The following is a 144,179-nucleotide window of genomic DNA, read 5'->3' as shown; positions in this document are numbered from 1 at the left end:
ATTGTTACTAAAAACTAAGTGGATGACCTGAATACGCGCTAGTATAAGGACAAGCAAAGACCAAGACACACACACACACACACACACACACACTCCCCAAACGTTATATGTTGGCTTACAATGTAAACGAAGATGAAATTTCACAAAATCGATGGTAACTTACACTATAAAATATACTATCCATTACATTATTACTACATTACTATCCCCCCAAAAAATGTCATCTCAGAATAAAAATGTCATCTCAGAATATAAAAGAAGAAGATGAAATCTCACCAAAAAACTATCCTTTACACCACAAAAATATTATCCATCACACCACTATGCTGTCCAGCATATCATACGCACTATCCAAAATGTCTTGCGTTTGCTTACCATGTAAGATGAAATCTCACAAAATAGCTATCCCTTACACCACACAAATAGTATCCATTATACCCACTATACCATCCTTGAAATCATACTCACTGTCCAAATGCCATGTGCTAGATTAAAATGTAAGAGAAGGAGATAAATTCTAACAAAATAGATTATCGTACACTACGAAAAATACTACGTGGAAAAACCTTAGTCTCTATTTATATTCGCAACTTGTACGAAATTCATGCGGAAAAACCATTACATATTTATATTCTCAACTTGTGTGATGATCCTATTTAAAAACACTAGTATCTCTTTATAGCTATAAACTGTGGAGAGTCCTGTGGAAAAAAACCGTCTATATTAATGGCCTCAACATTTCTAGCTTCAATGACGTCACTATACTGGACACTAGGCGGAAAATGGCAGCAGTGTTACAAGTCGCTGACCAGAATATGCGCTACTGTAGGTAGGTAGATGAAATGAATTTGATAGGGACAAAGGGAGTTTTATACAGACTAACAAATGACAATACACACACACCCTCCATACATCCTGTGTTAACTTAGAATGCAAACGAATAAGATGAAATTTCACACAATATACCATCTCTTACAAACCAAAAAGACTATCCATTACATCCACAATCTCATCCATTATATCATTCTAACTAGCAAAGCACCCCTCTTTTAGATTAACATGTAACAGAAGGAGATAAAAGCTCACACATTATGCTGTCCAATACATTATAAAAAATAATATTCATCAAACCATCTGTATCATCCATCACGCCACACATGAGTCGAACTGTTCGCTCAAATCTATGTCAGTGATTCTGAAGACGACATGAGTGAGCCTGCATCAATGTCCTCCACTTCTGTCCCAAAACCACCATAAGAGCCCTGATTCAGCTCCAAATAAATTCGTTCGTCCCCGTAAAAGTATTGTCACATTTAAGAGGCGTAAAAATGCAATTATAGAAAACTGAAAACAAATTTTTACACCTACACTGTGAAATGTAAAGTGTTCAAGTAGTGTGTAAAAGTAAGATCAAATATACCTTTAAAATCAAGATGAAACAATTGTCACCTTTTGAAGGAGAAAACAGACACCAAGCGACAATAGCGATCATTATCAGACAATACTCTACACATATGTTAGTAGAAGTCTGTGCTAGCCATCTTGAAGAGGCTATCCTTATCTCATATTCAACACCATCTACATCCAATACAGAGAGAGACTGAGAGATTGAGAGAGACAAAAGGTAGTAAATCTGATAGGATGACAGATCTAACAAGACCAGTGAAGAAATAAATTCGTTTGGTCCCTCTTCAAAATTATGTTTTACAACCTAGTAGCCCAAAGGTGACTTGCAAAATAATTGAGAACGATGATATGCACATACATGGAGAAAATAAACGGTTTAAGTCAATGGTTAATATGTCTTTGTATGTAATGTTCAGATACAATTTTGGTACCAATGGAAGCTAACACATACACACACACACATACATATATACATACATACATACATACATACATACAGACATACAAAATCCAAATTACATACGTGTCTGAGCAAGTGCTCGAATTAAGTTTCAGTTCCTCGATTTGTAACTTAGTAAACATTGAAAGTCCTTTGGTTGTTACAGCAGCGGTTTTTAGTTCACTGAATTATAGTCTAATAAAAGTAATGACGAAAACAAACGGGACGAGGACAGCGATTCGACCAAGCATGCTTTTAGTTCAATGAGTTTTCAGTCTTGGAATGCTGTTTTTATATCAACACTGTTACTTATTTATAACGACCTCGGATATAACCACTGAAAGTTACTACAAAACAATATGTAATTGCACGTCTAGTCAGTCAACTGTTCATCAGCAATTTATATTGTTGCGACGACTATATTTTTTATTATGTTTCTATTTACAAACTCTAAAGATTCATACAGAAATGGCTTCAAATATTGTACCAGATAATAATTTGACAGAGTTCTGGATGAAGTATTTCACCATTAAAATCGCCAGTGAGGCGGATATCATGTCATCGTCAGATCTCTAACTCTAGCTGACAAAGAAAACTAGGGCAAACTATATTTTTTTCTGATCATATATATATATATATATATATATATATATATATATATATATATATATATATATATATATATAACGCGACAGACTCCGCTTGTGATATCTCTGGTTTGATCTGTGGTCATACTGATAGATAAGGAACTTTATGAAGCGGATATTTCATGTAAGCATTTTAGTTTCTTTATTGCAGAATAAAAATTAAATTAGCATCTTTGATTCCTTAAATGATCTTTCTTCACCCTTCGTTGATGTTTCAAAATATCAAAATATGCAGCAGTGACATCGTGTATTTTTAAATATAAAGACGTATTGACGACAAACAGTTCATAAATTTTTAATCAAAGCATATTTTACTCCTAGGTTGGCTTGTGGAAAGATATAACATTAATATATTTAGTATACAAAACGACATACTTTTTGCTTCGTCTAACGCTTTTTTGTGAATTGATCAAATGGATCAATTATTGAAATTAAAATACTTCATGTTAACTTACACTTGTAGGTAAGCAACGTTTAATTTTAGAGCTATTTTAAATAACGATCCATCCGTCTGAATCTATTTCAGTTACAATCTGTCCCTATTCTCCATAAACATTTTGTTATCGTCATATAAATCCCTGCGTTTATTAAGTATGTGACAGACTGTTTCTCCGTCTCAGTAGACAATGTATTTCATCGCTTGACTTTTTTGTCCTAGTTCTAATCAGTCAAGATTCATCAAACACTAAAGATGATAATCACATATAACACAAACATATCTACAAGCAAAGTCTAATTTCTATGACGATAACAATATGTGTTATGGCCAACCTGTTGTGGGTAAACTGACTTTCCAGAGTAATGGGCGGCATCGATAGTGTTTTGAGAATATGTAAACGTTTGTAAAGTTTTCCGTCCTGTCAACAGCTCTGATTTCCTAGATGTTAAGGTTTGTTTTCATCTTTTATCAAAGGTACAGAAATCGTCATTGGTTCCATCATTGAGAGCTGATCGTTATACCATGTATATATGTGTGGCAAGCTATCATTTGTGCATCTTTCAGCCTAAGCATTTATTGATCTATCTGTTCTTTCCAATGTATAATTCTGCATTATATCTAATTATGTCAAAGGATCAATATAAAAATATCGATCCGAACAATACGCAGTGAAAGATGATTGGAAGAACTATCGCACGCATTTTAACGAAAACCCAAAGCTGAGGCACCAAATCTTCCAAAGTTCATAACTTATATTAAAATAATGTTCGAATCACAAAATTGTCAGATTGCATTAGCTTATAAAACAAACTGAGTTCACTCCAATTATCAAAATTGATTTTGAGGATAGTCTACAAAACTGCTCCATAAATAGCAGGCTAGAAATTTTATTTCTAAATTACCTAATCTTGTCGATTAGTGTCAGTAGAGTTTGCAATTTATTCATAATAATAAATATTTTTAATACTACTACTACTGCTGTTACTACTAATTCTCATACTAATAATAATAATGAGTTCGTCATCATCAAATTAGTCACAAAGGAAAGATAGTTTATGCTGACTAAGTACCAACAAAACGTGATGCCATCCTTGATCTGATATATACTCGTTGAATTTTTATCAGTTACAAATATTGTACAAATTGATATCTCGTACATAATATTGCATAATAAAATCAATAATAAATCTTGTGTAAATTGACAGGTCCTATATATTATTATATAAAAAGGCATTAATAAATCATATGCAAATTGACGTGTCGCACATGAAATTGTATAATCGAGGTAATAATAAATCTAGTACGAAATGATATGTCATACATAAAATTGAAAAATCGAGGAAATATTAAATCTTGCAGAAATCTATGTCTTATATAAAATTGTATAATCTAGGTCATAATACATCTTATGCAAGTCATACATAAAATTGTATAGTCGAGGGAAAATGTAATTTTGGATTCGTATGTTTAATGTATCAAATGTACATATTTAGACCATTGCAATATATAATTTTTGTACAACCAATTAGGCTTATACTTATTAACTTGTTGAAGAATCTTACGTCTGTCAACCTAGCACATAATGTGAAAACGCCATAAAACAAGACACAAATACGAATAAATATCGATTACTTTAGACATAGTATTAATATATTTACAAAAAGTCATCATAAAGAAAACTGATGACAAAATCTATTGGACAATATATATTGCAGAAAACGGATAAAACTTAACGACAACTGGTGAGCTAAGGATAAAGAGAATAACAGTAATGATCGATATAACATGCATCGTTCCAAAATACCGACAGAGAGATAGAGATATATGCATATGGACGAGAGGAGCTCGAGGAAACTAACGATATAATGTTATCAGCATGGTTGATAAAACAACCATCAGTTGCAATGATAAAGCAAAATGTTCAGAAACTGTATATGGCTTTTCTTATATATTTATATAGAAACCTTTGAAAAATATTTATATCATATAAGGCACTATCCTAATTAACTCATTGTAACAATTTAGTACGACTAATTCAGTATTCTTTAAAAAAATTAATTTTTATTCATGCTAGTCAGGCATCTGAAACAAATGTCATATGACCATCTGACGCACTGCTAAATTGTATTATATCACTTATCTATACTTTTGCGGGAACTGGGTCGCGGGTGTCCTAACAAAAGCAGTAAAAACTTCTTCAAACTAATAATAACCCATGTAACGATTAAATAAGTTAGAAGTACCAATGATTAATTTTCAAATTTTAGACTTAAACGCACATTGTCATTAAAATGCACGCGCAGTTCGAAATTAACTCTAACGATGTCAACAAAGTGAAGTGCCAAGAATTTTGTTTTCAAACTCAAAACAAAATAGAACAAAAATAAAAATTTAAATAAAAAGAAAGCAACAATACTTGACAAACACAAAGATTATTTGCTTTACCATACAATGTTAGAAAAACACAAGGTTGATTGACCTTGACAATATTTTACAAATACATGGAATATAGACCTAACCAAACAATATTAGACAAATACAAGGATGATTGACCTTATCAGACAATAAAAACAAACGCGAGGTTGATTGCCCTTACCAGACAACATTAGACAAAAACAAGGATGGTTGACCTTGATAATATTGGACAAATACATGAATGACTGATCTTACCAGAAAATATTAGACACAACTTGGATGATTGACCTTACCAAACAATATCAGAAAAACACCTGCATAATTGACCTTACCAGACAACATTACACAAGCACAAGTATGGTTGACCAAGACAATATTGGACTAACACATAAATGATTGCCCTTACCATACTAGACAAACAAAAGACTGATTGACCCTACCAGACAATATTAGAATAATACATGGATGATTGACCTTACCAAGGAATATTAGATAAACGCATGGACGATTAACCGTACCAGACAATATTAGACAAGCGCAAGGATTGTTGACCTTATTAGAGAATATTAGACAAGCACATGACTGATTGGCCTTGCCAGATAATATTATTATAATATATGAGTAGTATATGGGGACGATTTACGGACAATGGTAAAATATATTACAAAACATCGGCGGCACTATACGGACAAGGTTTTTCAGCACACCCTGGGGCGATATACGGTCAAATCAATTGAACATGGGGAATACTGGGCCTGTATACAGACAAGGGAAAGTGAACTTGTTCTATAGGAACAATACGAATGGAACATGTGAGGTGACATCACGTTACTGGAGATTGGTAACAATGTTGCAAAAGCAGAACTCAATCGGACGAAAGAGCGGGAAAAAAACCTAGAACACTTGGCAGGGTTGGACTGGCGGGACATAGACATATAAAGCACATGCAACACATATATGGACAATAGAACTAATATTTTTTCGAGGCATATGAATGTCCCTGAAAATGGCATTTGCTTTTTACATCTAATTTCTTTTTTCCCCCACAAAATTCTTATTTTCTGGGGGCCCCGAGTGGGCGAGTGCTCTAAAGCGCTCACCGTTACGGATCACTGCCATCTCACCTCTGTCCGCGTCGGTTCGAGTCTCGGATTCGGCCAATGTGGTTATGTGAGAAAGCTTGCCAGTAGCTTCTCGTGGGTCGGTGGTTCTTTCCGGGGTTTTTCCGGGTTCTTCCTCCACCATTAATACTGGCCGCCATGTATGGCCTATCTTGTGCTGAAAAGTGGCGTTAAACCCTACAACAACAACAACAACAACTTATTTTCTGTCCTACATTCTTTATATGTTTCTTCTCCTCTTTCTCCTTCTCATCCTCCTCTTTTTTATTCATCTTCTTATTCTCCTCTTTTTTCTTCTTCTTTGTTTTCGTTCCAGGCTCTAATTCTTCTTCAATCAACTTTTTCCTCCTTCTCCTCCTTTTCTTGTTTCATCAGCTTCCTTAGTCTTTCTTTCGTCGTTCTCAAATTGTTGATTTCGATTTTCACTCTATGTGGACTATAATAATAGTGATCATCATTTAGTTTGAGGAGCATCTCCTCCACCATACCAAAATCGTATACTGCTTCGTGCAACATTTTCATTTCTCAATCGTGTTAGAAGCCATCTTCTTAGATTATTCAATGTTGAATGGCGCTAATGACGAACGCTTGACTTTATATTTGTCAAGCACGGACGTGAATGAAAACATCCATTACACTCACTTCACATAGTATACACTATCCACACAAATGTACCTGGGGGCCCCGAGTGGCCGAGTGGTCTAAAGCGCTCTTCGTTACGGATCACTGCCATCTCACCTCTGTCTGCGGCGGTTCGAGTCTAAGATTCAGCCAATGTGGGTATGTGAGAAAGCTTGCCAGTAGCTTCTCGAGGGTCCGTGGTTCTTTCTGGGGTTTTCCCGGGTTCTTCCTCCACCATTATTACTGGCCGCCATGTATAGTCTATCATGTGCTGAAAAATGGCGTTAAACCTACAACAACAACAACAAATGTACCGAAGGCATACAAACTCCAAAATATATTATCCACACAAGGGAAGAAGAAAAAACTATTATTTACGTTAACACCTACTGCCCCCAAAATCTACTATGCACGCACGGGAGGAAGAAAAAGCAACATTATCTAACATCCACACAAATTTACGCGAACGCATATAAACACACACACATTTACAAACACACACAAATACACACATAAACACACACCTTAGTATCCACACAAACGTACATGAACGCTTACAAACCCCAAATATACTATCCACACACTAAACACACACACACACACACACACACACACACACACTTTCATTTAGAAAGTAGTTTGTGTTCACAGTCACACTACTCCACACTTACGCAAATTGGCGACTTGAATAGTCTTTTTTTTTTTAGAGATCTGGGAAGCACTGAGAAGGGCTGTTTTTATAACTCCCAATAACCTGGCTAATGGTTACATCTCCCAGACCTGGCACCACAGAGGTCTCAGCATGAGGTGAAGCAGGATCCCTCGCTTCTTTTCCTGCTCCTCCTCTTTCATTTTCTCCTCCTCTTCCTTTTCTCTCATGACACTTTCGGCTATGGCCTACATAGCCAACTCGTCTAAAATGCACATTGCATACTTCAGGTCCATTTCAAGTCAAGCAATTTTGCAGTCCTGTTATTCTTTCTTCGTATATCACGAATCAACGATGGGTAGCCATACTGATGATGATCAGATTTTATTAGCGTCGCTTGAGTACATAGTGCATGCGCGACGATTTAAATTCCGCAATAGAGGAATAACTAATTGTTCGACAGGGACGGAAAAAGAGCCTCACCCCACCCCCACCCCCAACCTTTTAATGCACACTGAGTGTGCTACTTAGTTGTGTCTGATTTCGGAATGATGTAATCCCACGGTACAAACAACGACCGGTAATAGAGGCACCCATGCTTATCGTTAGTAGTCTGTATCAATTCCTTTTCTTATTGGAGGATTACACCCCACTTACAGTGCTACAAACGTATCGTGATGGCACGTTAATCGGGATAATATGTTTAATACGTGCTAGCATAATGTGATTGAATGTCCTGTTGAGAGTAGGACAATGGATGCATTAATAGGAAGTGAGCCGTTTGTGACATCCAGACTTAATTTAGATCCCAATTTCTAGAATAGATAGCGTCTTGTTGAATTTTGAAAGATTGTATATATGCCATTGGATATAGTAAAAAGAAGATAAAAAATAATAATATATGAAAATTTATTTTTTATTATATATTTTACTTTTGTTATTTTTTCCCATTTTTTTAAATGTTGGTATTAAGTTCTAATTTATTTTCATAGGGTTTTTATTTGCATAATTTGATTGTTTATGGTTCTAAGTGGAGTGATAGGATGATCATTAAGGGCAAACTGTTTCCTTGTTTGCCAATTTCTTTCAGGAAAAGTAGGATATTATTATATGTCGAATTGATGTTAGGGTTACTGGACGACACGAATTCCGGGTTAGTAATTTAGGTTTCTGTGTGTTTTGATTGGTATTATAGATTTTTCATTGTGCATGATATTTGCTGCACTCATTAAATAAATGGTGTAAATCTTCTGGGGTAGGACAAAGCGGCCAATTCACGACTCTAACATTGTTAACATGAATGCATTTTCCGAAACTGCTGCCCAGTAATGTATTTTCAATTTTGATTATGCTCATAACGTTCTGGCTGGGTTTATATGCCAGAGTCGACGATATTGTGTTTCTGGATACTTCCTTTTGTATGAAATAGAGTGTGCGACCTTTTGTATTATTGTCCCAATCCTGCTACCGTCTCCCGAGATTTTATTCCTGACTATACTATAGTATTAATTGCAGCCGTACTGGAGTATGATATCATTGCTTTCTTGAGGCTATTTAAGCTTGGTAAGCGTTTTCCTTTCCTGTGATGTTGATATGGGATGGTACCCACATAAATTCGATTGTCCTATTTTTTTTTTCCATTTGCCTCAGTAACTTGTTGGTCTCTTTTACGCAATTGCCAAGGCAGGTGGAGATGCCGGATTTCAGTGATTTTAAAAATCTTATCGAACCACTAATAATTAGTACTTTGTGAATGTTTGTGGATTTCAAACATTCAATAGCTTCAATTATGGCCGATAATTCTGCTGTGTAAATATAATAGTTATCTGGGACTCTAGATCCAACCTCTAAGTCGTTTTCCAGTACTATCAGTGTGAATTTTAACATAATCATAAAATGAGATTTTTATGTTAGATAATATTGCAGTTCTTATCTCTAGAGGTATGTCATTTTTGGGTCCATGCTCTTAAATTGATATGCACTGTGTTGCATGTCATTGGTATGGGATCAGGGTATGCGGTTTCTTCATATTTGGAATTTCAAGACTTTTGGTTTATTCATGAATCGTCTTTCCTCCTGGTCGCTCCGTGATTAAAATACATCTGAAGAGGATTTTACACTTTGCTACACAGAGATTGGTTCATGTGAGTCTTCATGGATCGATAATCTGAACGCATATCTTAGTAAAACTTATTGTCTTCGTAAACGAAGTGGGGGTTCTCCTGTTAACATTTGTATTTATTCTCTTGTGGTATTTGTATGCACACATGTAGATATGCGAAGGGATTTTGATTGCATATTGTCTAGCTTCTTTAATAGGTACGACTTCGAAGAGGCATACACCTGGCACCCAAAATCCAATTTAGATTTCATTAATGATCTGTATACGACCCAACACACACTCATGGTAAAATACGTTGGATTTCAGTCAGCTGTCGACTGTTCCAGGTGTCGATCCATGCAGTATGTGACGCCCGCTACGATTGGTTGCTACGATGACGTCACATGGGGACACCTGGTTTTGACGGGTGGAAATGGTTCCACATCTCTTTCAAATGTACAGGAGGTAAGGAAGGAAAGGTACCAGGCAGCAGGCGCCAACGCACAGAATCATGTCACTCGAGCCCGTTAAATTTAATCTAGTTGTTTTAATGGACAATACAAATACCAATTATGTGTAAGCCACTTGTGCAATTGTTCAAATCAACTAAGTCAAGAAACGTTAAAAATAATTCATTTATGAAGTTGGAATTTGGTGTACAAAGTGTACATTCGATACATTAATTCAATACCAATCAGTGAAGTCGGAATGTCTCATGAATAATTTGTATCACGCATAATAATAATTGGGGAGTAAAAAAAGGACACTGATGGTGGTAACAAACGGATCAAATTACGATATTGAAAATATAGATATTATCCAAACATTTTCTCAAGCCAAACCTAAAACTGTATACATTCAACCAGGGAATATAATTGTTGCTCTATCTTTTAAAATCGAGATTAAGAACGTCGTCCATGTAGGTCCGGAAATGGTCTACACTGCTACACCGTTTTACGGGCTCCTCATCCGTAGGCAACAACAAAGTGCACTTCTTTCAGATGAAGTCCGCCATTTCCTTTTCGGAGTCATGAGTACATTTCGGTATCAGCGTTGATACTGATCAATTGATAACCGGTCACTGAAAAATCCGAGCTTAAGTCTTCTGACTCGATGGCTAGGTAGTTGGGTCTCCGGGGGACATCCGTGTATATGGCCATGCTCCCTTTTCTTCTATTTTATTGCATGCATGCTTTTTCCGCTCCCTTCTTCCATGTCGATTTAGTGACCAGCGCTCCGAAGTATTTTCCCTGTGACGTTCTTTGTCTTCTAGTGATGTTTTTTCTGCAATACTCATTGCTGTCTAATAACGAGGATACTTGTAGGTCTGGTGGCTCATATTCGCCCTACACGTGGACGCTCGATTGTAGTGCTCAGTGATGTTCACTGGACTACATTCCCTGCGTCAGACTGGGCATGTACGACCAGCTTCTTTCCCGTTTGGGAATGATTGATTTCTTAGAGGTGGAAGGAATGGGCCACCTCCCACAAAAAGTGCTATTTGATTGGTTCGGTTACGAGACATTTATATCCTACGGGACTAGTGGTGAGTGCGAATGGTCCACACGCACTCACCTAGATGGTACATGTCCGGGGCGACATAGGATGATCGTGCTCAGTGGAAGGGATGCACCCTACATCCTGTTTCACTTTTGTCCCCAAATTCCGAATAGTATATGGCGACGTTTGCCGTATTTATAATTTTGGGAAATCATTTGTTCCGTTTGTAGAGAAAACAAAGATATAGATAGCAAGATTAATCTCCTAATCAATTTTAGGTAGAAAATCATTTAATCGAATGATATTTGGTATTTCTATTCTAAAGAATATTTTATCCGCCTTTTGCTGGGTGCCTGATGACTGGGTTTTTAGTCACCTGATAGATCAATATTTAAAGGACATTATTCCTAATTAAATAATTTGGTGCCACCTTGTGTGGCTGGTCCTGATGGCTTTGGGTATTTGACCACTTTATATATCTAATGTTCGCTTGTTACTCTAGTTTCCTAGTTAGTTTATGGTCAATGTGTTGCCGCATTGTGCAGCGGGTCCTGATAGCTGGGATTTAAGCCACCTTATAAATTTTAATTGTGTTTGGCCAGTCATAATTAGTGGTATTTTTATGTCAATTCATCATGCTTTAAGTAATGACAGAATATAGATGTTAGCATGCATGATGTTGCCCTAATTACGTGTTACTTGTTACATTGCCTGGTGGGCTATACATTTGGGCAGATCATGGCGCCGAAGTGGGTGATATGTGCAAGTGTAGCATCAGTCCGCTCACTGGCGGTTCTCGCCCCTATTTGGGCTGTAAACCGTATGCTACTTCCGCCCCACTTTCCCATCCAGCCGCACTAAGAGGGTTATCCGCTAGTGTACAGTCTAATGATATATGGGTGTTTATTATTAGTTTTTCCTGTTTCTAAAAGTATACCGTATAATATATTGCTTATGAAATCGCCCTCGGTGTCAGGTCGGTCTGAGTATGGATTTGGCTGGATTATAGTCTATTGATTTTGTCAATTTCTTTGAGGAAAATCAACATGGCATCAATTGTTTGCATGGGGTTTGGGTTAGTTTGGTAAAGAGGTTCGGTGTAGGTATATGACGAATTAATTGTCCTTAGGGTATTGACCCTTTTTTCATTTGTTCGTCATATTTCGGACATATATTGAAAACATGCCAGATATCTCCATCATCAACGTAAATGGGGCACTTTACTCCAAATCCACGATTAGCCAGGACATATTTCCCCATACTGTTTGCAAGTAAGATTTTTCCTTTATTGATTCGGTTAATGACCCGTTGATGACGCTTGATATTGGTCTTCGGTGCATTGGTATTGCGACTCGTTGTATTTTTTTAATCAAGTACAAACTACGTTCCTTGAGGCATGTATCCCATTGTGTTTGCCATTTAGAGACAATTTTTGTGGTTATCATGCTGTTCAATTTTGGGACGATGTAACTGATATGGGTTGGCTCAAGTTTGCTTATTGCGTTCTTTACTGCTTGATCGGCCTTCTCGTTTTTCCATGATGTTAATTATCCGGTATGTGTCTTTGAGGTGGTTTTCGATCCCCTTTGAGTTGCATATTTCCAGTGTTTTACGTACACCAAGTCAATCGCTTACTATTAATATTTTCTGAATCGTCTGTTGATTAGCTATCTTTTCTGCTTCGAATATAGCCCAAAATTATGCTGTTATATTGAGCATTTGTCCGGTAGTCGGCTTCTTATGTCGTTGTTCAGTTCCGGTATAGTGAGTGCTGAAGCAGTTATGTCTGGGTTATTTGATTTGGACCCATCTGTATATATTTTGACTAAGACTTTGCAGGAGTTGTCTAATATAGTGAGGATCTTTAGTTTTATTTCCAAAGGATGTTCTTCTTTGGATCTGAAGGCTATTGCTAGTGTGTTGATAGTTGTTTTTTTCCTTGACCATGGGGTAGGTCTGGATATCATATTTATTCTGCACGAAGGCAGTCGAGTTGTAGTTCTTTACATAATGTGTGGATCATTTTCCCAGATGGCGGCAAGGGGACGAGTCACCAGCTAAATGGGATGTTGCATTCGTTAATGATGTTCCTTGTTGGGTAGTTTGGATATTGTATTGAGATTTAGGCTGGATATCTCAATATCAATTATTCTCTCCTAATTGTTAAAGATGTTTCGCCTGTTAGGATTTGTATTTCTTCTTTAGAGGTATTTCGGAGTGTGCATGTGCATATACGTAAAGAATTTGCTTGGATTATGGTAAGGCGTTTGAGTATTGATGGCCAAGTAGACGCATATATATGGCACTCATAATCCAATTTGGATCTAATTAGGATCGCGCTCAGGACACTTCCTTGTGGGGTGCCGTTCTCAAGTAAATATTCTTCTGAATAGTACGTTCCTAATCTGGTTCTGATGTGTCTGTCTTTTAAAAAAGTTTTATTCCATTTAAGGATGTTGCCATTGGTTACATAATGGTTCAATTTGTCAATGACACCATCAGTCCAGAATAGATCAAATGCTTTCTCAAGGTCTAAGCAAATGGCTATGAGGTATCTATCGCATTTTCTTTTAGCATTGAAAGCTAGTTTGATACGAGACTCGAGCCTTATTCGTTGAACAAAGTTGGGTCATTTTTTGCAGAAGTCACTTTGGTTTTGTGTGAGAAGATTGTTACTTTCAAGGTGATGTTTGAGCCTGTTGTTTAGCATCGTCCCCATCACCTTGCATATGGTATCAGTGAGAGCGATCGGTCTTTATGAAGATCTTCCTGTTGGGTCTTTGCCAGTTTTAGAGATCGGGATGACTATAGCCTATTTTCACTTATGGGGAATTTGTCCTGTGTGCCATGATTGATTAAACAAATCTAGTATGATTTTTTCTATATTAGGTGGTATTTTCTTATAAATTTCGTATCCTATTGTATCTTGCCCTGGGAAGGTGGTTTTCTTATGTCTAAGTGTTGTTTTTCATTCGTCTAGGCTAAATGGCTCGTTAATGGACAAATCCTTTGATCTAAGTCAGTAAATACGAATGGGTATTTATACTGTATTGTTTTTCTGTGTACTTGGAATTTAGCTGTATAATTGTCATTTTTGCTCATTCCAGCAAAGTGTATTGCTAATTGTTCTGCTTTATTCTTATCAGTAGTTGCATCCTTGATATTTGGAATACTGTTACTATTTGCACCTTGCATAGCTTTTAGTTTATTCCAAACTTGTTTCGAAATGCATTGGTTAATTTCAAGGCTGGATAAATATTTTTGCCAAGATTTACTTTTTGCTCTTTCAATGATATTATTTGCTCGTTTTACTTTTATTTTATAATTTATATGATCAGTTGAGAGAGCTGTATGGCGAAATTTGTTGAGGGCTTTCTCTTTTTTCCTTGATCATATTTTTGCAGTCGTCGTTCCACCACGGGATTGGTTGTTTAGCATTAGCGGTATTTTTGGTTCCAATAGTGGCGATACTTTGAATGGTGGCTGCATTGATCTTTTCGATGAATTTTTTGTTATATTTGTTGATGTCGTCGTCCCGTGGCTATAGTCACTCCGGTGAGCAACGAATTAAACGTGTGCCAGTTGGCTTTGTCCAGTCTCCATTTGGAGACTTTTCAGGAAGTAGCAACAAGATTGGTAAATTTGATGGCATTGATAATGGGGAAATGGTCGCTTCCTAACATTGTATCTCTACCTACTTCCCAGTTAGATATAGATGCTAGCCTGGGTGTGCAAATTGTTAGGTCAATTGCAGATAGTGATCCATCCTCTGGTGATATTCTGGTTTTAGCACCATCATTACGCAAAACAAGGTTATTATTGGTGGTTTATTATTCGATTAGCTTGACTCTCTTTTTTTGATTCTTTCCTCTCCATCTTTTACTATGTGCGTTGAAGACATCGCATATCATATATTCCTTTGTTGTGCTGATGAGTTGGGCATATTTTAGAGAGGAGTAGGCATGAGGCTTGCCACGATCATAAATGTTAAAGATTTAAAAAAAAAAACTGCCCGCTATGGATCAGTATCAATTGATACTTGAGGGATGTTTGGTTAATTGGTTCGTTTACGGCTACAGGGTGTTGTTGAAACGATGTATTTGGGTGTGAATCACTGACAGTGATGGCTCAACCACCCCCTCTTACCAAATTATCTCTCATTGTGAAGTTGCTGGTTGACTAACCCTGGATTTTTTGGTATAATTTTAGTTTTTTAGTTGATAAGTGTTTATTGTATCACTATCAAATCAGGTTTAATTTTATATTGTTGGAGTAAAATCATTAGATAAGGTTTAATATTGCTTACTACCCGGCTATTCCATTGTCAGATTAGTATATTTTATTCCTAGTTGTATCCATTTATGTTGTTATAATTAAGTATAGTAAATTATGGGGTCAAATCAGTATTTGGTTTGGAGATGCTTTTTCCAAAAATGGGATACATGGTTTATGGTAATTTTGAGAGATATTAGTGATCCCCACTATGAGGTCATTTAAGTAATGGATAATGGTGTCATGATAGAATTCATCACGTGGGGACTTGCTTGTGTTACCTGCATTGCTTTCACCCATGCAACCTTCATTGCTTGGTAGTGGTGGATCTACAATTTCAGGTTTTGCATGATTTCGAACTTCCTGTACGAAGGTCGATATGTCTGATTTGCTTGGTTTGGTGATAATATTAATATCCTTAATTATTTGTTTGTTTTAGACTCCACCTGTATTGTATTGGTGCTAGACGGCAAGAGGATGGTTCCTTGTGTCAGGTGGATTTTTGTATTAGGAAGGGATTGGGTAGGGGCGGGTTTTGTGGTTTTGTTAGGGGTTTGGCACGGTTATAGCCGATGTTTGTGATTTTTGTTCCTTTCCTTGATCTGGGCGTTTTGATTGGTGAGGTGATTTGGCAATTCCATAGGGTAACTTTTGCTCTTTCATTGCTTGTATGATTTCCTCTTCTTTTCTAGTGTACTAGCAGTTTATGGAGATAGGATAGTGGGGCCGTTGCAGTTGGCACATTTTTTGTCCTTAGTATGTACATTTGCTGATGTGTTTTCGACCGCAGGTGTCGCATCCTTTTTTTTTTGTTTTTGCAGCTGCTGGCCTGGGGTCCCCATGATTTGTAATGTAGAAACGATATTTATGTTGTATTACAGTAGTGGGTATGAGTGGCCATCTATGTAAACAAGAATTGGTGTGACTGGATGGAAATCTAGTAGAACGATGGTGGTCGGTTGTTCTTGGCCCGTCTTAAACCTGAAAGCTCTTGATATATCAGCTCCCTGGTTTGTAGGCTCCATTGCTATATCGTTGTTACTTAGGTGACTAAATTTTGGATGAGGTTTAATGACCTTTTTGTATGTTGCAGTTGATCTGGATCCAACAATTCGTGTTTGTTGGGTTCTAGTCCTTTGAACAATATGTAATGTTACTACTTTTTCTTATTCATTGTTTGGTCCTGCTGTATTCTGCGCGAGGTGTTATTGGAGAGTGCTTTATGCCTTGTTATATTCACTTTGGCTTGGCCTGTTTATTGGAACTCCATTTGATTTTGCCACTTGTCTTGAGGTACTACATTTGAATAGGATATAATTCGAGCCTGGTCGAATGATTTCAAATGTTCCAGCATGGGTTTTAATTAGTATGGAAGTTAGACTGGCAGTGTTTATGTCGAATTATTTGGCACTGATGCTGGCAATGAATAAGGTAAGATCGATACTATGGTATTGATTTTGTCCTTGTTTGTTTCCCATTGTTTTTTTTTTGTTCATTCTTATTGGTTATTTATTCCTTTCCTTGGTGTTACCTACTGTTGTTTCTGCGTTTGCGGTTGTTTCCTTTGTTGATTTGATCGGGGCCTTGGTTGTTTTGATTATTGTCGTCTTTATAGTTGTCTCGGCTGTATGTTTGGCCTTGGATATTTCGTTCATATGGGTTTAACCCTTTTTAGAATTTAATATTTATTCTGGTGATCTTGCTCTTCTCTTCTCTGGTGATATCATTTAGAAATATTCCTCTTCTGATGGTAACGATTCGTATAAATTTGGGTCAGGTAGGTCTGATATGGTTGATTCCATGGAAGGACCTGGGGTTTGGCTTGAGTGTAAGACCTCTTTTTTCTTTTGGTAGTTCGGGCTTTGAGGGGGGGGGGTTAATTGGTCAATCCCTTTTCGTTTTTGACCTGTGGCAGTAGTGGGGTTTGAACAAATTAACACGGTTTTGTAGTCTTACTCTTGTTTCTGGTGGGGTGGGTTTTAGAGCATCTGTCATCAGGTTGTCCTGTTGACATTTGCGGTTAGGAGAATAGGTGGGTAATTGATTGGAGATTTGATGGTAGGTGATGATAGCTGTGATAATCCTGGCAAATGTCGGTTGGTCTTTGAGTAGGGAGTAATTGTGAAAGGTTCAACTGCGTGGGAGGTGCGGTCTAGAGTCAGGTGTATTATGGGTAGATCCAGCGGAAAACCCGACAAATGCGGCAGCTCCGGCAAATCCGGGAGCGCCGCTTCCTCTCTTGTTTTGTTTGGCGATCCTGTCACGGTTGCCATGGTACTGTAATCAAATCCAATCTTACTTGGATTTTTCTTGTTTGGAGAGATGTTTAGCACTTCTGAGTCAGATTGGAGACTGCTGTGCTTTAAATGGTTCAAGCGTGGACGCGATAGAAAACATCCATATGATTTTTTGTTGGGTCGGACCGCTATGATATTTGATTTTAAGGTGAGGGATGGAGTGAGGTCAAAGAGCGTGCATAATAATACAAATTGAAAACAAACCACGTACACATTTGTTCAAAACACAACATATTTTTTTCAAACAACTAACAACCAACAATTAACAATGAAACAAACTATTTTCAAACAAATTATTTTTGAAAAGGTTGACAACGTTGATAAGTCACGGTAGATTTCCACTGATAACATTTACCAGGCCATTAATGAACACTACGTTTCCTAGCAAAGGACCAAAGATAGCCATAATTATCACAAAACCATCATCGTTTCTAGAAGAGTGACGTTCAAAATAAGTCACTAAATGTTCAGTAGAATATCTAAGACTGAGTTAATGAAGAAAATACAATATTGTCACACAGAATGAAATATGTGCCTTGTAGTTTCACATTTTTGAATCGTGTTGTCTGTGCATTTCTTCTGATAAAGTCGATGATGTCGTCTTCAAAGTTAGCAATCCATACGAATCAAAATACTCAACACTGTCATCACGGGGGAAGTAGACGGCTACACAGCGGGTTCCAGGAAGATGACTGTCGTTCGTGATGATGGCATAAGCTTGTTGGTCTTGAGGTTTGCGATGGGGAAGATCATCTTCAGCATACACCACAGGATTCTAAGAAGCAGTGTACGAACTGTGGTTGAAAAGGTAATAATGTTTCCAGGTATCCATTTTTGTGTTGTTTTGTTTTTCTGGTTGTCTTTCACAGGTACAGATAAGTCATTCATTATATCCTAACATTTGGCTTAAAATCCTCTGACAAGTAACTTCGCTTCTTCTCCGCAAGCTGAGACAAGAGAGCTTCGATGTGATGGATCTCTATAGCAATCAGTGGAGGAGAGGAATGATCACGCAAGTCTTTATACCACTGATACAACACGGCTTCTTCTGAGATGAGACTACAAGCGTCGTCTAAATACTCGTCCAGTTTATCTTCTTGACCCAGCATCAGACATTTGTCGTGTTGAATTTGACTGGGATGATCGTTTTGACATTAATATCAATCTTTCTTGTTCAATTCTGTAATTCTATGCGCCAGGTATTTCGCAAAACAGGAGACTAAATGTTATTCTTCTTCTGGTCATCTGGATCTTGTCAAGACGTACTCTTGGTCTATTTTTTTTATTCTACTTCCACGATATCTTCCAATTTCATTTCCATCGATTCTTAACCAATCAGTGAGGGCTTCCTGTTTTCCATAGCTTCTAATATTCTAGAATGACTTATATCAAAATGTTGATTTATATCGTATTATCAAATTCAGTATACATGAGGACGTTTACCGTCTCATGTAGAGGTTTAGCAAACTGAAGATCCACACGTACCTGGACGGATTTTATAGGGTGAAACTATCATTCGTAGCTGCCTTGGTCTGGAGTGAAATCAAAAGCCCACAAAGTGTTACATCCATCATATACTTCGTACGTAATGCCTTGACTAATGTTGGCCCCTATCTGTCCCGTGGTTTCGTACAGGGACAATTACAATTTCAAGTAATTCTTCTCGGCAAAGTTAGGTTCGAAGGTTCTGGTATACAAGGTATTGCCATCTCGACTGACCTCGATTTTGGACACGTAAAAGTGATAAAAGTTGAAAGGATTTATTGTGGCCTCCGTTGAAATCCAAATTCTCGACAATACCAGTGATATAACGTTTGTGAAACTCTCCTTGGAACAGATGATCTTCGATCATGGATAGCTGTCCTCTAGGAATTCCACGCGTCATATCGGATACTTAGCAGTCGTTTTGCTCAAAGTATGACTGATGTCGTTTCCCACGTTAGGTAACACTTCCACGTGTCGCACATAGTCTGGCTTCTAGGATGATGGTTTTGTAATTAGAACCATCATCCAACAAATGGAATGTGGTACTGCTTCGATTCAGTCTCAAGCGGACATCCACGCCATGCAGCAAATACTTATCTTGCAACCACATCTCCAAATGCATGCGATCCATTAGTTCTAAATATTGCCCATCTTTGATTTTGTTTCGGCGGTCTTCAAATCCATCATTGTCATCAGATGTCATCGTCTGGTTTCCATAGAACGCAGTCATTCAGAGGAGTGTTTTTTGGCATCTGTTCCGTACGTTATGAGGTTTTTGAGGTCGACACGGTAAGGGTAATTATCCATGCTGCTGCTGACAAGTACAAATCCACTCCGCTAAACAAAGACTGCATACAATACTTGACGGGAGCTACTTTCTCATCGTCATCAATAGGACACCTACAGTTATCTAGAACTTTGACTTTCAGGTACAGGGAACTGCTATCGAGATCAATGCAATATTCGGGATGTCCTTTGATTTAAAGTTCGATGGGAACTAAATCCGTCAAAGAGGAGACGGGATGAAATTCTACCCAATGGGAGTTTTGTATAGTCATCATGGTGGGCGGTATGGTAAACAGATCCAGTTCCGACTTGGAACAGACGCAAGACTCTCTGTGCATCATTTGCTTTCTTTTCTTTTTTGCTTTTTTTTAATAATCAAAGACGTCAAAGTTTCGGACGGTTCTTCTTTTCTTTTTCTTTGTAGCTCTAGCGATATGAAGGCGTCAGATGTTTTGTTTTTTTTTGTCGACGTGTCCTTCTGCCTTGTTCTCGCTGTAGCGTCAGGGAAGCAGGAATGCCTGACTCGGCAGTGTCCACTGCATTTATAGGAGTTTCTCGTCGGCCCAAAATGTATCTGCCCGTTCGAGGCAAGACTATCTTGCCTGCTCTCAAGAAAGCTTTTTTAAGGTTTTGTTTGTCGATGATGACATTTTGGAGAAATACCTTGCCATGCGTTAACGCTGCATCTTTATGGCGTGAAGTCCTATTGTATCCATCGGTTTTGAAACCGGACAACCGAACTAATGGCCGATTTCAACATATATCCTAAACCATGTCCTCGCTGTCGGTACACTTGGTATATAACGTAGAGTCGTTAGAGAATTGTTTTCTAAAATGGAGTTTCACCGTGACTTTCGTTCTCGGTGAATGGAATATTTTCTCCCAGATCTCTTTTTGTAGCAATGTTGACAGTGTCAAAATACGACTTACGGACGGGTAGCTAATGAGGATGTACAAATTCGAGGTGAACGTGAACGGTTTTTCCACCTTCCTCATCAGCGTTAGTGGCAGAATCCACTTTAAAAGGAGTGACACACAGTAACGGTACGGAGGTATGTCCCACCACGTTGTAATCCACCACATCGGATTACACAAAGATCAAACTGAGTCCTTGGTTCAGTTCTTCCGAAGTAAGAAACGTTGTTGAAAATGAATGGTAATTGCCATTTTCATTTCAATGTCCCCGCCAAAAATGTCAAACCATTCAGGGCAAAATAAAATTGACAATATTGTATCCTCCGAAAATTTCATCACCACACCAAGGGATGCCTTTGTAGATCTTGCAGAGAAGAACGGGATGAAGGAGTGACAACTGCGGTGGTAGTGGCAGCTGAAACTGTGTTAATTCGCATGATGGTTACTTATGTTTTTAGTCGATGACTTGCGAAGTATCGAACCAAGAATCAAAACTGGGAGGATATCCTTTTCAACATCATTTAACTTCTTTGACAAGGTGTTTTCCCACTTTACAGTTCTTTGTTCGAGAACGGTTTCGATGTCGTACTCCTCGTCTTCTTTTTGATGGACACGCTTTGTAACTCAGGCAAGTAAAACGTTCCCTTTCACACTTCCCTGATCATGTCTTCCAATTTCTAGACGGCAGGATAACAACCATGAATTCGTCCAGTAACACGAAACAATTTCGTGGTCCAGATGGTTACATAACTTTATTCGAAAGTGAGTTTGGTTTTGCCAATGCGCACACAATCTTCTGCAACCAATATTCCACCTTTCTATGGGACAGCCACAGTCGGGAATGTACCAAACAGCCGCTCACAAATAGTCATTTCGTTGTCGAGCGTCACTTCTTCTTGGGCACATCCGATGCTCCGATGGTAAGGTTGGTTTGACGCTTGGACAAGGTGCGGTGAGATGTCAATGTACTTGAGAGTACACTGATGCGTAAACATATTACTACAATGGTTCTTTCAAGGTACCTTCAAAATGTTCTACCATGCTGGCTTTGGTTTCGGGATCTTTGTTGGTGAAAAAATGAATGTCACGTTTCTTTAATTCTCTTTGGAAAGCTTGGTTCATAAATTCGGTGCCTTTGTCGGTTTACCATCGAAGAGGATGACGATCACGTTTATTTTTCAGCACTAGTCTGAGTGCTCGCACTAACTCACTGCTCGGTTTATAAGTCAATGTCCTGTTCCAGGCGAATTTGGAAAAGACGTCGATGACACTAAACAAATGTTTGTTGCCACAATTGTCGGTGGCCAAATAAGAGACAATTATAAATCGCCTTGCCATCGATGACCAATACCCTCCACTCAGGCGCGACTTCTGGAAAATATTCGCCAAACGAGTTTGTGTAAAGTCTAAAGTGTGCATGGCTTGCTCTTGCATCCATCTTTGAACTTGAGGTAAACGGACACCTTTCAGGCGAGTTTTGGCAGCACGGTAGAATAACCTTCAGGATGGGATGGACCTTAGCAAATGCTGTCGAACACCTCCATTTTTTCATGAGTCATCCACTCTTCGCTAATGCTACTTTGGATGGAACGAGATAGTGGTTTGGAAACGGCTATATGTACCCGATGTGCCGATGGAAGTAGAATTCGAGGGTCGCGTTGATGGTGGGAGTAGTAATGGGATGGCTTTGGTCTTCTTTTCATTTTTCACTTCTGGTTTCCCTTCTTTCTTTTTCGCCTATGTCGAATGAGGAGTGGCCATCATCTTTTAACCCAAGCTATACGTTCTTCTCGTTGAGGAGTGGGGGAAGATGTCAACAAGGAATCTGCAATCTAACTAGGAATGAGAGCTGCTGACGGTGTTTGAAAGATTACTCGTCACTCTTGCTCTTCTGACATCCGTGGGGCTGCGTCTGTCTTTAGGACTGGGGGGTGATGGTGGTGGTGGTGATGGACGTTTTATCATCGTCTTAAATCTTTCAGAATTGGCAGAGCTGTTTCGTCTAAAGCTTTCTGGTGAAAGATTTTATGTCGTTGCAACAGCTGACCGTACTTTTGCCATTTTTTCTGTTTCGGACAAATCGTTGAGATCGATCAACGATTGCAATTCGTGATTTAACTGGGAAATCTTGGTCAAAGAAGAATGAGAGGTAAATGCAGGGTCCGTTGTTCTTGCCAACGATTGAATTCCATACATCGATTGTAGGGCACTAAAATCAGTTTTCGTTCTTCCATCGAAATCCAAGGGTAACGTCTGAGATATTTGGACATAAAATGTCCCTTTTATTTGTTTGGTCCATGTTTGCTCCCATGAGTCCTCGCAGCATTGTTCCCAATACTCCTTTCAGCAAGGGTCCTAACAACATTAAATTAATCCGCGTTGTACCAACATCTTTTTCTTTTGACTAATGGGTATTTATTTTTTGACCATTTGACGAAGAACGTGTCGATGTTTGGCTAAGCATTTTTTTCTGATGTGGAGACAACTATCATACCTTTCAACACATTCATGCAACATTCACACACGGTATCGATGACGTCTTTAGCGGATGTTTCAAATTGTTGTCTTTTCATGGGTGGGTGGCTTTGGACAGGACGGACAACACGTACTAATGTTTGCCTAAACGACGAGAAAGTCCATCCTTTTCTTTCATTTGGTGCTGAAAGAGGGGGTACTTCTGGTGGTTGACATTTTAGGGTGTTCAGGAGCACAAACATACTGATTCCCATTCTTTGCCTCAGGTCTTTTTTTGTACTGGAATACGTCGCCACTGATTGTCTTTAAGTCATATCATCTCGATGACAGGCATCACACGTCATTTATTGGTTTGCAAACGACTCAATCGAGACAGCTCTTTTGCTTGGACAAATCCAGTAAACTCTGTAACATGCCCAATCTCTCTTGGGCTTTGATTTTGGAGGCAGGTACTTTGTGAGCAGCTATCACTGCAGGTAAACTGGAAAATGGTATAGCCGCTGAAGGGGAAATTCTTGGAGACGTCAGTTTCCATTGTTCCATCAAATGAGGATGAACGGCTGATATGTTTGGTTTGGCTTGCATCACCAGCAACGGAGAAGTGAGAGAAGTGAAAACGTGAAAGAAAATGTAGACGACATCGCCGTCGCTGCAGGTCGTGGTTTGTTTCCTGATCAAAGTGCTTCTTTTGCAGGTAGAAGCTGTTTTATGGGGGCTTTTATTTTTCAATATTTTTTCGTGTTCGTTTTCTTATGATGTGGACTTTTTCTCTGGGGCTGTAACCTGGTCTTGACTCCACTGCTCTTTTTCTTTTGGGTCAGTTTGGCTTTTTTGGGAGGGGGCTGTTTTCTTGGGGAGGACATTGGGGCCATTGGTATCCCTTGTTAAGAGGGAGTGAATGATGACACACACACCCCGCATCGACATACACACCCTAGGAGCAAAAAATCCGGCTCTGGTTAATTCTTCGGTGGTAGGTCCTCCCAGATATTTAGGTCATTTTCATTTGAAGGTTTGAAAACAACTTTAAAATATGCAGTATTCAAGCAATCCTACAGGTAACGAACATTCTTCTTTCACGTTCTCATTTCAATGCGGGTAGGGTGAAATCCGCGTGAGTTTTCTCTTTTTTGGATGACATCCGTAGAACCGCAGACGTATAGTTTCACTTTAGGATGATATCCACAATGAAAACAAGTAAAGCGATAAGGAGTTTTGTAAGGATTGGCATTGCTTTCGCATCCATCAGGTTCGACATGTACAGCATGACTTTCCATGGTAGGTATGATAGTATTGGTAGAGGAAGTCATATAAAAGTTCCCTCAATGTCCTGCTGAATCAGTCATATCGAAGTTCCCATGATGTGGTAATGAATCACTGAGGTCATAGCGTACAGCGTCGCTCTCATTGCAAGGCACAGCATTGCACCCCACTTGAGAATCACCGAACTTGAATGATATCTGTTTAAAAGTATTCATCTTTGTAGTTACGCTGAACTATCGATCTTGGACGTTGTCCCTTTCTATACGCTGACCAATATCGACGTGTCCGTACGGCAAAGTGAAGTGATTGGGATGCCGCACTTGCTTCTGGTACACGATTTGATAGATCTTATTTCCAAAGATCGACTGACGATTTGATGTGTGGGTAAACGTACAATCTTGTGCGGTTCGTAGGTGATCGCTTTAAAGTTTTCTTCCAGTCTAGTATGCAAAGTTTCTTTCAGCACACCAAAGTTCACCACTCAACTGGTGCGATGATTGAGAGTCAATACTTTCACTTCACACTCCGTGTGCACTTTTCCTTGTGGGTCCCGGTATTCGTAGCCGTAATTGTTACGACGGCCAATGGCAAAACTTAGAATTGTGTCGTTGGAGTGCTCGTCCGTCCAGACTACTAAACGGTCTTTTTCGATTTTAAGGTAACAGTGACAAAGGCGATCGATCAAGATGCAACTGTCCTCCAACTGTACAAGTCTTCCATGGTACGTTATAAAAACTGATTTTTAGTGTCAAGTTGAGGGTAGCAAAAGAGACATCCGTAAAATAAGCATCCGTTAAACTCGAACATGATCTTGGGGTTTTCTAAGTCATCCACCGAATACGTTCCGATGGTCTTTTGGCCTCTTCCGTTGCAGGTGTGTTGGATTAATTGGTCTTCCTTGTCGTACAAGTAATGTAGCCAGCGTAGGGATTTGACCAACCATTGACGTTTGACAAAGTAAGTCGTTTGAGGGCTTATGACCGTCAGCTTGATTTCGGGCATGAATCGTTGGAGGTACGCTAAGAAACACGCTTTGGCAATGGCACAGGCTTCATTTCGTATTCAATGAACAGTTATAGACATTTCCCACAACAACGCGGTACAATGTCCACGTCGGAATGACAATACTTTAACATTTCTTCCTGAGAGACGAATGGGTCCGATTTCTTGAGCCTGGTACCAAGCGTAGAAAACTTTTCGTTGTTCGGTGCGCATGTTGTCGGGGTCGTAGTAGTAAGCCTCAGGCAAATATGGTAGAATTGCGTGTTGATTGACTTCGGTATTTAAAACGTGCCGAAATAGCATTTGGTCATTTTTGTCATTCTAAACGTTTTAGGCTTTCGACTCAAAGGCATGGCCAAGTAACTCATCGAATCTTTAAACTGTACTTGATCCACTTGTATGGAAATGATTTTGGCTACGTTCAAAGTCACTTTAGGTCGTTCCGTGTCTTGTTCCGTATTGAGTCTCAAAATAAACTGTCCATCGTATCCCAAGAAAATTTGAGCCATCACCACGGCAGGGCGATAACAATCTCCGTTACGTTCGTTGTCTTCTTGACTCCATGTTTCGTCGATGGGGTTTAAAATCCATTTGGCGAAATCAGCTAGCGTCTTCGGTCCCCGAAAGATTGTTTCACGTCCTCCAGGATTCTTATATCAGTGAGTTCAATGACTAAAGATAGGCTCCATGATGCACTTTTCGCACGGTCGGTGAGCCACTCAGAAATTAGGAATGTGAATGCTGGTCTATTGCATGCATTCGAAATCAAAAATGATGAAATTGCTTTTCTTCTGGTCATCTTCCTCCTTTTGATGTTTGGAATGTATCTCCTTTTCTCTGGACAAACGCAAATTACACAACATTGTTGAATGTATAAAAATATATCGCAATTTTTTGTTTACTACTTCATCTTGAAGGTGACAATGGAGCTTATACAAAAACTTTCATAAACGTTTTTTTTTAATCCTCGCTTTCCATATATTGCATTCTGTGTCTTCATTCGGAACGATTATAGATAGATCATAACATGTGAAGCACTACGAATTGTTTGGTATGGATATAAAATTATATTTGGGGTCATCTTTTGTTATTATAGCAATGGTTTTGCAGCTTCACAATCAAAGGCAAATTAACCGAATCTACGTTGCTCAGTTGCTTCTCGCACTCTTGGAGCCACAGAAAAGTCAGGTCCTTACAACTCAGATGATCTCAAATTATATCGCTAAATTCGTCTCAAATATCAAATACTGCTTTATGTATAATTTTGCACGAGAATTTCGCTCTCAATATCCCTAGTGCACGGCTTATTCTGAATTGTACCTTACAACATTACGATATTATATTGCATGACACATGTTTCAGGTAACGTACGACACGTGAGCTATGTATTTTAAATATTAATCGGGATAAAATTTGTCGATATGTCAGGATTCTCTTTTTAATATGAATATTATTTTTCACAACACGGATTTTTGTCATGGACATTATCCTGAAAACATGAAACATATAAGTAACTGAAGTAGTTTACATCATTTTATATTATTTTATTGAAATTGTCATAATAATCGACTTGTTATTTTCATATTCTCAAACATTAATATTTTTCTTTTCATTCTAAGAATACTAATTTTTCAGATAAAATTAACTAATAATTAATCAATTATGGGCGCATGCTTATACAAAAGTTTTGATATAATACACCCAATTCATTTGTATGTCATTGACTCAAGCCATTTATTTGGAAAAAAATTTTTTCTTCTTTACTTAAATAAATAATAATATTTGTACAGTCCCTGCCTAGAACGCACATGTTAAAACTTCGGAAAGCAAAGGTTCATATGACTGTTTTAAAAAGTTTCACACTCTTACTGAGTCTTTCTCAAAGGTAAAATTTCAGAATTAACTATGGTTGTGGGTACCCGTTTTAGAGACTTCTTGAGTTAGGCCGGCTAAACCACACGCAAATAAAACAAAAATCATTAGCATGTTAGAGTTCATGTGTCTATGAAATAACTTAGTTTATTATTTATTTACTTACGTATAATTCTCTGTTTTAGTTCTTACTATTAGTATTACTACTAGTAGTAATGATTTTCTTATAATCATTGTTGTTGATGTTACACTCGTTGTTGTTATTTTAATAAAGAGACAATGTATTATCCGTGACATAATCTTCGGCTATCTCATTTTGTATTAAGACATTGTTGTTAGCATTTCTCCAGACCGTTAAATGTCCGTGCAGCTTATGCAATTCTATGTCCCGGAATTTTATTATTGCGGGCGAGAAACTAACGTGAGAAGTGACACCTTAAAAGATGACAAAAATAAGAACATGTGACGCTTTGAGGCTAAAGGGCATTTTTTGACGGAAATAAATATATCCTTGTAATAACTGGATCCAGTACTTTATATTTTACCACGCGTTGCAGGTGCGCTCATTTTATAATTACTTAGCATCATTTTCTAAAGGAATAAGAACGACACGGAGGAAAATAAGCAACTTTAAAATAAAATTGTGCTCATATTTTCGGGGATACGTCTAGCGACACAATTCGCTGAAGTTAAGGTTGTTGTAAATATAGACATTTTGAATATTTGAAAGTCTCACTCGTATATTATTATTTTTAAGATGAAAAAGATACATTATTAGATATGAGGGTAATAGTTCTGAAGAATGAAGCTGGTCATATTTTAGGAAATTTAAATATGTACTGTATGTATGTTATATTCGTGACTTTTCGTGTGATCTTATCTGTTGTACCTGTAAGATCAACTGAGAAATAAAATAAATAAAGTGAAGACGCGTCGAAGTTTTCTTTTGCAAGTCATTAACGCTTTGCTAATTCGTATACTCCTTTCGTTTGTCTTGTATATCTCTCTATCATGATAAAAGAAGAAATATACATAAAAAAGATAAATTTAATGAACCAACTTGTTTTCCTCTCAAAATGAAAATAGTGTGCTTTTAAATTTAATCACCTTCTTTCAATAATTCGATATGTTGGAAGGATAGCTAAGCAACTCATACAAACCGGCCCTCACCGTTACCATATCAACATTGTTCCAATACATACTGAAATTAATTTTTTTCTCATATTTTTATGATCTTCTGTTGAATAGTTTATGCGGTTACATCACCTGTGAAATACGAGAATCATTGTCTTTCTCTTCTTTATATATAAGTATGATCTAAGTAAAATTAAAATAAAATAAATATAATTTGATACGGCACTATATTACCTTAACAAAATCTGAAATTAATTAATCTTAAGATAAATGTATTATAAGTCATTAGAGACTTCTTTAAGGGAAACGATTATCAATCTTTAAAAACTGTCAAATTTGATTAAATATCTAAATTGTTACCTAATATGAACACGCTCGAGTCTATCCTCCACTGATAGGAAAAACGCTTCATACAATAATGCTGCAGACGTCATTGCACATGCATGTACTTCATGACATGATGTCATGAGCCCATCACACACCATCATGTCGTCCATTACGGCAAACTCTCTGCTGAGATGACTTATTACTGGCCGAAATATTCCATGTTTAGTTTCTAAACATGAACCCTTTTGAGAATGTACACTGACTGGACGTGTGCAAATAATTCCATAAATGCATAATAATGCTTTTTAAGGGTTCTATTTTGCCTAGCGTACTTTACAGTTTGACAAAATGCCCTGCAATTTTCCTCCGATTTCCCATCTTACACGGTATCACTCCTTTCAAGAAATTATGTGATGGAATTTTGTAGAAAATCGCCAATAGCGGTCGGATTGAGCCTTCCAACACAAATACTGGCTTGTGTTATGACATCTCTCAAATCCAGGTTTTATGATATACAATGATATGTATGAATGCCTTATCTAAATTTATTCAATAAGAAATGTATTGTGAAATGGTTAAACGCTAAAGTGTGTGCACACAATGAAACGTCAACTTCTCATATTCTTAAACAGTTTTCAGAAATGGGCAGAAGAAATAGAGTCCAAATTTTTAAAACTTGAAAATATATGTGTAGATTACACAAAATGCACGATGACCTAAAGCTCAAATATGACAGGTACCTGATTTATTAAATGTACGAGACCCAACGTTTCGGGCTTATTTTGGACGGAAAACAATTTTGTTTCCAAATGTTAGATAGTGCAGATAAAAATATCAAAAATCACTGGATTTGGTACCTCTCATGGTAAACAGAGATTTTGGAGGAGACCGGAAGTTCTTTATCCCATTGTGCAGGTGTTTACTAATATCTGATCATGGATATTTATCAACTCTTACAGATCAAGTCTTACAGATCAACTCCACTCTTACAGATCAACTATCACAGATCAACTCAACTCTTACACTTCAACTCTTACAGATCAAGTATTTCAGATCAACTCAACACTTACAGATCAACTCTTACAGATCAACTCAACTCTTACAGATCAAGTCTTACAGATCAACTCAACACTTACAGATCAATTCTTACAGATCAACTCAACTCTTACAGATCAAGTCTTACAGAACAACTCAACTCTTACAGATCAATTCTTATAGATCAACTCAACTATTACATATCAAGTCTTACAGATCAACTCAACACTTACAGATCAATTATTACAGATCAACTCAACTCTTACAGATCAAGTCTTACAGAACAACTCAACTCTTACAGATCAATTCTTATAGATCAACTCAACTATTACATATCAAGTCTTACAGATCAACTCAACTCTTACATATCAACTCTTGCAGATCAACTTGTAATCGATCCTGCATATGCAGTATCTGATGCTTAAATAGGGACTTACATTTTGAGAAAAATCACTTTCTCTTAGGCGAAAATTATTGTCCTTTAATCTTTACTTTTAACAAATTTGTATCGTATCTGTTGTCGTGAATGACTTCACGATTTTTTGGATTTGGAAATTGTTTATCCTCATCAGTATTTGTTATGTAGTTCTTGATATTTTCGTTTTTATAACCTTTATAATAAATCGCACAATAGGCCATTATTGGACTAACCTGCCGTTAAACCCCAATAAATATACAAAAATAATTACATGTAACGTCTATATGATACAATTTACATACAAAAAAGCCACATAACAGATTGTTTTATTTTCCCTTCATCATTATATTATTTAAGAACAATGGTAAAATGTAGGAGGTCATGTACTTGATCACAATCGATACACGCTTATGCCACAGCTACTTGCTCATGCGTATTTATGGTTTATGGTGAATATAACGATAACATATACATCGGAGTCAGTTGACTTGATATGGAGACTGCATCCCATAGTTATGCACGGAAGACTAGACATTTTATTATTATTTATGACACCATTAAGGTGCCCTTTTGAACCCTGTCGTGTGAACCAACCCACAACAATCATCATTTCATTCCTAATGCTGGAATAAAATATGTGAACATGCAGTGAATGACATTTAATGCTCATAATGAATTCATAACGGTTGAGAGCTGAATTTGATTTACAATTGCAGATTGCGTTTAGGCAATCCATCACGGTTTTAACATTTTTTAACACCTTTGTCAAGGAGATGGTGAGAGATCCTCGCTATTTCAATGAATTGGATTGATCATCATTTCTCTTATTGATAACTGTTTCTGTTAATATAAAGCAATATTAACCTTAACATTGTCCCTATCTAACTTGCTTCAACTGGTTGGGCTTGGTGGATGTTTTGCTCAAGGATGAGCCGTTTCATTAGGTTACTGTCGGTTGCGTGCTTCTTCATTTGCAGCCTGAACGCACACAAGCATATATCAAAGAGCGCGACCTTTAATGACAAAAAGTAATTAACTTATTTATAACTTTACCCACCCACTGTATCACATCCGACAGACAAAATGTGGATTCCATCAGGACATTACTACAAAACACGGAAACGATTATGGCGGCAAAACTCAGGTTTGAATTTATTGGCAGTCCGATGTGGTTGTGAGACATCTGATAGGAATATAAACCTGATATAACCAAAGAGATCTGTCGAGTTTTATTAACTGACAGACAAGCAAAAGGCAGATGGAATATTTATTTTCAGCATTACTTCTTCAATGATTATTCCATATAAATTGGAATACATTCATTTTGTATGCATCACGAGGACAGATAAACTTCCTGGTTAAATGCTTTTTGCTCAGGTATTTGTGTTATATTTACTTGCACACGTGAATGTTTTTCAAACTATGTTAGTAATTAAATTATTGCACGTGGAAAGTACAACATAATTAGATCAGATGTTGGATTCTCCAAAATAATCGTAGACAATTAACGTAGTTTGATCAACCTTTACGAGTTGCTCGTAACTCATTTTACTAAAATAAAAAAAATAAGTCAAATCAGTCGTTTGCAACGTTCTTCTTTAAGAAACGCTAGAAAGATTCTTCATACAATTCAGTTTAACATCATAAGCAGCAAAACAACATGGAAAATTCTGCAAAACGTTTTAATTAGAAATAAAACCAGGTATATGGATAGATACAGAAACAATATTAAAAGTCAATGAATTAAAGTGTTAACTACCTTGACAAACGTTCAACAAAGCATGCTAACCCATAATGATGCGCAGTGAAAGTCTGAGATAAATATATGCAAAATGATATTTTTCAGAAATTACAGCTTTGCCCTCTGTCATATGAGAAACGTGCATGAAAATGTTGTATTCAATATCCAAGACTCTAGCCAATAAAATGTACTCGCCCGATGTGGGGCTCGAACCCACGACCCCGGGATTAAGAGTCCCGTGCTCTACCGACTGAGCTAATCGGGCTGATATTATCAACTGTTATTGTCTATTTTCATCAAGTTATACCGTATGTATATATCATAATAAGATTGTAATCAACCAATTTAGAAATGAGATCCAACGAGTTATATTAATGCACAGGCAAGCAAAACGCAGATAGTATATTTATTTCTAGCATTTCTTCTTCAACGTTCGCTATGATTATTTCACTTGTAATATGAATATCGAATTTGTATTTGTGTCATAAGGACTGAGAACCCTTTCTTGGTTGTATGTTTTAATTTGGATATTTTTGTTATGTGTATGTATTTACGTGCCTGTTTTTGTCATTTAGTTTCATAATTAACATTTTCTCGTTGAATGTTCAACCCAATTAAGTCAGATGCTGTACTTTCGAATAGTCGTATTTTACTTAACATATTTTAAACAGCTTTCAGCATGGAAAGTCAAGCTTCTAGATAAATAAATTTCTTCGTGAACACGAATACGTTCACACTAAATGTTAAGGAAAGCATTTTATAATTAAGTCAGATTTTAAGGCTCGAAATGATTATCACGTGGACACGGATTTGAGAATATGATCCGACGCGTAAGCATAAGTTAATACGAATGTTGCTTTTAATATAACGTTTATCTAATTTAAATGTTTGCGATTAAGACAATAAAGACAATATAATTAGTTATTATACATATGTCATTATTTCAGGAAGTAGTGCATAAAATCACAAAACAGCCAGACGAGTTAGAGGGAATTTTTCTTTACTGATTTCCTCGAAGCTGCTGTGTCATGAATCTCCTGGTAGTTGTTGATCAAGGATATTAAATGTTTTCAGCCATGCATCGGTTTGAACTGTAACAGGTAAACATCGCTCGACCATTTTCATTAGGTCCTGACGTAACTATTGAAGTGATTGTAGGCATACACAGTTTGATGTGTTTGGTGATTCGCCTCTTGTGGTGTGCACCATATGTGTTCGGACGGGAAAATCGAGATCGTTCAGAGTGTGATATGGTCTCCTAACCGCCCCATATTGTTCCTGTAAACGAGGTTTATTCTCAGAATAACGGTCTCAAGGTTGATTGATTATATCGCAGTGTTTGAGTTATGATCTGTCCTGAATGACCATGCCACATTAAGGTCTTTAGTCAGTATTAATAGCTGTAACTTCCCATTGCATTTAGTCTGATAAATCAACAGCCAATTGTAAATCTTTTCTTCAACATCCGTTGTGCTTGTGTCACATCTATTACAACTATATACCTTATATTTAGTCTTAAAACTTAATTTTGACTATTGTCTTTACGATGTGAGATTGATATTGTATATACAAGAATGCAGTGTTTATATGTTCATGTTACAATATTCGTTGCCAATCCCGTCGTTGCGGAATAGCGCTAAATATAGTTACATGGCGGTGCCATTGCCAATTTGTCAGCAAGGATTAACTGCCGATGCCAGACAAATAGATAAGTTATAATTAACTACAAGACACTTAAATTTAAATTAAGACTTTTTGGGACTAGTCACAGAACAATAAGTCTCTTACGGTTAAGAGTCCCGTGCTGTACCGACTGAGCTAACCGGGCTCATATTATTATCATCTATTTCTTTTCTCGTCACTTTACATCCTGCATTGTATTTATCAATCAGTTCAGAAAAAGGATCTAACAAAATGTATCACTTGACAAGAATTCAACCGGCCATTAATCGCATTTATATCTCATAAAGAGCAACCAGTCTTGCAGTTGAGAAATAAAAGATCAAACGAGTTGTCTGACTTGACATACAATCAAAAGACAGAGGGTATATCCATTTTCAACGTTTCTTCGTTAACGTGTGCGGTGTTTATTTCACGTAAAATAGACTCATGGAGACATAGAACCTCTCCTTTGTTGAATGTATTTGCTTACTTATTTGTGTTGTATGTGTTTGCTTCTGTATTTGCATTAAATGTGTTTGCTTACATACATGTCAATATCATAATGTTCGTCCGTTAAAACATTGAAGTGGAAAGGTCAAAATAATTAGGTCAGGTCATGCATTTTTGACATCGCCGCAGAGTAACATTAAGCATGTAAAGGAAACTCCAGATAAATCGGATTCTGTATCAGAAAAACTGCAATAAAATCAAATAGTAAAGCTAAAATTTTGTCTCGTGGTCTACAGTCTCGAAATGCTTGTCACTTGAACACGGGTTAGAAATTATATTCTGATGCAAAGGCGATCATCAAAGTGAATCATGCTTTTGAGATGTGTTCATCTTACTTGAACCTTTACGATTAAGAGATCAAATACAACATATTTATTACATCTTTGTTAATTGTTTGGGAAATACTTTTAAATATCACAAACAACTGGACGAGTTTTCAGAACTCATTTTACTCTTTTCTTCGAGTGTGTGTGTGTGATTTTGGATTCTTAACGTAGCTTTAACAACTTTTCAGTCATATCACTAGGATGTATGCAGTGTGGCAGTTTATAGTAATGTCTAGCATTGGGGCATCATGCCGCAGACATGTAGCATGATGTCCCACCCAGTCAAATTATCCTGACTCTAGTCTAACCAGTCCTAACACTAACCTCTTAATGATTAGCTCCAAGCGAGGCAGCTGTTAGTACCATTTTTGTAAATCTTTGGTATGACTCAGCCGGGGATCGAACCCACGAACTTCCGCATCCGATGCGGTCGCTTTAACCACTAGGTCACCGGAGCGGTCTCTTTTCTTCGAACCTGATATGTCTATATCTATATACCGATAGCCGTTGATCACTGAAGTTAAATGTTTACATTCTTGAACCAGTCTCACGTGTGATAAATCAGCCCATTGGAACATCGCTCCTTCGTTTCCGTCATGACGTGAAATAACCTCGGAAGTGGTTGTAGAAATGCACATCAGTTTCATGTGTTTAGGTGATTCGTCTTTTCTAGAGTGCAATTTGTTTTGGACGGCAATAACCTAAATTGTTTCAATCGTGAATTTATCTCTTTCGGCCGCCATATTGTGATTAGCCAGAACCCAACAAGTCTCTTCTAAAATTAGTTGTTTTAAAAAATAACAGAAGTTTTATCGAATCAGTTCCATTATATGACTCCTCGTACTATAAAATATAAACTTGGGCCATGACGACACACAAAAAAAAACAACATTTCAATGGCTAAGTGTGTTTAGGTATGCAGATGTGTTATGTGTGTTTGCTTACATGCCTGGTCAGGTCACTTTGCTGCACCTAAATATTTTGACATGGAAATACAGCATATATATTTTTACTCATAAACCTTTACCTTGACCTTTGGGTATAAGATCTGAATTTGTTATTATATTTATGCTTTTATGTCAGAGTCATCGTAACCAAGCACTTCGGTGTGGAACAACGGTAAATCACAGTTATAAATCGGTGTAATCTTCATTTTTACGACAACGATGAATTACCAAAGAGTAGGAAAAAAATATTATATAATTAGCTACAGGGGAGTTAACATTAACTAAAAGTTGTTTGTGAATGTCAACGTCAAATAAATCGCTCGTAATTCTTTTTTTAACAAAAATATAGAGGCTACTAATGTCTCTATTCAATTCAACTTTACCATTCCTCGTGCCAAATAAATATTGAAAAGAGTGCCAAAAAATCCGTATTGCTTTAATTGGAAGCAAAAATAGGTGTATGGTTAGATAGAGGAAAACATTATGATAGACGTATTAAAATGCCAAAGTCAATGAAATCAAATGTTTACCGTCATAAAGATAAATTCAAATGTCATGTTAAACCATCATGATGTACAGTGAAAATTTAAGACAAAGTGCAGAATTGTATTTGTTAATATTTTCCTCTCTAATAAAAACCAATATATTTATGAGAAATGTGCATGCAAATGTTGTATTTATTATGCAAGACTCTTGATATTAAAATATTCTCACCCGATCTGGGCTCGAACCCACGACCAGGGGATTAAGAATCCCTATCTTTGTTTTCTTTCTTTCTTTATATAAGATACTGTTCTATACAATATGTAAGTTATACGTATATGGTCAGTATGTACCTATTATTTTGTGGTACTATATTACAAAAGAGTAAATCTACAAAGTGATAAACAATTTCTCCTCTTCTCATTAACGGATTATCTTGTACAACATATTTAGTAATCAAAACCTAATTATGTCTTTATAATGTTGATACGCATAGAATACGTATTTCCTAGTCGATATTGAAACAATCTTTTGATGTCTATTTTTTCGCTAATAACCACATGCTGTTTCGTCTTTTGTAAATACACAATCGAGCAATGCTCAGAATGTAGTTTTAAAAACAAATATTGACTGATGTTGCTTCTTTGTTATAGCCTATCATGAGCATTTGTTCAAATTAGTTACAGTGGGTTTTGACTTTGTTGTAACAACATATGTCCAGCCAATTGGTATACATTCTATTATCGTATTTCAGCGGCAACCATTAGCAGCATTTCGATCTGTCTCTATGGATTTCGTACGTACAATCCTGATGAAGAGTCCACCAAAGTCACGTGAACTTGATCCAATTCCATCATATAGGACACAGGGTACTAATTATACGGAAGAACTGTGAACCAGTCTAGAAATGGGTGAAGAAATAATAGAGTATTTACAGGTTTGGTGGTCCATAATTGGTTAATAATGAAAATTAAAATTTTAGGAAAAATATCTTTTGAGAGCTTATCCTATATGTAATGTAAAAAAAATATTGACACATTTCTACTGATGCAATTTTAGCATTTTTACAGGCTTGACTCAGGAGTACTCAATACTGAAAGTAGCACCTGATTCATTTGGTGCAGAATCAATAACACGTGTTTCATGCACATGTATGTAAACAAATTGCCGCGGGTCATATGGTGTTCTCCACACATAAGCTTGCACCAAGGTTAGATGTGCACGAAAAATTATAGGTGTCATTATCAGCACCCATAAATTTTAAGTTATTGAATTTTGAATATGATAGTGTTTCCATATGTTTACCATTGGAGTGGAATTAGTACCGTGAGTCCATAACTGCTGCTGGAGTGCTTAGATCCAGTATTGCCTTCACTAACTGATGTTATTCATACCTCTCTCTCAACCGGGGAATTTCCATCATTTTTCAAAACTGCCATTGTAAAGCCTCTGCTGAAGACACCAACACTAGACCATAACGATTTAAAGAACTACCGCCCAGTTTCTAATCTCCCATTCATATAAAAATTCTTAGAAAAGGTTGTTCTGTTCCAGCTTGTATATCGTCTAAATTCAAACAGTGTTTTAGCAATGTACAATCTGCATATCGCCCTTGCCACAGTGATTAAACTACTCGTCTAAAAGTAGTTAATGACATTATCTCTGCTTTGCATAGTAGAAAGATTACAGCCCTCGCCCTCCTTGATTTGTCTGCAGCATTTGACATAATAGATCATGATATATTACTTAACCGTCTCCAGCATGTATTTGGCATTCATGATACAGCCATACTGTGGTTCAAGTCCTACTTGGTCAACAGGACACAAATTGTATCTGCAAATGGAATACACTCCAGCTCAGTTGATATATGTTGTGGTGTTCCACAGGGGTCTGTTAATGGACCTGTTCTCTTCATTCTATACACTCAGTCGCTATCAAGTGACATAGATCATCATCAAGTGTCTCACCAATTGTAGGCTGATGACTCCCAAATATACAAATCTAGCCAGCCAGCTGAAGTTGATGCTACCATCCAATGTGTAGAGAGGTGCATTTCTGATGTGAAATCATGGATGACATGTAACAAGCTGGAGGTGAATGATGATAAAACTGAAGCCATTCTGATCACAGCACAAATACTTTCTCAGTTCACACCCTTTATCTCAAACAATAAATATCAGCAACACCAACAATAAATTCATACAATCAGTAAGAAACCTAGGTGTTACTCTGGACAGTACTCTCACATTGCACCAACATGTCATGAACATGTGCAAAGCTGCGTATCTGCGCTGAAACGCATCAGCTCAATTCGCAAATATCTTTCAGTTGATGCCACTAAAACACTTGTGTGTTCATTAGTACTTTCAGGACTTTAATTTGTAACTCAATTACGTCGGGTTCATCGCAATAGCTGCTCCAGAAACTTCAAAAAGTTAAAACACAGCTGCTCGGATTATACTTAGAGTATCACAATCAGAGCACACCTCCCCGCTGCTCTGTACCCTACACTGGCTATCCATTCCATCCAGAATCAAACACAAATTGTGTTATCTGTGCTACGTTTCACTGTCAGACTCTAGTCAAACATACTTATCCAACCTCACCCATGTGTACAAACCAGCAATATATTTACGCTCCTCTTCTGCCAATCGTATACTCATTATTTCCACTGTGAAAATAAAGTCATATGGACAGCGTTCTTTTGCATACCAGGGCCCAGCAACGTGGAATGAATTGCCCACTAAACTTAGGCACAAAGACACAGTGATCACATTCAAGAGGGCTCCCAAAACTCACTAATTTCGACTGCAAGAACAAACTTAAAGACCTAATAATGTTTCCAACCTTAAATATTCTCAGCATGTTTTTAATGTTTTCTAATTTCATGGCGTTTGTTTTTGAATTCAAAGCATATATGTTTTTTAATCTTAAAGGTGCTGTCTAATGTTGTAAAGCGCTTAGAGCTTCTAAAGATTAAGCGCTATACAAAGTCCTCATTATTATTATTATTATTATGCAATCGTAGTCCTGTTTTATCTTGTCGGTTTTGATCTCAGTATTCGATTCGTATATCATTTTTTTGAATAGCTTTATAAGGTAATAATCCAGGTACAAATTCAATTGTAATGTCCTGAACACCAACAATTAAATTCTGCGTGCTATACCAGTCTGGCTAACAAAGCTTTTTTGTTACGATCTATTGTCTTTTCTGTCAAATTACATTGAATTTTTATCTCGTAAAAAAAAAATCAGTGAACCGATTCCTAAATAACAATTTATAAAATATAAACATTTACAGATCATAATTCTTAGTTATTTCCAAGCAGAAGAATTTGTTTATAAAGAACGATATTAATAACACGAATTCTACTTTGTTATATAAACAATATCTACAGTGTAGACTATATAATTTGTGAACGACCTCAGTTCATGAAATATCAAAAACATGTAAAATATATCTTCTGTTTCCAGCTGGAAAACTGATAAGAATTGTGATCCAGTTTACAGTAGAATTCCTATCTCTCTTTTGCAAATATTTCGTTGTGCATTATTCTGTATTCCGAATCTACAAAAGGTATCTTACATTTCATGCTGAGATAATTGAAATTATATATATGCATCATATTTTAGATATGTGGGAGTTTATCGTCAGGCCACGGCGAATGTTTTTTTTGACATCTATTGTGAATATATACTTTATCTTAAGTCAATAAAACTTTGCTTTGATAACTGTCTTTAAGATGTGAGTCTGATATTGTGTATTTATCACAATATCTATCATTGTATGTCCAAATCTTCTTAACCAGACTAGTCGGGTATAAGACGGTGTCATCGTCACTTATACACCAACGATTAATTGCCAAAAGTAGGACACTATATCATTTAAAATTAGCTACAGGACAGTTAAAATTTAACTAAAAGTTAAAAACGGAACACCTTTAAGAAGCCTGCAGTGCGTAAGTTATTTAAAAGCTTTGAAAATATTTGGCAACTTTGTTCGATTTGATCACTTTCTAGATTTTTTTTTAACGAAGCATTTGAAACTATGTTCTGAACTACAACATTTTGCATAGACTTTAATTAGAATTAAATTAAACAAGCCTATCCCAAACACAATGCTCTTGAATAAAAAGTTTTCAGGAAAAATAGTACACATTGAAGAAAAATATTTCACACAGCATTTTGACGACACAGATAGCCGTGATCTTCCTGAGTACGACTGTGCACAGGTTAATAATGTTGGCACCCTCTAATAATTTGTTATTAATATTTTTAATATTTCCACCGTTCTAGTTATGCTATGATAATCATATTAAACTTATATATATATATATATATATATATATATATATATATATATATATATATATATATATATATGCTTATGATTTAAATGTCATAAAAACGTAATCAGGTCAATTATAGCACAATAACGGCTTCGAGCAGCTACGTCACACGCTTATCATGTAGTTTACATCATTTTAGCGAGATAAATATAAAGTTCAAAATCAGATACTTAAATCGAAATCAGAGATTTAAGTCGAAATCAGTGTATGGTGGTTATTATTATTTCACATTTTTTGGATGGTGTTGAGGATTTTCATTTTTTGTCATTAACAAGAACAACAACAACAATAATAATAATAATAATAATATTAATTCATTGTATATCATCATCATTATCATCATCGTCATCACCATCATCATTATTATTAGTATTATTATTATTATATCAACTAGTATTATTATATCAACTATTACTTGTCAGACAGGCCTGTAATGGATATTGAATCGGAGACATAAAACCGGCTCATACATATTTATGATCAGAATATGTGTCAGATAACAATCGCTACATGTGTCTCTGATCAAGTGACGTGACTCCCCTTGGAATGAGTTCATCAAGCTCACCAGAAAATGTCTTCAATCCATATCTAACCCCCAGGGGAAGCTTATCCAGCCATGATGCTCTCTTTTTGACATGGTTATTTATAAGCACTAATACGATTAATCAATAACTAATACACATTTTATTACACCTGGGACAAATGGCTTAGAGAAAAATAAACATTGAAAGGAAATTTCATACAAAAGTAATTCCTACATTTATTGTAATGGATTGACATTTTATTGGCACTTCGGATCTAAGTGTGCATGCATAGATGGACGGCTTCAGACAGTAAAACATTGGCGGCACACACACACACACACACACACACATAGCTACATACATACATACATACATACATACAGTTCACTAGCTCTCTAATACACAGATCACTCGTTATTATATACATCTCAATCGTACTATTATACACATTTCGTTAGTTCTACAATACACAGTTCTCTAGTTCTATAACACATTTCCCTAGTTCTATAATACACAGTTCTCTAGTTTTATAATACACAGTTCACTAGTTCTATGATACACAGTTCACTATTTCCATTATACACAAAAACTCGTTCTAGCGTGAGATCGGTTTATCAATGCAGTATGGCCAATAATAATGTAATTAATTTATTTTCTGCACGGCTCCACACAACTTTGCAATCCAAATAAAATTAAATGAATTATCTTCATCATTCGTTTCAGTTTCAAAAGAGTGATTAAATATCACAGTATGTCCATTAAATATCACAGTATGTCCATTAAATATCACAGTATGTCCATTTACTATCTACTAAATTCTTGCTTTCTCAAACTTTGATATTGGTATCAATTCCGAACATTTACGATAGCCTCTTCTGTATGTCTGGATGATTTTGGTTCATAAATGTATTTGACAGAGAATGTTGATTTTGATTCATCAGCTTTTTTACATGGAAAATTGAAAAGATAAAATATTGTATCCGCCAATATTATCCAAAGACCTGTACAAATATAGTATTTTGCTTGATATTACAATTGTGTTAGATACTATTATGGTGTTAGATATTTCGGCGGTGTTGGATATTTCAATGGTTTTCATTTGGAAGCTGTTTCTCGATGCAATTTGTTTTGTTTAACGCGGATAGACTCAGCAGTGGACTTTTTATTTACAGCATTATATCAAACTTTATTGCAAACAATACCTACAACAAAACATTCACTTACTAGAAACATATTCTGCTCGGACTGGTTTTAAAATCAACTATTTTGCCTTTAGCTTTGTGTCTAGCTTATGGAGGGTAACCGGTCCTTAGTCACTAAATTGTGAAGCACTGTTGATTATAATTCGTCTCTTTAGTATGTCTCCATTTATTAGCAAACACGTTTAAGTTGACAGTGGTCACTCTATTATCGCCTTCAGCACAGATTGTTAGATTAACGGCAATCAATATTCCACAAATACGTACTAAAAACCATTAGGTGGTTTAAGTACCCAAAACGACACGTACTAATAATATCCGAATGATATGTGGTCTACAATGATTTATTGTATATAAGATTCGCATGAATAGGAAAGCTGATACTGTATGCAACAACGGACTTGTCAGCAGGTGGTTAGCCATTAAATTCAGAGGTTAATTTTACGAAAGAAAAATTTCAAAAAAGGTAATCACTTCAAACTTTGCTGGAAACTGAAGAATGGCTTTTATTTTTAAATAATACTCATATAGATAAAATAGTCTGCACAAGAATATATATATATATATATATATATATATATATATATATATATATATATATATATATATATATATATATATATATATATATTTATTTATTTATTTATTTATTTATTTATTTATATTCTTGTGCAGACTAAATATATATTCTGTTACAACTATATGGTAAAATTTAGGTACCAGAAAATGCAACCCAATGTAACAAACATTTTAATTATTAAAGTTATAAATAAAAATGTGATAGGAACTAGAGTATTATGAAATGAATCTAAACTAATCCTTATAAAGGTCAATAAACTCCTTAAGGAATGATACCCTCCTTATAAATTTCAAAACCTGTAACGTTCTGGTCCTCAAAGAAGCGTGACGTTGTCAAGATGGCGTTGTCCAGAATTCCTTCGAATAATTTATAACAATTCCATGATAATATCATAATAAGAAATAATGAACACTTTATATTTCCACTGAACAGTCCAAACAAAAGTTGTTGTATCCCTCTCGAATACTAAGTACAATTAAAACACCTATGCAGACTTACAACAGGAACACAAGAAATGTGAATTACTCCTAAATTTGAAGGAGACTGATTGCTGAGTCCTCTCTTTATATACACTGTCTATTGCAAGTGTATTTCTCAATAGACCGCACGTGACATAATACACTACTCATTCTGAGTTGAATTGGCATATTCATGTGACCCAGCCCAACCAAAGAGACGTTAAAGAATTATTATATAAACGTCGAAACCCCATCAGCCAATGAAATATTAAGCCATAAGCGCCGTTTAAGTCTTATCATAAGATTATTATTAATAATTGTCAACATATACGTAATCATCTATTTATATATCCCATGTAATGCTAGATTCATAAACTACTTAGGTCTCGTGTGCAAAATTTAACTAAGGATGTTCTGTACGATTTTATTGCCATGAAAAATTGTTATAAAAATTTAGATAAAATCATGTATTAGGAATTACAAAAATATGCATATAAATAATGATCCTCAACTATGCCATATTTCTTTTCAAATTTGACAGAATAAATAACTTTTGTCAAATAAATGATGTATTTCTAAATTGATGATACCTTTTCATTTCTTCAATCTTAAAGTTTTGCTAATTTTTAACTTTTTTAATATGGGACAATAAACATAAAATGTTTTTCTTACAAACATTTTGCACCTTTTCAGGAACAGGTGACTTCATCAGTATCAAAGCAGGTTGGTGGCTTCGTGAGCTGATTTATCAGACAACCTTAAAGTGTTTTTGGATTGCTTATGAATTATATATCTTTGGAGTGGAACACATAGCCTTACCCATGTATATACGTACTGTCTCGTCTCGTTTCGTCACTTCCCGGCTAACATTTTGTTTCCGCCCAATACCTTTCGGAGGACTTCCTGGATGGAAATCATAGCTGGTACAAGGACTTATTTACGAAGACGTGTGCCAAGTTCGACATTTGCTGTTTTCCTGGCTAATATTACAGTTGTATCACTCCTGAATTTTACCCGGTAATTTGCTTTCCGCTAAATACCTTTTAACGGATTTCGTACATTGGAGGTAAAATAAGAACGAAACTTCATATTATGAGCCGTTCGATTCTCAGTGTTTTCCAACCCAGTTCAAAGAATGACAGGCCTTATTTCATTTAGATTACTGCCTTGCAATTCGGTTCCCCTTGATGGCTTCTGAAGAACATGATAGACTGAACTCAAATGTGGTACTAGTCTTTACATTATCAAGACAGAGTGTGTGCGTGTAACGTTCGATTTTGAGTGCTTTCAGCCGATTATTACGGATTTGTTGCCCCTCTTTAACTTAGTTCCTTACGATTCAACTTTGTTTCCACTTCTAAACATTTTCATGGATTTAAGTTACATTTAGTATGAGGTTTTAAATTAAGAAGGCCTAAATTAAGTTCTTAAGAAGGCCTAAACTAAGTCCGTATGAAGGGATAAATTAAGTCCTTAAGAAGGCCTAAACTAAGTCCGTATGAAGGGATAAATTAAGTCCTTAAGAAGGCCTAAACTAAGTGCGTATGAAGGGATAAATTAAGTCCTTAAGAAGGCCTAAACTAAGTCCGTATGAAGGGATAAATTAAGTCCTTAAGAAGGCCTAAACTAAGCCCGTATGAAAGGATAAATTAAGCCCTTAAGAAGGCCTAAACTAAGCCCGTATGAAGGGATAAATTAAGTCCTTAAGAAAGCCTAAACTAAGTCCGATTCTTACCGTTTAGCGACAATAGCTATGGAATTATGTCACGGTGTTTGATATGAACATTGCCCCTCGATTTTCTTTTCGCTTAATAACTTTTGAAGGTCTTAATGGATGTACAGGACATTTGGCTTTAGATCAACATACCTAGGTTATGCTTATTTTTACTGATTTTCATCAATATTTTACGGATAATATTGCCCTTCAATTTCCCATTTATAACCTCAGTAGGACTTCGCGGATTTAAACCCGGCTTGGTTTGAGGCTTTACAATGAAATTACTTTGGAAAAGTTTTATTGTTTACCTGCAATGGTTGTATGGAATTATGACCACTGTTTAAATTATACCTGGACCTTTTAATTTCATTCATGCACACACACACACACACACACACACACACACAAAGATACATACATACATACATACATACACACACACACACACACACACAGACACACACACATGCATACATACATACATACATACAAGGCGTTTTTCATAACTCCCGCAACTTGACAAACCTTGCTTGGATTAGCAACGGTGTGTCATTGGTTAGATTGCTAGCCACATTCCAGTTATAAAAGAGATAAATATATATTGTTTTATATCATCGAATGTTGCATGCAAGCAAACAATGAACTATAGATGAAACATCTTTTAACAGAAGGATTTGTCCTTTCTAAAATAATTATGTTTCTTTCTTTTCAAACTCAACAAGTGCAAATGTATATGCAGTCTATGTTGTGTAAGCGATATAATGCATGTCGTGAAAATAGCATCTTAACCAAGCGAACGCTCATGCTTGTATATAATGTACTCCATTTTACCGCTTATTCCGAAAAATAGAGAATCTAGTGGCTGAGTTATCTATTGACATCTATTGACACCAGTAACTATTATCTTCGACAATCCTTTCAAACTGATATTATCTTCAGTTTCGATAATTTCGCCCCACCACACCCCGTCCCCGCTCAATATTTAATACATGCTTTAAACTGTTCATGTTTAAATGGCTTAAGCATGTGATACGAACCACTTTCAAGATTCTGAAACACTGCAGTATACACACGCAGCACCTAACCGAACTTTGTATGACTTGTTTACTCACAATTTGTTTCTTCTGCAATGATCTTTGTTGCCAGTATTTTGTATCAAGCAAAGGGACCAATTCCATTGTGTCGGAAAGTATTCAGGTGTATTAATTAATCATCGTTTCTGACAAAACACACCTACTGTCAACTACACTTGAATACGTACATACAATACAGCCAAGAGGAGGCCTCTTATGTTTCAATGGAAAATATATAAGGCTGAAAAACATCAAATATGATATATAGATATCACGCTGGGAATGGGGGGAATAAATCAAGGATGCACCGTTTGAACCTTATTATTCTTCCCGAATATCACAACAAAAGCAAATAAATCGTTAGCAAATAAGGCCCAAAAGCTAATAGCAAGTGAATTGTCTGATATCATTCCCATTTTCAATTTTTTATGTCATTGTTGTGCGTAGAAGCCATTGTTTTCAAGTCATATCAAAGTTATTTATGATCCATATTCTTTTAAGGGTAGAAAAAAAAAACCTATATAGGATTATCGTTAACTTTCATTCTTAATTCGCCAACTTAAATACTGAGTTTAACAAATAAACATTTAGATAGACTGGTAGCGGGAGATGTAGTATTGTTTTGTTTTAGAAAGAAGTTAGGGTTTTGGTGGATTTTTCCAGTACCAATAAATGCTCACATAGTGCTAAAAATATTCCTTGAATGAATACTTATATCATTGCAACATGTATCTGCCTTTGTTACAGTCTGTATTTCTCTCTTATTTAATTATGTTTTGTCTGTCGTTTTGTCATATTCATTGGTTTATATGGTACTTTTGTATCGTAGTGTCTATTCGTCTGTAGGATGGGGTTTGCATAGGTTTATTTATATCTTGTACAGGTTATACCGTGGACACTTGACTAACTGAGTAAAAACAAATTGGCACTTATCAATTATACATGAAGCTCCAATCAATCATTGTTAAAAAGATTTGAATTTCAGCTTTCTTCATAACTGTACATACGTTTAAAAAACTTCGTACCTGTCAGAAATAAGTAATTATCTTTGTTGTTGTTATTGTTGTCCTAATGTTTCCGGATAATATGACAATTTTGATTTAGTTTCCAGTTTTATGAACCACTTTTAAGCGACCCCCTTTCATTAAAGAATGTTTATTTTAAGTAGCAACATACAACAGTAGCAATCGTTGCGAGAAGCATACTGGAAACGATTTGCTTATACAGTCTATGCAATCTTACAAGCTCGTATTGAAATAAGTATTTGTCCTGCCATAGGGAGAATTAAAATAATTATATAGTAACTTTTCGACAATGAATTAAGTGAGTACACAACACACTCTCTCCTTTAAAATGACCCTTTCAAGGACGGTCATCATGGTTGAGAAGCCATATTGCCTGACGACCCAAAATAGCATACTTTTGCCATTTTGATCACCCCAAGAGCGACTTCCCATTTTATAATGTCTTTGCTTTCATTTCAGAAGCGCTGACAAAATAATATGGAACCAATGTATGAGCTAATATTTGCGGGTTGATTTTAAACGTGTGTTACGTTTAGCACTACTGCACACAATAATTATTATTTGTTTTAAACAATTCAGAAAAGTATATTCTAATCAGATCTGGTAACGTTTTAAACCTCTGTGTGTTTAATATTGAGTCAACTAAGTGCATGTATGCATTGTCTAATAACTACATGAGACACGGTTTCCTGCTGTAATAAAACCACTGATCGAGGGTACTCGCATTTTCATAGGTATTTAAATATCGCGGTTCGCACACGTCCCCTGGAATGCGTGAGGTCGCCGATTCGAACCTCGGCAGAATCATACCAAAGACATTAAAATGTTACATGCAGCTGCCTCGCTAGGCGCTCAGCATCAAGAGGTTAGTGTTAGGACTGGTCGGCCTGTTGTCAGGATAATATGGCTGGGTGGGACATCGTGCTACATGTCTGCGGCATGATGCCCCAGTGCTAGACATCACTATAAACTGTCACAATACAGACATCGTAGCGAGATGACTGAAAAATTGTTCAAGCTACGTTAAAAATCCAAATCACACACACACACACACACGTGCGCGCGGTTCGCACACAAAATGTTTTAGTTCATTATTTTAAAGAAATTGAATTTCAATATGATTTTCCAATCTGGATTTTATGTACTTTGCATTCTCGTGCACTAATAATAATATGATATGAATGTAATAAACGCATTCGATAATATAACTTTTATCAACATTATGTGTTCAAAGACACTATCTAAACTGAATAATTCAACTGCTGAGAAGAGCACGGGAATCATACATGCCTTTTGTCGGAGCACGAGAGAAGAGTTTGATCCTAATGATTGCAATCTTTATCGAGGGTTCCAGAAAGTTTGTACTAAGTCAACTGATTTATTCTTGTTTCCGAATCACCTTAACTAGGACTTATATAATACAATCGCCTAAATACAACTTTTATTCAATCACCACAAGTGACGTAGCTAAATTTATCACCATTTGGATCACCTCCTTAACTTTATATCAACAAAGAGGCAAAAGCAATATACGTTTTTCTGGCTTTCTACTTGCTTCACCAATGACCACGCATGAATTCCAATGCACAGCTGATACAAACAAAGTGCACGTGACAAACCACCTGGAAGAGGTCCGGTAATGTACGATTGTTGAATCACAATATGTTTCTCACTGTATCTATCATTTGGTTGTGGAACAATAATTATCAATCTCATTTTAGCACATGATAGGCTGTACATGGTGGTCAGTATGTTTGGTGGCGGAAGAAACCAGGAAGAACCACCGACCAATGTGAAACTCTTTGTAATCTTTCTCAGTCACGTTAGTCGAGCTGAGACTTCAATTCGCGCAGAGGGAGGTGAGATGTTTGAATGATATATAAAGGCGAGTGCCTTAGATCACTCGACCACCAATGACCACGCATGAATTCCAATGCACAGCTGATAAAAACAACGTGCACTTGACAAACCACCTGGAAGCGATCCAGTAATGTACGATTGTGGAATCGCAATATGTTTCTGACTGTATCTATCGTATGGTTGTGGAACAAAAATGATCAGTCTAATTTTAGCACATTAGAGCCTTATAGCTCTAATTAATCGAAGCTCTAATTAATCGAAAAAATATCAATCTCCTGTTAACACATTAGAGCCTTATCTCTCTAATTGGTCGAAGACTGACGGTCAAATAAGGTAAGACAATTTTAGTTGCGTATTGTTCTTTCAAATCAGCGTTCAACGTTTAAAGACTATACCGTCATAAATAATACGTCATTGTTGAAGAAGCAATTCTTTCGTTAGGCACTACACCAACCTCTGTAACAGAAACAACTGACTGCGGCTACTCTTCCTTCCCTATCTGAATTTAGCTTTAATATATCTTGGCATTTTTTTTCGCTTTACATAAAAAGAAATTATTGCGTCCAATCTATATATACGAGTAAGCATATATTTGTTTATGTAATACACAACTTTGGTTATTTCACTTGTGTGTGTGTGTGTATGTGTTTCGTTTTTAACATAGCTTTAACAATTGTGCAGTTATATCGCTACGATGTCTGCAGTGTGGCAGTTTATAATAATGTCTAGCACTGGAACATCAAGCTCCAAACATGTAGCATGATGTCCCACCCATTCACATTATCCTGACAATAGGCCGACCAGTCCTAACACTAGCCTCTTAATGCTGAGCGCCTAGCGAGGCAGATTTTAGTACCTTTGTATAAGTCTTTGGTATGAACCCGCTACCTCCGTATCCGAGGCGGACGCTCTAACCACTAACTATAATAGACACTTGTTCAAAACTAGTATATTCTCCCATTATCTTGTATTCGTGACAGAGTATCTTGAGATGTAGTTATCTTCAACAAAAGACACATGTCGAACTTTATTATACGTATTCAAGGATGGTATCTACTGTAGGTTGATATCATTTTAGTTAGCAGAATTTACAGAAGGTGCACATTCTCACTAGAAATTCAAAAACAGTATAACTTTAAAGTCTATGATTCATTAAAGGACATACACAAATACCTGTTCCATCTAGATGCACTAACTATCCATTTTGTAATGATGTCATTTAAACATACACTAAACGTGCCAAGATTTATCTTCTGGAACTAAATTTGCATACTTCACTTTCTTAAGGAATGCAGCATAATTAATAAATAAAAAAGAAACATGCCATAAATCTCCAAATCTTTCAAAGTATTCTTATTTACGAGAATGCCTATAGCTCTAGTTAGATATCGCAACCGTCATCTGTCGCGGGAAATATCTCTATGCCGATCAGGACATACATCTATTGCCTCGTTTCCCTTCATTAAGTCGGACAAAATGTCCCCAATGTAGACGTGGCTTTCATTCCTTAAAAGATTTAAATCCCGTTTCATAGCAACATAGTCCTCCTACCATGGCTTTGCTAAATGGTTATCTGTGTCACTTTCCGAGACCCATCAACTCACTAGTATTTTTATCGGAGACCAAAGCATAATAGACACGCGACGAGTTGAAATAAAACCATTCCGATAATTATTAATATTACGTGGGATTTGTGAAGCATATAGCGTACGACAACATAAACTCTACAAATGTTGGAGATTTGAAATAAGGAAACAACAGTCATCTGCATTTAATTATAAGTGGATGAGACAAATTGCGGAGGCACTGTGGGTAAGGGGGAGGGGGGCATGAAAGAGTACTATTTCTTTTTCCTTAAATGCCACTATTTATTTCTCAAAAGTAATGTTGCATTCATCTAAATGAGTTTTACTTTGTATACGCCTCAGTTTGTATAAAAGACGAGCAAATGTTATATAATACTTAAAGTGATAGTTGGATTTCGCTAAAATCTGAAATTATGCTGATGTTCCTTCGCGTTAAAATGATATGTGGTGATGATTGTACCTGACTAACAATGAGTGTCATGTGGTGGACAAGTGAACACTTGTCATTTCATACTATGTTCCAAACTTGCTATCCGTGTCATCCAGGTGAGAAATACAACTAACCTTGACTTCGAATATCCTGATGCTGTCAGGTATTGTTGTTATCGCCGTAATTTACGACAATCTACTGGAGAAAATACACAAATGTTAAAATGGGAGGCGAGTTTAGATGATATGAAGTTTTATGTTGGTGCCAGGCGAGAGATTATTCAATTATAGTTCACTTTTATTTCATACAAAATATATTAATTTCTTCGTCATAGAGTATGTATGTATGTATGTAAGTATGTATGTATGTATGTATCTATGTATGTATGTAATTGGGGGTGGGGGCTGAGTGGCAGAGTGGTCTAAAGTGCTCTCCGTTATGAATCACTGCTATCTCACCTCCCTCTGTCTGCGTGGGTTCGATTCTCCGATTCAGCCAATGTGGGTATGTGAGAAAGCTTGCCAGTAGCTTCTCGTGGGTCGGTGATTCTTTCCGGGGTTTTCTCGGGTTCTTCCTCCACCATTAATACTGGCCGCCATTTATAGCCTATCGTGTGCTGAAATACCCCATTCAATCATCCCATCATATTCATTAGTATACATGTAGGTAATATACGATTTAAGTGAAATGAACATGACCTATTCAGTTGTTTTCAGATATATATATATATATATATATATATATATATATATATATATATATATATATATAAATTGTGAGATTTTTGAAAGCTGCATTTCCATTTGCTATTTCAAAGGTCACTAGTACATAACCCATAAGCGGTCGTCGTCCGATCTTCTCGTAGGACAGCGGATATCTGAATTTAATCAACATTGGTTATTGGGTAGCGATTTTTATTTAAGATGAGGATAAATACTCACCTTATCGTCGATTACACGATTTAAGATATACTCTAAATGGTCCATGACTTAACGAAACAACAGATCCCGCAGATGTGAGAACTAACAATAACCACGTGCGTGGTCGATAACGGGGAGTCATAAATGTTCAAGACTTAAAATAAATTATCATGTCTCCTATGACATGTGACGTGGATACAATTGCAGAATTATGTTTTATTTGTGTAGATTACCTCATATCACATGCAGTGGAGATAAGGTTGCATAATGTTATATTTATGGTGTAAATTATATCCTTCGGCATGTACTAGGGATACGATTGCAGAACTGTGTGCTAATGGTATAGATTATCTCCTACGGCTTGAAATGGGCGACAATGTAGCACCAGAAGCTTATTGACACAAATAACATCTGAGATTCCAATAATATAAATAATGGCGACACATATGATGAGAAACAAACAAAGGTTAAGCATCGTAGAAGTCAGCAGTGATCACTTCCGGATATTGCCAGACATTTTTTTATATACTGTCTAATACTCTGAACAACCCATGATAACATTACAAAGAAATGTACATCTTGGAAAACATCTCCCCCATGTCTACGGGAATGAATAATTAAACGACTATCAACTACCGTATATACTAGCATATAAGTCGGGTCGAACTTTAATTTGCACAGACCCAGATCTGTCGTAGCGTAATTGAGCAACAAATCTCTGTTGATGCAGCTTTTTAGGCTTCATCAGTACAATAAACTTCATAACTTTTGCCAGCGTATCATGCGAGGATATATCATGGTCTATATTGCTTTCAGTAGAACTCAGCTTAGATGCGGTTTAGATATTTGAGGTACTTTGGCCAATAGTCCGACAAGTCATAAACCTATCTTAAAACCTGATTGCTTGTCTGCTTTTAGAGAGTTTGATATATTTGAATACAGACTTAAAAGAGACTGACTTTTAAGGTGATGATAAAAACTTTGTTTACTATTCCAATACAGAATGAACACAACATTCAAATTTCCAACGTGTAACCCATCGTATCACAGGAAAAAGGTCTGACTGTTTGAGAGACACACAACGTACGCACAATTTATTTAGCTTTGACTATAAAGTTGTTACATTTTTAAGTATGACAATGATTACTCAAAAATCCAGATCAGATTATAACTGGCAAAGTCAAGACGGCTTTTAGATTCAGTACATTAAAATAAAATTAAGTAAAATCAGTGTACTAAAGAGCATAGATAACAGGAAAACTATAAAGGCAAGCTCAAAGAAACATCTAAGCTATCTGAACCAAACGTGTCACACACACACACACACACACACACACACACACACACCTAAAGTGGGAAACATGTTTTGAATTAGTAGACAGGTTACTAATCGTTACTATATATGTAGATAACATAAGACGTCCTAGACCACGGGATGATAAATTAGATGTCAATAGCTGACAGGTTAGCTCAGTCGATAGAGCACGGGACATTTAATCGAGCCCCACATCTGGCGATCTTTTTATGTTTAAATCGCTAGAATCCTGCTAGTCTACGCAACTTTTAGATGCACATTTCTCATGTTTGTTTATATTAGAGAGCACATACACAATACAATCCTTTATATTACAGAGCACATACACAATACAATACTTTATATGAGAGAGCAAATACACAATACAATACTTTATATTAGAGAGCAAATACACAATACAATACTTTATATTAGAGAGCACATACGCAACACAATACGTTATATATATATATATCTTTTCCGAATTGGCGATGGGCGATAAATATACGATGTAACATGGGGAGAAAAAGCACTAAATCATATCGATATCAGCCCGGTTAGCTCAGTCGGTAGAGCACGGGACTCTTAATCCCGGGGTCGTGGGTTCGAGCCCCACATCGGGCGAACATTTATTTTTAAATATCAAGAATCTTCCATAGTAAATGCAAGTTTACATGCACATTTCTCATTTTTTTTATATATTAAAGATCACATACACAGCACAATACTTTATATTAGAGAGCACATACACAATATAATACTTCATATTAGAGAGCACATACACAATACTCTACTTTATATTAGAGAGCACATACACAGCACAATAAAATATATTAGAGAGCACATACACACCACAATACATTATATTCGAGAACACATACACAATGCAACACTTTTTATTAGAGAGCACATACCCAATACAATACATTATATTAGAGAGCACATACACAATACAATACTTTTAATTAGATAGCACATACCCAATACAATACATTATCTTAGAGAGCACATACACAATACAACACTTTATATTAGAGAACATAATGACATAAATAGGTACGTAAGCAAATACATATAACATTAGAGAGCACATACACAATACAATACATTTTATTAGAGAGCACATAACCAATACAATACTTCATATTAGAGAGCACATACACAATGCTCTACATTATATTAGACAGTACATACACAGCACAATAAAATATATTAGAGAGCACATACACACCACAATACATTATATTAGAGAGCACATACCCAATACAATACTTTATGTTAGAGAGCACAAACACAATACAACACTTTATATTAGAGAACATAATGACATAAATAGGTACGTAAGCAAATACATATAACACGGGCACCTAAGTAACAACATATAACAAAGGAAAGCTTCTCAGTCTTAATGATACAACTATAAATTATGTGTTTCAATTATTTGTGAAATAATCATAGGGAACGGTGATAAAAGTGCAGGGAAAAAATAAGTTTGTATTTTGCTTCCCTGTGGAAATAGTAAAACTCATTGGATCTCTTTTCTGAATTGGTTCACTAATGCGCAATAAGTATACGATGTAACTTGAGAAGAAAAAGCAATAACTGTTATCGACGTCAGCCCGGTTAGCTCAGTCGGTAGAGCACGGGACTCTTAATCCCGGGGTCGTGGCTTCGAGCCCCACATCGGGCGAATATATTTTTTAAATAGCTAGTTAACGCAACTTTTAGATGCACATTTCTCATGTTTGTTTATATTAGAGAGCACAGATACAATATATATATATATATATATATATATATATATATATATATATATATATATAATAAGTTAAGTCATCTAGAACTATTCGAAAACCAACATCTGACCTATCTATGTTGTATTTTCCACGACTTTATTTTAATTGACCTTACGCCAGAAGGTAGATCGCTCCGCCTACCGAACACGTGACTTGACAACGTCTTAACCTCCGACAAACATTCTGTGAAAATGGCGTGCGTGGTAACATTAAATGATATACAGACGATATTGGTGAGCAATATTTGCCATATGAAACAACACTGAGACAGAGACAGAAAGCGAGAGCATTTATCCATCCCTTGCACTTCTCTAAGTTACGTCGGTATGCGGAGAACTCGCCCCCACGTATCTGGAGAAGTCGCCCCAGAGTGGTTGGAAAAATCATCCCAAAGCTTGTCACCCAAATAACCTTTTTATGACACAATCAAGTCATCCTTTATGTGATTCATATATATATATATATATATATATATATATATATATATATATATATAGATAGATAGATAGATAGATAGATAGATAGATAGATAGATATACGCGATCACTCAAGAGATATTAACTAAATTAAAACAATATCACAGTAATATTTATAAGGACGAAATTAAGTCTGTATATAATCTAATGAATGACAACAGTATAGTGATTAAAAAGGATGATAAGTCAAACACTATTATTATTGTGAATCAAGATGATTATATTAAAGAAGTTGAACGTCAATTAGAAATTAAATAAAATATTTCAACATGCATTAATGAGATCGCAAAAAATAATAATTCAGTATGTGAGGAATTTGATACTTTCTCTCTTAACATACGTACACCTCAAAAATAATAATTATGTATATGAGGAATTTGATACTATCCCTCTTAACATACGTACACCTCAGTTCTATATATTACCCAAAAGTCGTAAAAATCCTGACCATAATGTACCTTTAAATTTTCAAGGACGACCCATTATATCAGGTTGTAATTCATATACTGAAAACCTATCCAAATTTATTGATAGTGTTTTACAACCTTAAGTGAAATCACTTCCTTCATACATTAAATATACATCTGGCGATAGGTCAATTACGAACATAACATCACAATATCTAATTTATGTTGGTGTATCCACGACTAATATTTAATTACGAACATAATGATAGAAATAGGTGCGTAAGCAAATACATATAGCACAGGCACCTAAGTAACGACATATAACTAAGGAAAGCTTCTCAGTCTAACTGATACAACTAAAAATGATGTATTTCAATTATTTGTGAAATAATCCTGGCGGACGGTGAAGAAAATTGATGGAAATATAGTTCGTCTTTTTGCTTGCCTGTGGAAATAGTACCACTCGGATCTCATTTCTGAATTGGTTCACTGATGCGCGATATATATATACGATGTAACTTGAGAGGAAAAACCAATAAATGATATCGACGTCAGCCCGGTTAGCTCAGTCGGTAGAGCACGGGACTCTTAATCCCGGGGTCGTGGGTTCGAGCCCCACATCGGGCGAATCTTTTTTTAAATATCAAGAATCTTGCATAGTAAATGCAAGTTTACATGCACATTTCTCATTTTTTTATATCTTAAAGATCACATACACAGCACAATACTTTCTATTAGAGAGCACATACACAATACAATACTTCATATTAGAGAGCACATACACAATACCCTACTTTATATTAGAGAGCACATACACAGCACAATAAAATATATTAGAGATCACATACACACCACAATACATTATATTAGAGAGCACATACACAATACAACACTTTTTATTAGAGAGCACATACACAATACAATACATTATATTAGAGAGCACATACACAATACAATACTTTATATTAGAGAGCACATACACAATACAATACTTTATATTAGAGAGCACATGCACAACACAAGGCATTATATTAGAGAGCACATACACAATACAATACATTATATTAGAGAGCACATACCAACACAATACTTTATATTAGAGAACATAATGACCGAAATAGGTACGTAAACAGATACACACAGGCACCTAAGTAACGACATATAACTAAGTAAAGCTTCTCAGTCTTACTGATAAAACTAATAATGATGTATTTCAATTATTTGTGAAATAAACATAGCGGACGGTGATAAAAGTACTGGAAACAAATATAGTTTGTCTTTTGCTTGCCTGTGGAAATGATATAACTCGTTCGATCTCTTTTCCGAATTGGTTCACTGATGCGCGAATAATATACGATGTAACTAGAGGAGAAAAAACACTATCTCATATCGATATCAGCCCGGTTAGCTCAGTCGGTAGAGCACGGGACTCTTAATCCCGGGGTCGTGAGTTGGAGCCACACATCAGGCGAACATTATTTTTTAAATACCTTGAATCTTGCATAGCAAATTTAAGTTTCCATGCACATTTCTCCTTTTTTTTTATTAAAGATCACATACACAGCACAATACTTTATATTAGAGAGCACATACACAATACAATACTTCATTTTAGAGAGCACATACACAATACTCTACTTTATATTAGACAGTACATACACGGCACATTAAAATATATTAGAGAGCACATACACACCACAATACATTATATTAGAGAGCACATACACAATACAATACATTTTATTAGAGAGCACATAACCAATACAATACTTCATATTAGAGAGCACATACACAATACTCTACATTATATTAGACAGTACATACACAGCACAATAAAATATCTTAGAGAGCACATACACACCACAATACATTATATTAGAGAGCACATACCCAATACAATACTTTATGTTAGAGAGCACAAACACAATACAACACTTTATATTAGAGAACATAATGACATAAATAGGTACGTAAGCAAATACATATAACACAGGCACCTAAGTAACAACATATAACAAAGGAAAGCTTCTCAGTCTTAATGATACAACTATAAATTATGTGTTTCAATTATTTGTGAAATAATCATAGGGAACGGTGATAAAAGTGCAGGGAAAAAATAAGTTTGTATTTTGCTTCCCTGTGGAAATAGCAAAACTCATTGGATCTCTTTTCTGAATTGGTTCACTAATGCGCAATAAGTATACGATGTAACTTGAGAAGAAAAAGCAATAACTGTTATCGACGTCAGCTCGGTTAGCTCAGTCGGTAGAGCACGGGACTCTTCATCCCGGGGTCGTGGCTTCGAGCCCCACATCGGGCGAATATATTTTTTAAATAGCTAGTTAACGCAACTTTTAGATGCACATTTCTCATGTTTGTTTATATTAGAGAGCACAGATACAATATATATATATATATATATATATATATATATATATATATATATATATAATAAGTTAAGTCATCTAGAACTATTCGAAAACCAACATCTGACCTATCTATGTTGTACTTTCCACAACTTTATTTTAATTGACCTTACGCCAGAAGGTAGATCGCTCCGCCTACCGAACACGTGACTTGACAACGTCTTAACCTCCGACAAACATTCTGTGAAAATGGCGTGCGTGGTAACATTAAAAGATATACCAGACGATATTGGTGAGCAATATTTGCCTTATGAAACAACACTGAGACAGAGACAGAAAGCGAGAGCATTTATCCATCGCCTGCACTTCTTTAAGTTACGTCGGTATGGGGAGAACTCGCCCCCACATATCTGGAGAAGTCGCCTCAGAGTGGTTGGAGAAGTCGTCCCAAAGCTTGGCACCCAAATAACCTTTTTAGAACACAGTTAAGTCATCTTTTACGTGATTCATATATATATATATATATATATATATATATATATATATATATATATATATATATATATATATTTATATACGCGAACACACATGAGATATTAACTAAATTAAAACAATATCACAGTAATATTTATAAGGACTAAATTAAGTCTGTATATAATCTAATGAATGACAACAGTATAGTGATTAAAAAGGATGATAAGTCAAACACTATTATTATTGTGAATCAAGATGATTATATTAAAGAAGTTGAACGTCAATTAGAAATTAAATAAAATATTTCAACATGTATTAATGAGATCGCAAAAAAATAATAATTCAGTATGTGAGGAATTTGATACTTTCTCTCTTAACATACGTACACCTCAAAAATAATAATTATGTATATGAGGAATTTGATACTATCCCTCTTAACATACGTACACCTCAATTCTATATATTACCCAAAAGTCGTAAAAATCCTGACCATAATGTACCTTTAAATTTTCAAGGACGACCCATTATATCAGGTTGTAATTCATATACTGAAAACCTATCCAAATTTATTGATAGTGTTTTACAACCTTAAGTGAAATCACTTCCTTCATACATTAAATATACATCTGGCGATAGGTCAATTACGAACATAACATCACAATATCTAATTTATGTTGGTGTATCCACGACTAATATTTAATTACGAACATAATGACAGAAATAGGTGCGTAAGCAAATACATATAGCACAGGCACCTAAGTAACGACATATAACTAAGGAAAGCTTCTCAGTCTAACTGATACAACTAAAAATGATGTATTTCAATTATTTGTGAAATAATCCTGGCGGACGGTGAAGAAAATTGATGGAAATATAGTTCGTCTTTTTGCTTGCCTGTGGAAATAGTACCACTCGGATCTCATTTCTGAATTGGTTCACTGATGCGCGATATATATATACGATGTAACTTGAGAGGAAAAACCAATAAATGATATCGACGTCAGCCCGGTTAGCTCAGTCGGTAGAGCACGGGACTCTTAATCCCGGGGTCGTGTGTTCGAGCCCCACATCGGGCGAACCTTTTTTTAAATATCAAGAATCTTGCATAGTAAATGCAAGTTTACATGCACATTTCTCATTTTTTTTAATCTTAAAGATCACATACACAGCACAATACTTTCTATTAGAGAGCACATACACAATACAATACTTCATATTAGAGAGCACATACACAATACCCTACTTTATATTAGAGAGCACATACACAGCACAATAAAATATATTAGAGAGCACATACACACCACAATACATTATATTAGAGAGCACATACACAATACAACACTTTTTATTAGAGAGCACATACACAATACAATACATTATATTAGAGAGCACATACGCAATACAATACATTATATTAGAGAGCACATACACAATACAATACTTTATATTAGAGAGCACAGGCACAACACAAGGCATTATATTAGAGAGCACATACACAATACAATACATTATATTAAAGAGCACATACACAACACAATACTTTATATTAGAGAACATAATGACCGAAATAGGTACGTAAACAGATACACACAGGCACCTAAGTAACGACATATAACTAAGTAAAGCTTCTCAGTCTTACTGATAAAATTAATAATGATGCATTTCAATTATTTGTGAAATAAACATAGCGGACGGTGATAAAAGTACTGGAAACAAATATAGTTTGTCTTTTGCTTGCCTGTGGAAAAGATATAACTCGTTCGATCTCTTTTCCGAATTGGTTCACTGATGCGCGAATAATATACGATGTAACTAGAGGAGAAAAAACACTATCTCATATCGATATCAGCCCGGTTAGCTCAGTCGGTAGAGCACGGGACTCTTAATCCCGGGGTCGTGAGTTGGAGCCACACATCAGGCGAACATTATTTTTTAAATACCTTGAATCTTGCATAGTAAATTCAAGTTTCCATGCACATTTCTCATTTTTTTTATATTAAAGATCACATACACAGCACAATACTTTATATTAGAGAGCACATACACAATACAATACTTCATATTAGAGAGCACATACACAATGCTCTACTTTATATTAGACAGTACATACACGGCACATTAAAATATATTAGAGAGCACATACACACCACAATACATTATATTAGAGAGCACATACACAATACAATACATTTTATTAGGGAGCACATACCCAATACAATACTTCATATTAGAGAGCACATACACAATACTCTACATTATATTAGACAGTACATACACAGCACAATAAAATATCTTAGAGAGCACATACACACCACAATACATTATTTTAGAGAGCACATACACAATACAATATTTTTTTTATTAGAGAGCACATACCCAATGCAATATTTTATGTTAGAGAGCACATACACAATACAACACTTTATATTAGAGAACATAATGACATAAATAGGTACGTAAGCAAATACATATAACACAGGCAGCTAAGTAACGACATATAACTAAGGAAACGTTTCTCAGTCTTACTGATACAACTATAAATTATGTGTTTCAATTATTTGTGAAATAATCATAGGGAACGGTGATAAAAGTGCTGGGAAAAAATAAGTTTGTATTTTGCTTCCCTGTGGAAATAGTATAACTCATTGGATCTCTTTTTCTGAATTGGTTCAATAATGCGCAATAAGTATGCGATGTAACTTGAGAAGAAAAAGCAATAACTGTTATCGACGTCAGCCCGGTTAGCTCAGTCGGTAGAGCACGGGACTTGAGACTTCCGGTTATGACATCAGATGGAAAACACGTTTGATGATCGCTCCGTGAATTTTCAAGTTTTCTTCCTTTAATAGACACTTTTTCTGTTTTAACTTGTTACAGGTACGTTTATTAGATTCGTGTGATCGCATTCATATAGAAGTTAGATATATTTTGTGTGTGTGGATAACTTTATCCACCACACAAAATACTATTTTCTGTGAGAATGAATTCAAAGCCTGGTCGTGCTGCACGTGCAGCACAGGGAGCGGACTCAAATTCTAAAGACACCAGTGGAATAGCTAGCAATAAGAATGGCATGTCGAGTAACATCGATAGACAGACAAGAGCTTCTCGTCGTTTTGGGAAAGAATGTACCGTGGTGATTGATGTAAATGATGTGAAGAAAATAAAGGCGAGTGATATTATTAGAAGTGTAGAGGAATTAACCGTATATATGTCGGTCTATGCAGTTGTGCCCAAAGGTGCAAATTTGTATGAGGTCACACTACCGAGCAAGGAAGTAGCATATAATATCTTGTGTGGAATTGATATTGGAAGTGAACACTTTGATTGTACTCTCTTATATTCAGACACTATTATTGTGTCAATTCTTCATTTACCAGCATACATCACCGATGATGATATAAGTATGAAGCTCGGTGAATACGGAGTAGAACTTCTTTCTCCCATTCAACGCAGATATTATCCTGGGACTAGTGTGGCTGATGGGACTCGTTATGTCAAATGTAAATTTCCACAGCAGGTAAAATCCTTGCCTTACAGTCTGAAATTTCAGACTGCCAATGGTCAGCAATACTTTAGAGTATTACACGATAACCAAGTTAAGGTATGTTCTAGATGTCTAGATCCGGGACATGTTATGAAAGACTGCCCTGATTTTGTATGCTACAAGTGTGGGGAACAAGGCCATGTAGCAAAAAATTGCACAAGGCAAAGATGTGACAGTTGTGGAAGTTTTCCTCTGATGTGTACATGCAGGATATGCGACAAATGCCACAAAGAGGCGCAAGCATGTATGTGTTACAGAGAGGCCATTGCAGGCATTCATTCGCAAGTTGATGATGCTACGAGGGAAGACATATTGGAGTTACCGAGTGACGAAGATGATAAGGAAGAAATTGAGAATGCAAAACAAGATAACGAGAGTGGAGAAAGTGTGGAAGAAAATGAAAGAAGCGGAGTTGATATGATCAATGTAGAAATAGAATCTGAGGAGGAAGTAAACAACAATCATACAATTGGAGATGGATCGGGGACAGATTCAGATGATGACAGGAAGATGGCTGCAGACGTTGTTGAAAGATCAAACGAATCACGTACATGTCAAGAAAACGGTACTAATATCGAAAATTTCAAAGTAGTACAAAGGAGAAGGAGAAGGTTTAATCCAGTCCCTAACCTGAAAATGAATAGCATGCGACGAACACCTATTAAGAAATGATCAAATACCCAACATTATTTAATACTTTCAATACACTCATCATAATCATGGCTTTAAACATTGTATCTCTAAATGTAAATGGCTTGCGTAATTTGAATAAACTAAAGTCTGTTTTAGAAATATTTAAAGAGAAAAGAGGCCATATTTTATTATTGCAAGAAACCTTTTGGGATGATGTGTTTGTTGAAAGTATTAGAGAAAATGATATTTGGAATGGTGACATATTTTATAGTAATGCTGACAATAGGAGGGCAGGTGTTGCTGTTTTAGTAGTGAGAGAATTGAGAAATCAGGTGACACAAGAAATGATTGAAAAGGGTAGGATTTTACATCTTAAAATAGCTATTGATGATAAAGTGATTGATTTAATCAATATTTATGCTCCAAATGTTGTGAAGGAAAGGTATAACTTTTTCATGAAGTTAAAGACATATTTGCATAACAGTACTAGTGATAGCACTATCCTGGCTGGTGATTTTAATACAACTTTAGCAGGTATTGATCGACATGACAAAGCCTTACATATTGATGATGTAGCAGTGCGTGAACTTTATAAAATTATTCATGATAAGAATATTACTGATTTACGGAGATCACGAAATCCTAGTACTCGTAGTTTCTCCAGAAAACAAGTTGTACTAGGCGAAATGAAGCAGAGTAGAATAGATTATTTTTTGATTTCCTCAAAATTGCATTCCAATGTGCAAAATATTTATTATGCAGATACATCCTTTAGTGATCATTCTTTTGTATACCTTAAACTAAATACCTGCAAAGTGGAAACAGGGCCCGGATTATGGATACTAAATAACAATGTTCTTTTTGAGGAAAAATATGTACAAAGAGTGAAATCAATTCTTACCGAGGGGAAAAATGACGAAATGTATTTCAGTGAACCATTCATTTGGTGGGATAATGTAAAATACAAAATTAAAAAATTTTCCCAAGTATACTGTACAAGAAGAAATAAGGAAAGATTACAAGAATACTTTACACTGCAAAATAAATTAAAATCATTTTCAGAAAAAGTCGCAAATAAAGAATCATATGACATTAACAAATATGAAGAACTAAAACATCAGCTAAGTGACTATGAAACTGATTTTTGTCGGGTGCTATATTGAGATCTAAGGCGAAATGGGCAATTGAAAGCGATAGAAATGCTAAATACTTTCTAAATCTTGAGAAATATCGACACAACAAAAATGTAATCAATGAATTGATTGATGATGATGGTGTAATTATATCAAATACAACCGGAATCTTAGATGAAATACATCAGTTTTATAGTCATTTATATTCTTCGGTAACTGTTGATGATAATTGTACTGATTCACTTTTAAATTTTGTAAACTGTTCTGTATCTGATGAGGATAAAGATATGTTTGATGCCATAATAACAGTTGATGAAATACATACAGCTATAAAAGGGATGGTTAAAAATAAAAGCCCCGGCCCGGACGGATTGACAGTAGAGTGGTATTGTAAATTTTATGATTGTATATATGATATTCTGTTGCACATCTTTCAGAGTGTTAAGAATGACAATATTATGTCGAGATCAATGAGATTTGGGGTTATATCACTTATTTATAAAAATAAGGGGGTTAACAGAAGATTGCAAAATTGGCGTCCTATCAGTTTACTTAATGTAGATTATAAAATTTTGGCAAGGATTTTGTCTACACGTTTAAAAATGGTATTACCCAAAATTATTTCTCAAACTCAGACATGTTGTATGGTTGGGAGAGATATTGCTGATACTATAGTCACTGTAAGAGATATAGATATGGTTGAGAGAGACAATCTTGAGGGATATATCTTAAAAATTGATCAAGAAAAAGCGTTTGACAGAGTTTGCCACTCATATTTGATTTCTGTTTTACGAAAGTTCGGGTTTGGTGACAATTTTATTCAGTGGATAAAGATATTTTATAATGAAATTAAAAGTAGTGTTAAATGCAATGGTCATCTAACGAAACCCTTTTTAATTAAAAATTCAGTCAGACAAGGTTGTCCTATATCAGCAATGTTATATGTATTAGCAGCAGAACCCTTAGGACTCGCTATCAAAGCAAATCCCACTATCAAAGGTATTCCACTCCCACTGTCTACTAATACAAGTAAAGTCTTTCAACATGCAGATGATACAACCTTGACATTAGCGGACACACAATCCATTAATCAATCTTTTAATGTACTTGACTTGTATTGTAAAGGATCTGGTACAAAGGTGAACAAGGAAAAGACAGAACTTCTGTGTATTGGATCTGGTAAACTTACTGATGATTATTGCAAACAATTACAAATTCAAATGTGTGATCAAGTCATCTTAATTTTGGGAGCTTATGTTGGAAAATGTGCAAAGTTATGTGAGCAACTGAACTGGAATGATAGATTGTCTAAAATTAAAAACTTATTGCAACTGTGGTCACAGAGATATTTGACAATACAAGGAAAAGTAACAGTTGTTAATAACTTATTAGTTTCTAGAGTATTGTACATAGTGTCAGTTCAGCCTCTTCCTGATATGATTGCTGATGAATTGAAGCAATTATTTCTCAGATTTATCTGGTCAGGAAAGTCCCATTTGGTTCACTATTATACAATAATTGGTGATAAGCGAAATGGCGGACTACAGTTAACTGATATAAAGATGAAAATGTATGCATTCAGACTAAAATTTTTAAAAAGATACTTTGATGTGAATTTCCATGCTGTGTGGAAAACTACCTTTGATCACTTTTATCTACTGTTCTGAACATGAGGTTGACCAAAGAGTTGTTTCTCATGTCTTTAAATAAGCAACAATTGAATACCCTACCTATATTTTACAGATAAATGTTTCAGGCATGGGAAAAACTTAGAAATAATATCGATACAAATATTGATGTGAGGAATGTTTTTGAACAACCTCTCTTTTTAAATCCTAATATTACATGTGCTGGTAAAACGTTGTTTTTCGCAGAATTTATAGAAGCAGGAATTGTTCGTGTTCAGGATATTACATATGAATTTGTACCTGGAATACTACCTTATAGAGCTATTCAAGAAATGATATACAAATCAAATTCTGAGATCAAAACAGATAAGATAAAAAAAAAGACTATAATTGCATAATAGAAAGTATACCATTAGGCTGGAGAAATATTGTTGCAACAGAGTCAAAACCCACTGTAACCAATGGGAGAAATAATATGTTTCTCAGAGTTGATACAAAATTATATGTCCTCTGTTTATGTACAACACAACTATTTTACAAGCTTTTATGTACGTTGATTTTTCAAGAACCAGCTTCTGTTTCCTTTTGGAGTGAGATATTTAGTTTGGAAAAGCATAAGTACTGGAAATTGATACACCTACCTTTCAAGACCCCAGATTGTGTAGATTTGGATTACAGAATAATGCACAATCGAATATTTACAAAAGAGAGACTAAAATACTATGGCAAAATTGATAATGACTTATGTCCAGTGTGCCAGTTGGAAACAGAGGATTTATTTCACATGTTTTTGAAATGTCCTGAATTAAGCTCTTTTAAGAATTATATTGTATATATAGTTGAGATTCTTTTTAAAAATTGTAGAGTTGGTGTTCTCAATAGCACTTCTTTTGAACAAATGCTCATGATAGGATATAACAAAGAAACAAAATCAGTAAATAGTTATTTTTTGAACTACATTCTGAGCATTGCTCGATTGTGCATTTACAAAAGAAGAAACATTATGTCTTTATTAGGGAAACAAATAGACATCGAAAGATTGTTCCAATATTTGACTAGAAAATATATATTATATGCGTATCAACATTACAAAGACAAAAATCAGACTTTGATTACGAAGTATTTTGTAAGAGATAATCCTTTAATGAGAATAGAAGAGGATAAAGTGTTTATTACATTGTAGAATCATTGTTTTGTACTATAGCATTACAAAAAATTTTTTAGAATCATTGTTCTGTAATATAGCTTAACAAAATACTATTGTAGAATCATTGTTTTGTAATATAGCATTACAAACTACTATGTACATACTGACTGTATATTTTTAACTTATATACTGTACAAAGCTTTTTTAAATAAAGAAAGAAGAAAAAAGAAGAGCACGGGACTCTTAATCCCGGGGTCGTGGCTTCGAGCCCCACATCGGGCGAATATATTTTTTAAATTGCTAGAATCTTGCTAGTTAACGCCACTTTTAGATGCACATTTCTCATGTTTGTTTATATTAGAGAGCATATATACAATATATATATATATATATATATATATATATATATATATATATATATATATATATATACAATAAGTTAAGTCATCTACAACTATTCGAAAACCAACATCTGACCTGTCTATGTTGTACTTTCCACGACTATATTTTAATTGACCTTATGCCAGAAGGCAGATCGCTCCGCCTACCGAACACGTGACTTGACAACGTCTTAACCTCCGACAAACATTCTGTGAAAATGGCGTCCTTGATATCATTAAAAGATATACCAGACGATATTGGTGAGCAATATTTGCCATATAAAACAACACTGAGACAGAGACAGAAATCGAGAGCATTTATCCATCCCTTGCACTTCTCTAAGTTACGTCGGTATGCGGAGAACTCGCCCCCACGTATCTGGAGAAGTCGCCCCAGAGTGGTTGGAGAAATCATCCCAAAGCTTGTCACCCAAATAACCTTTTTATGACACAATCAAGTCATCCTTTATGTGATTCATATATATATATATATATATATATATATATATATATATATATATATATATATATATACATATATATATATATATATATATATATAGATAGATAGATAGATAGATAGATAGATAGATAGATAGATATACGCGATCACTCAAGAGACATTAACTAAACTGAAGCAATATCATAGTAATATTTATAAGGATGAAGTTAAGTCCGTATATAATCTAATGAATGACAACAGTACAGTGATTAAAAAAGATGATAAGTCAAACGCTATTATTATTGTGAATCAATATGATTATGTTAAAGAAGTTGAACGTCAATTAGAAATTAAATAAAATATTCAACATGCATTAATGAGATCGCTAAAAAAAAATAATTCTGTATGTGAGGAATTTGATACTTTCCCTCTTAACATACGTACACCTCAAAAATAATAATTATGTATAAGAGGAATTTGATACTATCCCTCTTAACATACGTACACCTCAATTCTACATATTACCTAAAAGTCATAAAAATCCTGACCATAATGTACCTTTAAATTTTCAAGGACGACCCATTATATCAGGTTGTAATTCATATACTGAAAACCTATCCAAATTTATTGATAGTGTTTTACAACCTTAAGTGAAATCACTTCCTTCATGCTTAAAGATACATTTGGCGATAGCAATTACGAACATAACATCATAACATCTAATTCATGTTGGTGTATCCACGACTAATTTTTAATTACGAACATAATGACATTAACAGGTACGTAAGCAAATACATATAGCACAGGCACCTAAGTAACGACATATAACTAAGGAAAGCTTCTCAGTCTTACTGATACAACTAAAAATGATGTATTTCAATTATTTGTGAAATAATCCTGGCGGAAGGTGAAGAAAATTGCTCGAAATAAATACAGTTCGTCTTTTTGCTTGCCTGTAGAAATAGTACAACTCGGATCTCATTTTTGTATTGGTTCGGTGATGCGCGATAAATATATATATATATATATATATATATATATATATATATATACGATGTAACTTGAGAAGAAAAACCAATAAATGATATAGACGTCAGCCCGGTTAGCTCAGTCGGTAGAGCACGGGACTCTTAATCCCGGGGTCGTGGGTTCGAGCCCCACATCGGGCGAATATCTTTTTTTATAGCTTGAATCTTGCATAGTAAACTCAACTTTTAGATGCACATTTCTCATGCACCTACGCAATACAGTACATTTTATTTTAAAGAGCACATACACAACATAATACTTTATATTAGAGAGCACATACACAATATAATACCTTATATAAGAGAGCACATGCACAAAACAATCCTTTATATTAGACAGCACATACAAAATACAATACATTATATTAGAGATCACGTACACAACACAATACTTTATATTAGTGAGCACATACACAATACAATACTTCATATTAGAGAGCACATACACAATACTCTACTTTATATTAGAGAGCATATACACAGCACAATAAAATATATTAGAGACCACATACACACCACAATACATTATATTAGAGAGCACATACACAATACAACAATTTTTATTAGAGCGCACATACCCAATACAATACATTATATTAGAGAGCACATACACAATACAATATTTTTTATCAGTGAGCACACACACAATACAATACTTTATATTAGAGAGCACATACACAATACAATATCTTATATTAGAGAACACATATACAACACAATAGATTGTATTAGAGAGCACATACACAACACAATATTTTATATTAGAGAGCACATACACAATACAATCCTTTATATTAGACAGCACATACAGAACACAATACTTTATATCATAGAGCACATACACAATACAATACTTTGTATTAGACAGCACATATACAACACAATATATTATACTATAGAGCACATACACAACACAATACTTTATATTAGAGAACATAATGACCGAAATAGGTACGTAAACAGATACACACAGGCTCCTAAGTAACGACATATAACTAAGTAAAGCTTCTCAGTCTTACTGATGAAACTAATAATGATGTATTTCAATTATTTGTGAAATAAACGTAGCGGACGGTGTACAAGGTGCTGGAAACAAATATGGTTTGTCTTTTGCTTGCCTTTGGAAATGATATAACTCGTTGGATCTCTTTTCCGAATTGGTTCACTGATGGGCGATAAATATACGATGTAACATGGGGAGAAAAAGCACTAATTCATATCGATATCAGCCCGGTTAGGTCAGTCGGTAGAGCACGGGACTCTTAATCCCGGGGTCGTGGGTTCGAGCCCCACATCGGGCGAAAATTTTTTTAAATATCAAGAATCTTGCATAGTAAATGCAAGTTTACATGCACATTTCTCATTTTTTTATCTTAAAGATCACATACACAGCACAATACTTTCTATTAGAGAGCACACACACAATACAATACTTCATATTAGAGAGCACATACACAATACTCTACTTTATATTAGACAGCACATACACAGCACAATAAAATATATTAGAGAGCACATACACACCACAATACATTATATTAGAGAGCACATACACAATACAACACTTTTTATTAGAGAGCACATACCAGATACAATACATTATATTGGAGAGCACATACACAATACAATACCTTATGTTAGAGAGCACATACACAATACAATACTTTATATTAGAGAGCACATGCACAACACAAGGCATTATGTTAGAGAGCACATACACAATACAATACATTATATTAGAGAGCACATACACAACACAATATTTTATATTAGAGAGCACATACACAATACAATACTTCATATTAGAGAGCACATACAAAATACTCTGCTTTATATCAGAGAGCACATACACAGCACACTAAAATATATTAGAGAGCACATACACAGAACAATACACTATATTAGAGAGCACATACACAATACAACACTTTTTATTAGAGACCACATACCCAATACAATACATTATATTAGATAGCACATACCCAATACAACACATTATATTAGAGAGCACATACACAATAAATATATTTTATTAGAGAGCACATACCCAATACAATACTTTATATTAGAGAGCACATACACAATACAATGCCTTATATTACAGAACGCATATATAACACAATACATTATATTAGAGAGCACATACACAATATTTTATAATAGAGAGCACATACACAACACAATCCTTTATATTAGTGAGCACATACACAACACAATACTTTATATTAGAGAGCACATACACAATACAATACTTCATATTAGAGAGCACATACACAATACTCTACTTTATATCAGAGAGCACATACACAGCACAATAAAATATATTAGAGAGCACATACACTGAACAATACATTAGAGAGCACATGCACAACACAAGGCATTATATTAGAGAGCACATACACAATACAATACATTATATTAGAGAGCACATACACAACACAATATTTTATATTAGAGAGCACATACACGATACAATCCTTTATATTAGAGAGCACATACACAACACAATACTTTATATTAGAGAGCACATACACAATACAATACTTCATAATAGAGAGCACATACACAATACTCTACTTTATATCAGAGAGCACATACACAGCACAATAAAGTATATTAGAGAGCACATACACACCACAATACACTATATTAGAGAGCACATACACAATACAACACTTTTATTAGAGACCATATACCCAGTACAATACATTATATTAGAGAGCACATACCCAATACAATACATTATATTAGATAGCACATACACAATACAATATATTTTATTCGAGAGCACATACCCAATACAATACTTTAGATTAGAGAGCACATACACAATACAATGCCTTATATTACAGAACGCATATATAACACAATACATTATATTAGAGAGCACATACACAATATTTTATATTAGAGAGCACATACACAACACAATCCTTTATATTAGTGAGCACATGCACAACACAATACTTTATATTAGAGAGCACATACACGATACAATACCTTATATTAGAGAGCACATACACAACACAATATTTTTTATTAGAGAGCACATGCACAACACAATCCTTTATATTAATGAGCACATACACAACACAAACCTTTATATTAGTGAGCACATACACAACAAAATACTTTATATTAGAGAGCACATACACGATAAAATACCTTATATTAGAGAGCACATATACAACACAATACATTATATTAAAGAGCACATACACAACACAATACTTTATATTAGAGAACATAATGACCGAAATAGGTACGTAAACAGATACACACACTCACCTAAGTAACGACATATAACTAAGTAAAGCTTCTCAGTCTTACTGATAAAACTAATAATGATGTATTTCAATTATTTGTGAAATAAACATAGCGGACGGTGATAAAAGTACATTTTATTTTAGAGAGCACATACACAACATAATACTTTATATTAGAGAGCACACAGACAATACAATACTTTAAATAAGAGAGCACATGCACAACACAATCCTTTATATTAGAGAGCACATAGAAAATACAATACATTTTATCAGAGATCACGTACAGAACACAACACTTTATATTAGAGAGCACATACACAATACAATACTCCATATTAGAGAGCACATACACAATACTCTACTTTATATACACAGCACAATAAAATATATTAGAGAGCACATACACACCACAATACATTATATTAGAGAGCACATACACAATACAACAATTTTTATCAGAGCGCACATACCCAATACAATACATCATATTACAGAGCACATACACAATACAATACTTTTTATTAGAGAGCACATACCCAATACAATACATTATATTAGAGAGCACATACACAATACAATATTTTTTATCAGTGTGCACACACCCAATACAATACTTTATATTAGAGCGCACATACACAATACAATACCTTATATTAGAGAGCACATACAGAACACAATACTTTATATCACAGAGCACATCCACGATAAAATACCTTATATTAGAAAGCACATATACAACACAATAGATTATATTAGAGAGCACATACACAGCACAATATTTTATATTAGAGAGCACATACACAATACAATCCTTTATATTAGAGAGCACATACAGAACACAATACTTTATATCACAGAGCACATCCACGATAAAATACCTTAAATTAGAGAGCACATATACAACACAATATATTATATTAGAGAGCACATACACAACACAATACTTTATATTAGAGAACATAATGACCGAAATAGGTACGTAAACAGATACACACAGGCACCTAAGTAAAACTAATAATGATGTATTTCAATTATTTGTGAAATAAACATAGCGGACGGTGTAAAAAGTGCTGGAAACAAAAATAGTGTGTCTTTTGGTTGCCTGTGCAAATGATATAACTCGTTGGATCTCTTTTCCGAATTGGTTCACTGATGGGCGATAAATATACGATGTAACATGGGGAGAAAAAGCACTAACTCATATCGATATCAGCCCGGTTAGCTCAGTCGGTAGAGCACATACACAATACCCTACTTTATATTAGAGAGCACATACACAGCACAATAAAATATATTAGAGAGCACATACACACCACAATACATTATATTAGAGAGCACATACACAATACAACACTTTTTATTAGAGAGCACATACCAAATACAATAGATTATATTAGAGAGCACATACACAATACAATACATTATATTAGAGAGCACATGCACAACACAAGGCATTATATTAGAGAGCACATACACAATACAATACTTTATATTAGAGAGCACATGCACAACACAAGGCATTATATTAGAGAGCACATACACAATACAATACATTATATTAGAGAGCAGATACACAACACAATACTTTATATTAGAGAACATAATGACCGAAATAGGTACGTAAACAGATACACACAGGCACCTAAGTAACGACATATAACTAAGTAAAGCTTCTAAGTCTTACTGATAAAACTAATAATGATGTATTTCAATTATTTGTGAAATAAACATAGAGAACGGTGATAAAAGTACTGGAAACAAATATAGTTTTTCTTTTGCTTGCCTGTGGAAATGATATACCTCGTTGGATCTCTTTTCCAAATTGGTTCACTGATGCGCGATCAACATACGATGTAACTAGAGGAGAAAAATCAGTAACTCATATCGATATCAGCCCGGTTAGCTCAGTCGGTAGAGAACGGGACTCTTAACCCCGGGGTCGTGAGTTGGAGCACCACATCGGGCGAATTTTTTTTTTTAAATACCTAGAATCTTGCATAATAAATTCAAGTTTCCATGCACATTTCTCATTTTTTTATATTAAAGATCACATACACAGCACAATACTTTATATTATAGAGCACATACACAATACAATACTTCATATTAGAGAGCACATACACAATACTCTACTTTATATTAGACAGTACATACACGGCACATTAAAATATATGAGAAAGCACATACACACCACAATACATTATATTAGAGAGCACATACACAATACAATGCTTTTTATTAGAGAGCACATACCCAATACAATACTTCATATCAGAGAGCACATACACAATACTCTACTTTATATTAGACAGTACATACACAGCACAATAAAATATATTAGAGAGCACATACACACCACAATACATTATATTAGAGAGCACATACACAATACAATACTTTTTATTAGAGAGCACATACCCAATACAATACATTATATTAGAGAGCACATACACAATACAATATTTTTCTATTAGAGAGCACATACCCTATACAATACTTTATGTTAGAGAGCACATACACAGCACAATACTTTATATTAGAGAACATAATGACCGAAATAGGTTGTTGTTGTTGTTGTTGTGGGGTTTAACGCCATTTTGCAGCACATGATAGGCTATACATGGCGGCCAGTATTAATGGTGGAGGAAGAACCAGAGAAAACCCCGGAAAGAACCACCGACCCACGAGAAGCTACTGGCAAGCTTTCTCACATACCCACATTGGCTGAATCCTAGACTCGAACCGCCGCAGACAGAGGTGAGATGGCAGTGATCCGTAACGAAGAGCGCTTTAGACCACTCGGCCACTACCGAAATAGGTACGTAAACAGATACACACAGGCACCTAAGTAACGACATATAACTAAGTAAAGCTTCTCAGTCTTACTGATAAAACTAATAATGATGTATTTCAATTATTTGTGAAATAAACATAGCGGACGATGTAAAAAGTGCTGGAAACAAATATAGTTGGTCTTTTGCTTGCCTGTGCAAATGATATAACTCGTTGGATCTCTTTTCCGAATTGGTTCACTGATGGGCGATAAATATACGATGTAACATGGGGAGAAAAAGCACTAACTCATATCAATATCAGCCCGGTTAGCTCAGTCGGTAGACCACGGGACTCTTAATCCCGGGGTCGTGGGTTCGAGCCCCACATCGGGCGAACATTTTTTTAAATATCAAGAATCTTGCATAGTAAATGCAAGTTTACATGCACATTTCTCATTTTTTTATCTTAAAGATCACATACACAGCACAATACTTTCTATTAGAGAGCACATACACAATACAATACTTCATATTAGAGAGCACATACACAATACTCTACTTTATATTAGAGAGCACATACACAGCACAATAAAATATATTAGAGAGCACATACACACCACAATACATTATATTAGAGAGCACATACACAATACAACACTTTTTATTAAAGAGCACATACCAAATACAATACATTATATTAGAGAGCACATACATAATACAATCCCTTATGCTAGAGAGCACATACACAATACAATATTTTATATTAGAGAGCACATGCACAACACAAGGCATTATATTAGAGAGCACATACACAATACAATACATTATATTAGAGAGCACATACACAACACAATATTTTATATTAGAGAGCACATACACGATACAATCCTTTATATTAGAGAGCACATACACAACACAATACTTTATATTAGAGAGCACATACACAATACAATACTTCATAATAGAGAGCACATACACAATACTCTACTTTATATCAGAGAGCACAAACACAGCACAATAAAGTATATTAGAGAGCACATACACACCACAATACACTATATTAGAGAGCACATACACAATACAACACTTTTATTAGAGACCATATACCCAGTACAATACATTATATTAGAGGGCACATACCCAATACAATACATTATATTAGATAGCACATACACAATACAATATATTTTATTCGAGAGCACATACCCAATACAATACTTTAGATTAGAGAGCACATACACAATACAATGCCTTATATTACAGAACGCATATATAACACAATACATTATGTTAGAGAGCACATACACAATATTTTATATTAGAGAGCACATACACAACACAATCCTTTATATTAGTGAGCACATACACAACAAAATACTTTATATTAGAGAGCACATACACGATAAAATACCTTATATTAGAGAGCACATATACAACACAATACATTATATTAAAGAGCACATACACAACACAATACTTTATATTAGAGAACATAATGACCGAAATAGGTACGTAAACAGATACACACACTCACCTAAGTAACGACATATAACTAAGTAAAGCTTCTCAGTCTTACTGATAAAACTAATAATGATGTATTTCAATTATTTGTGAAATAAACATAGCGGACGGTGATAAAAGTACTGGAAACAAATATAGCTTTTTTTGGCTTGCCTGTGGAAATGATATAACTCGTTGGATCTCTTTTCCGAATTGGTTCACTGATGCGCGGTAAATATACGACGTAACTAGAGGAGAAAAAGGACTAACATATATCGATATCAGCCCGGTTAGCTCAGTCGGTAGAGCACGGGACTCTTAATGCCGGGGTCGTGAGTTGGAGCCCCACATCGGGCGAACATTATTTTTTAAATACCTAGAATCTTGCATAGTAAATTCAAGTTTCCATGCACATTTCTCATTTTTTTTATATTAAAGATCACATGCACAGCACAATACTTTATATTAGAGAGCACATACACAATACAATGCTTCATATTAGAGAGCACATACACAATACTCTACTTTATATTAGACAGTACATACACGGCACATTAAAATATATTAGAGAGCACATACACACCACAATACATTATATTAGAGAGCACATACACAATACAATACTTTTTTTAGAGAGCACATACCCAATACGATACTTCCTATCAGAGAGCACATACACAATACTCTGCTTTATATTAGACAGTACATACACAGTACACTAAAATATATTAGAGAGCACATACACACCACAATACATTATTTTAGAGAGCACATACACAATACAATATTTTTTTTATTAGAGAGCACATACCCAATGCAATATTTTATGTTAGAGAGCACATACACAATACAACACTTTATATTAGAGAACATAATGACATAAATAGGTACGTAAGCAAATACATATAACACAGGCAGCTAAGTAACGACATATAACTAAGGAAACGTTTCTCAGTCTTACTGATACAACTATAAATTATGTGTTTCAATTATTTGTGAAATAATCATAGGGAACGGTGATAAAAGTGCTGGGAAAAAATAAGTTTGTATTTTGCTTCCCTGTGGAAATAGTATAACTCATTGGATCTCTTTTTCTGAATTGGTTCAATAATGCGCAATAAGTATGCGATGTAACTTGAGAAGAAAAAGCAATAACTGTTATCGACGTCAGCCCGGTTAGCTCAGTCGGTAGAGCACGGGACTTGAGACTTCCGGTTATGACATCAGATGGAAAACACGTTTGATGATCGCTCCGTGAATTTTCAAGTTTTCTTCCTTTAATAGACACTTTTTCTGTTTTAACTTGTTACAGGTACGTTTATTAGATTCGTGTGATCGCATTCATATAGAAGTTAGATATATTTTGTGTGTGTGGATAACTTTATCCACCACACAAAATACTATTTTCTGTGAGAATGAATTCAAAGCCTGGTCGTGCTGCACGTGCAGCACAGGGAGCGGACTCAAATTCTAAAGACACCAGTGGAATAGCTAGCAATAAGAATGGCATGTCGAGTAACATCGATAGACAGACAAGAGCTTCTCGTCGTTTTGGGAAAGAATGTACCGTGGTGATTGATGTAAATGATGTGAAGAAAATAAAGGCGAGTGATATTATTAGAAGTGTAGAGGAATTAACCGTAGATATGTCGGTCTATGCAGTTGTGCCCAAAGGTGCAAATTTGTATGAGGTCACACTACCGAGCAAGGAAGTAGCATATAATATCTTGTGTGGAATTGATATTGGAAGTGAACACTTTGATTGTACTCTCTTATATTCAGACACTATTATTGTGTCAATTCTTCATTTACCAGCATACATCACCGATGATGATATAAGTATGAAGCTCGGTGAATACGGAGTAGAACTTCTTTCTCCCATTCAACGCAGATATTATCCTGGGACTAGTGTGGCTGATGGGACTCGTTATGTCAAATGTAAATTTCCACAGCAGGTAAAATCCTTGCCTTACAGTCTGAAATTTCAGACTGCCAATGGTCAGCAATACTTTAGAGTATTACACGATAACCAAGTTAAGGTATGTTCTAGATGTCTAGATCCGGGACATGTTATGAAAGACTGCCCTGATTTTGTATGCTACAAGTGTGGGGAACAAGGCCATGTAGCAAAAAATTGCACAAGGCAAAGATGTGACAGTTGTGGAAGTTTTCCTCTGATGTGTACATGCAGGATATGCGACAAATGCCACAAAGAGGCGCAAGCATGTATGTGTTACAGAGAGGCCATTGCAGGCATTCATTCGCAAGTTGATGATGCTACGAGGGAAGACATATTGGAGTTACCGAGTGACGAAGATGATAAGGAAGAAATTGAGAATGCAAAACAAGATAACGAGAGTGGAGAAAGTGTGGAAGAAAATGAAAGAAGCGGAGTTGATATGATCAATGTAGAAATAGAATCTGAGGAGGAAGTAAACAACAATCATACAATTGGAGATGGATCGGGGACAGATTCAGATGATGACAGGAAGATGGCTGCAGACGTTGTTGAAAGATCAAACGAATCACGTACATGTCAAGAAAACGGTACTAATATCGAAAATTTCAAAGTAGTACAAAGGAGAAGGAGAAGGTTTAATCCAGTCCCTAACCTGAAAATGAATAGCATGCGACGAACACCTATTAAGAAATGATCAAATACCCAACATTATTTAATACTTTCAATACACTCATCATAATCATGGCTTTAAACATTGTATCTCTAAATGTAAATGGCTTGCGTAATTTGAATAAACTAAAGTCTGTTTTAGAAATATTTAAAGAGAAAAGAGGCCATATTTTATTATTGCAAGAAACCTTTTGGGATGATGTGTTTGTTGAAAGTATTAGAGAAAATGATATTTGGAATGGTGACATATTTTATAGTAATGCTGACAATAGGAGGGCAGGTGTTGCTGTTTTAGTAGTGAGAGAATTGAGAAATCAGGTGACACAAGAAATGATTGAAAAGGGTAGGATTTTACATCTTAAAATAGCTATTGATGATAAAGTGATTGATTTAATCAATATTTATGCTCCAAATGTTGTGAAGGAAAGGTATAACTTTTTCATGAAGTTAAAGACATATTTGCATAACAGTACTAGTGATAGCACTATCCTGGCTGGTGATTTTAATACAACTTTAGCAGGTATTGATCGACATGACAAAGCCTTACATATTGATGATGTAGCAGTGCGTGAACTTTATAAAATTATTCATGATAAGAATATTACTGATTTACGGAGATCACGAAATCCTAGTACTCGTAGTTTCTCCAGAAAACAAGTTGTACTAGGCGAAATGAAGCAGAGTAGAATAGATTATTTTTTGATTTCCTCAAAATTGCATTCCAATGTGCAAAATATTTATTATGCAGATACATCCTTTAGTGATCATTCTTTTGTATACCTTAAACTAAATACCTGCAAAGTGGAAACAGGGCCCGGATTATGGATGCTAAATAACAATGTTCTTTTTGAGGAAAAATATGTACAAAGAGTGAAATCAATTCTTACCGAGGGGAAAAATGACGAAATGTATTTCAGTGAACCATTCATTTGGTGGGATAATGTAAAATACAAAATTAAAAAATTTTCCCAAGTATACTGTACAAGAAGAAATAAAGAAAGATTACAAGAATACTTTACACTGCAAAATAAATTAAAATCATTTTCAGAAAAAGTCGCAAATAAAGAATCATATGACATTAACAAATATGAAGAACTAAAACATCAGCTAAGTGACAATGAAACTGATTTTTGTCGGGTGCTATATTGAGATCTAAGGCGAAATGGGCAATTGAAAGCGATAGAAATGCTAAATACTTTCTAAATCTTGAGAAATATCGACACAACAAAAATGTAATCAATGAATTGATTGATGATGATGGTGTAATTATATCAAATACAACCGGAATCTTAGATGAAATACATCAGTTGTATAGTCATTTATATTCTTCGGTAACTGTTGATGATAATTGTACTGATTCACTTTTAAATTTTGTAAACTGTTCTGTATCTGATGAGGATAAAGATATGTTTGATGCCATAATAACAGTTGATGAAATACATACAGCTATAAAAGGGATGGTTAAAAATAAAAGCCCCGGCCCGGACGGATTGACAGTAGAGTGGTATTGTAAATTTTATGATTGTATATATGATATTCTGTTGCACATCTTTCAGAGTGTTAAGAATGACAATATTATGTCGAGATCAATGAGATTTGGGGTTATATCACTTATTTATAAAAATAAGGGGGATAACAGAAGATTGCAAAATTGGCGTCCTATCAGTTTACTTAATGTAGATTATAAAATTTTGGCAAGGATTTTGTCTACACGTTTAAAAATGGTATTACCCAAAATTATTTCTCAAACTCAGACATGTTGTATGGTTGGGAGAGATATTGCTGATACTATAGTCACTGTAAGAGATATAGATATGGTTGAGAGAGACAATCTTGAGGGATATATCTTAAAAATTGATCAAGAAAAAGCGTTTGACAGAGTTTGCCACTCATATTTGATTTCTGTTTTACGAAAGTTCGGGTTTGGTGACAATTTTATTCAGTGGATAAAGATATTTTATAATGAAATTAAAAGTAGTGTTAAATGCAATGGTCATCTAACGAAACCCTTTTTAATTAAAAATTCAGTCAGACAAGGTTGTCCTATATCAGCAATGTTATATGTATTAGCAGCAGAACCCTTAGGACTCGCTATCAAAGCAAATCCCACTATCAAAGGTATTCCACTTCCACTGTCTACTAATACAAGTAAAGTCTTTCAACATGCAGATGATACAACCTTGACATTAGCGGACACACAATCCATTAATCAATCTTTTAATGTACTTGACTTGTATTGTAAAGGATCTGGTACAAAGGTGAACAAGGAAAAGACAGAACTTCTGTGTATTGGATCTGGTAAACTTACTGATGATTATTGCAAACAATTACAAATTCAAATGTGTGATCAAGTCATCTTAATTTTGGGAGCTTATGTTGGAAAATGTGCAAAGTTATGTGAGCAACTGAACTGGAATGATAGATTGTCTAAAATTAAAAACTTATTGCAACTGTGGTCACAGAGATATTTGACAATACAAGGAAAAGTAACAGTTGTTAATAACTTATTAGTTTCTAGAGTATTGTACATAGTGTCAGTTCAGCCTCTTCCTGATATGATTGCTGATGAATTGAAGCAATTATTTCTCAGATTTATCTGGTCAGGAAAGTCCCATTTGGTTCACTATTATACAATAATTGGTGATAAGCGAAATGGCGGACTACAGTTAACTGATATAAAGATGAAAATGTATGCATTCAGACTAAAATTTTTAAAAAGATACTTTGATGTGAATTTCCATGCTGTGTGGAAAACTACCTTTGATCACTTTTATCTACTGTTCTGAACATGAGGTTGACCAAAGAGTTGTTTCTCATGTCTTTAAATAAGCAACAATTGAATACCCTACCTATATTTTACAGAGAAATGTTTCATGCATGGGAAAAACTTAGAAATAATATCGATACAAATATTGATGTGAGGAATGTTTTTGAACAACCTCTCTTTTTAAATTCCAATATTACATGTGCTGGTAAAACGTTGTTTTTCGCAGAATTTATAGAAGCAGGAATTGTTCGTGTTCAGGATATTACATATGAATTTGTACCTGGAATACTACCTTATAGAGCTATTCAAGAAATGATATACAAATCAAATTCTGAGATCAAAACAGATAAGATAAAAAAAAAGACTATAATTGCATAATAGAAAGTATACCATTAGGCTGGAGAAATATTGTTGCAACAGAGTCAAAACCCACTGTAACCAATGGGAGAAATAATATGTTTCTCAGAGTTGATACAAAATTATATGTCCTCTGTTTATGTACAACACAACTATTTTACAAGCTTTTATGTACGTTGATTTTTCAAGAACCAGCTTCTGTTTCCTTTTGGAGTGAGATATTTAGTTTGGAAAAGCATAAGTACTGGAAATTGATACACCTACCTTTCAAGACCCCAGATTGTGTAGATTTGGATTACAGAATAATGCACAATCGAATATTTACAAAAGAGAGACTAAAATACTATGGCAAAATTGATAATGACTTATGTCCAGTGTGCCAGTTGGAAACAGAGGATTTATTTCACATGTTTTTGAAATGTCCTGAATTAAGCTCTTTTAAGAATTATATTGTATATATAGTTGAGATTCTTTTTAAAAATTGTAGAGTTGGTGTTCTCAATAGCACTTCTTTTGAACAAATGCTCATGATAGGATATAACAAAGAAACAAAATCAGTAAATAGTTATTTTTTGAACTACATTCTGAGCATTGCTCGATTGTGCATTTACAAAAGAAGAAACATTATGTCGTTATTAGGGAAACAAATAGACATCGAAAGATTGTTCCAATATTTGACTAGAAAATATATATTATATGCGTATCAACATTACAAAGACAAAAATCAGACTTTGATTACGAAGTATTTTGTAAAAGATAATCCGTTAATGAGAATGGAAGAGGATAAACTGTTTATTACATTGTTGAATCATTGTTTTGTACTATAGCATTACAAAATATTATTTTAGAATCATTGTTCTGTAATATAGCTTAACAAAATACTATTGTAGAATCATTGTTTTGTAATATAGCATTACAAAATACTATTGTAGAACCATTATTTTGTAATATAGCATTACAAACTACTCTATACATAATGACTGTATACTTTTAACTTATATACTGTAAAAAAAAAACGTTTTTTAAATAAAGAAAGAAAAAAAAAAGCACGGGACTCTTAATCCCGGGGTCGTGGCTTCGAGCCCCACATCGGGCGAATATATTTTTTAAATAGCTAGAATCTTGCTAGTTAACGCAACTTTTAGATGCACATTTCTCATGTTTATATTAGAGAGCACATATACAATATATATATATATATATATATATATATATATATATATATATATATAATAAGTTAAGTCATCTAGAACTATTCGAAAACCAACATCTGACCTGTCTATGCTGTACTTTCCACGACTATATTTTAATTGACCTTATGCCAGAAGGTAGATCGCTCCGCCTACCAAATACGTGACTTGACAACGTCTTAACCTCCGACAAACATTCTGTGAAAATGGCGTGCTTGATATCATTAAAAGATATACCAGACGATATTGGTGAGCAATATTTGCCATATGAAACAACACTGAGACAGAGACAGAAAGCGAGAGCATTTATCCATCCCTTGCACTTCTCTAAGTTACGTCGGTATGGGGAGAACTCGCCCCCACATTTCTGGAGAAGTCGCCTCAGAGTGGCTGGAGAAGTCGTCCCAAAGCTTGTCACCCAAATAACCTTTTTATGACACAATTAAGTCATCCTTTACGTGATTCATATATATATATATATATATATATATATATATATATATATAGATTGATAGATAGATGGATACATAGATAGATAGATAGATAGATAGATAGATAGATATACGCGATCACTCAAGAGACATTAACTAAACTGAAGCAATATCATAGTAATATTTATAAGGACGAAATTAAGTCTGTATATAATCTAATGAATGACAACAGTATAGTGATTAAAAAAGATGATAAGTCAAACACTATTATTATTGTGAATCAATACGATTATGTTAAAGAAGTTGAACGTCAATTAGAAATTAAATAAAAAATTTCAACATGCATTAATGAGATCGCTGAAAAATAATAATTCTGTATGTGAGGAATTTGATACTTTCCCTCTTAACATACGTACACCTCAAAAATAATAATTATGTATATGAGGAATTTGATATTATCCCTCTTAACATACGTACACCTCAATTCTATATATTACCCAAAAGTCATAAAAATCCTGACCATAATGTACCTTTAAATTTTCAAGGACGACCCATTATATCAGGTTGTAATTCATATACTGAAAACCTATCCAAATTTATTGATAGTGTTTTACAACCTTAAGTGAAATCACTTCCTTCATACATTAAAGATACATCTGGCGATAGGTCAATTACGAACATAACATCACAATATCTAATTTATGTTGGTGTATCAACGACTAATATTTAATTACGAACATAATGACAGAAATAGGTGCGTAAGCAAATACATATAGCACAGGCACCTAAGTAACGACATATAACTAAGGAAAGCTTCTCAGTCTAACTGATACAACTAAAAATGATGTATTTCAATTATTTGTGAAATAATCCTGGCGGTCGGTGAAGAAAATTGCTGGAAATAAATATAGTTCGTCTTTTTGCTTGCTTGTGGAAATAGTACAACTCGGATCTCATTTCTGAATTGGTTCACTGATGCGCGATATATATATATATACGATGTAACTTGAGAGGAAAAACCAATAAATGATATCGACGTCAGCCCGGTTAGCTCAGTCGGTAGAGCACGGGACTCTTAACATCGGGCGAATATCTTTTTTAATAGCTTGAATCTTGCATAGTAAACTCAACTTTTAGATGCACATTTCTCATGCACATACGCAATACAGTACATTTTATTTTAGAGAGCACATACACAACACAATATTTTGTATTAGAGAGCACATACCCAATACAATACTTTATGTTAGAGAGCACATACACAATACAACACTTTATATTAGAGAACATAATGACATAAATAGGTTAACGCAACTTTTAGATGCACATTTCTCATGTTTGTTGATATTAGAGAGCACATATACAAAACGGTACTCTATATTATAGAGCACATACACAGTGCAATACTTTATCTTAGAGAACAAATATGCAATACAATACTTTATAGTACAGAGCACAGACACAATACAATACTTTATAGTACAGAGCACAGACACAATACAATACTTTATATTAGAGAGCATATACACAATACAGCACTTAAAAATAATTTTGCACTTTATCTTAAACGTTCACAACTCATCATAATGTATTAACATGTTTTGTTGAATGTATTAGGTAAACATTTGAATTCACTTACTTTTGAGTACTGAGATAGGCATGATAAAAAATGTATGTTGTCTTTATCGCATGCTGAACGCATGTTTATAAGAAGTTAAGTCATCTAGAACTATTCGGAAATCAACATCTGACCTGTATATCCTGTTTTCGTTAACAATTAACGTGAATGCAGTTGTTTTCACGATGAAATTGGGATATCTTGACGTTTCATGTTGCATGCTGAACGCATGTTTTCAGTAAGTGAAGTCTTCTAGGACTATTCAGAAATCAACATCTGACCTGTCTATGTCGTACTTTCCACGACTGAATTTTAATTAAGAACATAACATCATAACATCCAATTTATGTTGGAGTATCCACGACTAATTTATGTTGTTGTTGTTGTTGTAGGGCTTAACGCCATTTTTCAGCACGCGATTGGCTATACATGGCGGCCAGTATTAATGGTGGAGGAAGAACCCGGGAAAACCCCGGATAGAACCACCGAACCACGAGAAGCTACTGGCAAACTTTCTCACATACCCACATTAGCCGAATCCGAGACTCGAACCCACGCAGACAGAGGTGAGATGGCAGTGATCCGTAACGTAGAGCGCTTTAGACCACTCGGCCACTCGGGGCCCCCGACTAATTTATAATTACGAACATAATGACAGAGATAGGTACGTAAGCAAATACATATAACACAGGCACCCAAGTAACGACATATAACTAAGGAAGCTTCTTGATACAAATAAAAATGATGTATTTCAATTATTTGTGAAATAGTCATTGCAGACGGTGATAAAAGTGCTGGAAATAAAAAAAAATTTGTCTTGTGCTTGCCTGTGGAAATGATGTAACTCGTTGAACCTCTTTTCCGAATTGGTTCACTGATGTGCGATACATATACGATTTAACTTGGGAAGGAAATGCAATAACATATATCGATATCAGCCCGGTGAGCTCAGTCGGTAGAACACGGGACTCTTAATAATATCAGCCCGGTTAGCACGGGACTCTTAATCTCGGGTCGCGGGTTCGAGCTACACATCGGTGTAGTTGATTTGTGTAGTCTTGCATAGCAAATTGACATTTATGATGCACATTTCCCATAATTATAATGTTTTATATGACAGAGGACAATGCTATACGATACTGAAAAATAACATTTTGCACATTGTCTAAAACTTTCACTGCGTATCAGTATAAGTTAAAAATACGAATTTAACTTGAGAAAAAGTAATAACTGTTAGCTATATCGGCCACGTTAGCAGTGTCAGTATAGCAGTACATGCAAATTTCAAATGAATGTTTATCCTGATCGTTTTCTTTATGTGACAGGATTATGTTGTAGATACGAGAGAAAAAAGGTAGTTTGTACTTAGTATTAAACTTTCACTCCACGTCATCGTGGATTACCATTTTGTGTGAAAGTTGTTTATAAGGTAGGTAAACATTTAAATTATTTGACATTAGAGTTTGCCCTCGTCATCAAAATATGCGGTTATTTATCCACCCATACTATCTAAGTTTATTTGTATATGTTTCCTTAGCCTTTTTCTCTCATATATCCAGAAATCTCTGTTTTGCTTTTACAAAAAAAGTATGTTACAAAAGCCTCATTCGGTTTTGCCCAATAACAAATGTCCTTTATCTAATTTTACGTTAACCATGGCCAATCATATATGATATATTGTTCGCATGACCTGACCTAATTATGTTGACCTTTCCACGTCAATATTTTAACGGATGAACATAATGATATTAACAGGCTTGTAAGCCAACACATATATCGCAAATGCAGAAGCAAGCACGTACTGCTAATACTGCTAAGGAGAGGTTCTCACTCTTACGACTCAATGCTATGTCAAAATAAACACATCGGACGTTAAAGAAGAAATGCTGGAAATGAATATAACGTCTGCATTTTGATTACCTGTCAAGTGAGAGAACCCGCTAGATCCTTACTGGTACACGAACGGGTATGAAGAATGTTATCTCACAAGAATAATCCAACTGGACTTTTGATTTTGTATCGGATTGTATTATCCTACCCGTGTCCAAGTGACAACCATTTGAAGACTGAAAACCACGTGGTAAAATGATTACTTTATTAAATAGTGTGATTGAAGTTATTGTCATAAAGAAATCGATTTGTTTGGAGGTTTCATTTACATGCTAAATATTGTTCGCAATACGTTAAGTGAGCTGTGGCGATTTCCAAAATGCATGATCTAACCTAATTATATTGAGCTTTCCACGACAACGTTTCTGCCAGACGAATATAATGATATAAACAGGCATGTAAGCAAACACATACAAACACAAATGCAAAAGCAAACATATATACCCAAGAAGAGGTTCTCAGTCGTCGCGTCTAAATTGTATATGAAATAATGACAGTTATTGTAACGCTAGAAATGAATATACCGTCTGCGCTTTGATTACGTTTCAAGTGAGAAATGTCGTTCGATTCTTTTTCTCAATTGGATGACATATAAAAACCACATAACTTAACGAGAAAACAATAGATGATGCTAACAATATCATCCCCGTTGGCGAATTCGGAAGGGCACGGAGATATTAATAACGGGTGGTTGGTTTGAGCCCCACATCGGGCGAGTTGATTTTGATTATAGTGCTTTATATGACAGAGGACAATTGTATGCGATACTTCCAAATAACATTTTGCACACTGTCTTAACCATACTACGCATAATTGTGAGTTAAAAATACGAAAGCAACTTGAGGAGAAAAGGGAATAACTGTTTTCAATATCAGCCTGGTTAACACAAGACGGGTAAATACAACTTTCAGATGTGTATGTCTCCTTATTGTTTGCTTTCTATAGCTGTTGATTAGGTTGAACAGTGCTGAACTTTTTTATAGTTTGTACTATGTCTTAAACGTTCACTCCACGTCATCGTGGAGTAACATGATTTGTTTTTGTAAGGTACGTAATAATTTGATTTATTTGAATTTAGAGTTTGACCCAATAGCTATAGCTAAAGCTTTGTTTGTAAATACAATTTTTAGTGGCGTATTTCTCATCAATATTTTGCCGTAGTAATTTGCACTTTCTCAAAATTCCACAGCAAAACACCTCTTTTGTTGAATTTGCTTGTAAGGTAGGTAAACATTTGAATTATTTGACTTCTGAGCGTAACCTGGTTACTCAAGAATCATGTTCGTTTTTCAAAATGCCATCTCGTTTAATTTTCATTAAGTGTTTTCGAATTTTCCTCTTCATTTGGATACGAGGAATTGCATAATTGAGTTGAATAAACACATTTTCTTCTTGCTATAGTTTTTTAAACAAATATCCCATAAGAGACCTTTTTGTGATTCGACTAGTCCCATATTAGCTTTTTTAATTTTAAGTGTTCTGTAGCTAATTATAAGTGATCTATCGTTCAGACATCAGCAGTTAATCTGTTACCGTCATATAAGTTTCTGGTAGGGATCTTTCACACCAAAGAATCTGGTAACGAATATTCTAAGATAAAGTGGTATATACTGTATTGAGCTTAATACATAATAACAATCACAGATGTTAAGGACAATCGTCAATGTAAAGTTTTAAGACTAAATAGAAGGTATATAATCGTGTTAGATATGGCACATCACCATCGGATGTTGAAGAAAAAACTTCCTATTGGCTGTTGACTTATCAGACTAAGGTTTGTTTTGAGAAAGGTACAGCTAGTAATATCGTTCTTCAGTCATCGCCTGGATATTTATGTCATGGCATGAACTAAATACTGCGTTGTAATTAGTCGATAGTGAAACCATTATTCTAAAGAAATTTTTAATTAACATGGAACAATATGACACCGGAAGCAGACGAATTCACAATATGAACAATCTCGGCCTTTGCTGTCCTAACCAACATCCTGCAGTTTACAAGAGGAGTATCACCAAGCACATCAGATCGATGTGTATTCGTGCAACTACTTCCAAACTATATTCAAAATAACAAAGTCAAACCAAAATAGAAAATATTCAAAGAAAGGTTTGATGATTAAATATAAGGTATATATTCATATTAGATGTGATAAGAACACATCGGGAATTGAAGAAACGAAGTCGGACTGGCTCTTGGTTTGTATAACACGTTTCTCTTGCTCTGAGAAGGCACAACTAGTGTTCGTCATTTAATATCGCACGGCTATTAACGTCAGATCGTGAAACATACCTCCCATGTAATTCGTCACAATTGGGGGCTTTATATTTAACAAATTTGTTTCCCTTGATCAAGATGCCGGCGGAAAGAGACAAGTTCACGATCGGGTCAATTTTGGTCAATCATATCCTAAATTACATGTTACACTCCACAATTACCGAAAACATGAAACTGATGTGTATTCTTACAACCAATCCCTACGATATTTCACAACATGACGGATGTGATGTAGCGACGTTTCAATCGGCTGTCTTATCAGCGTACAGACTGGTACAAGGCTGTAAAAATGCTAAAGGTTATTCACAATACGTTAAGTGATATGAGGCGACTGAGAAAAATACCTAATTATATTGTTCTTTTCAAGTCAATTTTCGTTTAACAGACGAACATAGTGATATAGAAACAGGCATCTAAGCAAAACACAAATAACACAAATACGTCAGCAAACACACACAAACAAGGAGAGGTTCATAGTCTTCATGACTAATTTTTATGTGTAATAAACCCAGCGGATGTTAAAGCAAATACGTTGGAAATGAAAAATATAGCGTCTGCCTTTTCTTTGCCTGTCTAATGATACATCTCGATAGACTTTTTTCACATACGAATGACTGGTTTATATTGTATGAGATATCTCTTGACGAGAAAAGGTAATATATGTTTACAATATCAGTCGGTAGAGCACGGGACTCTTAATCCCGGGGTCGTGGGTTGGAGCCGCACATTGGGCGATTCGATTTTGATTATAGTGCTTTATATGACAGAGGACAATTTTATGTGATAAAATAACATTTTGCACACTGTCTTAACATTTTACTACGCATCATTGTGAGTTAAGAATACGAAAGCAACTTGAGGAGAAAAGGGAATAACTGTGATCAATATCAGCCTGGTTAACACAAGACTGGTAAATACAACTTTTAGATGTATATGTCTCCTTATTGTTTGCTTTATATAGCTGATGATTAGGTTGAACAGTGCTGAACTTTTTTATAGTTTGTACTTTGCCATAAACTTCCACATCGCGTCATCGTGGAGTAACATGTTTTGCGAAAGTTTTTGTAAGGTAATTAATAATTTGATTTATTTGATTTTAGAGTTTGACCCAAATATGTTGTTCATTTATCCCGCCATATTCCTGTTTTTTGTTTGTATTAAGTTTGCTTAGACTTTCTATCTTATGGTACGTGAAATTGTATAATTGCACTGAATAGAGAAATAGTCTGTTATCGTTTCAAAAAAAGTATTTCGCAAGAGACCTTTGGGGTTCAAGGTAATCACAAAATACATTTTTCTAATTTTACATGGTTAATCATATACGATACATTTTCCTTCAATTTGGAAGTTAATCTTTGGTGCATAAATTTTAATGACATGGTCTCATAATTTTGCCATATCGATGTATCACACGAAAGAGTTTGTTACCGAACATTCCTTTTTTCAGTCACCATGAGTAAATTTTATGTGAAATAATGACAGCTAATGTTGTTTTTTTATTATGATATATAAATACGATGTCTCTTGATGAGAAAAGTCAACAGATGTTAACATTATCTGCCCGGTTAGCTCAGTCGGTAGAGCACGGGACTCTTAATCCCGGGGTCGTGGGTTCGAGCCCCACATCGGGCGTGTATATTTTAATAGCTACAGCTTTTGTTTGTAAATACAGTTTTTAGTGGCGTATTTCTCATCAATATTTTGCCGTAGTAATTTGCACTTTCTCAAAATTCCACAGCAAAACACCTCTTTTGTTGAATTTGCTTGTAAGGTAGGTAAACATTTGAATTATTTGACTTCTGAGCGTAACCTGGTCACCCAAGAATCATGCTCGTTTTTCAAAATGCCATCTCGTTTAATTTTCATTAAGTGTTTTCGAATTTTCCTCTTCATTTGGATACGAGGAATTGCATAATTGAGTTGAATAAACACATTTTCTTCTTGCTATAGTTTTTTAAACAAATATCCCATAAGAGACCTTTTTGTGATTCGACTAGTCTCATATTAGCTTTTTTAATTTTAAGTGTTCTGTAGCTAATTATAAGTGATCTATCGTTCAGACATCAGCAGTTAATCTGTTACCATCATATAAGTTTCTGGTAGGGATCTTTCACACCAAAGAATCTGGTAACGAATATTCTAAGATAAAGTGGTATATACTGTATTGAGCTTAATACATAATAACAATCACAGATGTTAAGGACAATCGTCAATGTAAAGTTCTAAGACTAAATAGAAGGTATATAGTCGTGTTAGATATGGCACATCACCATCGGATGTTGAAGAAAAAATTTCCTATTGGCTGTTGACTTATCAGACTAAGGTTTGTTTTGAGAAAGGTACAGCTAGTAATATCGTTCTTCAGTCATCGCCTGGATATTTATGTCATGGCATGAACTAAATACTGCGTTGTAATTAGTCGATAGTGAAACCATTATTCTAAAGAAATTTTTAATTAACATGGAACAATATGACACCGGAAGCAGACGAATTCACAATATGAACAATCTCGGCCTTTGCTGTCCTAACCAACATCCTGCAGTTTACAAGAGGAGTATCACCAAGCACATCAGATCGATGTGTATTCGTGCAACTACTTCCAAACTATATTCAAAATAACAAAGTCAAACCAAAATAGAAAATATTCAAAGAAAGGTTTGATGATTAAATATAAGGTATATATTCATATTAGATGTGATAAGAACACATCGGGAATTGAAGAAACGAAGTCGGACTGGCTCTTGGTTTGTATAACACGTTTCTCCTGCTCTGAGAAGGCACAACTAGTGTTCGTCATTTAATATCGCACGGCTATTAACGTCAGATCGTGAAACATACCTCCCACGTAATTCGTCACAATTGGGGGCTTTATATTTAACAAATTTGTTTCCCTTGATCAAGATGCCGGCGGAAAGAGACAAGTTCACGATCGGGTCAATTTTGGTCAATCATATCCTAAATTACATGTTGCACTCCACAATTACCGAAAACATGAAACTGATGTGTATTCTTACAACCAATCCCTACGATATTTCACAACATGACGGATGTGATGTAGCGACGTTTCAATCGGCTGTCTTATCAGCGTACAGACTGGTACAATACTGTAAAAATGCTAAAGGTTATTCACAATACGTTAAGTGATATGAGGCGACTGAGAAAAATACCTAATTATATTGTTCTTTTCAAGTCAATTTTCGTTTAACAGACGAACATAGTGATATAGAAACAGGCATCTAAGCAAAACACAAATAACACAAATACGTCAGCAAACACACACAAACAAGGAGAGGTTCATAGTCTTCATGACTACTTTTTATGTGTAATAAACCCAGTGGATGTTAAAGCAAATACGTTGGAAATGAAAAATATAGCGTCTGCCTTTCCTTGCCTGTCTAATGATACATCTCGATAGACTTTTTTCACATACGAATGACTGGTTTATATTGTATGAGATATCTCTTGACGAGAAAAGGTAATATATGTTTACAATATCAGTCGGTAGAGCACGGGACTCTTAATCCCGGGGTCGTGGGTTGGAGCCGCACATTGGGCGATTCGATTTTGATTATAGTGCTTTATATGACAGAGGACAATTTTATGTGATAAAATAACATTTTGCACACTGTCTTAACATTTTACTACGCATCATTGTGAGTTAAGAATACGAAAGCAACTTGAGGAGAAAAGGGAATAACTGTGATCAATATCAGCCTGGTTAACACAAGACTGGTAAATACAACTTTTAGATGTATATGTCTCCTTATTGTTTGCTTTATATAGCTGATGATTAGGTTGAACAGTGCTGAACTTTTTTATAGTTTGTACTTTGCCATAAACGTCCACATCGCGTCATCGTGGAGTAACATGTTTTGCGAAAGTTTTTGTAAGGTAATTAATAATTTGATTTATTTGATTTTAGAGTTTGACCCAAATATGTTGTTCATTTATCCCGCCATATTCCTGTTTTTTGTTTGTATTAAGTTTGCTTAGACTTTCTATCTTATGGTACGTGAAATTGTATAATTGCACTGAATAGAGAAATAGTCTGTTATCGTTTCAAAAAAAGTATTTCGCAAGAGACCTTTGGGGTTCAAGGTAATCACAAAATACATTTTTCTAATTTTACATGGTTAATCATATACGATACATTTTCCTTCAATTTGGAAGTTAATCTTTGGTGCATAAATTTTAATGACATGGTCTCATAATTTTGCCATATCGATGTATCACACGAAAGAGTTTGTTACCGAACATTCCTTTTTTCAGTCACCATGAGTAAATTTTATGTGAAATAATGACAGCTAATGTTGTTTTTTTATTATGATATATAAATACGATGTCTCTTGATGAGAAAAGTCAACAGATGTTAACATTATCTGCCCGGTTAGCTCAGTCGGTAGAGCACGGGACTCGGGGACTTCCGGTTATGACATCAGAAGGAAAACACGTTTGATGATCGCTCCGTGAATTTTCAAGTTTTTTTCTTTTAATAGACATTTTTGCTGTTTTAATTTGTTACAGATACGTTTATAAGATTTGTGTGATCGCATTCATATATAAGTGAGATATATTTTGAGTGTGTGGATAACTTTATCCACCACACAAAATACTATTTTCTGTGACAATGAATTCAAAGCCTGGTCGTGCTGCACGTGCAGCACAAGGAGCTGACTCACACTCGAATGACACCAGTGGAATAGTTAACAATAAGAATGCCATTTTTAGTAACATCGATAGACAGACAGGAGCTTCTCGTCGTTTTGGGAAAGAATGTACCGTGGTGATTGATGTAAAGGATGTGAAGAAAATAAAGGCAAGTGATATTGTTAGAAGTGTAGAAGAATTAACCGGAGATATGTCGGTCTATGCAGTTGTGCCCAAAGGTGCAAATTTGTATGAGGTCACACTACCGAGCAAGGAAGTAGCATATAATACCTTGTGTGGAATTGATATTGGAAGTGAACACTTTGATTGTACTCTCTTATATTCAGACACTATTATTGTGTCAATTCTTCATTTACCAGCATACATCACCGATGATGATATAAGTATGAAGCTCGGTGAATACGGAGTAGAACTTCTTTCTCCCATTCAACGCAGATATTATCCTGGGACTAGTGTGGCTGATGGGACTCGTTATGTCAAATGTAAATTTCCACAGCAGGTAAAATCCTTGCCTTACAGTCTGAAATTTCAGACTGTCAATGGTCAGCAATACTTTAGAGTATTACACGATAACCAAGTTAAGGTATGTTCTAGATGTCTAGATCCGGGACATGTTATAAAAGACTGCCCTGACTTTGTATGCTACAAGTGTGGGGAGCAAGGTCATGTAGCAAAAAATTGCACAAGGCAAAGATGTGACAGCTGTGGAAGTTTTCCTCTAATGTGTACATGCAGGATATGCGACAAATGCCACAAAGAGGCGCAAACATGTATGTGTTACAGAGAGACCATTGCAGGGATTCATTCGCAAGTTGATGATGATACGAGGGAAGACATATTGGAGTTACCGAGTGATGAAGATGATAAAGAAGAAATTGAGAATGCAAAACAAGATAACGAGAGTGGAGAAAGTGAGGAAGAAAAAGAAAGAAGTGGAGTTGATATGACCAATGTAGAAATAGAATCTGAGGAGGAAGTAAACAAAAATCATACAATTGGAGATGGATCGGGGACAGATTCAGATGATGACAGGAAGATGGCTGCAGACGTTGTTGAAAGATCAAACGAATCACGTACATGTCAAGAAAACGGTACTAATATCGAAAATTTCAAAGTAGTACAAAGGAGAAGGAGAAGGTTTAATCCAGTACCTAACCTGAAAATGAATAGCATGCGACGAACACCTATTAAGAAATGATCAAACACTCAACATTTTTTAATACTTTCAATACACTCATCATAATCATGGCTTTAAATATTGTATCTCTAAATGTAAATGGCTTGCGTAATTTGAATAAACTAAAGTCTGTTTTAGAAATATTTAAAGAGAAAAGAGGCCATATTTTATTATTGCAAGAAACCTTTTGGGATGATGAGTTTGCTGAAAGTATTAGAGAAAATGAGATTTGGAATGGTGACATATTTTATAGTAATGCAGACAATAGGAGGGCAGGTGTTGCTGTTTTAGTAGTGAGAGAACTGAGAAATCAGGTGACACAAGAAATGATTGAAAAGGGTAGGATTTTACATCTTAAAATAGCTATTGATGATAAAGTGATTGATTTAATCAATATTTATGTTCCAAATGTTGTGAAGGAAAGGTTTAACTTTTTCATGAAGCTAAATACATATTTACATAACAGTACTAGTGATAGCACTATCCTGGCTGGTGATTTTAATACAACTTTAGCAGGTATTGATCGACATAACAAAGTCTTACATATTGATGATGTAGCAGTGCGTGAACTTTATAAAATTATTCATGATAGGAATATTACCGATTTATGGAGATCACGAAATCCTAGTACTCGTAGTTTCTCCAGAAAACAAGTTGTACCAGGCGAAATGAAGCAGAGTAGAATAGATTATTTTTTGATTTCCTCAAAATTGCATTCCAATGTGCAAAATATTTATTATGCAGATACATCCTTTAGTGATCATTCTTTTGTATACCCTAAACTAAATACCTGCAAAGTGGAAACAGGGCCCGGATTATGGATACTAAATAACAATGTTCTTTTTGAGGAAAAATATGTACAAAGAGTGAAATCAATTCTTACCGAGGGAAAAACTGACGAAATGTATTTTAGTGAACCACTCATTTGGTGGGATAATGTAAAATACAAAATTAAAAAATTTTCCCAAGTATACTGTACAAGAAGAAATAAGGAAAGATTACAAGAATACTTTACATTGCAAAATAAATTAAAATCATTTTCAGAAAAAGTCGCAAATAAAGAATCATATGACATTAACAAATATGAAGAACTAAAACATCAGCTAAGTGACTATGAAACCGATTTTTGTCGGGGTGCTATATTGAGATCTAAGGCGAAATGGGCAATTGAAAGCGATAGAAATACTAAATACTTTCTAAATCTTGAGAAATATCGACACAACAAAAATGTAATCAATGAATTGATTGATGATGATGGTGTAATTATTTCAAATACAAGCGGAATCTTAGATGAAATACATCAGTTTTATAGTCATTTATATTCTTCGGTAACTGTTGATGATAATTGTACTGATTCACTTTTAAATTTTGTAAACTGTTCTGTATCTGATGAGGATAAAGATATGTGTGATGCCATAATAACAGTTGATGAAATACATACAGCTATAAAAGGGATGGCTAAAAATAAAAGCCCCGGCCCGGACGGATTGACAGTAGAGTGGTATTGTAAATTTTATGATTGTATATATGATATTCTGTTGCACATCTTTCAGAGTGTTAAGAATGACAATATTATGTCGAGATCAATGAGATTTGGGGTTATATCACTTATTTATAAAAATAAGGGGGATAATAGAAGATTGCAAAATTGGCGTCCTATCAGTTTACTTAATGTAGATTATAAAATTTTGGCAAGGATTTTGTCTACACGTTTAAAAATGGTATTACCCAAAATTATTTCTCAAACTCAGACATGTTGTATAGTTGGGAGAGATATTGCTGATACTATAGTCACTGTAAGAGATATTATAGATATGGTTGAGAGAGACAATCTTGAGGGATATATCTTAAAAATTGATCAAGAAAAAGCGTTTGACAGAGTTTGCCACTCATATTTGATTTCTGTTTTACGAAAGTTCGGGTTTGGTGACAATTTTATTCAGTGGATAAAGATATTTTATAATGAAATTAAAAGTAGTGTTAAATGCAATGGTCATCTAACGAAACCCTTTTTAATTAAAAATTCAGTCAGACAAGGTTATCCTATATCAGCAATGTTATATGTATTAGCAGCAGAACCCTTAGGACTCGCTATCAAAGCAAATCCCACTATCAAAGGTATTCCACTCCCACTGTCTAGTAATACAAGCAAAGTTTTTCAACATGCAGATGATACAACCTTGACATTAGCGGACACACAATCCATTAATCAATCTTTTAATGTACTTGACTTGTATTGTAAAGGATCTGGTGCAAAGGTGAACAAGGAAAAGACAGAACTTCTGTGTATTGGATCTGGTAAACTTACTGATGATTATTGCAAACAATTACAAATTCAAATGTGTGATCAAGTCATCTTAATTTTGGGAGCTTATGTTGGAAAATGTGCAAAGTTATGTGAGCAACTCAACTGGAATGATAGATTGTCTAAAATTAAAAACTTATTGCAACTGTGGTCACAGAGATATTTGACAATACAAGGAAAAGTAACAGTTGTTAATAACTTATTAGTTTCTAGAGTATTGTACGTAGTGTCAGTTCAGCCTCTTCCTGATATGATTGCTGATGAATTGAAGCAATTATTTCTCAGATTTATCTGGTCAGGAAAGTCCCATTTGGTTCACTATTATACAATAATTGGTGATAAGCGAAATGGCGGACTACAGTTAACTGATATAAAGATGAAAATGTATGCATTCAGACTAAAATTTTTAACAAGATACTTTGATGTGAATTGCCATGCTATGTGGAAAAATACCTTTGATCACTTTTTATCTACTGTCCTGAACATGAGGTTGACCAAAGAGTTGTTTCTCATGTCTTTAAATAAGCAACAATTGAATACCCTACCTATATTTTACAGATAAATGTTTCAGGCATGGGAAAAACTTAGAAATAATATCGATACAAATATTGATGTGAGGAATGTTTTTGAACAACCTCTCTTTTTAAATCCTAATATTACATGTGCTGGTAAAACGTTGTTTTTCGCAGAATTTATAGAAGCAGGAATTGTTCGTGTTCAGGATATTACATATGAATTTGTACCTGGAATACTACCTTATAGAGCTATTCAAGAAATGATATACAAATCAAATTCTGAGATCAAAACAGATAAGATAAAAAAAAAGACTATAATTGCATAATAGAAAGTATACCATTAGGCTGGAGAAATATTGTTGCAACAGAGTCAAAACCCACTGTAACCAATGGGAGAAATAATATGTTTCTCAGAGTTGATACAAAATTATATGTCCTCTGTTTATGTACAACACAACTATTTTACAAGCTTTTATGTACGTTGATTTTTCAAGAACCAGCTTCTGTTTCCTTTTGGAGTGAGATATTTAGTTTGGAAAAGCATAAGTACTGGAAATTGATACACCTACCTTTCAAGACCCCAGATTGTGTAGATTTGGATTACAGAATAATGCACAATCGAATATTTACAAAAGAGAGACTAAAATACTATGGCAAAATTGATAATGACTTATGTCCAGTGTGCCAGTTGGAAACAGAGGATTTATTTCACATGTTTTTGAAATGTCCTGAATTAAGCTCTTTTAAGAATTATATTGTATATATAGTTGAGATTCTTTTTAAAAATTGTAGAGTTGGTGTTCTCAATAGCACTTCTTTTGAACAAATGCTCATGATAGGATATAACAAAGAAACAAAATCAGTAAATAGTTATTTTTTGAACTACATTCTGAGCATTGCTCGATTGTGCATTTACAAAAGAAGAAACATTATGTCTTTATTAGGGAAACAAATAGACATCGAAAGATTGTTCCAATATTTGACTAGAAAATATATATTATATGCGTATCAACATTACAAAGACAAAAATCAGACTTTGATTACGAAGTATTTTGTAAGAGATAATCCTTTAATGAGAATAGAAGAGGATAAAGTGTTTATTACATTGTAGAATCATTGTTTTGTACTATAGCATTACAAAAAATTTTTTAGAATCATTGTTCTGTAATATAGCTTAACAAAATACTATTGTAGAATCATTGTTTTGTAATATAGCATTACAAACTACTATGTACATACTGACTGTATATTTTTAACTTATATACTGTACAAAGCTTTTTTAAATAAAGAAAGAAGAAAAAAGAAGAGCACGGGACTCTTAATCCCGGGGTCGTGGCTTCGAGCCCCACATCGGGCGAATATATTTTTTAAATTGCTAGAATCTTGCTAGTTAACGCCACTTTTAGATGCACATTTCTCATGTTTGTTTATATTAGAGAGCATATATACAATATATATATATATATATATATATATATATATATATATATATATACAATAAGTTAAGTCATCTACAACTATTCGAAAACCAACATCTGACCTGTCTATGTTGTACTTTCCACGACTATATTTTAATTGACCTTATGCCAGAAGGCAGATCGCTCCGCCTACCGAACACGTGACTTGACAACGTCTTAACCTCCGACAAACATTCTGTGAAAATGGCGTCCTTGATATCATTAAAAGATATACCAGACGATATTGGTGAGCAATATTTGCCATATAAAACAACACTGAGACAGAGACAGAAATCGAGAGCATTTATCCATCCCTTGCACTTCTCTAAGTTACGTCGGTATGCGGAGAACTCGCCCCCACGTATCTGGAGAAGTCGCCCCAGAGTGGTTGGAGAAATCATCCCAAAGCTTGTCACCCAAATAACCTTTTTATGACACAATCAAGTCATCCTTTATGTGATTCATATATATATATATATATATATATATATATATATATATATATATATATATATATATATATATATATATACATATATATATATATATATATATATATAGATAGATAGATAGATAGATAGATAGATAGATAGATATACGCGATCACTCAAGAGACATTAACTAAACTGAAGCAATATCATAGTAATATTTATAAGGATGAAGTTAAGTCCGTATATAATCTAATGAATGACAACAGTACAGTGATTAAAAAAGATGATAAGTCAAACGCTATTATTATTGTGAATCAATATGATTATGTTAAAGAAGTTGAACGTCAATTAGAAATTAAATAAAATATTCAACATGCATTAATGAGATCGCTAAAAAAAAATAATTCTGTATGTGAGGAATTTGATACTTTCCCTCTTAACATACGTACACCTCAAAAATAATAATTATGTATAAGAGGAATTTGATACTATCCCTCTTAACATACGTACACCTCAATTCTACATATTACCTAAAAGTCATAAAAATCCTGACCATAATGTACCTTTAAATTTTCAAGGACGACCCATTATATCAGGTTGTAATTCATATACTGAAAACCTATCCAAATTTATTGATAGTGTTTTACAACCTTAAGTGAAATCACTTCCTTCATGCTTAAAGATACATTTGGCGATAGGTCAATTACGAACATAACATCATAACATCTAATTCATGTTGGTGTATCCACGACTAATTTTTAATTACGAACATAATGACATTAACAGGTACGTAAGCAAATACATATAGCACAGGCACCTAAGTAACGACATATAACTAAGGAAAGCTTCTCAGTCTTACTGATACAACTAAAAATGATGTATTTCAATTATTTGTGAAATAATCCTGGCGGAAGGTGAAGAAAATTGCTCGAAATAAATACAGTTCGTCTTTTTGCTTGCCTGTAGAAATAGTACAACTCGGATCTCATTTTTGTATTGGTTCGGTGATGCGCGATAAATATATATATATATATATATATATATATATATATATATATATATATATATATATATACGATGTAACTTGAGAAGAAAAACCAATAAATGATATAGACGTCAGCCCGGTTAGCTCAGTCGGTAGAGCACGGGACTCTTAATCCCGGGGTCGTGGGTTCGAGCCCCACATCGGGCGAATATCTTTTTTTATAGCTTGAATCTTGCATAGTAAACTCAACTTTTAGATGCACATTTCTCATGCACCTACGCAATACAGTACATTTTATTTTAAAGAGCACATACACAACATAATACTTTATATTAGAGAGCACATACACAATATAATACCTTATATAAGAGAGCACATGCACAAAACAATCCTTTATATTAGACAGCACATACAAAATACAATACATTATATTAGAGATCACGTACACAACACAATACTTTATATTAGTGAGCACATACACAATACAATACTTCATATTAGAGAGCACATACACAATACTCTACTTTATATTAGAGAGCATATACACAGCACAATAAAATATATTAGAGACCACATACACACCACAATACATTATATTAGAGAGCACATACACAATACAACAATTTTTATTAGAGCGCACATACCCAATACAATACATTATATTAGAGAGCACATACACAATACAATATTTTTTATCAGTGAGCACACACACAATACAATACTTTATATTAGAGAGCACATACACAATACAATATCTTATATTAGAGAACACATATACAACACAATAGATTGTATTAGAGAGCACATACACAACACAATATTTTATATTAGAGAGCACATACACAATACAATCCTTTATATTAGACAGCACATACAGAACACAATACTTTATATCATAGAGCACATACACAATACAATACTTTGTATTAGACAGCACATATACAACACAATATATTATACTATAGAGCACATACACAACACAATACTTTATATTAGAGAACATAATGACCGAAATAGGTACGTAAACAGATACACACAGGCTCCTAAGTAACGACATATAACTAAGTAAAGCTTCTCAGTCTTACTGATGAAACTAATAATGATGTATTTCAATTATTTGTGAAATAAACGTAGCGGACGGTGTACAAGGTGCTGGAAACAAATATGGTTTGTCTTTTGCTTGCCTTTGGAAATGATATAACTCGTTGGATCTCTTTTCCGAATTGGTTCACTGATGGGCGATAAATATACGATGTAACATGGGGAGAAAAAGCACTAATTCATATCGATATCAGCCCGGTTAGGTCAGTCGGTAGAGCACGGGACTCTTAATCCCGGGGTCGTGGGTTCGAGCCCCACATCGGGCGAAAATTTTTTTAAATATCAAGAATCTTGCATAGTAAATGCAAGTTTACATGCACATTTCTCATTTTTTTATCTTAAAGATCACATACACAGCACAATACTTTCTATTAGAGAGCACACACACAATACAATACTTCATATTAGAGAGCACATACACAATACTCTACTTTATATTAGACAGCACATACACAGCACAATAAAATATATTAGAGAGCACATACACACCACAATACATTATATTAGAGAGCACATACACAATACAACACTTTTTATTAGAGAGCACATACCAGATACAATACATTATATTGGAGAGCACATACACAATACAATACCTTATGTTAGAGAGCACATACACAATACAATACTTTATATTAGAGAGCACATGCACAACACAAGGCATTATGTTAGAGAGCACATACACAATACAATACATTATATTAGAGAGCACATACACAACACAATATTTTATATTAGAGAGCACATACACAATACAATACTTCATATTAGAGAGCACATACAAAATACTCTGCTTTATATCAGAGAGCACATACACAGCACACTAAAATATATTAGAGAGCACATACACAGAACAATACACTATATTAGAGAGCACATACACAATACAACACTTTTTATTAGAGACCACATACCCAATACAATACATTATATTAGATAGCACATACCCAATACAACACATTATATTAGAGAGCACATACACAATAAATATATTTTATTAGAGAGCACATACCCAATACAATACTTTATATTAGAGAGCACATACACAATACAATGCCTTATATTACAGAACGCATATATAACACAATACATTATATTAGAGAGCACATACACAATATTTTATAATAGAGAGCACATACACAACACAATCCTTTATATTAGTGAGCACATACACAACACAATACTTTATATTAGAGAGCACATACACAATACAATACTTCATATTAGAGAGCACATACACAATACTCTACTTTATATCAGAGAGCACATACACAGCACAATAAAATATATTAGAGAGCACATACACTGAACAATACATTAGAGAGCACATGCACAACACAAGGCATTATATTAGAGAGCACATACACAATACAATACATTATATTAGAGAGCACATACACAACACAATATTTTATATTAGAGAGCACATACACGATACAATCCTTTATATTAGAGAGCACATACACAACACAATACTTTATATTAGAGAGCACATACACAATACAATACTTCATAATAGAGAGCACATACACAATACTCTACTTTATATCAGAGAGCACATACACAGCACAATAAAGTATATTAGAGAGCACATACACACCACAATACACTATATTAGAGAGCACATACACAATACAACACTTTTATTAGAGACCATATACCCAGTACAATACATTATATTAGAGAGCACATACCCAATACAATACATTATATTAGATAGCACATACACAATACAATATATTTTATTCGAGAGCACATACCCAATACAATACTTTAGATTAGAGAGCACATACACAATACAATGCCTTATATTACAGAACGCATATATAACACAATACATTATATTAGAGAGCACATACACAATATTTTATATTAGAGAGCACATACACAACACAATCCTTTATATTAGTGAGCACATGCACAACACAATACTTTATATTAGAGAGCACATACACGATACAATACCTTATATTAGAGAGCACATACACAACACAATATTTTTTATTAGAGAGCACATGCACAACACAATCCTTTATATTAATGAGCACATACACAACACAAACCTTTATATTAGTGAGCACATACACAACAAAATACTTTATATTAGAGAGCACATACACGATAAAATACCTTATATTAGAGAGCACATATACAACACAATACATTATATTAAAGAGCACATACACAACACAATACTTTATATTAGAGAACATAATGACCGAAATAGGTACGTAAACAGATACACACACTCACCTAAGTAACGACATATAACTAAGTAAAGCTTCTCAGTCTTACTGATAAAACTAATAATGATGTATTTCAATTATTTGTGAAATAAACATAGCGGACGGTGATAAAAGTACATTTTATTTTAGAGAGCACATACACAACATAATACTTTATATTAGAGAGCACACAGACAATACAATACTTTAAATAAGAGAGCACATGCACAACACAATCCTTTATATTAGAGAGCACATAGAAAATACAATACATTTTATCAGAGATCACGTACAGAACACAACACTTTATATTAGAGAGCACATACACAATACAATACTCCATATTAGAGAGCACATACACAATACTCTACTTTATATACACAGCACAATAAAATATATTAGAGAGCACATACACACCACAATACATTATATTAGAGAGCACATACACAATACAACAATTTTTATCAGAGCGCACATACCCAATACAATACATCATATTACAGAGCACATACACAATACAATACTTTTTATTAGAGAGCACATACCCAATACAATACATTATATTAGAGAGCACATACACAATACAATATTTTTTATCAGTGTGCACACACCCAATACAATACTTTATATTAGAGCGCACATACACAATACAATACCTTATATTAGAGAGCACATACAGAACACAATACTTTATATCACAGAGCACATCCACGATAAAATACCTTATATTAGAAAGCACATATACAACACAATAGATTATATTAGAGAGCACATACACAGCACAATATTTTATATTAGAGAGCACATACACAATACAATCCTTTATATTAGAGAGCACATACAGAACACAATACTTTATATCACAGAGCACATCCACGATAAAATACCTTAAATTAGAGAGCACATATACAACACAATATATTATATTAGAGAGCACATACACAACACAATACTTTATATTAGAGAACATAATGACCGAAATAGGTACGTAAACAGATACACACAGGCACCTAAGTAAAACTAATAATGATGTATTTCAATTATTTGTGAAATAAACATAGCGGACGGTGTAAAAAGTGCTGGAAACAAAAATAGTGTGTCTTTTGGTTGCCTGTGCAAATGATATAACTCGTTGGATCTCTTTTCCGAATTGGTTCACTGATGGGCGATAAATATACGATGTAACATGGGGAGAAAAAGCACTAACTCATATCGATATCAGCCCGGTTAGCTCAGTCGGTAGAGCACATACACAATACCCTACTTTATATTAGAGAGCACATACACAGCACAATAAAATATATTAGAGAGCACATACACACCACAATACATTATATTAGAGAGCACATACACAATACAACACTTTTTATTAGAGAGCACATACCAAATACAATAGATTATATTAGAGAGCACATACACAATACAATACATTATATTAGAGAGCACATGCACAACACAAGGCATTATATTAGAGAGCACATACACAATACAATACTTTATATTAGAGAGCACATGCACAACACAAGGCATTATATTAGAGAGCACATACACAATACAATACATTATATTAGAGAGCAGATACACAACACAATACTTTATATTAGAGAACATAATGACCGAAATAGGTACGTAAACAGATACACACAGGCACCTAAGTAACGACATATAACTAAGTAAAGCTTCTAAGTCTTACTGATAAAACTAATAATGATGTATTTCAATTATTTGTGAAATAAACATAGAGAACGGTGATAAAAGTACTGGAAACAAATATAGTTTTTCTTTTGCTTGCCTGTGGAAATGATATACCTCGTTGGATCTCTTTTCCAAATTGGTTCACTGATGCGCGATCAACATACGATGTAACTAGAGGAGAAAAATCAGTAACTCATATCGATATCAGCCCGGTTAGCTCAGTCGGTAGAGAACGGGACTCTTAACCCCGGGGTCGTGAGTTGGAGCACCACATCGGGCGAATTTTTTTTTTAAATACCTAGAATCTTGCATAATAAATTCAAGTTTCCATGCACATTTCTCATTTTTTTATATTAAAGATCACATACACAGCACAATACTTTATATTATAGAGCACATACACAATACAATACTTCATATTAGAGAGCACATACACAATACTCTACTTTATATTAGACAGTACATACACGGCACATTAAAATATATGAGAAAGCACATACACACCACAATACATTATATTAGAGAGCACATACACAATACAATGCTTTTTATTAGAGAGCACATACCCAATACAATACTTCATATCAGAGAGCACATACACAATACTCTACTTTATATTAGACAGTACATACACAGCACAATAAAATATATTAGAGAGCACATACACACCACAATACATTATATTAGAGAGCACATACACAATACAATACTTTTTATTAGAGAGCACATACCCAATACAATACATTATATTAGAGAGCACATACACAATACAATATTTTTCTATTAGAGAGCACATACCCTATACAATACTTTATGTTAGAGAGCACATACACAGCACAATACTTTATATTAGAGAACATAATGACCGAAATAGGTTGTTGTTGTTGTTGTTGTGGGGTTTAACGCCATTTTGCAGCACATGATAGGCTATACATGGCGGCCAGTATTAATGGTGGAGGAAGAACCAGAGAAAACCCCGGAAAGAACCACCGACCCACGAGAAGCTACTGGCAAGCTTTCTCACATACCCACATTGGCTGAATCCTAGACTCGAACCGCCGCAGACAGAGGTGAGATGGCAGTGATCCGTAACGAAGAGCGCTTTAGACCACTCGGCCACTACCGAAATAGGTACGTAAACAGATACACACAGGCACCTAAGTAACGACATATAACTAAGTAAAGCTTCTCAGTCTTACTGATAAAACTAATAATGATGTATTTCAATTATTTGTGAAATAAACATAGCGGACGGTGTAAAAAGTGCTGGAAACAAATATAGTTGGTCTTTTGCTTGCCTGTGCAAATGATATAACTCGTTGGATCTCTTTTCCGAATTGGTTCACTGATGGGCGATAAATATACGATGTAACATGGGGAGAAAAAGCACTAACTCATATCAATATCAGCCCGGTTAGCTCAGTCGGTAGACCACGGGACTCTTAATCCCGGGGTCGTGGGTTCGAGCCCCACATCGGGCGAACATTTTTTTAAATATCAAGAATCTTGCATAGTAAATGCAAGTTTACATGCACATTTCTCATTTTTTTATCTTAAAGATCACATACACAGCACAATACTTTCTATTAGAGAGCACATACACAATACAATACTTCATATTAGAGAGCACATACACAATACTCTACTTTATATTAGAGAGCACATACACAGCACAATAAAATATATTAGAGAGCACATACACACCACAATACATTATATTAGAGAGCACATACACAATACAACACTTTTTATTAAAGAGCACATACCAAATACAATACATTATATTAGAGAGCACATACATAATACAATCCCTTATGCTAGAGAGCACATACACAATACAATATTTTATATTAGAGAGCACATGCACAACACAAGGCATTATATTAGAGAGCACATACACAATACAATACATTATATTAGAGAGCACATACACAACACAATATTTTATATTAGAGAGCACATACACGATACAATCCTTTATATTAGAGAGCACATACACAACACAATACTTTATATTAGAGAGCACATACACAATACAATACTTCATAATAGAGAGCACATACACAATACTCTACTTTATATCAGAGAGCACAAACACAGCACAATAAAGTATATTAGAGAGCACATACACACCACAATACACTATATTAGAGAGCACATACACAATACAACACTTTTTATTAGAGAGCACATACCAGATACAATACATTATATTGGAGAGCACATACACAATACAATACCTTATGTTAGAGAGCACATACACAATACAATACTTTATATTAGAGAGCACATGCACAACACAAGGCATTATGTTAGAGAGCACATACACAATACAATACATTATATTAGAGAGCACATACACAACACAATATTTTATATTAGAGAGCACATACACAATACAATACTTCATATTAGAGAGCACATACAAAATACTCTGCTTTATATCAGAGAGCACATACACAGCACACTAAAATATATTAGAGAGCACATACACAGAACAATACACTATATTAGAGAGCACATACACAATACAACACTTTTTATTAGAGACCACATACCCAATACAATACATTATATTAGATAGCACATACCCAATACAACACATTATATTAGAGAGCACATACACAATAAATATATTTTATTAGAGAGCACATACCCAATACAATACTTTATATTAGAGAGCACATACACAATACAATGCCTTATATTACAGAACGCATATATAACACAATACATTATATTAGAGAGCACATACACAATATTTTATAATAGAGAGCACATACACAACACAATCCTTTATATTAGTGAGCACATACACAACACAATACTTTATATTAGAGAGCACATACACAATACAATACTTCATATTAGAGAGCACATACACAATACTCTACTTTATATCAGAGAGCACATACACAGCACAATAAAATATATTAGAGAGCACATACACTGAACAATACATTAGAGAGCACATGCACAACACAAGGCATTATATTAGAGAGCACATACACAATACAATACATTATATTAGAGAGCACATACACAACACAATATTTTATATTAGAGAGCACATACACGATACAATCCTTTATATTAGAGAGCACATACACAACACAATACTTTATATTAGAGAGCACATACACAATACAATACTTCATAATAGAGAGCACATACACAATACTCTACTTTATATCAGAGAGCACATACACAGCACAATAAAGTATATTAGAGAGCACATACACACCACAATACACTATATTAGAGAGCACATACACAATACAACACTTTTATTAGAGACCATATACCCAGTACAATACATTATATTAGAGAGCACATACCCAATACAATACATTATATTAGATAGCACATACACAATACAATATATTTTATTCGAGAGCACATACCCAATACAATACTTTAGATTAGAGAGCACATACACAATACAATGCCTTATATTACAGAACGCATATATAACACAATACATTATATTAGAGAGCACATACACAATATTTTATATTAGAGAGCACATACACAACACAATCCTTTATATTAGTGAGCACATGCACAACACAATACTTTATATTAGAGAGCACATACACGATACAATACCTTATATTAGAGAGCACATACACAACACAATATTTTTTATTAGAGAGCACATGCACAACACAATCCTTTATATTAATGAGCACATACACAACACAAACCTTTATATTAGTGAGCACATACACAACAAAATACTTTATATTAGAGAGCACATACACGATAAAATACCTTATATTAGAGAGCACATATACAACACAATACATTATATTAAAGAGCACATACACAACACAATACTTTATATTAGAGAACATAATGACCGAAATAGGTACGTAAACAGATACACACACTCACCTAAGTAACGACATATAACTAAGTAAAGCTTCTCAGTCTTACTGATAAAACTAATAATGATGTATTTCAATTATTTGTGAAATAAACATAGCGGACGGTGATAAAAGTACATTTTATTTTAGAGAGCACATACACAACATAATACTTTATATTAGAGAGCACACAGACAATACAATACTTTAAATAAGAGAGCACATGCACAACACAATCCTTTATATTAGAGAGCACATAGAAAATACAATACATTTTATCAGAGATCACGTACAGAACACAACACTTTATATTAGAGAGCACATACACAATACAATACTCCATATTAGAGAGCACATACACAATACTCTACTTTATATACACAGCACAATAAAATATATTAGAGAGCACATACACACCACAATACATTATATTAGAGAGCACATACACAATACAACAATTTTTATCAGAGCGCACATACCCAATACAATACATCATATTACAGAGCACATACACAATACAATACTTTTTATTAGAGAGCACATACCCAATACAATACATTATATTAGAGAGCACATACACAATACAATATTTTTTATCAGTGTGCACACACCCAATACAATACTTTATATTAGAGCGCACATACACAATACAATACCTTATATTAGAGAGCACATACAGAACACAATACTTTATATCACAGAGCACATCCACGATAAAATACCTTATATTAGAAAGCACATATACAACACAATAGATTATATTAGAGAGCACATACACAGCACAATATTTTATATTAGAGAGCACATACACAATACAATCCTTTATATTAGAGAGCACATACAGAACACAATACTTTATATCACAGAGCACATCCACGATAAAATACCTTAAATTAGAGAGCACATATACAACACAATATATTATATTAGAGAGCACATACACAACACAATACTTTATATTAGAGAACATAATGACCGAAATAGGTACGTAAACAGATACACACAGGCACCTAAGTAAAACTAATAATGATGTATTTCAATTATTTGTGAAATAAACATAGCGGACGGTGTAAAAAGTGCTGGAAACAAAAATAGTGTGTCTTTTGGTTGCCTGTGCAAATGATATAACTCGTTGGATCTCTTTTCCGAATTGGTTCACTGATGGGCGATAAATATACGATGTAACATGGGGAGAAAAAGCACTAACTCATATCGATATCAGCCCGGTTAGCTCAGTCGGTAGAGCACATACACAATACCCTACTTTATATTAGAGAGCACATACACAGCACAATAAAATATATTAGAGAGCACATACACACCACAATACATTATATTAGAGAGCACATACACAATACAACACTTTTTATTAGAGAGCACATACCAAATACAATAGATTATATTAGAGAGCACATACACAATACAATACATTATATTAGAGAGCACATGCACAACACAAGGCATTATATTAGAGAGCACATACACAATACAATACTTTATATTAGAGAGCACATGCACAACACAAGGCATTATATTAGAGAGCACATACACAATACAATACATTATATTAGAGAGCAGATACACAACACAATACTTTATATTAGAGAACATAATGACCGAAATAGGTACGTAAACAGATACACACAGGCACCTAAGTAACGACATATAACTAAGTAAAGCTTCTAAGTCTTACTGATAAAACTAATAATGATGTATTTCAATTATTTGTGAAATAAACATAGAGAACGGTGATAAAAGTACTGGAAACAAATATAGTTTTTCTTTTGCTTGCCTGTGGAAATGATATACCTCGTTGGATCTCTTTTCCAAATTGGTTCACTGATGCGCGATCAACATACGATGTAACTAGAGGAGAAAAATCAGTAACTCATATCGATATCAGCCCGGTTAGCTCAGTCGGTAGAGAACGGGACTCTTAACCCCGGGGTCGTGAGTTGGAGCACCACATCGGGCGAATTTTTTTTTTTAAATACCTAGAATCTTGCATAATAAATTCAAGTTTCCATGCACATTTCTCATTTTTTTATATTAAAGATCACATACACAGCACAATACTTTATATTATAGAGCACATACACAATACAATACTTCATATTAGAGAGCACATACACAATACTCTACTTTATATTAGACAGTACATACACGGCACATTAAAATATATGAGAAAGCACATACACACCACAATACATTATATTAGAGAGCACATACACAATACAATGCTTTTTATTAGAGAGCACATACCCAATACAATACTTCATATCAGAGAGCACATACACAATACTCTACTTTATATTAGACAGTACATACACAGCACAATAAAATATATTAGAGAGCACATACACACCACAATACATTATATTAGAGAGCACATACACAATACAATACTTTTTATTAGAGAGCACATACCCAATACAATACATTATATTAGAGAGCACATACACAATACAATATTTTTCTATTAGAGAGCACATACCCTATACAATACTTTATGTTAGAGAGCACATACACAGCACAATACTTTATATTAGAGAACATAATGACCGAAATAGGTTGTTGTTGTTGTTGTTGTGGGGTTTAACGCCATTTTGCAGCACATGATAGGCTATACATGGCGGCCAGTATTAATGGTGGAGGAAGAACCAGAGAAAACCCCGGAAAGAACCACCGACCCACGAGAAGCTACTGGCAAGCTTTCTCACATACCCACATTGGCTGAATCCTAGACTCGAACCGCCGCAGACAGAGGTGAGATGGCAGTGATCCGTAACGAAGAGCGCTTTAGACCACTCGGCCACTACCGAAATAGGTACGTAAACAGATACACACAGGCACCTAAGTAACGACATATAACTAAGTAAAGCTTCTCAGTCTTACTGATAAAACTAATAATGATGTATTTCAATTATTTGTGAAATAAACATAGCGGACGGTGTAAAAAGTGCTGGAAACAAATATAGTTGGTCTTTTGCTTGCCTGTGCAAATGATATAACTCGTTGGATCTCTTTTCCGAATTGGTTCACTGATGGGCGATAAATATACGATGTAACATGGGGAGAAAAAGCACTAACTCATATCAATATCAGCCCGGTTAGCTCAGTCGGTAGACCACGGGACTCTTAATCCCGGGGTCGTGGGTTCGAGCCCCACATCGGGCGAACATTTTTTTAAATATCAAGAATCTTGCATAGTAAATGCAAGTTTACATGCACATTTCTCATTTTTTTATCTTAAAGATCACATACACAGCACAATACTTTCTATTAGAGAGCACATACACAATACAATACTTCATATTAGAGAGCACATACACAATACTCTACTTTATATTAGAGAGCACATACACAGCACAATAAAATATATTAGAGAGCACATACACACCACAATACATTATATTAGAGAGCACATACACAATACAACACTTTTTATTAAAGAGCACATACCAAATACAATACATTATATTAGAGAGCACATACATAATACAATCCCTTATGCTAGAGAGCACATACACAATACAATATTTTATATTAGAGAGCACATGCACAACACAAGGCATTATATTAGAGAGCACATACACAATACAATACATTATATTAGAGAGCACATACACAACACAATATTTTATATTAGAGAGCACATACACGATACAATCCTTTATATTAGAGAGCACATACACAACACAATACTTTATATTAGAGAGCACATACACAATACAATACTTCATAATAGAGAGCACATACACAATACTCTACTTTATATCAGAGAGCACAAACACAGCACAATAAAGTATATTAGAGAGCACATACACACCACAATACACTATATTAGAGAGCACATACACAATACAACACTTTTATTAGAGACCATATACCCAGTACAATACATTATATTAGAGGGCACATACCCAATACAATACATTATATTAGATAGCACATACACAATACAATATATTTTATTCGAGAGCACATACCCAATACAATACTTTAGATTAGAGAGCACATACACAATACAATGCCTTATATTACAGAACGCATATATAACACAATACATTATGTTAGAGAGCACATACACAATATTTTATATTAGAGAGCACATACACAACACAATCCTTTATATTAGTGAGCACATACACAACAAAATACTTTATATTAGAGAGCACATACACGATAAAATACCTTATATTAGAGAGCACATATACAACACAATACATTATATTAAAGAGCACATACACAACACAATACTTTATATTAGAGAACATAATGACCGAAATAGGTACGTAAACAGATACACACACTCACCTAAGTAACGACATATAACTAAGTAAAGCTTCTCAGTCTTACTGATAAAACTAATAATGATGTATTTCAATTATTTGTGAAATAAACATAGCGGACGGTGATAAAAGTACTGGAAACAAATATAGCTTTTTTTGGCTTGCCTGTGGAAATGATATAACTCGTTGGATCTCTTTTCCGAATTGGTTCACTGATGCGCGGTAAATATACGACGTAACTAGAGGAGAAAAAGGACTAACATATATCGATATCAGCCCGGTTAGCTCAGTCGGTAGAGCACGGGACTCTTAATGCCGGGGTCGTGAGTTGGAGCCCCACATCGGGCGAACATTATTTTTTAAATACCTAGAATCTTGCATAGTAAATTCAAGTTTCCATGCACATTTCTCATTTTTTTATATTAAAGATCACATGCACAGCACAATACTTTATATTAGAGAGCACATACACAATACAATGCTTCATATTAGAGAGCACATACACAATACTCTACTTTATATTAGACAGTACATACACGGCACATTAAAATATATTAGAGAGCACATACACACCACAATACATTATATTAGAGAGCACATACACAATACAATACTTTTTTTAGAGAGCACATACCCAATACGATACTTCCTATCAGAGAGCACATACACAATACTCTGCTTTATATTAGACAGTACATACACAGTACACTAAAATATATTAGAGAGCACATACACACCACAATACATTATTTTAGAGAGCACATACACAATACAATATTTTTTTTATTAGAGAGCACATACCCAATGCAATATTTTATGTTAGAGAGCACATACACAATACAACACTTTATATTAGAGAACATAATGACATAAATAGGTACGTAAGCAAATACATATAACACAGGCAGCTAAGTAACGACATATAACTAAGGAAACGTTTCTCAGTCTTACTGATACAACTATAAATTATGTGTTTCAATTATTTGTGAAATAATCATAGGGAACGGTGATAAAAGTGCTGGGAAAAAATAAGTTTGTATTTTGCTTCCCTGTGGAAATAGTATAACTCATTGGATCTCTTTTTCTGAATTGGTTCAATAATGCGCAATAAGTATGCGATGTAACTTGAGAAGAAAAAGCAATAACTGTTATCGACGTCAGCCCGGTTAGCTCAGTCGGTAGAGCACGGGACTTGAGACTTCCGGTTATGACATCAGATGGAAAACACGTTTGATGATCGCTCCGTGAATTTTCAAGTTTTCTTCCTTTAATAGACACTTTTTCTGTTTTAACTTGTTACAGGTACGTTTATTAGATTCGTGTGATCGCATTCATATAGAAGTTAGATATATTTTGTGTGTGTGGATAACTTTATCCACCACACAAAATACTATTTTCTGTGAGAATGAATTCAAAGCCTGGTCGTGCTGCACGTGCAGCACAGGGAGCGGACTCAAATTCTAAAGACACCAGTGGAATAGCTAGCAATAAGAATGGCATGTCGAGTAACATCGATAGACAGACAAGAGCTTCTCGTCGTTTTGGGAAAGAATGTACCGTGGTGATTGATGTAAATGATGTGAAGAAAATAAAGGCGAGTGATATTATTAGAAGTGTAGAGGAATTAACCGTAGATATGTCGGTCTATGCAGTTGTGCCCAAAGGTGCAAATTTGTATGAGGTCACACTACCGAGCAAGGAAGTAGCATATAATATCTTGTGTGGAATTGATATTGGAAGTGAACACTTTGATTGTACTCTCTTATATTCAGACACTATTATTGTGTCAATTCTTCATTTACCAGCATACATCACCGATGATGATATAAGTATGAAGCTCGGTGAATACGGAGTAGAACTTCTTTCTCCCATTCAACGCAGATATTATCCTGGGACTAGTGTGGCTGATGGGACTCGTTATGTCAAATGTAAATTTCCACAGCAGGTAAAATCCTTGCCTTACAGTCTGAAATTTCAGACTGCCAATGGTCAGCAATACTTTAGAGTATTACACGATAACCAAGTTAAGGTATGTTCTAGATGTCTAGATCCGGGACATGTTATGAAAGACTGCCCTGATTTTGTATGCTACAAGTGTGGGGAACAAGGCCATGTAGCAAAAAATTGCACAAGGCAAAGATGTGACAGTTGTGGAAGTTTTCCTCTGATGTGTACATGCAGGATATGCGACAAATGCCACAAAGAGGCGCAAGCATGTATGTGTTACAGAGAGGCCATTGCAGGCATTCATTCGCAAGTTGATGATGCTACGAGGGAAGACATATTGGAGTTACCGAGTGACGAAGATGATAAGGAAGAAATTGAGAATGCAAAACAAGATAACGAGAGTGGAGAAAGTGTGGAAGAAAATGAAAGAAGCGGAGTTGATATGATCAATGTAGAAATAGAATCTGAGGAGGAAGTAAACAACAATCATACAATTGGAGATGGATCGGGGACAGATTCAGATGATGACAGGAAGATGGCTGCAGACGTTGTTGAAAGATCAAACGAATCACGTACATGTCAAGAAAACGGTACTAATATCGAAAATTTCAAAGTAGTACAAAGGAGAAGGAGAAGGTTTAATCCAGTCCCTAACCTGAAAATGAATAGCATGCGACGAACACCTATTAAGAAATGATCAAATACCCAACATTATTTAATACTTTCAATACACTCATCATAATCATGGCTTTAAACATTGTATCTCTAAATGTAAATGGCTTGCGTAATTTGAATAAACTAAAGTCTGTTTTAGAAATATTTAAAGAGAAAAGAGGCCATATTTTATTATTGCAAGAAACCTTTTGGGATGATGTGTTTGTTGAAAGTATTAGAGAAAATGATATTTGGAATGGTGACATATTTTATAGTAATGCTGACAATAGGAGGGCAGGTGTTGCTGTTTTAGTAGTGAGAGAATTGAGAAATCAGGTGACACAAGAAATGATTGAAAAGGGTAGGATTTTACATCTTAAAATAGCTATTGATGATAAAGTGATTGATTTAATCAATATTTATGCTCCAAATGTTGTGAAGGAAAGGTATAACTTTTTCATGAAGTTAAAGACATATTTGCATAACAGTACTAGTGATAGCACTATCCTGGCTGGTGATTTTAATACAACTTTAGCAGGTATTGATCGACATGACAAAGCCTTACATATTGATGATGTAGCAGTGCGTGAACTTTATAAAATTATTCATGATAAGAATATTACTGATTTACGGAGATCACGAAATCCTAGTACTCGTAGTTTCTCCAGAAAACAAGTTGTACTAGGCGAAATGAAGCAGAGTAGAATAGATTATTTTTTGATTTCCTCAAAATTGCATTCCAATGTGCAAAATATTTATTATGCAGATACATCCTTTAGTGATCATTCTTTTGTATACCTTAAACTAAATACCTGCAAAGTGGAAACAGGGCCCGGATTATGGATGCTAAATAACAATGTTCTTTTTGAGGAAAAATATGTACAAAGAGTGAAATCAATTCTTACCGAGGGGAAAAATGACGAAATGTATTTCAGTGAACCATTCATTTGGTGGGATAATGTAAAATACAAAATTAAAAAATTTTCCCAAGTATACTGTACAAGAAGAAATAAAGAAAGATTACAAGAATACTTTACACTGCAAAATAAATTAAAATCATTTTCAGAAAAAGTCGCAAATAAAGAATCATATGACATTAACAAATATGAAGAACTAAAACATCAGCTAAGTGACTATGAAACTGATTTTTGTCGGGTGCTATATTGAGATCTAAGGCGAAATGGGCAATTGAAAGCGATAGAAATGCTAAATACTTTCTAAATCTTGAGAAATATCGACACAACAAAAATGTAATCAATGAATTGATTGATGATGATGGTGTAATTATATCAAATACAACCGGAATCTTAGATGAAATACATCAGTTGTATAGTCATTTATATTCTTCGGTAACTGTTGATGATAATTGTACTGATTCACTTTTAAATTTTGTAAACTGTTCTGTATCTGATGAGGATAAAGATATGTTTGATGCCATAATAACAGTTGATGAAATACATACAGCTATAAAAGGGATGGTTAAAAATAAAAGCCCCGGCCCGGACGGATTGACAGTAGAGTGGTATTGTAAATTTTATGATTGTATATATGATATTCTGTTGCACATCTTTCAGAGTGTTAAGAATGACAATATTATGTCGAGATCAATGAGATTTGGGGTTATATCACTTATTTATAAAAATAAGGGGGATAACAGAAGATTGCAAAATTGGCGTCCTATCAGTTTACTTAATGTAGATTATAAAATTTTGGCAAGGATTTTGTCTACACGTTTAAAAATGGTATTACCCAAAATTATTTCTCAAACTCAGACATGTTGTATGGTTGGGAGAGATATTGCTGATACTATAGTCACTGTAAGAGATATAGATATGGTTGAGAGAGACAATCTTGAGGGATATATCTTAAAAATTGATCAAGAAAAAGCGTTTGACAGAGTTTGCCACTCATATTTGATTTCTGTTTTACGAAAGTTCGGGTTTGGTGACAATTTTATTCAGTGGATAAAGATATTTTATAATGAAATTAAAAGTAGTGTTAAATGCAATGGTCATCTAACGAAACCCTTTTTAATTAAAAATTCAGTCAGACAAGGTTGTCCTATATCAGCAATGTTATATGTATTAGCAGCAGAACCCTTAGGACTCGCTATCAAAGCAAATCCCACTATCAAAGGTATTCCACTCCCACTGTCTACTAATACAAGTAAAGTCTTTCAACATGCAGATGATACAACCTTGACATTAGCGGACACACAATCCATTAATCAATCTTTTAATGTACTTGACTTGTATTGTAAAGGATCTGGTACAAAGGTGAACAAGGAAAAGACAGAACTTCTGTGTATTGGATCTGGTAAACTTACTGATGATTATTGCAAACAATTACAAATTCAAATGTGTGATCAAGTCATCTTAATTTTGGGAGCTTATGTTGGAAAATGTGCAAAGTTATGTGAGCAACTGAACTGGAATGATAGATTGTCTAAAATTAAAAACTTATTGCAACTGTGGTCACAGAGATATTTGACAATACAAGGAAAAGTAACAGTTGTTAATAACTTATTAGTTTCTAGAGTATTGTACATAGTGTCAGTTCAGCCTCTTCCTGATATGATTGCTGATGAATTGAAGCAATTATTTCTCAGATTTATCTGGTCAGGAAAGTCCCATTTGGTTCACTATTATACAATAATTGGTGATAAGCGAAATGGCGGACTACAGTTAACTGATATAAAGATGAAAATGTATGCATTCAGACTAAAATTTTTAAAAAGATACTTTGATGTGAATTTCCATGCTGTGTGGAAAACTACCTTTGATCACTTTTATCTACTGTTCTGAACATGAGGTTGACCAAAGAGTTGTTTCTCATGTCTTTAAATAAGCAACAATTGAATACCCTACCTATATTTTACAGAGAAATGTTTCATGCATGGGAAAAACTTAGAAATAATATCGATACAAATATTGATGTGAGGAATGTTTTTGAACAACCTCTCTTTTTAAATTCCAATATTACATGTGCTGGTAAAACGTTGTTTTTCGCAGAATTTATAGAAGCAGGAATTGTTCGTGTTCAGGATATTACATATGAATTTGTACCTGGAATACTACCTTATAGAGCTATTCAAGAAATGATATACAAATCAAATTCTGAGATCAAAACAGATAAGATAAAAAAAAAGACTATAATTGCATAATAGAAAGTATACCATTAGGCTGGAGAAATATTGTTGCAACAGAGTCAAAACCCACTGTAACCAATGGGAGAAATAATATGTTTCTCAGAGTTGATACAAAATTATATGTCCTCTGTTTATGTACAACACAACTATTTTACAAGCTTTTATGTACGTTGATTTTTCAAGAACCAGCTTCTGTTTCCTTTTGGAGTGAGATATTTAGTTTGGAAAAGCATAAGTACTGGAAATTGATACACCTACCTTTCAAGACCCCAGATTGTGTAGATTTGGATTACAGAATAATGCACAATCGAATATTTACAAAAGAGAGACTAAAATACTATGGCAAAATTGATAATGACTTATGTCCAGTGTGCCAGTTGGAAACAGAGGATTTATTTCACATGTTTTTGAAATGTCCTGAATTAAGCTCTTTTAAGAATTATATTGTATATATAGTTGAGATTCTTTTTAAAAATTGTAGAGTTGGTGTTCTCAATAGCACTTCTTTTGAACAAATGCTCATGATAGGATATAACAAAGAAACAAAATCAGTAAATAGTTATTTTTTGAACTACATTCTGAGCATTGCTCGATTGTGCATTTACAAAAGAAGAAACATTATGTCGTTATTAGGGAAACAAATAGACATCGAAAGATTGTTCCAATATTTGACTAGAAAATATATATTATATGCGTATCAACATTACAAAGACAAAAATCAGACTTTGATTACGAAGTATTTTGTAAAAGATAATCCGTTAATGAGAATGGAAGAGGATAAACTGTTTATTACATTGTTGAATCATTGTTTTGTACTATAGCATTACAAAATATTATTTTAGAATCATTGTTCTGTAATATAGCTTAACAAAATACTATTGTAGAATCATTGTTTTGTAATATAGCATTACAAAATACTATTGTAGAACCATTATTTTGTAATATAGCATTACAAACTACTCTATACATAATGACTGTATACTTTTAACTTATATACTGTAAAAAAAAAACGTTTTTTAAATAAAGAAAGAAAAAAAAAAGCACGGGACTCTTAATCCCGGGGTCGTGGCTTCGAGCCCCACATCGGGCGAATATATTTTTTAAATAGCTAGAATCTTGCTAGTTAACGCAACTTTTAGATGCACATTTCTCATGTTTATATTAGAGAGCACATATACAATATATATATATATATATATATATATATATATATATAATAAGTTAAGTCATCTAGAACTATTCGAAAACCAACATCTGACCTGTCTATGCTGTACTTTCCACGACTATATTTTAATTGACCTTATGCCAGAAGGTAGATCGCTCCGCCTACCAAATACGTGACTTGACAACGTCTTAACCTCCGACAAACATTCTGTGAAAATGGCGTGCTTGATATCATTAAAAGATATACCAGACGATATTGGTGAGCAATATTTGCCATATGAAACAACACTGAGACAGAGACAGAAAGCGAGAGCATTTATCCATCCCTTGCACTTCTCTAAGTTACGTCGGTATGGGGAGAACTCGCCCCCACATTTCTGGAGAAGTCGCCTCAGAGTGGTTGGAGAAGTCGTCCCAAAGCTTGTCACCCAAATAACCTTTTTATGACACAATTAAGTCATCCTTTACGTGATTCATATATATATATATATATATATATATATATATATATATATAGATTGATAGATAGATGGATACATAGATAGATAGATAGATAGATAGATAGATAGATATACGCGATCACTCAAGAGACATTAACTAAACTGAAGCAATATCATAGTAATATTTATAAGGACGAAATTAAGTCTGTATATAATCTAATGAATGACAACAGTATAGTGATTAAAAAAGATGATAAGTCAAACACTATTATTATTGTGAATCAATACGATTATGTTAAAGAAGTTGAACGTCAATTAGAAATTAAATAAAAAATTTCAACATGCATTAATGAGATCGCTGAAAAATAATAATTCTGTATGTGAGGAATTTGATACTTTCCCTCTTAACATACGTACACCTCAAAAATAATAATTATGTATATGAGGAATTTGATATTATCCCTCTTAACATACGTACACCTCAATTCTATATATTACCCAAAAGTCATAAAAATCCTGACCATAATGTACCTTTAAATTTTCAAGGACGACCCATTATATCAGGTTGTAATTCATATACTGAAAACCTATCCAAATTTATTGATAGTGTTTTACAACCTTAAGTGAAATCACTTCCTTCATACATTAAAGATACATCTGGCGATAGGTCAATTACGAACATAACATCACAATATCTAATTTATGTTGGTGTATCAACGACTAATATTTAATTACGAACATAATGACAGAAATAGGTGCGTAAGCAAATACATATAGCACAGGCACCTAAGTAACGACATATAACTAAGGAAAGCTTCTCAGTCTAACTGATACAACTAAAAATGATGTATTTCAATTATTTGTGAAATAATCCTGGCGGTCGGTGAAGAAAATTGCTGGAAATAAATATAGTTCGTCTTTTTGCTTGCTTGTGGAAATAGTACAACTCGGATCTCATTTCTGAATTGGTTCACTGATGCGCGATATATATATATATACGATGTAACTTGAGAGGAAAAACCAATAAATGATATCGACGTCAGCCCGGTTAGCTCAGTCGGTAGAGCACGGGACTCTTAACATCGGGCGAATATCTTTTTTAATAGCTTGAATCTTGCATAGTAAACTCAACTTTTAGATGCACATTTCTCATGCACATACGCAATACAGTACATTTTATTTTAGAGAGCACATACACAACACAATATTTTGTATTAGAGAGCACATACCCAATACAATACTTTATGTTAGAGAGCACATACACAATACAACACTTTATATTAGAGAACATAATGACATAAATAGGTTAACGCAACTTTTAGATGCACATTTCTCATGTTTGTTGATATTAGAGAGCACATATACAAAACGGTACTCTATATTATAGAGCACATACACAGTGCAATACTTTATCTTAGAGAACAAATATGCAATACAATACTTTATAGTACAGAGCACAGACACAATACAATACTTTATAGTACAGAGCACAGACACAATACAATACTTTATATTAGAGAGCATATACACAATACAGCACTTAAAAATAATTTTGCACTTTATCTTAAACGTTCACAACTCATCATAATGTATTAACATGTTTTGTTGAATGTATTAGGTAAACATTTGAATTCACTTACTTTTGAGTACTGAGATAGGCATGATAAAAAATGTATGTTGTCTTTATCGCATGCTGAACGCATGTTTATAAGAAGTTAAGTCATCTAGAACTATTCGGAAATCAACATCTGACCTGTATATCCTGTTTTCGTTAACAATTAACGTGAATGCAGTTGTTTTCACGATGAAATTGGGATATCTTGACGTTTCATGTTGCATGCTGAACGCATGTTTTCAGTAAGTGAAGTCTTCTAGGACTATTCAGAAATCAACATCTGACCTGTCTATGTCGTACTTTCCACGACTGAATTTTAATTAAGAACATAACATCATAACATCCAATTTATGTTGGAGTATCCACGACTAATTTATGTTGTTGTTGTTGTTGTAGGGCTTAACGCCATTTTTCAGCACGCGATTGGCTATACATGGCGGCCAGTATTAATGGTGGAGGAAGAACCCGGGAAAACCCCGGATAGAACCACCGAACCACGAGAAGCTACTGGCAAACTTTCTCACATACCCACATTAGCCGAATCCGAGACTCGAACCCACGCAGACAGAGGTGAGATGGCAGTGATCCGTAACGTAGAGCGCTTTAGACCACTCGGCCACTCGGGGCCCCCGACTAATTTATAATTACGAACATAATGACAGAGATAGGTACGTAAGCAAATACATATAACACAGGCACCCAAGTAACGACATATAACTAAGGAAGCTTCTTGATACAAATAAAAATGATGTATTTCAATTATTTGTGAAATAGTCATTGCAGACGGTGATAAAAGTGCTGGAAATAAAAAAAAATTTGTCTTGTGCTTGCCTGTGGAAATGATGTAACTCGTTGAACCTCTTTTCCGAATTGGTTCACTGATGTGCGATACATATACGATTTAACTTGGGAAGGAAATGCAATAACATATATCGATATCAGCCCGGTGAGCTCAGTCGGTAGAACACGGGACTCTTAATAATATCAGCCCGGTTAGCACGGGACTCTTAATCTCGGGTCGCGGGTTCGAGCTACACATCGGTGTAGTTGATTTGTGTAGTCTTGCATAGCAAATTGACATTTATGATGCACATTTCCCATAATTATAATGTTTTATATGACAGAGGACAATGCTATACGATACTGAAAAATAACATTTTGCACATTGTCTAAAACTTTCACTGCGTATCAGTATAAGTTAAAAATACGAATTTAACTTGAGAAAAAGTAATAACTGTTAGCTATATCGGCCACGTTAGCAGTGTCAGTATAGCAGTACATGCAAATTTCAAATGAATGTTTATCCTGATCGTTTTCTTTATGTGACAGGATTATGTTGTAGATACGAGAGAAAAAAGGTAGTTTGTACTTAGTATTAAACTTTCACTCCACGTCATCGTGGATTACCATTTTGTGTGAAAGTTGTTTATAAGGTAGGTAAACATTTAAATTATTTGACATTAGAGTTTGCCCTCGTCATCAAAATATGCGGTTATTTATCCACCCATACTATCTAAGTTTATTTGTATATGTTTCCTTAGCCTTTTTCTCTCATATATCCAGAAATCTCTGTTTTGCTTTTACAAAAAAAGTATGTTACAAAAGCCTCATTCGGTTTTGCCCAATAACAAATGTCCTTTATCTAATTTTACGTTAACCATGGCCAATCATATATGATATATTGTTCGCATGACCTGACCTAATTATGTTGACCTTTCCACGTCAATATTTTAACGGATGAACATAATGATATTAACAGGCTTGTAAGCCAACACATATATCGCAAATGCAGAAGCAAGCACGTACTGCTAATACTGCTAAGGAGAGGTTCTCACTCTTACGACTCAATGCTATGTCAAAATAAACACATCGGACGTTAAAGAAGAAATGCTGGAAATGAATATAACGTCTGCATTTTGATTACCTGTCAAGTGAGAGAACCCGCTAGATCCTTACTGGTACACGAACGGGTATGAAGAATGTTATCTCACAAGAATAATCCAACTGGACTTTTGATTTTGTATCGGATTGTATTATCCTACCCGTGTCCAAGTGACAACCATTTGAAGACTGAAAACCACGTGGTAAAATGATTACTTTATTAAATAGTGTGATTGAAGTTATTGTCATAAAGAAATCGATTTGTTTGGAGGTTTCATTTACATGCTAAATATTGTTCGCAATACGTTAAGTGAGCTGTGGCGATTTCCAAAATGCATGATCTAACCTAATTATATTGAGCTTTCCACGACAACGTTTCTGCCAGACGAATATAATGATATAAACAGGCATGTAAGCAAACACATACAAACACAAATGCAAAAGCAAACATATATACCCAAGAAGAGGTTCTCAGTCGTCGCGTCTAAATTGTATATGAAATAATGACAGTTATTGTAACGCTAGAAATGAATATACCGTCTGCGCTTTGATTACGTTTCAAGTGAGAAATGTCGTTCGATTCTTTTTCTCAATTGGATGACATATAAAAACCACATAACTTAACGAGAAAACAATAGATGATGCTAACAATATCATCCCCGTTGGCGAATTCGGAAGGGCACGGAGATATTAATAACGGGTGGTTGGTTTGAGCCCCACATCGGGCGAGTTGATTTTGATTATAGTGCTTTATATGACAGAGGACAATTGTATGCGATACTTCCAAATAACATTTTGCACACTGTCTTAACCATACTACGCATAATTGTGAGTTAAAAATACGAAAGCAACTTGAGGAGAAAAGGGAATAACTGTTTTCAATATCAGCCTGGTTAACACAAGACGGGTAAATACAACTTTCAGATGTGTATGTCTCCTTATTGTTTGCTTTCTATAGCTGTTGATTAGGTTGAACAGTGCTGAACTTTTTTATAGTTTGTACTATGTCTTAAACGTTCACTCCACGTCATCGTGGAGTAACATGATTTGTTTTTGTAAGGTACGTAATAATTTGATTTATTTGAATTTAGAGTTTGACCCAATAGCTATAGCTAAAGCTTTGTTTGTAAATACAATTTTTAGTGGCGTATTTCTCATCAATATTTTGCCGTAGTAATTTGCACTTTCTCAAAATTCCACAGCAAAACACCTCTTTTGTTGAATTTGCTTGTAAGGTAGGTAAACATTTGAATTATTTGACTTCTGAGCGTAACCTGGTTACTCAAGAATCATGTTCGTTTTTCAAAATGCCATCTCGTTTAATTTTCATTAAGTGTTTTCGAATTTTCCTCTTCATTTGGATACGAGGAATTGCATAATTGAGTTGAATAAACACATTTTCTTCTTGCTATAGTTTTTTAAACAAATATCCCATAAGAGACCTTTTTGTGATTCGACTAGTCCCATATTAGCTTTTTTAATTTTAAGTGTTCTGTAGCTAATTATAAGTGATCTATCGTTCAGACATCAGCAGTTAATCTGTTACCGTCATATAAGTTTCTGGTAGGGATCTTTCACACCAAAGAATCTGGTAACGAATATTCTAAGATAAAGTGGTATATACTGTATTGAGCTTAATACATAATAACAATCACAGATGTTAAGGACAATCGTCAATGTAAAGTTTTAAGACTAAATAGAAGGTATATAATCGTGTTAGATATGGCACATCACCATCGGATGTTGAAGAAAAAACTTCCTATTGGCTGTTGACTTATCAGACTAAGGTTTGTTTTGAGAAAGGTACAGCTAGTAATATCGTTCTTCAGTCATCGCCTGGATATTTATGTCATGGCATGAACTAAATACTGCGTTGTAATTAGTCGATAGTGAAACCATTATTCTAAAGAAATTTTTAATTAACATGGAACAATATGACACCGGAAGCAGACGAATTCACAATATGAACAATCTCGGCCTTTGCTGTCCTAACCAACATCCTGCAGTTTACAAGAGGAGTATCACCAAGCACATCAGATCGATGTGTATTCGTGCAACTACTTCCAAACTATATTCAAAATAACAAAGTCAAACCAAAATAGAAAATATTCAAAGAAAGGTTTGATGATTAAATATAAGGTATATATTCATATTAGATGTGATAAGAACACATCGGGAATTGAAGAAACGAAGTCGGACTGGCTCTTGGTTTGTATAACACGTTTCTCTTGCTCTGAGAAGGCACAACTAGTGTTCGTCATTTAATATCGCACGGCTATTAACGTCAGATCGTGAAACATACCTCCCATGTAATTCGTCACAATTGGGGGCTTTATATTTAACAAATTTGTTTCCCTTGATCAAGATGCCGGCGGAAAGAGACAAGTTCACGATCGGGTCAATTTTGGTCAATCATATCCTAAATTACATGTTACACTCCACAATTACCGAAAACATGAAACTGATGTGTATTCTTACAACCAATCCCTACGATATTTCACAACATGACGGATGTGATGTAGCGACGTTTCAATCGGCTGTCTTATCAGCGTACAGACTGGTACAAGGCTGTAAAAATGCTAAAGGTTATTCACAATACGTTAAGTGATATGAGGCGACTGAGAAAAATACCTAATTATATTGTTCTTTTCAAGTCAATTTTCGTTTAACAGACGAACATAGTGATATAGAAACAGGCATCTAAGCAAAACACAAATAACACAAATACGTCAGCAAACACACACAAACAAGGAGAGGTTCATAGTCTTCATGACTAATTTTTATGTGTAATAAACCCAGCGGATGTTAAAGCAAATACGTTGGAAATGAAAAATATAGCGTCTGCCTTTTCTTTGCCTGTCTAATGATACATCTCGATAGACTTTTTTCACATACGAATGACTGGTTTATATTGTATGAGATATCTCTTGACGAGAAAAGGTAATATATGTTTACAATATCAGTCGGTAGAGCACGGGACTCTTAATCCCGGGGTCGTGGGTTGGAGCCGCACATTGGGCGATTCGATTTTGATTATAGTGCTTTATATGACAGAGGACAATTTTATGTGATAAAATAACATTTTGCACACTGTCTTAACATTTTACTACGCATCATTGTGAGTTAAGAATACGAAAGCAACTTGAGGAGAAAAGGGAATAACTGTGATCAATATCAGCCTGGTTAACACAAGACTGGTAAATACAACTTTTAGATGTATATGTCTCCTTATTGTTTGCTTTATATAGCTGATGATTAGGTTGAACAGTGCTGAACTTTTTTATAGTTTGTACTTTGCCATAAACTTCCACATCGCGTCATCGTGGAGTAACATGTTTTGCGAAAGTTTTTGTAAGGTAATTAATAATTTGATTTATTTGATTTTAGAGTTTGACCCAAATATGTTGTTCATTTATCCCGCCATATTCCTGTTTTTTGTTTGTATTAAGTTTGCTTAGACTTTCTATCTTATGGTACGTGAAATTGTATAATTGCACTGAATAGAGAAATAGTCTGTTATCGTTTCAAAAAAAGTATTTCGCAAGAGACCTTTGGGGTTCAAGGTAATCACAAAATACATTTTTCTAATTTTACATGGTTAATCATATACGATACATTTTCCTTCAATTTGGAAGTTAATCTTTGGTGCATAAATTTTAATGACATGGTCTCATAATTTTGCCATATCGATGTATCACACGAAAGAGTTTGTTACCGAACATTCCTTTTTTCAGTCACCATGAGTAAATTTTATGTGAAATAATGACAGCTAATGTTGTTTTTTTATTATGATATATAAATACGATGTCTCTTGATGAGAAAAGTCAACAGATGTTAACATTATCTGCCCGGTTAGCTCAGTCGGTAGAGCACGGGACTCTTAATCCCGGGGTCGTGGGTTCGAGCCCCACATCGGGCGTGTATATTTTAATAGCTACAGCTTTTGTTTGTAAATACAGTTTTTAGTGGCGTATTTCTCATCAATATTTTGCCGTAGTAATTTGCACTTTCTCAAAATTCCACAGCAAAACACCTCTTTTGTTGAATTTGCTTGTAAGGTAGGTAAACATTTGAATTATTTGACTTCTGAGCGTAACCTGGTCACCCAAGAATCATGCTCGTTTTTCAAAATGCCATCTCGTTTAATTTTCATTAAGTGTTTTCGAATTTTCCTCTTCATTTGGATACGAGGAATTGCATAATTGAGTTGAATAAACACATTTTCTTCTTGCTATAGTTTTTTAAACAAATATCCCATAAGAGACCTTTTTGTGATTCGACTAGTCTCATATTAGCTTTTTTAATTTTAAGTGTTCTGTAGCTAATTATAAGTGATCTATCGTTCAGACATCAGCAGTTAATCTGTTACCATCATATAAGTTTCTGGTAGGGATCTTTCACACCAAAGAATCTGGTAACGAATATTCTAAGATAAAGTGGTATATACTGTATTGAGCTTAATACATAATAACAATCACAGATGTTAAGGACAATCGTCAATGTAAAGTTCTAAGACTAAATAGAAGGTATATAGTCGTGTTAGATATGGCACATCACCATCGGATGTTGAAGAAAAAATTTCCTATTGGCTGTTGACTTATCAGACTAAGGTTTGTTTTGAGAAAGGTACAGCTAGTAATATCGTTCTTCAGTCATCGCCTGGATATTTATGTCATGGCATGAACTAAATACTGCGTTGTAATTAGTCGATAGTGAAACCATTATTCTAAAGAAATTTTTAATTAACATGGAACAATATGACACCGGAAGCAGACGAATTCACAATATGAACAATCTCGGCCTTTGCTGTCCTAACCAACATCCTGCAGTTTACAAGAGGAGTATCACCAAGCACATCAGATCGATGTGTATTCGTGCAACTACTTCCAAACTATATTCAAAATAACAAAGTCAAACCAAAATAGAAAATATTCAAAGAAAGGTTTGATGATTAAATATAAGGTATATATTCATATTAGATGTGATAAGAACACATCGGGAATTGAAGAAACGAAGTCGGACTGGCTCTTGGTTTGTATAACACGTTTCTCCTGCTCTGAGAAGGCACAACTAGTGTTCGTCATTTAATATCGCACGGCTATTAACGTCAGATCGTGAAACATACCTCCCACGTAATTCGTCACAATTGGGGGCTTTATATTTAACAAATTTGTTTCCCTTGATCAAGATGCCGGCGGAAAGAGACAAGTTCACGATCGGGTCAATTTTGGTCAATCATATCCTAAATTACATGTTGCACTCCACAATTACCGAAAACATGAAACTGATGTGTATTCTTACAACCAATCCCTACGATATTTCACAACATGACGGATGTGATGTAGCGACGTTTCAATCGGCTGTCTTATCAGCGTACAGACTGGTACAATACTGTAAAAATGCTAAAGGTTATTCACAATACGTTAAGTGATATGAGGCGACTGAGAAAAATACCTAATTATATTGTTCTTTTCAAGTCAATTTTCGTTTAACAGACGAACATAGTGATATAGAAACAGGCATCTAAGCAAAACACAAATAACACAAATACGTCAGCAAACACACACAAACAAGGAGAGGTTCATAGTCTTCATGACTACTTTTTATGTGTAATAAACCCAGTGGATGTTAAAGCAAATACGTTGGAAATGAAAAATATAGCGTCTGCCTTTCCTTGCCTGTCTAATGATACATCTCGATAGACTTTTTTCACATACGAATGACTGGTTTATATTGTATGAGATATCTCTTGACGAGAAAAGGTAATATATGTTTACAATATCAGTCGGTAGAGCACGGGACTCTTAATCCCGGGGTCGTGGGTTGGAGCCGCACATTGGGCGATTCGATTTTGATTATAGTGCTTTATATGACAGAGGACAATTTTATGTGATAAAATAACATTTTGCACACTGTCTTAACATTTTACTACGCATCATTGTGAGTTAAGAATACGAAAGCAACTTGAGGAGAAAAGGGAATAACTGTGATCAATATCAGCCTGGTTAACACAAGACTGGTAAATACAACTTTTAGATGTATATGTCTCCTTATTGTTTGCTTTATATAGCTGATGATTAGGTTGAACAGTGCTGAACTTTTTTATAGTTTGTACTTTGCCATAAACGTCCACATCGCGTCATCGTGGAGTAACATGTTTTGCGAAAGTTTTTGTAAGGTAATTAATAATTTGATTTATTTGATTTTAGAGTTTGACCCAAATATGTTGTTCATTTATCCCGCCATATTCCTGTTTTTTGTTTGTATTAAGTTTGCTTAGACTTTCTATCTTATGGTACGTGAAATTGTATAATTGCACTGAATAGAGAAATAGTCTGTTATCGTTTCAAAAAAAGTATTTCGCAAGAGACCTTTGGGGTTCAAGGTAATCACAAAATACATTTTTCTAATTTTACATGGTTAATCATATACGATACATTTTCCTTCAATTTGGAAGTTAATCTTTGGTGCATAAATTTTAATGACATGGTCTCATAATTTTGCCATATCGATGTATCACACGAAAGAGTTTGTTACCGAACATTCCTTTTTTCAGTCACCATGAGTAAATTTTATGTGAAATAATGACAGCTAATGTTGTTTTTTTATTATGATATATAAATACGATGTCTCTTGATGAGAAAAGTCAACAGATGTTAACATTATCTGCCCGGTTAGCTCAGTCGGTAGAGCACGGGACTCGGGGACTTCCGGTTATGACATCAGAAGGAAAACACGTTTGATGATCGCTCCGTGAATTTTCAAGTTTTTTTCTTTTAATAGACATTTTTGCTGTTTTAATTTGTTACAGATACGTTTATAAGATTTGTGTGATCGCATTCATATATAAGTGAGATATATTTTGAGTGTGTGGATAACTTTATCCACCACACAAAATACTATTTTCTGTGACAATGAATTCAAAGCCTGGTCGTGCTGCACGTGCAGCACAAGGAGCTGACTCACACTCGAATGACACCAGTGGAATAGTTAACAATAAGAATGCCATTTTTAGTAACATCGATAGACAGACAGGAGCTTCTCGTCGTTTTGGGAAAGAATGTACCGTGGTGATTGATGTAAAGGATGTGAAGAAAATAAAGGCAAGTGATATTGTTAGAAGTGTAGAAGAATTAACCGGAGATATGTCGGTCTATGCAGTTGTGCCCAAAGGTGCAAATTTGTATGAGGTCACACTACCGAGCAAGGAAGTAGCATATAATACCTTGTGTGGAATTGATATTGGAAGTGAACACTTTGATTGTACTCTCTTATATTCAGACACTATTATTGTGTCAATTCTTCATTTACCAGCATACATCACCGATGATGATATAAGTATGAAGCTCGGTGAATACGGAGTAGAACTTCTTTCTCCCATTCAACGCAGATATTATCCTGGGACTAGTGTGGCTGATGGGACTCGTTATGTCAAATGTAAATTTCCACAGCAGGTAAAATCCTTGCCTTACAGTCTGAAATTTCAGACTGTCAATGGTCAGCAATACTTTAGAGTATTACACGATAACCAAGTTAAGGTATGTTCTAGATGTCTAGATCCGGGACATGTTATAAAAGACTGCCCTGACTTTGTATGCTACAAGTGTGGGGAGCAAGGTCATGTAGCAAAAAATTGCACAAGGCAAAGATGTGACAGCTGTGGAAGTTTTCCTCTAATGTGTACATGCAGGATATGCGACAAATGCCACAAAGAGGCGCAAACATGTATGTGTTACAGAGAGACCATTGCAGGGATTCATTCGCAAGTTGATGATGATACGAGGGAAGACATATTGGAGTTACCGAGTGACGAAGATGATAAAGAAGAAATTGAGAATGCAAAACAAGATAACGAGAGTGGAGAAAGTGAGGAAGAAAAAGAAAGAAGTGGAGTTGATATGACCAATGTAGAAATAGAATCTGAGGAGGAAGTAAACAAAAATCATACAATTGGAGATGGATCGGGGACAGATTCAGATGATGACAGGAAGATGGCTGCAGACGTTGTTGAAAGATCAAACGAATCACGTACATGTCAAGAAAACGGTACTAATATCGAAAATTTCAAAGTAGTACAAAGGAGAAGGAGAAGGTTTAATCCAGTACCTAACCTGAAAATGAATAGCATGCGACGAACACCTATTAAGAAATGATCAAACACTCAACATTTTTTAATACTTTCAATACACTCATCATAATCATGGCTTTAAATATTGTATCTCTAAATGTAAATGGCTTGCGTAATTTGAATAAACTAAAGTCTGTTTTAGAAATATTTAAAGAGAAAAGAGGCCATATTTTATTATTGCAAGAAACCTTTTGGGATGATGAGTTTGCTGAAAGTATTAGAGAAAATGAGATTTGGAATGGTGACATATTTTATAGTAATGCAGACAATAGGAGGGCAGGTGTTGCTGTTTTAGTAGTGAGAGAACTGAGAAATCAGGTGACACAAGAAATGATTGAAAAGGGTAGGATTTTACATCTTAAAATAGCTATTGATGATAAAGTGATTGATTTAATCAATATTTATGTTCCAAATGTTGTGAAGGAAAGGTTTAACTTTTTCATGAAGCTAAATACATATTTACATAACAGTACTAGTGATAGCACTATCCTGGCTGGTGATTTTAATACAACTTTAGCAGGTATTGATCGACATAACAAAGTCTTACATATTGATGATGTAGCAGTGCGTGAACTTTATAAAATTATTCATGATAGGAATATTACCGATTTATGGAGATCACGAAATCCTAGTACTCGTAGTTTCTCCAGAAAACAAGTTGTACCAGGCGAAATGAAGCAGAGTAGAATAGATTATTTTTTGATTTCCTCAAAATTGCATTCCAATGTGCAAAATATTTATTATGCAGATACATCCTTTAGTGATCATTCTTTTGTATACCCTAAACTAAATACCTGCAAAGTGGAAACAGGGCCCGGATTATGGATACTAAATAACAATGTTCTTTTTGAGGAAAAATATGTACAAAGAGTGAAATCAATTCTTACCGAGGGAAAAACTGACGAAATGTATTTTAGTGAACCACTCATTTGGTGGGATAATGTAAAATACAAAATTAAAAAATTTTCCCAAGTATACTGTACAAGAAGAAATAAGGAAAGATTACAAGAATACTTTACATTGCAAAATAAATTAAAATCATTTTCAGAAAAAGTCGCAAATAAAGAATCATATGACATTAACAAATATGAAGAACTAAAACATCAGCTAAGTGACTATGAAACCGATTTTTGTCGGGGTGCTATATTGAGATCTAAGGCGAAATGGGCAATTGAAAGCGATAGAAATACTAAATACTTTCTAAATCTTGAGAAATATCGACACAACAAAAATGTAATCAATGAATTGATTGATGATGATGGTGTAATTATTTCAAATACAAGCGGAATCTTAGATGAAATACATCAGTTTTATAGTCATTTATATTCTTCGGTAACTGTTGATGATAATTGTACTGATTCACTTTTAAATTTTGTAAACTGTTCTGTATCTGATGAGGATAAAGATATGTGTGATGCCATAATAACAGTTGATGAAATACATACAGCTATAAAAGGGATGGCTAAAAATAAAAGCCCCGGCCCGGACGGATTGACAGTAGAGTGGTATTGTAAATTTTATGATTGTATATATGATATTCTGTTGCACATCTTTCAGAGTGTTAAGAATGACAATATTATGTCGAGATCAATGAGATTTGGGGTTATATCACTTATTTATAAAAATAAGGGGGATAATAGAAGATTGCAAAATTGGCGTCCTATCAGTTTACTTAATGTAGATTATAAAATTTTGGCAAGGATTTTGTCTACACGTTTAAAAATGGTATTACCCAAAATTATTTCTCAAACTCAGACATGTTGTATAGTTGGGAGAGATATTGCTGATACTATAGTCACTGTAAGAGATATTATAGATATGGTTGAGAGAGACAATCTTGAGGGATATATCTTAAAAATTGATCAAGAAAAAGCGTTTGACAGAGTTTGCCACTCATATTTGATTTCTGTTTTACGAAAGTTCGGGTTTGGTGACAATTTTATTCAGTGGATAAAGATATTTTATAATGAAATTAAAAGTAGTGTTAAATGCAATGGTCATCTAACGAAACCCTTTTTAATTAAAAATTCAGTCAGACAAGGTTATCCTATATCAGCAATGTTATATGTATTAGCAGCAGAACCCTTAGGACTCGCTATCAAAGCAAATCCCACTATCAAAGGTATTCCACTCCCACTGTCTAGTAATACAAGCAAAGTTTTTCAACATGCAGATGATACAACCTTGACATTAGCGGACACACAATCCATTAATCAATCTTTTAATGTACTTGACTTGTATTGTAAAGGATCTGGTGCAAAGGTGAACAAGGAAAAGACAGAACTTCTGTGTATTGGATCTGGTAAACTTACTGATGATTATTGCAAACAATTACAAATTCAAATGTGTGATCAAGTCATCTTAATTTTGGGAGCTTATGTTGGAAAATGTGCAAAGTTATGTGAGCAACTCAACTGGAATGATAGATTGTCTAAAATTAAAAACTTATTGCAACTGTGGTCACAGAGATATTTGACAATACAAGGAAAAGTAACAGTTGTTAATAACTTATTAGTTTCTAGAGTATTGTACGTAGTGTCAGTTCAGCCTCTTCCTGATATGATTGCTGATGAATTGAAGCAATTATTTCTCAGATTTATCTGGTCAGGAAAGTCCCATTTGGTTCACTATTATACAATAATTGGTGATAAGCGAAATGGCGGACTACAGTTAACTGATATAAAGATGAAAATGTATGCATTCAGACTAAAATTTTTAACAAGATACTTTGATGTGAATTGCCATGCTATGTGGAAAAATACCTTTGATCACTTTTTATCTACTGTCCTGAACATGAGGTTGACCAAAGAGTTGTTTCTCATGTCTTTAAATAAGCAACAATTGAATACCCTACCTATATTTTACAGAGAAATGTTTCATGCATGGGAAAAACTTAGAAATAATATCGATACAAATATTGATGTGAGGAATGTTTTTGAACAACCTCTCTTTTTAAATCCTAATATTACATGTGCTGGTAAAACGTTGTTTTTCGCAGAATTTATAGAAGCAGGAATTGTTCGTGTTCAGGATATTACATATGAATTTGTACCTGGAATACTACCTTATAGAGCTATTCAAGAAATGATATACAAATCAAATTCTGAGATCAAAACAGATAAGATAAAAAAAGACTATAATTGCATAATAGAAAGTATACCATTAGGCTGGAGAAATATTGTTGCAACAGAGTCAAAACCCACTGTAACCAATGGGAGAAATAATATGTTTCTCAGAGTTGATACAAAATTATATGACCTCTGTTTATGTACAACACAACTATTTTACAAGCTTTTATGTACGTTGATTTTTCAAGAACCAGCTTCTGTTTCCTTTTGGAGTAAGATATTTAGTTTGGAAAAGCATAAATACTGGAAATTGATACACTTACCTTTCAAGACCCCAGATTGTATAGATTTGGATTACAGAATAATGCACAATCGAATATTTACAAAAGAGAGACTAAAATACTATGGCAAAATTGATAATGACTTATGTCCAGTGTGCCAGTTGGAAACAGAGGATTTATTTCACATGTTTTTGAAATGTCCTGAATTAAGCTCTTTTAAGAATTATATTGTATATATAGTTGAGATTCTTTTTAAAAATTGTAGAATTGGTGTTCTCAATAGCACTTCTTTTGAAAAATGCTCATGATAGGATATAACAAAGAAACAAAATCAGTAAATAGTTATTTTGTGAACTACATTCTGAGCATTGCTCGATTGTGCATTTACAAAAGAAGAAACATTATGTCGTTATTAGGGAAACAAATAGACATCGAAAGATTGTTCCAATATTTGACTAGAAAATATATATTATATGCGTATCAACATTACAAAGACAAAAATCAGACTTTGATTACGAAGTATTTTGTAAAAGATAATCCTTTAATGAGAATAGAAGAGGATAAACTGTTTATTACATTGTTGAATCATTGTTTTGTACAATAGCATTACAAAATATAATTTTAGAATCATTGTTCTGTAATAGAGCTCAACAAAATACTATTGTAGAATCACTGTTTTGTAATATAGCATTACAAAATACAATTCTAGAACCATTATTTTGTAATATAGCATTACAAACTACTATGTACATACTGACTGTATACTTTTAACTTATATCCTGTACAAAACGTTTTTTAAATAAAGAAAGAAAAAAAAAAAAGCACGGGACTCTTAATCCCGGGGTCGTGGGTTCGAGCCCCACATCGGGCGTGTATATTTTAATAGCTACAGCTTTTGTTTGTAAATACAGTTTTTAGTGGCGTATTTCTCATCAATATTTTGCCGTAGTAATTTGCACTTTCTCAAAATTCCACAGCAAAACACCTCTTTTGTTCAATTTGCTTGTAAGGTAGGTAAACATTTGAATTATTTGACTTCTGAGCGTAACCTGGTCACCCAAGAATCATGTTCGTTTTTCAAAATGCCATCTCGTTTAATTTTCATTAAGTGTTTTCGAATTTTCCTCTTCATTTGGATACGAGGAATTGCATAATTGAGTTGAATAAACACATTTTCTTCTTGCTATAGTTTTTTAAACAAATATCCCATAAGAGACCTTTTTGTGATTCGACTAGTCCCATATTAGCTTTTTTAATTTTAAGTGTTCTGTAGCTAATTATAAGTGATCTATCGTTCAGACATCAGCAGTTAATCTGTTACCATCATATAAGTTTCTGGTAGGGATCTTTCACACCAAAGAATCTGGTAACGAATATTCTAAGATAAAGTGGTATATACTGTATTGAGCTTAATACATAATAACAATCACAGATGTTAAGGACAATCGTCAATGTAAAGTTCTAAGACTAAATAGAAGGTATATAGTCGTGTTAGATATGGCACATCACCATCGGATGTTGAAGAAAAAATTTCCTATTGGCTGTTGACTTATCAGACTAAGGTTTGTTTTGAGAAAGGTACAGCTAGTAATATCGTTCTTCAGTCATCGCCTGGATATTTATGTCATGGCATGAACTAAATACTGCGTTGTAATTAGTCGATAGTGAAACCATTATTCTAAAGAAATTTTTAATTAACATGGAACAATATGACACCGGAAGCAGACGAATTCACAATATGAACAATCTCGGCCTTTGCTGTCCTAACCAACATCCTGCAGTTTACAAGAGGAGTATCACCAAGCACATCAGATCGATGTGTATTCGTGCAACTACTTCCAAACTATATTCAAAATAACAAAGTCAAACCAAAATAGAAAATATTCAAAGAAAGGTTTGATGATTAAATATAAGGTATATATTCATATTAGATGTGATAAGAACACATCGGGAATTGAAGAAACGACGTCGGACTGGCTCTTGGTTTGTATAACACGTTTCTCTTGCTCTGAGAAGGCACAACTAGTGTTCGTCATTTAATATCGCACGGCTATTAACGTCAGATCGTGAAACATACCTCCCACGTAATTCGTCACAATTGGGGGCTTTATATTTAACAAATTTGTTTCCCTTGATCAAGATGCCGGCGGAAAGAGACAAGTTCACGATCGGGTCAATTTTGGTCAATCATATCCTAAATTACATGTTGCACTCCACAATTACCGAAAACATGAAACTGATGTGTATTCTTACAACCAATCCCTACGATATTTCACAACATGACGGATGTGATGTAGCGACGTTTCAATCGGCTGTCTTATCAGCGTACAGACTGGTACAAGGCTGTAAAAATGCTAAAGGTTATTCACAATACGTTAAGTGATATGAGGCGACTGAGAAAAATACCTAATTATATTGTTCTTTTCAAGTCAATTTTCGTTTAACAGACGAACATAGTGATATAGAAACAGGCATCTAAGCAAAACACAAATAACACAAATACGTCAGCAAACACACACAAACAAGGAGAGGTTCATAGTCTTCATGACTACTTTTTATGTGTAATAAACCCAGTGGATGTTAAAGCAAATACGTTGGAAATGAAAAATATAGCGTCTGCCTTTCCTTGCCTGTCTAATAATACATCTCCATAGACTTTTTTTCACATACGAATGACTGGTTTATATTGTATGAGATATCTCTTGACGAGAAAAGGTAATATATGTTTACAATATCAGTCGGTAGAGCACGGGACTCTTAATCCCGGGGTCGTGGGTTGGAGCCGCACATTGGGCGATTCGATTTTGATTATAGTGCTTTATGTGACAGAGGACAATTTTATGTGATAAAATAACATTTTGCACACTGTCTTAACATTTTACTACGCATCATTGTGAGTTAAGAATACGAAAGCAACTTGAGGAGAAAAGGGAATAACTGTGATCAATATCAGCCTGGTTAACACAAGACTGGTAAATACAACTTTCAGATGTATATGTCTCCTTATTGTTTGCTTTATATAGCTGATGATTAGGTTGAACAGTGCTGAACTTTTTTATAGTTTGTACTTTGCCATAAACTTCCACATCGCGTCATCGTGGAGTAACATGTTTTGCGAAAGTTTTTGTAAGGTAATTAATAATTTGATTTATTTGATTTTAGAGTTTGACCCAAATATGTTGTTCATTTATCCCGCCATATTCCTGTTTTTTGTTTGTATTAAGTTTGCTTAGACTTTCTATCTTATGGTACGTGAAATTGTATAATTGCACTGAATAGAGAAATAGTCTGTTATCGTTTCAAAAAAAGTATTTCGCAAGAGACCTTTGGGGTTCAAGGTAATCACAAAATATATTTTTCTAATTTTACATGGTTGATCATATACGATATATTTTCCTTCAGTTTGGATGTTAATCTTTGGTGGATAAATTTTAATGACATGGTCTCATAATTTTGCCATATCGATGTATCACACGAAAGAGTTTGTTACCGAACATTCTTTTTTTCAGTCACCATGAGTAAATTTTATGTGAAATAATGACAGCTAATGTTGTTTTTTATTATGATATATAAATACGATCTCTCTTGATGAGAAAAGTCAATAGATGTTAACATTATCTGCCCGGTTAGCTCAGTCGGTAGAGCACGGGACTCTTAGAGAAGGAAAACACGTTTGATGATCGCTCCGTGAATTTTCAAGTTTTTTTCCTTTAATAGACATTTTTGCTTTTTTAATCTGTTACAGGTACGTTGATAAGATTTGTGTGATCGCATTCATATATAAGTGAGATATATTTTGAGTGTGTGGATAACTTTATCCACCACACAAAATATTATTTTCTGTGACAATGAATACAAAGCCTGGTCGTGCTGCACGTGCAGCACAAGGAGCTGACTCACACTCTAATGACACCAGTGGAATAGCTAACAATAAGAATGGCATGTCGAGTAACATCGATAGACAGACAAGAGCTTCTCGTCGTTTTGGGAAAGAATGTACCGTGGTGATTGATGTAAAGGATGTGAAGAAAATAAAGGCAAGTGATATTGTTAGAAGTGTAGAAGAATTAACCGGAGATATGTCGGTCTATGCAGTTGTGCCCAAAGGTGCAAATTTGTATGAGGTCACACTACCGAGTAAGGAAGTAGCATATAATACCTTGTGTGGAATTGATATTGGAAGTGAACACTTTGATTGTACTCTCTTATATTCAGACACTATTATTGTGTCAATTCTTCATTTACCAGCATACATCACCGATGATGATATAAGTATGAAGCTCGGTGAATACGGAGTAGAACTTCTTTCTCCCATTCAACGCAGATATTATCCTGGGACTAGTGTGGCTGATGGGACTCGTTATGTCAAATGTAAATTTCCACAGCAGGTAAAATCCTTGCCTTACAGTCTGAAATTTCAGACTGTCAATGGTCAGCAATACTTTAGAGTATTACACGATAACCAAGTTAAGGTATGTTCTAGATGTCTAGATCCGGGACATGTTATAAAAGACTGCCCTGATTTTGTATGCTACAAGTGTGGGGAGCAAGGTCATGTAGCAAAAAATTGCACAAGGCAAAGATGTGACAGTTGTGGAAGTTTTCCTCTTATGTGTACATGCAGGATATGCGACAAATGCCACAAAGAGGCGCAAACATGTATGTGTTACAGAGAGGCCATTGCAGGCATTCATTCGCAAGTTGATGATGATACGAGGGAAGACATATTGGAGTTACCGAGTGACGAAGATGATAAAGAAGAAATTGAGAATGCAAAAAAAGATAATGAGAGTGGAGAAAGTGGGGAAGAAAAAGAAAGAAGTGGAGTTGATATAACCAATGTAGAAATAGAATCTGAGGAGGAAGTAAACAACAATCATACAATTGGAGATGGATCGGGGACAGATTCAGATGATGACAGGAAGATGGCTGCAGACGTTGTTGAAAGATCAAACGAATCACGTACATGTCAAGAAAACGGTACTAATATCGAAAATTTCAAAGTAGTACAAGGGAGAAGGAGAAGGTTTAATCCAGTCCCTAACCTGAAAATGAATAGCATGCGACGAACACCTATTAAGAAATGATCAAACACTCAACATTTTTTAATACTTTCAATACACTCATCATAATCATGGCTTTAAATATTGTATCTCTAAATGTAAACGGTTTGCGTAATTTGAATAAACTAAAGTCTGTTTTAGAAATATTTAAAGAGAAAAGAGGCCATATTTTATTATTGCAAGAAACCTTTTGGGATGATGAGCTTGTTGAAAGTATTAGAGAAAATGAGATTTGGAATGGTGACATATTTTATACCAATGCAGACAATAGAAGGGCAGGTGTTGCTGTTTTAGTAGTGAGAGAATTGAGAAATCAGGTGACACAAGAAATGATTGAAAAGGGTAGGATTTTACATCTTAAAATAGCTATTGATGATAAAGTGATTGATTTAATCAATATTTATGCTCCAAATGTTGTGAAGGAAAGGTTTAACTTTTTCATGAAGCTAAATACATATTTACATAACAGTACTAGTGATAGCACTATCCTGGCTGGTGATTTTAATACAACTTTAGCAGGTATTGATCGACATAACAAAGTCTTACATATTGATGATGTAGCAGTGCGTGAACTTTATAAAATTATTCATGATAGGAATATTACCGATTTATGGAGATCACGAAATCCTAGTACTCGTAGTTTCTCCAGTAAACAAGTTGTACTAGGCGAAATGAAGCAGAGTAGAATAGATTATTTTTTGATTTCCTCAAAATTGCATTCCAATGTGCAAAATATTTATTATGCAGATACATCCTTTAGTGATCATTCTTTTGTATACCTTAAACTAAATACCTGCAAAGTGGAAACAGGGCCCGGATTATGGATACTAAATAACAATGTTCTTTTTGAGGAAAAATATGTACAAAGAGTGAAATCAATTCTTACCGAGGGAAAAACTGACGAAATGTATTTTAGTGAACCACTCATTTGGTGGGATAATGTAAAATACAAAATTAAAAAATTTTCCCAAGTATACTGTACAAGAAGAAATAAGGAAAGATTACAAGAATACTTTACATTGCAAAATAAATTAAAATCATTTTCAGAAAAAGTCGCAAATAAAGAATCATATGACCTTAACAAATATGAAGAACTAAAACATCAGCTAAGTGACTATGAAACTGATTTTTGTCGGGGTGCTATATTGAGATCTAAGGCGAAATGGGCAATTGAAAGCGATAGAAATACTAAATACTTTCTTAATCTTGAGAAATATCGACACAACAAAAATGTAATCAATGAATTGATTGATGATGATGGTGTAATTATTTCAAATACAAGCGGAATCTTAGATGAAATACATCAGTTTTATAGTCATTTATATTCTTCGGTAACTGTGGATGATAATTGTACTGATTCACTTTTAAATTTTGTAAACTGTTCTGTATCTGATGAGGATAAAGATATGTGTGATGCCATAATAACAGTTGATGAAATACATACAGCTATAAAAGGGATGGCTAAAAATAAAAGCCCCGGCCCGGACGGATTGACAGTAGAGTGGTATTGTAAATTTTATGATTGTATATATGATATTCTGTTGCACATCTTTCAGAGTGTTAAGAATGACAATATTATGTCGAGATCAATGAGATTTGGGGTTATATCACTTATTTATAAAAATAAGGGGGATAATAGAAGATTGCAAAATTGGCGTCCTATCAGTTTACTTAATGTAGATTATAAAATTTTGGCAAGGATTTTGTCTACACGTTTAAAAATGGTATTACCCAAAATTATTTCTCAAACTCAGACATGTTGTATAGTTGGGAGAGATATTGCTGATACTATAGTCACTGTAAGAGATATTATAGATATGGTTGAGAGAGACAATCTTGAGGGATATATCTTAAAAATTGATCAAGAAAAAGCGTTTGACAGAGTTTGCCACTCATATTTGATTTCTGTTTTACGAAAGTTCGGTTTTGGTGACAATTTTATTCAGTGGATAAAGATATTTTATAATGAAATTAAAAGTAGTGTTAAATGCAATGGTCATCTAACGAAACCCTTTTTAATTAAAAATTCAGTCAGACAAGGTTGTCCTATATCAGCAATGTTATATGTATTAGCAGCAGAACCCTTAGGACTCGCTATCAAAGCAAATCCCACTATCAAAGGTATTCCACTCCCACTGTCTACTAATACAAGTAAAGTTTTTCAACATGCAGATGATACAACCTTGACATTAGCGGACACTCAATCCATTAATCAATCTTTTAATGTACTTGACTTGTATTGTAAAGGATCTGGTGCAAAGGTGAACAAGGAAAAGACAGAACTTCTGTGTATTGGATCTGGTAAACTTACTGATGATTATTGCAAACAATTACAAATTCAAATGTGTGATCAAGTCATCTTAATTTTGGGAGCTTATGTTGGAAAATGTGCAAAGTTATGTGAGCAACTCAACTGGAATGATAGATTGTCTAAAATTAAAAACTTACTGCAACTGTGGTCACAGAGATATTTGACAATACAAGGAAAAGTAACAGTTGTTAATAACTTATTAGTTTCTAGAGTATTGTACATAGTGTCAGTTCAGCCTCTTCCTGATATGATTGCTGATGAATTGAAGCAATTATTTCTCAGATTTATTTGGTCAGGAT

At 34.6% G+C, this 144,179-nt stretch overlaps 19 non-coding genes across 19 annotated transcripts; 18 read left to right on the top strand and 1 right to left on the bottom strand.

Annotated features, from left to right (window-relative positions):
* Positions 1-32,553: 32,553 nt before the first annotated feature.
* Positions 32,554-32,626, bottom strand: Trnak-cuu (transfer RNA lysine (anticodon CUU)). The gene has a single exon. It is a non-coding gene; the product is annotated as a tRNA-Lys (tRNA).
* Positions 32,627-53,855: 21,229 nt separating this feature from the next.
* Positions 53,856-53,928, top strand: Trnak-cuu (transfer RNA lysine (anticodon CUU)). The gene has a single exon. It is a non-coding gene; the product is annotated as a tRNA-Lys (tRNA).
* A 993-nt stretch (positions 53,929-54,921) lies between these two features.
* Trnak-cuu (transfer RNA lysine (anticodon CUU)) lies at positions 54,922-54,994 on the top strand. The gene has a single exon. It is a non-coding gene; the product is annotated as a tRNA-Lys (tRNA).
* Positions 54,995-56,537: 1,543 nt separating this feature from the next.
* Trnak-cuu (transfer RNA lysine (anticodon CUU)) lies at positions 56,538-56,610 on the top strand. The gene has a single exon. It is a non-coding gene; the product is annotated as a tRNA-Lys (tRNA).
* A 771-nt stretch (positions 56,611-57,381) lies between these two features.
* Trnak-cuu (transfer RNA lysine (anticodon CUU)) lies at positions 57,382-57,454 on the top strand. Its single transcript has one exon. It is a non-coding gene; the product is annotated as a tRNA-Lys (tRNA).
* A 776-nt stretch (positions 57,455-58,230) lies between these two features.
* Trnak-cuu (transfer RNA lysine (anticodon CUU)) lies at positions 58,231-58,303 on the top strand. Its single transcript has one exon. It is a non-coding gene; the product is annotated as a tRNA-Lys (tRNA).
* Positions 58,304-59,826: 1,523 nt separating this feature from the next.
* On the top strand, positions 59,827-59,899 carry Trnak-cuu (transfer RNA lysine (anticodon CUU)). The gene has a single exon. It is a non-coding gene; the product is annotated as a tRNA-Lys (tRNA).
* A 772-nt stretch (positions 59,900-60,671) lies between these two features.
* On the top strand, positions 60,672-60,744 carry Trnak-cuu (transfer RNA lysine (anticodon CUU)). The gene has a single exon. It is a non-coding gene; the product is annotated as a tRNA-Lys (tRNA).
* An 8,085-nt stretch (positions 60,745-68,829) lies between these two features.
* Positions 68,830-68,902, top strand: Trnak-cuu (transfer RNA lysine (anticodon CUU)). Its single transcript has one exon. It is a non-coding gene; the product is annotated as a tRNA-Lys (tRNA).
* A 1,087-nt stretch (positions 68,903-69,989) lies between these two features.
* Positions 69,990-70,062, top strand: Trnak-cuu (transfer RNA lysine (anticodon CUU)). The gene has a single exon. It is a non-coding gene; the product is annotated as a tRNA-Lys (tRNA).
* A 5,063-nt stretch (positions 70,063-75,125) lies between these two features.
* Trnak-cuu (transfer RNA lysine (anticodon CUU)) lies at positions 75,126-75,198 on the top strand. Its single transcript has one exon. It is a non-coding gene; the product is annotated as a tRNA-Lys (tRNA).
* A 1,390-nt stretch (positions 75,199-76,588) lies between these two features.
* On the top strand, positions 76,589-76,661 carry Trnak-cuu (transfer RNA lysine (anticodon CUU)). The gene has a single exon. It is a non-coding gene; the product is annotated as a tRNA-Lys (tRNA).
* A 14,358-nt stretch (positions 76,662-91,019) lies between these two features.
* Positions 91,020-91,092, top strand: Trnak-cuu (transfer RNA lysine (anticodon CUU)). The gene has a single exon. It is a non-coding gene; the product is annotated as a tRNA-Lys (tRNA).
* A 10,040-nt stretch (positions 91,093-101,132) lies between these two features.
* Trnak-cuu (transfer RNA lysine (anticodon CUU)) lies at positions 101,133-101,205 on the top strand. Its single transcript has one exon. It is a non-coding gene; the product is annotated as a tRNA-Lys (tRNA).
* A 1,087-nt stretch (positions 101,206-102,292) lies between these two features.
* On the top strand, positions 102,293-102,365 carry Trnak-cuu (transfer RNA lysine (anticodon CUU)). Its single transcript has one exon. It is a non-coding gene; the product is annotated as a tRNA-Lys (tRNA).
* A 5,062-nt stretch (positions 102,366-107,427) lies between these two features.
* Positions 107,428-107,500, top strand: Trnak-cuu (transfer RNA lysine (anticodon CUU)). Its single transcript has one exon. It is a non-coding gene; the product is annotated as a tRNA-Lys (tRNA).
* Positions 107,501-112,992: 5,492 nt separating this feature from the next.
* Positions 112,993-113,065, top strand: Trnak-cuu (transfer RNA lysine (anticodon CUU)). The gene has a single exon. It is a non-coding gene; the product is annotated as a tRNA-Lys (tRNA).
* Positions 113,066-114,455: 1,390 nt separating this feature from the next.
* On the top strand, positions 114,456-114,528 carry Trnak-cuu (transfer RNA lysine (anticodon CUU)). The gene has a single exon. It is a non-coding gene; the product is annotated as a tRNA-Lys (tRNA).
* Positions 114,529-128,875: 14,347 nt separating this feature from the next.
* Positions 128,876-128,948, top strand: Trnak-cuu (transfer RNA lysine (anticodon CUU)). Its single transcript has one exon. It is a non-coding gene; the product is annotated as a tRNA-Lys (tRNA).
* Positions 128,949-144,179: the final 15,231 nt, after the last annotated feature.

Source organism: Sinohyriopsis cumingii, chromosome 10 (genome assembly GCF_028554795.1).
Source record: "Sinohyriopsis cumingii isolate HCF-2022 chromosome 10, ASM2855479v2, whole genome shotgun sequence".
In the NCBI taxonomy this organism is placed as follows: domain Eukaryota; kingdom Metazoa; phylum Mollusca; class Bivalvia; order Unionida; family Unionidae; genus Sinohyriopsis; species Sinohyriopsis cumingii.
This window is presented reverse-complemented; position numbering and strand designations above follow the sequence as displayed.